Here is a 136,329-nt window from a genome sequence, read left to right on the forward strand (position 1 = left end):
CCTGGACCGGGAACTGTGTTTCTGCGACTGTCGGGGCCCAGCCTTGCCGGCGCCCGGCGCCCGCCGAGTGGGCGATTATTGGCTGAGCCCGCAGTACCACCGCCCACCGGGCGGTGCCTGGCGCTGGCCTGCGCACAACCTGCTGCTGCTGCCAGGGACCACCGGGCTGACGGACTTGCCCTCCGCACGAGGGCCCAGCTGCTACGGCGCGCGCCCGCGCCTCACGTGAGCGCGCGGGGCGGGGCAAAGGCCTTGGAAAGAGAGGGGCGAGGCCTATGGCAGGGGGCGAGGTCTGTGGGAAGGTGCGGATCCCCAGAGCCGAGGACTGGTCAGGGTTTGGATAGGCTGGGCTTGACGGTGCCTGGGAGCGGGAGGAGGGGACGGAACTGACTGGGAAGGGCGGGGCCTGAAGCGGCTGAGCACGGAAGGAGGCGGGGCTAGGCGGCGTGGGAGTAGACGCAGAGGGAACTGGGAGCCTTACTCCCATCCTGTCGGCCTAACTTTCCCTCCCTCCAGGTGAAAGCACCGGTGGCAGAATATTAACTAACAATACCTGGGCAAGAGGAAGAGACATCTAGTTCCCCTGCGCCTGTGAGGGGCGTGGCGAAGAGGGCTCTACCTCGGAGGGGCGGGCCTAGAGGCGGGGCCTAACGGAGGAATGGGGCGGGGAGAGAAGGGCAAGGGCTGAGCACGAGGTCCGTCCGCCCTGACTTCCAAGGTCGAGGACTAGGAGGGGTTGAGCAGTGAGAGGCCCCGCGGGCCTACGTGTGAGTTTCTTCGGGTTATTCATTCCCACCATTCTCAAACCACCACATTTTTTTTAATTGACAGATTCGACTATATTAAAATTTCTGTTCATCAAAAGATACCCAAAGAAGTAAAATAGAGTTCCAAAGAGGGCACCTCAAGAGTAATGCCAGCGTTGTGCCCAGTACAAGGAGTGTGGGAACCAGAATAGGTTATGCCCTCGGGCACCAACTGGGTCAGTGCCAGGACAGGGGTGACCCCAGCCCCAGGCCTGGTGACCAAGCTAAATGACCTAAGGGAAAGGGTCTGCCTAAGAGGCACTGTCCTGACCATCATCCTGTGATCATCCTGTGTGTGTCTGTGTGAGCTTCACATTTTGGGACATCTCTGAATGTCTTCTGCATCACCTCTGAGCATGGCTCTGTTTCTCTGTGTCTGTCTATCCCTGGTCTCTGTATCTATTTATTTATTAAACAAATAGTTATCAAATACTTTAGTGGGTTGTGCCAGGTTTGTACTCTAAGTCACTGACTTTACATTGCTGAAAGAAACAGTTGAAGTCTCTGTCCTCATGGAGCTTACATTCTGGTTGGGGAGACAATAAAGAGAGGTCCAAGATAAACAGGGTGCTGTGTTTGGGAAGAACAAGGTGGGCCAGATGCTATTTTATATGGAGTGGGCAGGGACTTCGTCTTACTCACAGATCTAAAACAGCGCCTGACTCATAACTGGGGCTTACTAAAGATTGCATGAATGCATGGCCAGGAGTTCCTGGCTGAGGAGGTAACTCTCAATCAAGACTTAAAAGGATGAGAGGTCAGCCACTCCAGACCCTGAGAAGAGTGTTGTGTGTGGAGGGAACAGCATATGTCTAATGGTGGCCCTTTGCCTCTGGATGTCTCTCCTGGAGTATCCCTTTGGCCATGTCTCTGTTCCTGTCTATTGTCTCTGTGATTTTGGGAGCTGTAGGCTGGTTTAAACAGGGCCTCTCCAGGGTCTCTGGAAGTGAGGTCACTTCTGAGCTGAGTCATTCCACTGACCCACTGACCCAACCAGCCTGGTCTGGCCATTCCCCTGGAAGCAACCCCTCCCCACAGTGGCCTCAGTCCCACGATCTCTGGCTCCTTCCCAGGATAGCATCCTGCGGCCCGGAAGGAAGTCCTTCGTCCTGTGTAACCACAGTCCCTGCTGGGGCAACCGCAGCCCTTTCCTCTCATTCAGCCTCATGTGCAGAGGGGAGGAGATGGAATGTCTCTGAGGCAGCAGATCCTGCCTGGACAGAGAACCCAAGTAAGGACCTGAAAGAGTGGAGGTGACCACCCCTCTGCAGCCCCAGGGAGGTGAACCTCAGAGGGGCAGAGATGATCACTCATGTTAGAAGCCTCTGCCACATCCATTATTTCATTTAATCCTTCAGCATCCCATTTTATAGATAGACACTCAGGCAGATCCAGAGAGGAAAACGTGTCAGAACTGGGACCAGAACTCAGGTCTCTCGATAACATAGTAATAATTGTAACAGGTAATATTTATTGCATGTTTCATCTCAGCCAGGTACTATGCTAAAATTTTGCTGCCTCATCACAACCCTATGATGTATCATTGTTATTCCCATTATCCTCAGATAAGGGGATAGGCTCAGAGCCATTAAATGACTCGCCCGAGAACACCCAGGGACTTCACAGCTGAGCTGCACATGAGCCCAGGCAGTGTGGCATGCCCAGCTCCACACCCTGTGCCCTGGGTTTCAGAGGAGTGTCACCAACGTCTGTTTTTCCAGGGATTTGGGGAAGCAGGCCTCAGGTTCATTGCATGATGGTCCTGAGGCCGACTTGTGCCAAGCCAGGATGAGCAGGAAGATGGCCTGGGAGCACTGCACAGTCCCATGTCCCCTCTCTGTGGGTGAAGATTGTCCACCTTTGCCCTCTCTCCTGGGGTCTCTGTGTTTCTGCCCTTCACTGCGCAAATAAAGCTGCTTTCACCGATTTCTGGCTCTCCCTACTTCAGGGGGTGATTGAGGTCTCTATTCTCCCCAGTCACACACACTTAGACTGAACCCACAGGGCTGGGAGGGCCTCCACAGCCACCCCTGACCATCCCATTGCACCCACAAACCCCCATGGGGTAGACTGGATGAACCCCACTTGCTCCGGCTCCCCAGGCTCTCACAGTGCCGTAGAAAGGTAAAGACGTCCACCAGCTCAGTAAAGTGCCACAGGAGGGGGACACTGGGACACAATCAGTCTTCTGGAAGGTCAGGAAAGCCCTTAGGAGAAGTTCCTTGAGCTGAATCTTGACAGGTGGGTAGGCCCTTGGTAGACATACACGGGGAGTAGCAATCCAAGCAGAGTTGGCAGCATGGAGAAAGATTTGGTGGTTTGCAGGCTGAAGTGGTCTGGGCACCCCACTGAGGGAATCATGAGACTGGTGGCCAGGTGGGCTCTGCCTAAAATGAGGCCAGCTGGGCCTGGAGCTTCAAAGACCTTGAAGGCCAGAACAAGGGGTTAGGTTCTCCAAGAGGAAGCAGGGAGCCATGGACAGGTTTAAAGCAAGGGAGGGACATGGCCCCATCATGGCATCTCCTGGCCTAAAGCCCTCCGGGGGTCTCGGAATCCGCTCTGGTGAGCAAGTGGTCTCTGGCCCTCAACTAGGTCCAAGGCCCTGGGCACCTGTCCCTGTGTTCCCGTGTTCCCCCTACACACTCTCGCAGGTCCTAATTGGGATGGAGGCCCACTCTGAGGAGTGATCCCACGCAAACCTCCCTGCAGAGGTCCGGCAGAGGGAGCTGATAGCTAGAGGAAGGAGTCTTTGGGCCACTACCCAGACTCATCCACTCAGTGGTCCACAGCAGCTCCTTCCCCCACCCCTTAAGACCCACTTATGACCCATCCTCTGCCTTTTTTTAGGGGTCTCAGTCACATAAACAGTTAACTGCATGACAGCCACCCCAGCTCCCCACACCCAGCGGACCCCTAGAGCTGTCTCCGTTCCTCCTCTAGCCCCACTCTCCATCCACATGGAACTTCATTCCCACCTCTGGTGCTCTCCACATTCTGAATGTCTGCACTTCATCTCCCCCTCTGCCCTCTGCCCTTGCCTGGTTCAGGCCACTTACCCCATTGTCTGGACCGGTCCTATCGACTCTTTCCTGGTTTATCTTACCTCCAACTCTGTCCTTTCTAATCCGTGTCCTGAGCCTGTTTTGTTTCTCTATGTTTTGTAGATCCCTGTGGGACATCCAGGGTGATCTCCAAGGGCAGCCGGAGTTTTGGAGAGATCTGGGCTGGAGACAGAGATTTCTTCATGGTCAGCTTATAGACGCTTTTGTAGATACACGTAGAAAAGGATGGAGGAGAGACAGACAGGCAGACACACACACACAGATCTTCTCTTTTTCTCTCCAGCTCAGATTTCATTCCAGACCCACAGATCCTGATGACATCCCAAAGACACCTCAAGTCAACCTGTCCAAAGTTGACCTCTCTGTTTCCATGGAGACCCACTGCTCCTCCTCTTTGCCCCTCCTTTCACCCATTTGCCCAAGCCATACCCTCGGGCCCCATCCTTGGTCCTTCCTCCTCATTTCCAACATCCTTAGTCCTTTGCTAAGACCTGTCACTTCTGCCCCCTGAGCCCCTCCTTTACTTCTGTGTCTTCCTCCACCTTCTGGAGCATTTGACATGGCGGATCACTCATTCCTTCTGGAAGCCATCTCCTCCCTCAGCCTTCAGGATTCCCCTGCTCCCAGTTCTCTTCCTTTCTCTCTGCCCATCAGCTAAATCCCCCTGCTGGGTCCCCGTCCAGAGTCTAAATGTCAGAGTGCCCCCGGTGCTGTCTTCTTGAGCTGTTCCTCTCAGTGGATCCCATCCAGTCCTGTGGCTTCCAATTTGAGACACCTCCAAGTTCTCCTCTGAAGTCCAGGCTCATAGATCCATTAACTGCCAGCCTGATGTCCCCACGAGGACTCTCACAGGCACCTAAAACTTCAACTTCAAGGGCACATTCACAATCCCCGGCACTGGGAATAGTCCCTAGCTCAAGACATGTTGGTGTTGGCTGACTCTCCCCCACTCTTTAGCAGAAGTCCCCATCATCCTTGCCTGGACTATTTCAACAGGCCATCTTGTTTCTCTGCTGCGTAGCAGGGAAGAGGGACAATCCAGTCAGAGGGACAGCCTGTGTAAGTGCAGGAAGGAGAACGGGGTTATGGCTTGGCGGAAAGCCCAGAGTGTGCTATGGGGATCAGACAGTGGAAACCTCACATGTAAGGCACAGACTGTCCTGAGGACAGTAGGGAGTCATGGGAAGAGTTAAAGCCAGGGGAATATGTTTGATGCTACATTTCTTTCACTCTTTCATTCATTCCTTCACTCATTTACTCCCCCAGTTAACAGGTATGTATTGAGCACCCTCTGTTGAAAGTGACCCCGACACAGGAGAATGGCTGGACTTGAGCAGAGAGACAGTGAGAAGCTGATGAAACAGCCTAGGTCCAGGTGAGAAGGGCAGATTGGGAGGGGGAGACAAGGGGATGATGAGCCAAGGTTGGTGGCCTGGTGATGCAGCCCAGGTTCCTGGTTTGGGCGACTGACTAGTGGGAACCCTAAGCCCAGAGGTGTGGATCAGGTGTGGGAAAGCCCTCCTTTCCTCCTGGGGAATCTGAAAAGACCTCAGGAGTGGTTTGATCTGGGTTTTAAGAGATTTAGAAATCTGGCAAGCAGAGAAGTGGAGAGAGGCATGCTAGGTGGATGAAACAGCCTGTTCAAAGGCCCTGAGGTGGGAGAAGTTCAGCACTCTGAGGAATCAGATGGCCAGGAGAGTTGAAGTTCCGTGGGCCAAGGAGAAAGAGGAGGGATGTAAGGGAAGTGAGGCTGGGAGCCCAATCTCTCTGAGGCACAATCTGGAGCATCATGGGCTGGTCCCCCGAGATGTAAAGCCTCCCTGTCACACAGGCAGGAAGGAGAATGTGGGGCATAGCTGGGAGGGGACAGACAGATGATGTGTGTGTTGGAAGGGGGTCCAGAGTATATCTTTTCTGGAAAAAGTCACTAAAAGGAGGCCTCAAGGGGAAACTTCTGAGGGGTGAGAGAGGGGAGAGAATCCTCAAGGTTCTAGGGAGAGGCAGATTCCTTTACCATTTAAGGGATTGATTGACCCAAATAAATTTCCCTTTGAACACTTCAGCATCCTTAGATCAGTCCCTTCCCCACCTGTCCCAGAAGAAAGTTGATGGAGGGGATACTTGGTTATCCCAGGGTCCCAGATTCCCACCTCCTCGCCTTAGGTCAGGAAGGGAAGAGGAGGGACGGGAATGGGCACAAGTCTATGTCAGGCTCTCCCCCAGCATTTCATGTAACCGCACTTAGGACCACTGTTGAATATTCCCGTGTGCTCTGTGCCTCAGGGCTTGACATCATGGCAGTAGGTCGTTTATCTCACAGTAACCCTAAGAAATAGGCGATCATTGTTCCTGTTTTACAGATGAGGATACTGAGGCTCAGAAGGGCCAAAAGCCACAGAGCTAGGATGTGATGGGGCCAGCTCTGCGCAATGAAGACTGCCTCAGCACAGCGATGCCTCACGGAACCCTTGCCACAACCCCAAGTGGCGCCCAGTGTCCTCATTTTACAGGGTGGGCACTGCAGGACTTGTCAGGGGAAGGGACTTGTCCAGGGTCACAAAGCTGGAAGGGAGCAGTAGTGTGGCTCCAGATCATTTGAAGGAAGAGGCTGAATGGGAGAGGTCATGGGGCAAGATCTGAGCAGTGTGGAGAGGCAGGAGGGGGACCTGAATGGGACTAGGAGAGAGTTTCAGTTTCCCTTTTAAAGGGACTTCCCCTGAATGGGGGATTTTGGTTGGAAAGTTGTTAGCAATCCACATTCTATGGGTCTGGCCACCTCCTGGGTGCCTTCCCCAAAGGCATCCAGGATCTGAAAAGAAACTGAAAGTTGGGAGGAGGGGAGGGTGGGGCAGTAAGGGAGAGGCTGAGGCAGCCCAGAACAACTGGGTTGAATTTCTGGTGACCTCACTGAGCCTGGGGGAGATAGGCAGGCGAGCTGGGATTACACACAAACCTCTTAGCTATTGGAGAAATTGAGCCTCAAAGAAACTGTTCTATTAGATAGTGGCTGGGCCCTGTCCAGTGTACACAACCCAAACCTTGCTCCAGACTCAGCCTCTGCCTCCATCCCCACCACACCACCCACACACGACACACACACACACACACACACACACACACACACACACACACACACACACACACACACACACCCCAGAGATGAGAGGAAGAGGAGGGGAAAGGAAGAAATAAAAGATCTGGGTGGCCTAAAATTCTGAAGGGGAACTTTCGGAATCCCTTGTCTTTTGTGATGTGACTGGTTGGATGCTGGGTCCCAAGAAAGGGCCCCTGAGGTGCTCCAGTATCCAGACCCAGGTTCAAGGCCCAGGACTGGCAGAGAGGCTGCAGACCTGGGTCCTGCTGACAACTAAGCCAGAACCCAGTTTTCCCAGGGTGCTGGGGAGTCAAGTCCCAGGGCTCCTGGGCCTGCAGCTCCCTTGTGTCTCCCTGCCGACATCCCTAACTGCTCCTCCCAGACCTGGAGCATCAGAACCCTTCTTGGAGGCCTCCAGAGCCTAGCATGGCCCTGCTCCTCAGAGGTCCCAAAAACTGCTTTCTTTTAGTCCTGACCTCCTCGTCATCTTCTGCTCACGCAGACACGCCACCTCACTGGGCTTCAGTTTCCTCCTCTGTAAAGGGGAACAATGATGGTACACATCTCACTAGGTCACGAGGTAACATATGGAAAGCAGTTGGCACAGGGCTTGGCGTACAATGGGCACGCAATCAGTGCTAGCAGCTATGATTATTACTACTATTGCTCATTCTTACCTTTTTAAAACTCTCCCCCTCCCCCGTAGTCAAGGATCCCCATGATTCTGTCCTCTAGGGTTCTTCCTCCCCATCTCTGCTGGCTCCCTTCCTGCGGCCCTCTCCTGCTGCCTGTCCCCCACAACCCCCACAGTGGCAGAGCTCCCACTGTCTCCTAGAACTTCCTGGGTGACCTCATGTACTGCTTGGCTTCAGTTACCCTCTTCCTAGCAACAAACAGAGACCCAGATTTCCTGGGGTCAGTTCTGACTTAAAACCTTCTGTCTGTTGTCCCTAAGGTCATTAGCCAGACCCTGGCCTTGGAGTCCTGGCCTTGGGCTCAGGAAACACGATCACATGTCTATGTGCTGAAGCGTATAGACTTCAGGCTGCCTCCTGGATGTCCCCCGAGATGTTCCCTGGGCGCCTCAGACTCAACTCAACAAGGCTAGATCAAGCAACTCGCTCCCAAGTTTGTTTTTCCTCCGATGCCCTATCTCAGTCATGGGTACATCTTACCAGCTGTCACCCAACACAGAAATGTGGGCAACAGCATCATCACTCCCACTTCCCCACCCCGTCCCTGCATCCAGCCAGTCACCATACCCAAGGGTCCTGTCCCTTAAACCTTGCTCCAGACTCGGCCTCTGCCTCCATCCCCACCCTCATGCAAACCGTTTGCTGTTCCCCTTTGTGATGCTCTAAGTTCTTCCTCCATCCCCCAGCCCACCCACAGGTCCCTCCTCCTTGCAGCCCACAGGCCCCTCATCTGACCTGGCTCTGGCTCTTTCTTCCTCTGGTAAGGCATTGCCAGTCTCCCTGGATGGGAAACCCCTGAGGGCAGGGGCCCTGTGTGACTCACAGCTGATACTCTGCCACGTAGGAACAGAAGGAGGAACTCCATTCTCTGTGAGTATGAATCACAGAGGCCAAGCTGTCACTGTGCAGATGAGTAAACTGAGGCCCAAGAGGAGAAAAGACTGGCTTACCGTTACAGAGCAGGCGGAGGCAGACCTGGGGCTAGCATAAGGTCTCTGGCTCCAGCTGATGCTCCACGGAAGGAGAACTGGGCTGTGTGTGCCAAGTCACCATTCCTGAGGCCTCCACTGGGACCCAGCCATTCTCTGGTGTCTCTTCCCTCCACCGGCTTTTGTGTATGCTGGGCCCTCCCCACACCCACCCTCCAACCAGGAAGGCCCATCCTCCATCTCTGGCAAGATACTGCCACTCACGCCTCACGTAGCATCTAATCGGATCCCCACCCGAGCCCTCCTCAGAGGCCTCAAAGTGCCCCCACAACCTTCTTTATGGGGCAATGTTCTCTTCTGCTCTCCTTCCTCCTTCAGCCCCACCCTGTGCTCTCCCAGGGTCCCATTCCCTTCTGTCCATGGGGGCTGGGAGCATCTCAGGCCAGGACTAAGGTGTGAGCTTTTACCAGATAACTGAGACAGATGAGAGATGTGTGAAAACATGGGGTTTCTAGTCTCTGCAGCTTCCCTTCCATCCCAGAGTCCCCTGTCTTCCCCATTCCTCCCTTCCCTGCCACTCTGTCTTGGCAAAAGCTCATATCTCAAAGGTCCTGACCTGCTGAGGCACACACAGCCCCCCACAGGGACACTCACACAAACACAAAGTAGCCACTCCCTCATCCACACACTCAGATATTCTTTCACACAGCTACATGCACACTCAGAGCTACACACCCAATCACAGTCAGACACAGTCACCAACACAATGTCAAGGACAGACAGGCACACACCCAGAAAGTCTCAGAGAGTCACCAAGCGTCTCTCTCTCTCTGTCTCACACCCTGAACACACATAGCCAAACAAAGACGCAGACTCACACAACCGCAAAACTACACACCTGGTCACACACACGCGCGCGCGGTCACAAAGTCTCTCTCACACACAGACATATACAGAGCAATACACAGCCACACACAGAGAGAAACAGACGCACACAGTTGCACACAGGCCCCTGGAGACACAGAACAATGGGCACATTGTCTAGGCTGGCAGCAGCTGGGGAGGAAGGAGCGCAGTGTGGACGGAGGAGGCCATGGGGGCTGCTGAACCACCCCCACTCACCCCCACAGCATCCTAAGCCTCTTCCCTCTTCCAGAAGCTGGGTTCAGCTAGGGCCTGGATTTGCTGAGGGATGCAACTCTCAAGCGCCCCCTCCCCAGCATCCTTTGATGTCTGCTGGGAGATGCAGGGGTTCCCCCCTGGTCCACAACCAGGTTCCCTCTGGGGCTCTGGGGACTCGGGGTCCTTTAGCCCTGATGCTCCTCTCTTCCTGGGATCATCTGGGTGATCTACCTCTTATCCCCACAGGGCAGTGCCTGGTAATGGGAGTCTTGGGAGCAGCTCTTAACCTCTGACTCCAACCCCTCCAGGACTCACACGCCCTCCATCTGAGCCCTGCCAACCGGTGCGGGCAGCGCCTGGCAGCATTGTGGGTTTCTTATTGTGGCCAAGACAGAGACTCGGGTCATGATGTCCATCCCCGAGTGGCAGTGGGTGGAGAAGTCATTGTCCTGTCAGTAAACTACAGTGGGGCATGATGCCCCTCCCTGTCCTAAAAGCTAGCTCCTCTTGCCTCCCACTCTGACCTGGCAGCCCCAGATCTCAATGGAGAGTTCTTCCAAGGCTTTCCTTACAGCCCCCACCCCCTTTTAGCTGTTCTCTCCAAATGCTTTCTCACCCTCAGCTACTGGTATCTGCTGTGTGCCCTTGGACATGTCACTTTCCCTTTCTGAACCTCAGTGTTCCAGTCTGTAAAATGAGGGGTGCCAATGAAGCTGAGAGCATTCTGTAGTCTCAGAGCGGTGTTGGGGTTGGAGGCTACAGGAGTGAGTACTGAATGTAGAAGCCACTTCAGCCCTCCCTGGCCCTATGTGGTCAGATCTGTGGGAGTTCCTGATTTCTCAGGCCCTAAGGTGTCTCCACACCTCACAGCCTCAGGCCTCCCAGGAGGCTTTACTTGGAGGGAGGGCATGAGGGAGAGACATGCTGAGCTGGCCAGGGCACAGCCCTGCTTTTGCAATACTTTGCTTCCTCCAACCCCCACCCCCTTCTTCCTGGGGGCTGAGGGCAGGCAGGCAGGCAGTCGGACACACACATCCGGGGTTGGCCTGGACTCTGGGGTTCCCCCTGGCCTAGGACAAGGAGGAGTGTAGAAGACTCTAGCTGGAGAGTCTCCAGCCACTGCCATCCTGCCCAGCCTCCAGGGTCCCTCACTCGGGCAGAGCTGAAGGCAAGGCTGGACAACCTTGGGGGCTGTCTTCAAGGGACTATCCAAGGGCCCTCCTCTTCAGGAACTGGGTGCTCTAAGGTTTATTGAGCCCCGTCTTGGGCTTCCTCTGCCTGCTTGAGGGGAATCCTGATGTAGGGGAGCAGATGTGATGGGAGAGCACCAAAGTCAGACAGGTTATGTCCACGTCCCTGAGCCTCAGGCTCCTCATCTTTCAAATGGGAATGGAGAAGCCTCTCAAGGTCACAAGACCACCCCAGATGGGAGTTTGTAACAGGTCCAAATTGAGGGCAGGAAGGACAGAGAGTGAGAGCTTGTCTGTAGGGGCTTAGTCTGACAGGCCACCAAGAGACCAAGAAGAGGGATGAGGGACGGGCCTCACTAGTCTGAGCAGAGTGACCCTGCGGCGGGCCAGACCTCCCAGGCTGGACAGGGCAGGCAGGCAGGCGGACACGTGGGCGGGACTTCGGACAGGTCGGCCTGAGGGGGCATAGAGCCCAGCTCCGGCCCTGCGGCTTCCATGACCACATTCTCTAGAGCGTAACTCGGAACCAGCCGGCTGACGAGTCTGGGCATGTGAGTCCTTCGAAGAGTTCTAGGAGAATGACGGGGGCTGCCAGCGCAGGACCAAGGTGATGGGAGCCACTGCAGGAGCTCGGGCGTCCACCCTGGGAGGTGGGCGGTGAGAAAGGAGGGGACGATTGCTCCCTCCCCTTTCCTCTAGGAGCCCCCCCTCCTCCTAGCTCGCGGAAGGACCCGCCTTTCTCTTTCCCACACCGGACACCACCTGCCCCTGGGAGCCGTGTGGGCTAGGGGGACGAGACCGCCAGCGTCGCCCACTGCGCAAGTGGGGCCCGCGACCTGAGCCCGCCTCCGCCCCTCGATTGGGCGCTCATTTAAATGTCCGGCCCCGCCCCAAGCTCCGGGCGCATATATATAGGCGGCTCGGCGGGCGGCGGGCGGCATTCTGGCGCGGAGCGGAGCGGCGGCGGGCGCGGCAAGCGGGGCGGGCGCCGAGCGGGGGTGCAGCTTGGTTTCCCCCCGACACCCCTCCCTCTCAGGCGAGAGCCCCACCCCTCCGCCGACCAGGCCCACCCGACCGAACTATCCCCTGCGGCGCGAGCCCAGGGCGGCTCCGGGCGCCCCCCAGCAGAACCCCCGCCATGGGCAGCCAGAGCTCCAAGGCTCCCCGGGGAGACGTGACCGCCGAGGAGGCAGCAGGCGCTTCCCCCGCTAAGGCCAACGGACAGGTGGGTGCGCTCGGCATGGCCCGAGCCGGCCCCCTCCTCTCGCATCTCGCCCTTTCTAGGGCCCCGGGCCGGGGCCGCGCGCTTTGTCCGGCCCGGGACACGCGGCGCCCCCTCCCCCGCCCGGTCCCTTTGTTCTCGGCGCCGCAGCCCCCGCGGGCGAAGCGAGGGGAGGGGCGGGGAGGGGGCGCCGGCCGGGCCCCGCCGCCTTCTTTGTTCCCGGCCCCGGCCCCCGGCGCTGCCCCCCAGCCGCCCCGAGTGCCGCGCGGGGAACAAAGGCGCTGCTGGTCCGCGCCAAGGGGGCGCCCAGGGGCCGCGGGGCGGGTGCCCGGAGGAGAGGGCACTCCCCCTGCAGATCCGACCTCAATAGCCCACAGCCTTTTTTTTAGGGAGGAGTCGCGGTGTAGGGAGAGCCTGAGGTGAGTGGGGGGCCGTTTACACAAAGCAGGAGACTGGGAAAATAGGCCGTCCAGGTGCGGGGAACAGCGCCCCGGGGCGGCTTCCCGCCCAATATCGGCTGCACGGCTTTCTCGTCCTCCCGTCCGCGGGGATCCGCGGTCGCGGGCGGTTCTGCGCCGAATAGAGAGCGCGCCCCAGGGGAAATGGGTGGGGGGCCCCAAGACCCCAGCGCCTCCTGCCGGCCGCGGCCTGTGCGCGCCTGTGCGGGGCAGGAGGGAGATGTTTGACGGGATGCCGGCCGTGGGGTGAGCCGGCTACCAGGCTCTGGGGGTGCGGCGGAATGAATCGGGACCCCATTATCTGAAAGCGGTCAGAGGTGGGCTGGGGGAGGGGTGTAAGAGCCCCGGCCCTCAATGCTGTCTCCTCCGCCTTGCAGGAGAACGGCCACGTGAAAAGCAATGGAGACTTATCCCCCAAAGGTGAAGGGGAGTCGCCCCCGGTGAACGGAACAGAGGAGGCAGCCGGGGCCGCTGGCGATGCCATCGAGCCAGCACCCCCTAGCCAGGGCGCTGAAGCCAAGGGGGAGGCCCCCCCCAAGGAGACCCCCAAGAAGAAGAAGAAATTCTCTTTCAAGAAGCCTTTCAAATTGAGTGGCCTGTCCTTCAAGAGAAATCGGAAGGAGGGTGGGGGTGATTCGTCTGCCTCCTCACCCACAGAGGAAGAGCAGGAGCAGGGGGAAATCGGTGCCTGCAGCGAGGAAGGCACTACCCAGGAAGGGAAAGCTGTTGCCACCCCTGAGAGCCAGGAGCCCCAGGCCAAAGGGGCAGAGGCAAGCGTTGCCTCCAAGGGAGGAGACACAGAAGAAGAGGCAGGGCCCCAGGCCGCAGAGCCGTCCACTCCCTCGGGGCTGGAGAGTGGCCCTACACAAGCAAGCGAGCAGAATGAGTAGCTGGGTGGGGGCAGGTGGGTGATCTCTAAGCTGCAAAAACTGTGCTGTCCTTGTGAGGTCACTGCCTGGACCTGGTGCCCTGGCTGCCTTCCTGTGCCCGGAAAGGAAGGGGCTGTTGCCCCCTAGCCACGTTCCCTCTCCTCCTGTCCCTCCTGTGGATTCTCCCATCATCCAGCTGGTCTTCCTCTTAAGGCCAGTTGAAGATGGTCCCTTGCAGTTTCCCAAGTTAGGTTAGTGATGTGAAATGCTCCTGCCCTGGCCCTACCTCCTTCCCTGGCCCTACCCCTGCAAAAGGCAATTGTTGGTTTTCTTCCCCAGTTCTTTTCCAAGTAGGTTTTGTTTACTCCACAAATCCCTGAGCCAGATGTGGGGGTACCTACACTCCCAAACCCTGTGTGTCCAGCCTTTCCCTGTTGAGTTTTTAGTCTCTTTGTGCTGTGCCTAGTGGCACCTGGGCTGGGGTGGACACTGCCCCTGTCTAGGTTTTTATAAATGTCTTACTCAAGTTCAAACCTCCAGCTTGTGAATCAACTGTGTCTCTTTTTTGACTTGGTAAGCAAGTATTAAGCTTTGGGGTGGGGGGGAGGTCTGTAATGTGAAACAACTTCTTGTCTTTTTTTTTTCCCCCTCCCATTGTTGTAAATAACTTTTAATGGCCAAACCCCAGATTTGTACTTTTTTTTTTTTTTTCTAACTGCTAAAACCATTCTCTTCCACCTGGTTTTACTGTAACATTTGGAAAAGGAATAAATGTCGTCCCTTTAGTGGTGCTTTTTAATGAGTGGTCTTCTGGGGTAGGGTGAGACTGATTAACCTCAAACCTTGAGGGAGGGACTAAGACAGGTAAGTTTGTGGAGTTTTTTTTGTTGAGGGGTTGCTGAGATACAGACACCAGAAGCATAAAGAAGTATTGTCGAACCCAGGGATACTACTAGGAGACGAAATCAGGAGAGTATAGAAATGTACCATTTTATTACAAAGATTCTCACAAAAATGAAAATAGTATCTCAAAAAGGAAACTAGACTACCAATCTTCACCTGCAGAATTGGGGGAGGACAGAGGGTAGGCAGTGTGAGTTTCTTGGCTCACTGGGGGCCAGTAGGAAGGTATGAGAACAGAACCAATCTAAAAATGGCTGATGTTACCTTAAGGAGCCTGGAAAGAACAGGGGGTCCCTGGAAACCCAGCCACCCCTTCTAAAATGCTCAATAAGGGCACCTTTTCAAAGCTGAGTACTTCAAGATTTTGTCCTATGGCTGCTTAAGCGTATCCCTTACACGGAGACCTGGCATCCTTTATGGTTCAAAATTAAGAATTGGGGAGAGATGGGTGGCAAGGCAGCTACTAGAAAAGCTCACCTAACAAGTGTGCCCTGAGCTCAGGGCCCTGGTTCCTGTCTAGTCCCTGGGGATATTTATATTTAATATATTTTTATATAAATACACAGAGAAATAGAAAATATAAAATCTGAGGGGTTATGGGCTAAAGGTGGGGAACTTGGCAAGAAGCCAGAACTAGAGAGGTCTGTTCAGGCCAGCTTGACCTCCTCCTTGACCCTGTGGAGAGAGAGAGCAGAGACTGGCATGAGACAACCCACCCCAGAGGCCTTGAGGCAAAAGTGGGTACAAGACTTTCACAAGACCCGGGCTGCCCAGGTGACTGCTGAGGGCTGGGGCTTCCTAGCTCTGCCTGGAACTGCAGAGAGAGACAGACTGGTCCCTGAAAGAAGCCTTTGTAAACTGGACCAGCTGTCCCTGCGCCTTCCCTCTCAGCATGGTGGGACAAAGGGGCTGGTGCTCCAATGCCAGGGGGATGACAGACAACTCCTTCCTCACCCTTTGGCTTCTTGCTTCTCCTCCTTGGTTTTCTCCTCTTCTGCGACTTCTAGAACATAAGAGTGCAAGGATTTGAAGAGTGCAGCCCCTCTGGAAAGGCCTGTGGGCTCTCCACTTACCCTAAAACCCCTTCCCCAACATTAGAGCTCACTGGACACAGAAAAGAGGAAAGCCCATCACAGGTCCTCCCAGACAGCCCTGGAGAGAACAAACAGGTCGGACCAGTTTCTCAGCCTGCTAGAGCCTGAACTCGGTGGGCGGAGGCAGCCCCCTGGGAAACGGGTAAAGCACTGGGAAAAGGGCTTGGGTGGTATGTGAGAGCCATGCTCTGACCACGGGAAGCCCAGGCGTGTCCCTGGTTCTGCAGCCTGGCAGGGCTCAATCAGCCAGTGAAGATGACGAATTGAGTTTCATTCTTTTGTGGGCCCTGCCACTTCTGGGAACCACTGAAAGGTCGAAGGAGCCAAGGAAGAGCCCCACAGGAGCTGGCAGGGCCTGCGTCAGCTCCCTCCTCCCAGTGCCCTACATAAATTCCTGCTCCAGGGCCTGGGGCTCAAGACCCAAGTCCTGGCCCAACCCAAACTCACCTTTTTTCTCTTCTGGGTCTTTCTCTTTCTCATCTTCTGTTTTGACTCTCTTGGCCTTTTTAAAGTTGGAAGAGTTTTTGCGACCACCTTCTCCCTCCTCATCAGAGTCAGAGAACTCCTCCTCACAGGCAATTCGTTTGTCCGAGGAGCAGACTGGGAGGTAATGTTAATTATGGGTTAGAGAGCAGATTCTTTATCTCAGGGTCTGCCCAGTGCTTTCCTACATGTTCCCCCAAAATACACCAAGGGAAGGACCAAGACAAGGAGGGGGAGGGAACCTTGGACTCCCTAAATTACCCCTATAGGCACAGGAACTTGGGTTTCTCAACAGGTGGGTATCTTGGGGAGCATATAGCCAGGAACAGTGCAGGGAAGTCAGAACTGCCTACAGAGTGCACAGGTACAGGCCCCCGGGGCTGGGTCTTACTCGAGATGCGCTTGTCAGGGTCTTCTTCATCCTCGTCTCCACTCTCCTCCGGAATGGCATCCTCGGGAATGGCCTGCATTTGGACCCCAGGTGCGTGGGGCAGCATTCTCAGGTTCTCAAACAGTCGCTGTCTGTGGCCAATGGTAGACATGTGGGTGACTGGGCTCTGGTCAGCGATCAACCAGAGCCTGGAATGTTCAATTGGGGGGTGGGGTGGGGTATACTCACTTGATCTTTTCCAGATACTCATTTGTATTCTGGTTGGTCATATTGGAAGGACTGATGTGAAGTTTGAAATCTGGTCCAAAGTATTCGAAGTAGTCGTTGTATGGAAGCTCTAATTGGGGCAGGGGGGTAAGAGAGTCAAGAGACCTGGCCACCAGGGGACCCCGAGAAAAGCATTTGTAGGTTTATCCCAACTATCAGAGAAGCATGCCTCCAAGATAGGGTGAGACTTGGGTACCTATAGGATTTTAATTTTTCTAAAGCCAGTCTCCAGTGTCCATACCAGTAGTGTGTGTGTGTGTGTGTCACTGAGGAGAAGGCCAAAGCCCCTCATTTAGAAAAATTTAGGCAATGCTCATTGGGAAAACCCTTACTCACTACCACAGTTACCCTACAGAGCACAGACTCCAGAGCTGTAAATAACCACTGACAATTTTGTCCAGACCAGAAGCAAGGGGGAGATGGGACAGGTCAACTGCAGGACTCAGGAAAAACTGACTGCCATGGACTGAAACATCATAACAGGACAGACAGGAGAATCAGAGTCAGAAGAGGAGAGGTTGTATAGCCAATGGGAAAGGGGCCGTGAACTTAAGGACACAAGAGCTCCAGCCTGGCCCTGGAGCTATTACCATTTGGGATCTCTGTGTCCAGGGCCACAGCTGTTTCGTATGTCCAGCACCGTGCAACATTACGAATGGTGTAGCCACCTCCTCCCAGCATCAGCATAGGCAGGTTGAAGCTCTTCACAAATTCCACACACTTGGCGTGCCCTTTGGTGGGAGAAGGAGTGCTGAGTTACAGGAGCACCCAGCAGGACCCTGCCCACCCATCCCTACACTACTCAAGTCTCACCTTTGATGGTCAAATTGAAGCAACCTAACCGATCCCCAGACAGGGAGTCGGAGCCACACTGTAAGACGACCGCACTGGGCTGGAACATCTCCATTACTTTGGACATGACCTGAAAGGACACAACCTGGTCACTACCAGCCTCAAGAAAAAGCTATGCAAGGTTCAGGTTGAAAAGTGTGGGTGCAGCACTTTTTTCTGCTCCTTATTACCCACTCCTACCTTTCCACACTCCCTCATGCTGGGTGCTGACATACAGAAAAGGGAGTACCAACTTGGGGTTCTCATTTCCCTACTTTGTTCAGTTCTCCAATTTGAAAGGATCGCCAAGAGCCTTCTAGCTTCAGTAATGCTGAACCTAAAATGGCCTCCTCATCGATTCCTGAATCTTTCCCTTCTATCTCTGCTCCAAGCTCCAGTACCACTTGCTCTAAGAAGTCTTTCTGACCCTTCACTGCATCTGCCCCATGCATTTGGTCCTACAGACTTTGAGCCTTATACTGTGAGGAACTTCACTTTCGTATACATCATTCTCACAACTAGATTCTAACTGAGGACAGAGACCATAACTCAGGCTTCTCTGTCACCCTTATTACAAGGCACGTAGTAGGCACTGGTGTTTGCTAAATAACTACCTGACCTTATTAGGTTACTACTCTAGTAATGGTTGGTTCCTTGTTGCTTACAGGTGAAGATATAACTCCCTAGCATGACATTCAAGGTTCCCTTTGAAATACTGACCCCACAAACATTTCCTACCACATCCTTCAACACTCCTCCCCGACATCATACTAGCCTACGTACTACATACTGGCACCTCTGTGCTTCTGCTGGTGCTGTTCCCTCTGCTGAATGCCACCCCTCCCCTCCAGCCCCCACCTCCTCCTTCACATAGGTAACTCCTCATTTTTCAAAGTCCAGCTCAAATGTCACCACCTCTGTGAAATCATCTCTGACTGCCCTTTCCCCAGCCTAGGCAGCAGTTTCTCTTTTGCTTCTCTGTTCATCCCTCAGAAACAGCACTGACCACATACCGCTGGGGATGTGCCTGCCTCCCACACCACAGACTAAGGTCTTCAAGGGCACAGACTGTCTTAGATATTCTTGTATCCAACAGAGGGCCTGCCCACAGAAGGCATCGATAAATATCTGGATGAATTTTGTTCCCCTAACTGGCCATACAGCAAGCAATCCAGGGTTGAAACATATCTCATCTTCCAACCAGCCCCTCAGCGGGGAGAGATCCCTGAGCTGTTCTGGGGGTGCTTTGCTACCCCTCCCTTAGACCAACCCCATTTATAACCCAGGTGACAGATAAGCCACTTACCGGCTTGAAAATGGCCTCATAGGACTCGTCATCAATCCCATCTCGGAGCGGGTAGTTAACAGCATAATACTTGCCTTTGCCAGCCCCAATATCCTAATCAAGAGGAACATTAAAGTAAAACTGAAAGATGAAGCTAGGGAGAAGTTCAAGGCTGGGGGCTGGAAGGCTAAGGAAAGAGGCAGTGGTTCTAAGAGAGATAAGCTGGGCCCATGAGGTGGGCCAGGGACAGAGCAAGTTAGTACCATTCCCCTCACTGGCAAGTCTGGCTCACGTCTCTGGACACACCACTGAGTCTGCACCCAGACTGAGAACTGCTCATGGGGCCAGAGACTGAATATCCTACCCCGCAACATGAGACCTCTCGCTTTGGCCTGTGGCAGGGGGCTTGGCCACAGAAATAACACCTACCTCATGACAACCCTTTCCCTTCCAGAGAGCTTTACTGCTCACTCCTCTACTCCCCACTCTCCTCTCTAGCGAGGTGTGGAAGGAAAGCAGAAAGGGAAGAATTCTTCAAGACTGTAAATGCTCACTTATTCTAATGTTTGCCATAGCAAACAACTGAATTATTGCCACTTTTTCACCCAGGGGCTACTGGCATGGCAAAGTGGCTGGTCTCATTGTATTCATGCTAATACATGCAGTTTAATAAATGAGCTTCCAAGGATTCTTATCCTGAGGTCCATGGACGGACTTCAGTAAGAAGTGTCTATTAACAATTCGATATTAAATGTAAAATTTCATGTACTTTTCTGAGGCGAGAGTACATAGCTTTCAGTCAGATGGTCAAAGGGGAAGGTAACCTAAAAATGTTAAGAACCCTTGAGATGGTCCATAAAGGTCTCAATTCCTAGCCCATGGGAGAGAATCTGATGTTTCTAGCCTAAAATTCATGCTGTCTGGGACATCTGAATAGTGTAATGCAACTCAGCTGTGGTCAGGAGGGAAGTGAAGTGAGTCAGGAGACCCCCATCCCTCCCAACCCTTTATGTACCATCATTCCCTTCCTCCAGAATAAGAAAAGGAAAGAGACCATGGCAGGTGTCCCAGGCTAGGGTGTGGTGGTCTGAATGGCAGTAGAGGCAGAAGGTGGTTTTTGGTGACATGAGATAGGAGAGTTAGAGCTGGCAGCTGAGGGTGAGCTGGTTGGCCCCTGAAGGGAATTCTCACCCGTAGGTCCCCAGTTCCTGGGAAGTACTCTCCATATTTATGAAAGGACACAGTCATGACTCGGTCTGTGGTATAGAAGGCCTCTTCCACGCCATCGCCGTGGTGAATATCAATGTCAATATACAGCACCCTCTGATGATACCTAGGATCAGAAGGGGGTCAGGGGGGTCTGGGGGCTCTTTGGGAGTGGGACGCGCCAAGGGCGCCAGGTCCCAGCTTACCGGGCTGGCTGCCTCCCTCAGGTATCTCTAAGCACCAGAGACGTGGAAACTGGCTGAAGGAAGGTGGAAGAGCGGCAGGGTGTCTCCAGAGGCCTGACCAAGCCGACCAAGTCCGATCTTCCTACTCTACAGCCAGGGTCAACTCCAGCCACACAGGGACACTCTGGAGGCAGGATCTGAGCAGCGCCTGCCCCTGATCTTGCCGTGGGCTCAGATCAAATCAAGACCCCGTCAAGGAGAGGATGGCCAGAGACACTCACCGAACACATCCTAGCCAGCACAATGCTAGGAAAAGCAAACTAGGGAGGCAAGCCCAAGGGAGAGGGAAGTGGGAACCTGGCCTAAGGTGCTCCTCCAAGAGACAAGGCCAGGCAGGCATACTTTAGCAGTTCCAGGATGGCCAAGACGATATCATTGACGTAACAGAAACCAGATGCTTCGGACTTCTTTGCATGGTGCAGGCCCCCAGCCCAATTCACAGCGATGTCCGTCTGCTGCTTATTAAGCTTCACGGCACTTGCTGGGCATGGGAAGAAAGAACACAAGCCTGTGACCAAGCCACACTCCCCCTTCCCCCAAGAAGCCAAGGGAACCCAGTTGAGAGGTGGGACCTACCTATTCAACAGCTGTATTCCACAGTTCACAAGCCAGTCCTCTCCCCACACCCTATTCCAACCAGGAATAAACATGATATTGGCTACTCTAAAAAAACCTGTTTTCCAAGCTGAGGGTGGTAACTCATTAGTAGGCCTTAAATTCATTTAGTGGGTCATGATTAGTATATATATATATATTTTTTTTTTTAATGAGATAGACTACAATGGAAATAACAGAATTAACAGTAATGGTAACCTTTTGTTACCTTTTTTAGCTCTTTTGTGAAACTGGCTTCGGGGTGGGTGGCGCACAGTGTGTGCACACATGTGCATGCACAACCCAGATTGCAAGTGTAAATGTATTTCTTACTGTCGTTCATGGTCAAAAAAATTTTGAAGATACCAAAGGTAGTAGAGGCTTAAAGTACAAATAGGTACAAGAAGTGAGAGAAATGCACACTCATATGTACAAGTGCATTCGTGGCAGCCTAACTTAAAACAGCAACAAAAAGAGAGCAACCTGAGGGAATCAATTATATCAACTGAAGTTGGTCTGTAACATGGAATAATTATGGAGCCACAGGAAATCATGCTATAGATTATTACAGTTAGAGAAATTTTAAAGAGGTACTAAGCAAAAAATGTAGGTGCAAAACTACATCTATATAAATCACACATTTTTGTAAAATATAGATGTATATATGTTATGCCCAGATACATGCACACAGAAAAAAGAATGGATGTACAAACATCAAAATGGTAATGATGGTTATCTGTGGACAGTGTGATTGTAGGCATTTTTCTTCCTATGCACTTCTTTGTTTTCTGAGATTATATTGTGAGGCAGTAGGAAGTAGGGAGGAAAGAAAACAATGATCATAGAAAAATAAATATTTGTTAAGAAGGAGTAGAGTAATCCTGGAGGTAATCTAGAAATTACTAATGGAAGCGAGAGATATGTGGAGAGTATTTCTGGCCTCTAAAGGTAATTACCATGCTCTTTTGTAAGACACAGATGATGACACTTCCCATTTTTATAGCACTTTGCAGTTCAAAAATTGCTTGTAAGTATAGCATCTCAGTAACCCCATGAGGTCCGCAGGGAATTCCTGTACACAGGATGTCTTGGTAGGAGAGGACAGTCAAGGACACCTGTCTGTACCATGTCAGATTGAACCTGGGCCGGGACTGGGCCAGAAGGACATTTTAAAAACCTAAGGTGAAAACCCACAGGACCATTTCACACGGTCACAGCTCAGCCCCACTGGGATAGCGGCCTAACAGACAGACCTCCCAGCACAACCCAGCGCAGCCCTTGAGAAGGGATGTATATTCCTTACCCACAGAGCCACCAGTAGACAGCTGACAGAACTCAAACAGGCCATCAAATACTGGACAGTCCTCACCAACGTTGACTTGAAAAACATAAGCAGAAGGTTAGTTTCCACAATTTCCTTTAGGTTTTATTTACATATTTATGAGCTGATGGAAAAAACACAGAATCTGGATTCAGAAGACCTGGCTTCTCGTCTAGGCTCTTCTATGTAATGGCCGTGTGAGCGCGTCACGTAACTTTCCTGAGCCTTGGCTCGGTATCTATAACAAGCAATAATGACACCCACCTCACCCAACTGTTGAGAAGATTGACAGAAATCCTACATGGGGAAGCATTTAGCAAGTAAGTACTTGGAAAATGTTGGCTCATTCCTGAGGGAGAAAAATTTAGCCTCTTACTCCACTGTGGGTTCGTTCCTGGACCTCACTGCAGCTGACCAGCAAGGAACAGAAATCCATGCTATCACCAACTAAATGCGTAACAGTGTGCCAGACACTGTGCTAAATGCTTTAAATACCTGATGACACTTATCCTCACACAACTTCTGAAGTAGGATGTGGTCATGTTTTACAAATGGGGAAACAAGCTCACAGAGGAGATCTGCCAGTAAGTGGCAGAGGCGGTATTCAAGCGTTTGGTCTGTCTAAAAGCCTATGAAAATATACGCTGGACTTTTCCCCCGTAATTTCATATAGACAATCTCACATGATTCTCCTAACAACCCATAAAAGCTGGACAAGACAAATATCAGCCCCACTGTGCAGAGGATCAAACAGATGTGGAGAAGTTAAGCGACTTGCCCAAGGTTATAGAACCAGGCAGTGGCAGAACCAGAGTCCAGGTGTCTTGACTCCCACAGTCCAGTGCTTTTTCTACTACACCAAGTGACAACTGGAGTAAGGTTATTTCAGGCCTAAAGGGGTAAAAGTACAAACTAACACGTAATGAGGAAACACATGCAAACAAAAATGCAAATGAAATGAAAAAGACAGGATGGGAAGCACACCTGAAGGTTGTAGACTCAGAGCTAGAGAGGAACCTTATGGCTCCAAGTCTCCTCTCACAGAAAAGGAAAACTGCTGAGACATCAATGATACACAGAAGTTAGAGGCAGGGGTGGGGCTAGATCCTTGTTCTCTTGCCCCAGCCTTCCCACTGCACCCACTATTATCCACAGGGGTTCCCAAAGCAGAACATGGAGGAGGAGCTCTAGGATGAGGCAGGCAGGACAGCCCAGCTTGGACTGTAGTAGCCTCTTGAGACACAGCTGAAGCTCAAGATTGGCAATAACCGCAAGAGTTACCAACTCTGGCACTGGCACTGTCCTAAACTTGGAGGATGCCCTGGTCTGGTGCCCTGCCAAGAAAAGTGCTCTGAGGAAGTGTGGCGTGCACGAAGGGGTGAGCAGTGGGCAGCTCTCTCCCCCACTTAACAGGTAAACACTGGGAGGCTGTGTCAATAAGAACTTTGCTCCCTAAGGCTAAGTTATTTATTTATCCACTGGCAATCAATTTCCCCCTCTGGCTACTTCCTCCTTCGGTGAGTTTGGCCTGCCTGGGTTTCCAAAGCTTTGCTTATACTCCTGTTTGGGATGTGGGGCCCCCATGAGACTAAACCGGTATTTTAGAAACAGGGAAAAAAGTATTTTCCTTCAGGCCTTAAACCAACATGTAGCTCAAATGGCCAGCCCATTATTCCCAGCCGAATGGAGCTGCGTGATTACAGATGGAAGAAGGGTAAAATGGGAGAGCAGACCTTCGCGTGGGCTAATCTGTGAAGCAAGGGAGGACTTTAATACGAGTTTTCCCTCTTCCCACTATAAATACTTTTCTCATTCTTAGGCTGGCTTTAGACTGAATGGGAGCAATACTGGGTGAGAGATGGCGAAGCAGACATAGGTGGAGAAGGCAGTATAAAGTCTATTGCAGAAAGAGATGCATGGGATTAAACACTGACTTCAGGATGGTGCTTAAGCCTTGGGGGGGGGCTCGTAATTTGGTGGAGGTGGGAGTAGAAGAGAAAGGGCATGTGATCTAGGAGATGCACCCGGGGGGCTTCAACTGTACTGGTAATGTTTTATTTCTTAGGGTGATTGTGGGGACATGGATGTTCATTATATTATTTTTACACTTTTTTTGCTATGTCTGAAATATTTCATATGCAGCATATTTTAAAATACTCCAGAATTAAGAGACTAGATTTCCATTCTCCATTCTACCACTATCTTGTATGACCCTGGGAAAGTCCATTCACCTCCCTGGGTCTCAGTTTATATATCTATAAAATGGACAAGAATGCCCCTAAATTTACCACCGTAAGTCCCTTTTATCATGTTTCTATCATGGGCCTCATGTTCTGATAGACTATCTGTCAAAAAAACGGCATTTATTCATGTTCCCATTTTCAATTCTTAAATACTAGGTCAGAACTTCTCATTAAGATTCTCAAAGTGACCACAAAGCATTTAAATTATATGCTAGCCAGGAGCAAGGAAACCTTATTTATTTGCTCTTATTACAGGTATAACTTCCTAGGTCAGGTGTTGGTAAATACTGAAAAAGAGTTCAGCTTTTATATCGCTGTTATTATTTCTGTAGACAACCCTGATTATAAAGCACTGCCCTAAGTGACACCTCTCTAGAACCTTCTCTTTTTTTTTTAATTTATTATTTTTTGGGGGGGAAGGAATTAGGTTTATTTACTTTTAGAGGAGGTACTGGGGATTGAACCCAGGATCTCCTGCATGCTAAGCTAAGCATATGCTCTACCTCTTGAGCTATACCCTCCCCTCTAGAACTTCCTGAATCAAGTCAGTAAGGTGCCTTGAAGTCCTTAGAAAGCCTCGTTCTTCCTACCCCCACCTTCAATGAGAGAAAATCTCAGACCTAATTTTTTCATGCACAACTTGAGAAAGCCGATTTCAAGAAAACTGGAGCAGACTGGGAGCCAGAGCCAAACCTGTGCCTTCCCAAGGGCCTAATATGTTGTCTGCCTTGACAGATTTGAAAATAGCTAAGGAGAGCAAAAGCTACCACTTACTGATAGTCGGTACTTTAAATACATTATCTTACTTATCCCCCAACTTCCATTATGAAATAGGCACTATTGCCTTCCTTTTTTTTAATTTTTTTTTGGGGGGGTGGTCATTAGGTCTACTTATTTATTATTTGTGTTTTTTTTTTTAATGGAGGTTCTGGGGATTGAACCCAGGACCTCATGCATGCTAAGTATGCGCTCTACTATTTCAGCTATACTCCCCCACCTTGTCTCCTTTTTAAAGGGAAAACAAGGCTCTGAGAGGCTAGGGGATTACTTAAGAACACACAGCTAAGTGGCAGAGCTAAAGGATTCAAATCAAGATATCAAAGTTCATTCTCTTGCTTCAATACCAAGTTGCTTCTCTAATGAGAGCCCTCTCTGCTGATAGTGGAGCCTGATTGCTGGCCTAAATAAGTTATGGAAACCCCTAAAGCCATCTAGTGCAAAGGAATGAAACTGCCTCACCTTGGAAGGAAACAGGACCCTGCCAATTCAGACAGTAAATACTTCACTTAGATGGGGCAGCAGCTCCTGGAGTTGTGGGTGGCAAAAAAGCTTAATGCTTCAGAAAAGGTCTCTGCGGTTCTGTAATCATTACCACTGCACAATTATTGTAACAAATAACCTTGGAAATCAGACTACCTTGTGGCCAGTAGCAACAAAAACGTGCCACAGATTTCCTGATAGCTCAAAATAAGCTATAAAATAAACTAATCAAAACTTCTGGACAACACTGTTACATTGTTTGATTATGAGATCTTAGGTGCTAAGAAATATTTTATAAAATAACACAAGGGAGAAATCAGATATGACAGTTTCTTCCTAAATTTCAACATATTTTTCCCTCACAGCTAAAATAATCCTGATAATTCCTATAAACAGAGTGTGGCTTCTGAGATGGGACCTGTTCTGAGTTTCAAGTCCCAGGGAACACGGGTAGAATCACCTCAACTCGAAGGTTACATCATAGAGAGTCTATTCTAAAGTGGTGCTAAATTCTCAATTAATATGCACAAAGTAAGAGTAGTTACAGTTGCATGGAATGACATCCAGTTCATTTTACAAAAGAAAAATCTTAGGGGAAGTGACTTGCCCAGTCAGCTAAAGAGTCAGAGCTGGGACCTGTATCTCCTGTCTCCCCCTCCACGTCAGTGCTTTCTCCATTACAACAATTACAGTTTGGGGGGTATAGTGTTGTGAACCAAACTGGACAAAGTTCAATCTCTATTCCTTACAATCAGGAAATAAGGAAAACCAAACTTGAGAAAAAAGAAGCACTTTGGCACCCTTATTACAAAGCAGGGAAAATCAGGTGTCAGCTGAATAGGGGACACAAGGGAAGGCAGGGTGAGCCTCTCTAACTGAAGGGCGATCCAACTGGGGGCTTGAGAGTAGGGAGGAAACAGAATGGACTTACATCTCTGCATCTGCTTGCTGTATTCAGACATGTTATCTGGGCGGATGGAGCGCAAGAATTTAATGTAGTCATCACTGTGGTACTTGGTCATCTCCTCAGCATTGGCTTTGTGGGGGCGCTAGAGGGCAGAGGGGAGAAAGAGCATGTTATTCTTGACCACTGCCAGTCTTCACTCAGCACTGAGCACTGAGCTATACGGAATAAAAAAAATTACTGATCAGATTCAGGTCTCAAGAAACTCACAACCCAGGTAAGCAAATAAGATTATCAAGAGATATTCAGTATCTCAAGATCTAGACTGCAACTCAAGCTCATTGCTTAGGCAAATCTGCTTTTTTTTGTTGTTTTTCATTTTAAAAAATTGTTTTTAAGTTTTTAATTGTGGTGGTGGCAAGTCTATCTCTTGAGCCTCAGTTTCATTGACTAAACAGGGATAATGACATCTACCACACAGGGAAGTTGTGAGAATTGGGTGAGACTGTTATATATCTCTTTGTAAGCTGTAAAGCACTTTACAAATTATTACTTCTTTTTAGTATTAAATATAATATATAATTATGGGCCAAATGGCTCTTAGAGTTCAAAAAGGAGTGATTAGTAATAACTGAAACAGATGAGAAACCCTATATAAATCATCATCACACCAACAATTCTGCTCACATCCTCCCCATTAAAACTTCCTTGACATAGTAACTTCCTGATTATCACAACATTCTGATTTACCCTCACCTTTTTAAAAAACTCTCTTCTCTTCCTCTCATCCCTTAAAGGTGGGTCTCCTTCAAAGATAACCCTCTTCTTTTCTAATTACCAGTACTTCTGTAGTTTATAAAGCATTTTTAATACACTAACATTAATTGTGTTTACTCTGTGCCAGCCACTGTTTCAGGCACTTTATATGCTATCTCATATGATCCTCACAACAATCTTTTAAAGCTCATACTATGATTATCTTTACTTTACAATAAGGAAACTACAGTAGAGAGGGGTTAAATGTAATTTACTCAAGGTTACACAGCTAGTAAGCTGGACTAGGAACCCAGAGGTCTGGCTCCAGGTACTATTTAACTCTCTTTTAATCCTCACTTAATATAATGAGGAATATTAAGACTGAAAGACAGATACTGCTTTATTAAAAACACCCATAGTGAAAGAAGCAAGATCTGGCTCCAAATACTAAGTTGTTTTTACTATACTAAGCCCTTATCCTCTTGGCAATGTCATCAAAGCCTCTGCTTTGACTATCCCGTCTACATAGGTGACTGCCCAGATTCTCACTCCATCTTTATCTCTGTTCTGAGCTCCAGATTCACAGTTCAAACAACTTTCCAACCAGCCCCACTCACGAACCCTAGAGGCACTTCAAATTCAACTGGACATGACTTGTTGAGAGCCTAGAGGCATTCAAATTTAACTTAACTTCCAGAACTTCTCTTAGGCTATTTTTGTTAGTGATACCAACATCCACTCCTGCTGAAAACCGAAGTGTCATCTTTAACTCTGTCCTCTCCTGACTTCCATTTCACTCCACTGCCAATCCCTTTCATTGTATCTCTGTCATCTCAATTGCATCCACCACCTTATTTCTCCTATGTGCTTCTTTCCCAGGTTTCCTATTCTCACCACCACCCATTCAGTTGCTCAAGACAGACATCAAATCTGTCTACTTCCATCCCCAGGCCACCACATTCTGGCTTGGATCATGGCAACAATCTCCTAACTGGTATTCCACTCTCAACCGTAACAACTGTGAATCTGTTCTCAATCCTACAGCCAGAGTAATCTGTCTAAAATTCAAACTGAATCATGTCACTCCCCTCTAAAAACCTGTCAGCAGCTTCATTACTCACAAGATCAAGCTTAAACTCTTTAACCTGGCTTGAAAAATCAAAATAGTAGAGTCCCTGCTCACTTCTCTAGAATCCCTCTAAATATTTTATGCTGTAGCCCAAATTTAAAGCACTTATAAGAGTCAGGAAGTTTAGCTAACTTGGTGCTTAAAACAAATAAAATACTAGTGAGCACAGGGCAAGCCTTTACACAGCTCTAGCTGACTGCTGCCATGAAGGAATCTGGGCCCGACTGCCAGATCTACTCTGAGGCCAGGAGGAGGCCTGTCTTCATTCTAAGAAAATAGCACAGACTCCTGGCACTTAGCAGATGCTCAATAAATATCTGTTGTCCTAATAAATTAACTCTCATTGGGATTATTTTTTGGCCTCCTAATTGGTTCCATTTATATCCAGCCTTATCCTCTTCCAAACTATCTTCCATAATGGTGTCACAAAAATCTTTAAAAAGTCAATGTCCTCTAAAACATTCAATGGCACAAGAAAAGATTCTAAATTCTAACATGGTAATCAAGAAACTTTGCAAGGTTCCATTTCCAATCTAACTCCTCCCTACCCGCTTTTGTAAATATTATACTCTAGACAAACAACCCTTCCTCAACAAGACCTAGAGAGCTTCCCACCTCAGTGTCTGTGATCACGCCTTCCTACCATTTGACATTCATCCCTATCCCAAGAGTCTGAAAGACAAAACCCATCTCAAAAACCGCCTCTTTTACAAAGTAAAAGCAAATCTCACCCTAAGAACCCATCTTCATCCCAGGCCACAAAGTTCCAAGAAACATGACCTCACAATCAAAAAAAGCACACGAGGAAACAAAAGCGCCAGGAATGAGAGCCCACAGAAACAACCAATAGCAGAATCAGATCTGCAGGGGCCTTAGATATATGTTTAAATAAAAAAGAACTGCATTGCAATTCCATACACTAGCAAATAATTTTAAAATAAATGAGATGTAATTTATGGTAGCATTAAAAAAATGAAGTACTTGGAAAAAAAATCTAAAAGATGTACATCACCTTTATAGAGAAAATTATAAAACTTTGTATTAATAGCCCAAATCTCAACTGCCCATCTACAATAGCATGGATAAGTTGTGGAATAATCTGCAATTAAATACTATACAGCAATTAATATAAACAAGCTACAGCTACACACACAAAATGTATACTGTATAATTTCACTTATATCAAGTTCAGCAAAATTAAATTATTTAGGTGTGGATAATTAGGTATTTAAATTATGATGAAGAGCAAGGAGGCAATTAACAGAAAAGTTAGGATTCTAGTTACCTCTGGGGAAAGAGGCTGGAATTAGGAAGGGACACATGTAGGTTTCTGAGGTACTGGCAATGTCCTATTTCTTGAAATAGTTGGTGTTTACACGTACGTTTACTTTATATCAATTTTATATCAATGTGTTAAATTGCACATTTGTTTTATGTACTTTTCTGTACATGTGTTATATTTCACAGTAAAGAAGCTAAAGGAAACCTTTATATGAGACATTTAAAAAGACCTAAATAAATGGCGATATACCATGTTCATGGATTCAAAGAGTTAATATTCTCAAAATATGAATTCTCCCTAAGCTAATGAATAGACTCAATGAAATTTCAACCAATATCCCAGTAGATTTATTTGTAGCACTTGATGAGTTAACTCTAAAATTTATACAGAAGTACAAAGAGCAAATAGCAAGTCACTTTTTCTTTTTTTTTTTTAAGAATAACAAGGTGGGAGGACTTGTGCTACTAGATATGAAGACTTAATAAAAAGCTATTATAATTAACCCACTGTGGTACTGGCATATGGGGCAATAAACAGACCAAGTCAACAGAACATAGAGCCGAGAACCAGACTCATACATAGTACCCGGCATAAAGTAGGTGCTTAATAAGTATTTGTGCAATTAATTAATAAATATGGACATTTCATATATAAAAGTGGTGGCACTTAGATTAGGAGGGAAACAATAGACTTTTCAATAAATTAGGTAGGACTATATGGGGGAAAAAATTTCAGTGGATTCCCTACTTCAAACCTTATTAAAAAAATCAATTCTAGATATAGTAAATACCTGTGTGTGAAAAGCAAACCTACAAAGATTTTAAAAGATTAACATAGAAGAATACTTTATGGGTTGGGAAGGATTTCTTAAGACATAAAAAGCACTTATAAAAGAAACAATAAATATGGCTATATTAAAATTATCTCTGTTCATTAAAGACACATTAGATTGAAAAACAAAACCAGAGTAGAAAATATTTATAGCAATATACTAACAATGAAGTATATATACCAAAATATATAAAGTACTGTTACGAATTGGTAAGAAAAAGAAAGGCAAACAACCCAAGAGGAAAATGGGCAAAAGAAATGAAGACATTTCACAGTAGAGGACATACAAATGGCTAATAAACATATAAAGAGATACTCAGTTTCACTGGTCACTAGCAAAATGCAAATCAAGACCACAACTACATATCGTTTTTTTCATCCATTTGATTGGCAAAATTTAAAGTCTAATTCCAAATGTAGTAGAGGATGTGAATCAGGGTATCTCTTACACATTGCCAGTTTATTCAACCACACTGAAAAACACTTGGCATTTAATATTCACATACCCGATTGTCCAGCAATTCCACTCCTAGAGAAATAGCCCCAAGAAAATTTTACATGTATGCACTAAGAGACATGTACAAGAATATTCATAGTCCTAATATTTAAAGCTTAGATACAAATTAAGATCATAGGTCAATGGATAAATTGCAGTATACTAACATGATAAAATATTATTCAGCAGAGAAAAATGAAAGAATTCAGGTGGATAGATTTTACAAATACAACAGTGAGATAAAAGCAAGTCCCAGAAGACTATACATAGCATGAGACCTTTTTCAAAAAGTCAAAAACAAGTAAATGAATACTATACATTGTTTAGGCACATGCACACATGATAAACATAGGAGAATAATATGATAAGCAAGAGAATGACAAACATGAAATTTAGAACAGTGGGATGTAGGAATATAGATGTTCATTGCACTATTAAAATATTTAAGTAAAAAATGAATGAATAAATAAAAAAATTTTTAAAAAGAAGGCCAAGCATGAACCTTCTTTTGATGCTTATAAGCCAGAGATAATGAGTAACCCAATTCTGTGTATCTGAGGTCCTATTAAAACAAAAAGAAAACAAAAACCAGACAATCAAAAAGAAAAATACATAGAAGGCTTGAACAGGAACTTCAATGGGGAAATCTGTAAAAAGATCCTCGACCTCACTAGTAACCAGGGAAATACAAATTAAAGTAGTAAGATACCATTTCATGTATATCTAAACTGGCCAAAAAAATGTAAACATGACAAAATCAAGTGCTGGCAAGGACTTGGAGCAACTGCAATTCTACATTGGTGGCAACTGGAAACCATTCTGGCATTACCTAATAAGGGTGACTGTGCATACATCCTGACCCAGCAACTCTACTCCTAGTACATCCCTTAGTGAAACTCTACAGCACATGTGCACCAAGGAACATGTTTAAGAATGTTCACAGCAGCAGTGTTTGTAATAGCTCAAAACTAGAAACAAATCAAATGCCCACTAACAATAAAATAGACAACTTGTAGTATATTCTTTCCATGAAATACAGTGAAAATAAATACAGCTACATGTATCAACATGAATGACTCTCAGGAACATGTTGAGGAAAACAGGAAAGTCACATAATAAATACTGTATGGCTCTATTTACATAACATTCAAACATGTAAAACTGAAAAATGTATTTTTTAAGAATATATACTGATAAACTTATAAAGAAAAGGAAATAATAAACCCCCAAGTTCAGGGCAGAGATTAACTCTGGGGAAGAAGAAAGGATCAGGGAAGGACATACAGGGGCTTTAGCAGCCATGAAAATATTCCTTTTCTTAAACTAGGTAGTATTAATTATAATGTGATTCTTTATACCCTACATATATTTTATAAAAATTCTACTCAATATTTTATAAAGACATTAAAAAAAAAAGAACAGAGGCAATGAATAAGAAGCCTGCAAATATACAAAATTAGCATCCAAGGCAAGGAAGAGAACAGGATTCTTAACTATGTAAATAGGAAGGTGCCTGGATGAAAAGTGAGGAATTAGGTTCTGGGAGAGACTAATTAAATGTGTAGAGACGGAATTGGAGGAGGAGGCGAGGAGGAAGCAAGGAGGATGACATCACGTAAAAAAAGACTCCAACGTGCCTCCTTCAGGTAAAGAAACAGAATACAGCAACTTCTATGAGAAGTCTAGGGAGCTTCTTTCAGGACTGACTCTCAAAAGCCATCACTTTCAGGACAGACACTAAAATAAATGGTTGTTTGTGCTTTGCGAAAGGGATGCTAGGATTATAGCCCAGAGAAGAGAGAGGACAAAGGGATGAATGCAGAGAAACACTGTTGGGGGAAGAGGACTAAAGATTTAAACTTAATAAAGAGGTAGAACCAGAGAAGGAAAAAGATCACGTGAAAGAGAACAATGTCTAGAGATTTCAGAAAAAGATTATACTGGGGTTTTGCTCCAGAAGTTTACAACAAGAATACCACACAAATGAAGTAACCACCAATAAAGTATTATTATCTCCTATGACAGCCACTGTTGGTTGTTTCCCAAAAAGCCATTCTCCCCCTTCTTGTTAACAGATTTCAATTTGGTGCATGTTAAGGTACCCAGCCCCAAGGGTCAAATGTGATTAGTCTAAGCCAATTGCTGGTGAATGGTCTAAGAATGGCAAATGACCCAATGAGATTTAAGGGGAAATCTGTTAGGAAGCTTGTAAAGGAACGGTTTTGCCTCTTTAATTAAAAAAAATACAGTGTAGGGTGAGGGCAGTGGAAAGTAATCCAAATTAGGGTTGTTACAAGGATTACATGAAATAACAAGTAGCCTTGGCTTCGTCCCTAACAATCTACAATAAATGTTAGTTCATTTTGCCTCCCACTTAAAGGTAGGACCCATTTTTAAATATTAATATCACTCATAGAGGTTAAAATAGTCCCTGCGGTATGACAAGAACTCAAAAAAACATATGTTGAATAAAAGAAAAAAGAAACAGTGCTTGAGGTAACTTTGAAAATGAGTAAGATATGACTGGGCAGAGTAAATAATCCTCCCAATCACGATGGGGTGGAAAGAGGCAGAATCTGATCTGACTGCCTTGGAGGGGGAGTGGCAGGAAAGGAGGCAAGCCGAGGCCAGATCAGCCTGGTGCAGACGCACAAGCTACAGGCAGCTCCTTAAGGCCCTGGTGCATACTATTCCATATTCAGACATCTCTTTTATCTAAATGCTAGCTGGCTCCCTAGAGTCCCTGAGAACCTCTGCTAACTTTCATGTTTTTCATTCCCAGATGCCCTTCACACCTAAAAATGCTCTCTGGTCCCAAGACCCGTCTGATCCTCTGTCTACCTCCCTTCCTCGCTTCCCCAGCTGCCTCCAGTGGCTCGGGACATGACATGACCATCTCGGACAGAAAACTCATCTTTCAGTCTCTAGAATTGTGAGGAAGGATACTGTTGTTGTGAGGTTACCTAAGCTGTCAGTACAGACTTTAACAACAGACTCTTACATGCTAATCATAAGGCAACGCAGGCTACCAGCCCCTCTTTTAATTTTCTCATTTGGACCCTTGGAACAGCCTCCTAACTGACCTCCCTGCTTCTAAAATGCATGCCTATTCCACTCTCTCTCATTTAAAATACTTCATTTGTTCTTCACAGACTCCAAACAAGGTTCAAACTGGGAACCTCCGGACCAAATATGGTCTACAGATATACTCACGTATTTTTGTTTGTACAAACAAACTTGGGCCAACATTTTAAACCTGGGAGATTTTACATAACAATCTAGAGTGCTGGCTCCTCTTTAAAAACTGGTAGGTGAGGCAAAAATCATCAGCTAGAGCTGAGTCAAGAGCTTAGACAGTCTATATTCTCAAGTATTAGAGACTTGGCACCTAGTTCAACAAGGTCTCGATCACTTTTTTTTTTTTTGGTATTGGACTTTTTTTGACCCTGGCCCAGCAGAGTAGCTAAGTATAATATATCCAACCACTGCTGACCTTTCCACCTCCAGCTCGATTTGCTTACACCTGTGAACTTTACACACAGCAATACCTACACACTGAATTACTTATATTTTCCCCAAACACACCGTATTTTTCTTAGCTCTCTGCCTTTTTGTATACATTCTTCTCTTGGCCTGGTCTGCCAGTCCCCTCCTGAAATCCAGGCTAAATTCTATTCAATCTTTAAAGCACTGCTCAGATATCACCTCTAGAAAACATTCCAAGGCTCCCTCCTTCACTCCTCATTATCTCTGCATCTTACATATTTTTTAATTGTTGCACTTACACACTGTTGTACAATTTATCTGTGTACATGTCAGTCTCCAGCACTAGAGTAAGCTCCTTAAAAATGAGGATCTCTGGCGGGAGGGTCTAGCTCAGTGGTAGAGTGCATGCTAAGCATGCACGAGGTCCTGGGTTCAATTCCCATTACTTCCATTAACAAATAAATAAAACCTAATTACCTCCCCCCTCTCCTTCCAAAAAAAACCACAGAGGATCTCTATCATTTACAGTATCTGCCAAAGAACAGCCAGCCAACACATGTGATAAATGAGTAGTTGAAAAAATAAGATAATGAATGACATATGGGGAACCAGAGCTGACGAGGGGTGAAGCTCCCAGTAACTCACATAGATTTCCATTTTTCGGTAGAGACCATAATTAAGCAGCAAATTGTGAGTCATGCGGATTCGGTGAGGCTTCATTGGGTGGCCTTGTCCATAATAGTAATTTCCAACATCCCCTGAAGAAAAAAGAGTGACGGTTTCAGTGACACAGTTAGACACACACTCCCAGGAGAACCCACCAATTTTTACAACAAACTTCCGGGCAAACTCTCTGGTTCATTCTAGGCTCCAAGATTCTCACCCACCTCAAGGAAGGGTAACTCCAAAAGAAAACAAAAATAGCAGGGGACTCCAGTGAGGTCAGCACTTAAGGATGTCAGTCTAGCCTAGTTTCTTCCCCTGAAACTCACAGGCACTAGTGTGAGGGGGCCATTCCAAAGCTACTGGGGAACAGCAGCCAGTGAGGTGACTCACCTCACCATATCTCCAGTGAATTCACTCCCACAACAGAAAAGTAACCATCAATACTGAGAAATTATTGTGAGTCGCAGTTCACCTCTTTGTGTTTTTCCACCTAGGCAATTTCTTTTTACTTTTAATTTATACACAATTTAAAAAGCTTCATTATGTGGTTCCCAATTCCACTGTAGATTAGAAGTAGCAGTTTAAATAAAAGAGAAAGAAAAGTCATAAAAAGTAGATACAATTTTTTCTTTTGGTGGGGGGAGATAATTGGATTTATTTGTTTGTTTTTGGGGGAGGTACTGGGTACTGAACCCAGGGCCTTGTGCATTCTAGACATGCACTCAGCATGCACTCTAACGCTTGAGCTATAGCCTCCCCCCGACAATTTGTTGAAGTGTAGAGTGTTCTGGACCATTTAATGGGCCATAAGCATGCAATACACAGTTCATTAACTCCTAGGTTCAGTCTCTGTATTGTAATTGATACAATAATAAATTTATAGCAGGATAATCTCAAATCATCATTAAATGATTAATTTATGTTTGATATACTTCTGTTAAAAGTAGAAGATATAAAAAGTACACTTTTGAACTGTTATCCAAACTGGTTTTATATATATATATAAACACGTAAGGAGTGAAGTGAACCCTTAGCTGTCTGGAAACTTGATTGTACAGAATTCTTTTTCTATGGGTTCCAAATAGACAAACTGTAGCTAAAACTATTGGTTGCCTCTCTGGCATCCATCCCATCCTTCTCCCATTATGTAGTAGCCATCCTCTTAGTGGGACTGACACATCTCTTGCTCCAGAGAAAGGCTTTGCTTGGCCTAAGCTAACACAGTTCACCTCTTGCACATTGTGACACTTTATGGTGTCAAAACACATTCACATTCGTTTTCTTACTGGATTCTCACAATACCCCGTAAGATAGTTAGGACCGGGAGTATTCTCATTTTATAGATAAAAAAACTAAACTCATCATCTCTTGCTTCATCTATAGTAAGAGCCTTCTAATTGGTCCCTCTGCCTTCAATTCAAACTATCTGCCACACTATCACAAGTTATTTTCCTAACACACAGCTTTGATAGCATCACCCCCCTGCTCAGAAATCCTTTATGGTCCCCCATACCTACAGGATAAAAAATAAAGAACAACTTCAGTAACCTGGCATTCAAGGACTTTCTTAATCTACTTTTCCAGCTTCCTACCACCACCCTACCCTACCACACACACACTGCTCTAGACCTGAGTAGGCAAACTATGGCCCTCGGGCCAAATACAACTAGCTGCCTGTTTTCTGGATACATGATGTTACTGGAACACAACCATGCCCATTAGTTTACATATTGTCTATGGCTGCTTTCAGATCATAATGGCAGAGTTGGGTAATTAAACAGTTACCAGAGACCCACCCATATGGCACACAAAGCCTAAAATATTTACTATCTGCCCCTTTACAGAAAGTTTGCCAATCTCTGCTGTAAACACACTAGATTATTATTAGCTTCCTGAACATGGCATTCACCTCCACACCAAAGTATCCTGTGCCTTTGACCTGGAATGTCCTTTCTTCTCTGATGATCTTCATACTACAAAACCAAGCTCAAGCTCCAAACATATTTATGATCAGAACAAATGGTCTCGTCCTCTGCATGCAGTTTTGTATATAGCATTTAATCTTGTTTTGTATCTGAATTATTTACATATATATTTTATAAGTCTAGTGCTCCTCAAAGGCAACGACGAATACGCCCTGTACATCACAGAGGCTCAATAAAGATTCAAGGAATTGAACTGAGACTCAGAGAAGTTAAGTGCCTGCTCAAGATCACACAGCTAATGAGTGATCTGGGAGTCAACCCTTCTAGTTCCAAATCCAGTATGCTAAAAGCTACTTGGGATTTCCCAGGTACCTGTATCAGTTTGTACTTAATCTGGAGGGCTCTATGAGTCTAGTTGGTAGAAAGTTCCCAGAACAGTATTTCAAAATCACATGAACTACACACCCAAAGATCTCTCCTTGGAAGTCCATCAGGATGAGGCAGATCTTTCAGCACCAGTGAAAAAAAGGTCCCAACCTCTTATGTACTGTGATTTGGTAATTCCAGAAACAGGCTTCATTCCAGGGAGCAATGCACTGTGGGGAATGCCACCAATAGCATCCATGCCACACTCCAATTCTCTCTGGCATAGACATGGCCTAGGATAATCCGAAACTTCTAAACAGCTGGATATTTAGGGTCTCATCCTCTTCTCTCCCTTTTTAAATAAACCTTATTTTTTGAAAGAATTCTAGATATACAGAAGAATTGCAAAGTAAAGAGTTCTTAGATACTCCACATCCAGTTTCCTCTATTATTAACATTTTACATTAGTAGAATAACTAAAAGTCCATACTTTATTCAGATTTCCTTAGTTTTTACCGAATGTCCTTTCATCCTCTTCTCTTAATCTTAGTGAAGCCTCCGAGGGCAGGAACTGTGCTCTCAGCCAGAGTCACAAGCCAGAGCATTGCATGCAGTGGCATTCAATAGGGACCCTGTCCCATACAGACACAGACTTTAAGATGCAGTAGCAGGGAAGGTAGGCAGAAAAGTTTGTTCCCAGGGCTCTTCAGACAACCTTATCAACATTGGGATGGGAGAACAGGTTCTCAAGGCATTTGCTGAGACATTCAGATGCAGACCGAATTTCTGGGCAGTCAGAAGTCACACGGTCATTACTATGTTATATAACTGAATTCCTGGGCATGGGCCTTGATCCCTAGCAACTCCCTTGCCTATGAACCCTGAATCCAACCAAGGTTGAGACCCGGGAAACTGAGATAACTTACCTAGAAGGCTAAGGGGGCACCTGAGGTTTGGGCCTATAGACACCATCCTTTCCTTAACAGTTTTTAATCAGGTTGCTGAGAGATTTTAAAAGAAATAATCCTAGATACATTTGGCCCTCCCTATCCACTATGCAGAAGCCTGGATAAGAACAGGTTCCTAAGAAAGGGGTGGGGGGGGTTCCTGTACTATGCCATTTTATATAAGGAACTTGAACATCTTTTGCAGGGGTCCTAGAACCAATTCCACCCCACACACCCCTGCAGCTCTCCTCTAACCCTGCCCCGTGGATACTGAGGGACCACTGTACTACTTTTAAACTTTTAAAGAGCTTATCTCACTATTCTGATAGTTTTTCAGTGTTTCATAGGAGAGTGGCCTGAACCTTGGAAAGGTAATGTGACTTGCCCAATACTTCAAAGCTTCTGAGTGGCAGAGCCAAATCTAAGTCCCAAACTAGTGACCTCACTGCAAAATTCACAAGTAGTTTCTCAAAAAGTAAGAAATGTCCCTTGTCTAAAGACTGAAGTCTTTCTACTTTTTCTCTTTTTGAACTGAGTGTGGAGATCACAAAACTGTGCAAACTAATACGGCTACAAAGTCACAGACTTCAGCCTCAAATGGGCCCTTACCACTGCCCAGCAACTCTTCCCAATTTATTTTCTGGCTCCTTCTTTCATAACAGCTATTTAATAGCTGTCTCTCTTCAAGACTCCTACATTACTAACTGCCCTCCCCCTACTCACAGGAAAAGGAATATTCTCTTACCTCATCTTGAAAACCCCCTCCACTTTCTCCCCATCTTCTCCCCTTCAAACTTATCTACCTTGGAACTTGTTCTTGCCACTTACCCTCTCGTTCCGATGGAACTTCCTGGTGGAAGGCTAGTGTACCTCCCTATGCTCTAGTTTCCATCTCACCTGGTCTCCTCAGGAACCCTCATAATTACTAGCCCTTCTCTCCAATGTCTTCACCCTCTCTCTCTGGCTATTTTCCATAAGAATTTGCAAATAGTCAGCTCTCAGCCACTACATCTCCTCTTTATCAACAATCCTCCCTCTGCTCCAACAAGCTTCCTTTAAAAAGAGTCCAACCTGATGTCTTCTCTTCACTCATCCATTCATTCAAGCTACTGCAATTTAGCTTCAGTTCCAAACCCTGTACAGGAAACGGTTCTTGCCAAGACTTGGCCACTACCTCCCTATTTTGGCTTCTATTACCCAACACTTTCTGGTTCACTTATGTCTCTGGTCATTCTATCCGTATCTTTATCCAGTTAATCAGCAAGTATTTATTCACAACTTATTATGAGTTAGGCACTGTCTTGGGGACCGAGCATACAAAGGCAGACAAGACATGATCCCCTTCCCTAAGGAGCTTATTATCTGTAAGAAGTAAGAACAAATGGGCAATTCCAATACACAGTGACAAGTGCTATGACAAGGGAGTACTGAGCATAAAGAACACTAGATTTTTTCTCATCCACTTCCTTAGAATTTCACCCTGGATCCTCACCTCTTTCCATCCTATACAACTTCCTGTATAGGATGCGGGGGTGATCGCATCCTCTTCCATAACTAAAATTACCACTATATGTATGCATGCTGACAGCTACTAAAAATGTCTGTCTTCTCATTTGTCTTCTAAATTGCAGACCTGAATCACCAATTGCCTACTGGACACCTCTAGTCGGATATCCCCCAGACATCTCAACAAGTATTTCTTTAAAAAATGAAACCCTAAGTTATCAACTGACATGGCCTTCTCCAAACACTCAGCATCAAACTGCCCAAACGAGAAACCTTGTCTTCTTCCTCACTCTTCCATTCATGAATTTAATCTCTGTCCCAGATGATAGTTCTAAGGTATAAATCTGATGATGTCACTAACCTGCATACAACTTCAATGATTCACAGGGCTCTCAGAATAAAGTCCAACTTCCTTAGGGTAGTGTGCCCCACCCTTCATGATCTGGTCCGCATTTACTTCTCCAGTCTCATCACTTGCAACTTTTCCCTCACCCCTGCTCCCTACTTTCTAACAGTGTATCCTCAAATCTATGCCTCCACCACACTGTACATTTTAAAGGTGCTGTCCTCTCTCACCTTTCAGCTTTCTGTTATCTTTGCCCTTCCTAGGCCTGGCTAATAACTCCCATTCTTCAGGTCCTAACTGAGATGGCACCTCCTTCCCTGACACCTCAGGCTGGGCGGGTGCTTCTCTGTGCTCCCAGAACCCTCTGAGAGCTGTCCTTCCTCTCAGCCTCATAGTGGAGAGCAGTCTCTCCAGACTGAGAGGAAGATGGCAGTGCCTTGATCGTCACACAGCCCCAGCCCCTAAACACTACCTAGAACAGCTGCTCAACAGATTTCTGTTCAATGAAAAAGTCTTTTAACAGGTTGTATCCTTCTTTTCTCAACCCCAGAGGTCCCATTTCCCAGCAGCAACTGCAGGCACCGCTGGGAGACAGGGGGAGGGGAGCTGGTGACCACTAGGTGGTGAACCTTGCAGGCCTCTCATCGGAACAGATGAGGAAGGAAAGGAACAGTGAGAGATCTTCAGATTCTCAGCAGGAACATGTCATCCTGCAACCTTCTCGATCAAGTTCTGCCTCCCCTCTTGGACTCAGCCTCCCCTCTAGGAGGCCCCCTCAAACTCCACAGCCGACTTCTCCAGAATTCCCCACCAAGGTGACCTCAGGCTTCCCCGGGCCACCCTCTCGGCCTCGGCCTCGGTCTCCTTCCTCAGCTCCGACCTCCTTCCCCTTAGCCTCCTCTCTCAGCCTCGACCTCCTTCCCCCCAGCCTCCTCCCTCAAGCTCCACCTCCTTTCCTCTTAGCCTCCTCCCCCAGCCCCGACCTCTTTTCGGCCTCCGCCCTCAGCCTCGACCTCCTTCTCTCAGCCTCCACCTCCTTCTCGCAGCCTCGTCCTCCTGCCAGCCTCCTCCCTCAGCCTCTCCCCAACGTCTCAGCCTCCCCCCTCGGATCTCCCAGGCTCCCACTCCTGGATCCGGCCCGGCCCCGGCCCCGCCCCCGCCTCCGGCGCAAGGACGGTGCTCACCATCGTAGTAGTAACAGACTTTCCTCCTGGTGCCCTGAGTCTGCGCCATTTTGCTCGCGTCCTATCCCTCCCGTCAGTCGGTCCGTCTACCCTCCCGCCAGCGGCTCTGCTCAGCGTCGGACCCAGCAGGGAGGGGGCGGGCCTCCAGCGGGCTCCGCCCGTCCCCGCCCGGGCTCACCTATAGCCGCGCAGCCCGGGCACCGCTCCAGCCAATCAGCGGCGCCGGGACGGCCCGGAACTCGGCGGGGGGCAAGGGCAGCCCGGCGAGGCCGCCCAGGGCCCCCTGGGCCTGTACCACGGTCCGCGACAGGCGGGTGGGGCTGCCCCGGGACCGTACCATTCGTCCCGGGGGAAGAAAGCCGGGCTGCAAACTTTGCCGTCCCATCCGGCGTTGGGAGCGTGCTTGAAGATCAGAGGCCAACTTTGTCATTTGACAGAGAACCAGCTGAGGCCTACGGGGAGAAAGTGACTTGCGCAAGGTGGCTTAGTTAAGGAAACGGCTGGACCTGGAGTAGAACGCGGGTTTGAACGAGGAGAAATAAGCCGACAAAGGACAGGAAACTACTGTAGGCCAAGGGCTATATAATAGCTTTACCGGTGTTATCGACGTTTTCTCAGTGATCCCCATTATTCCTCATAATGGCTTTGGAAGGGGGCTTTCCCCCGCAGTTTTACAGATAAAGATAATGAAGCTCAGAACTTTGTGGCTTCCTCAGAGTCACACATTCAGTTACAAATTTCATTACGCACAATTTTCAGTCATAGATTTTGAATGCCTACTTGTGCACCAGAGGCACATAACAAAGTGGTGGAACCCAGCCCTTCTTACTCCAAAGCCTACTTGATGCAGTCACCTAGGAGTACTAAGGGGATTGTCCTTCCCCTGTGCACTGTAGGCACTTTAGCAGCGTCCTTGACCTCTACTCATTAGATGCCAGTAGCACAACCTTCCCCACCCCCAACACCCCGCACACCCCCTGGTATGTCCTCAGGCACCGCAAAATGTTTCCAGGGCAATGGCTGAGGGGTAGGAGGGAGTGTAAAATTACCTCCCCACCCTACCCTTGAGAAAAACACTATACTGGATCAATCAGTCATCAACTAATCATTATTGAAAGCTAAAGACTTAAAATGCACTGTGATGGGCTATTAAAACAACTACAACAAAAAATGAAAGAAAAAAAAACCCACAGCTACAATAATATTAATATTTAGTGAGCACTTACTATGTGCCCTGGTCTTATAGTCAATAAGATATGTTGTTATGCCTCTTTCCAGTTTGAAGATTCCTTGGTCACTTGAGTTCCTCATTTGGGAACTGCATTTGGACCATTAATTATAAAGGTAACAGGAGATCTAAGACTGGGCAGTTCTATTACAGAAACAGCAAAGCACCATGGAATAAACCCTATTCCCAGTTCTGTGCTGCTGCTTCCTAACTAAGAAACTTTCTGGGCCTCCATTTCCCTCTTTGTAAAATGGAGTTCACCAACTCTGTCTGCAGCAGTATCCAGAGGAGGGTGGGGATCAGATGAGGTCATGGGTGTGGCAGCATTTTATAAAATGCACAAACTCAGTGTGTACAGAGGTCAGGCACAGGTGGTTTGAGTGGATTTATATTCACATTATTTATGTTAGTTTGCTTTGGGACAATTTGCTTATTTTTTTAAATCAGATTCTTTTTCACTTTCATAAAGAAATATGTCCTTCCCCCATCTTTCTTCAAATACACTGCCATCTTCAGGTATCTTTAATTTTCTCACTTTTTAATGGAAATATGGGTGCAAAAAACTATTTCATTTTCCTCTTTATTATAAGAACAACAGCTCGACCATGATGAAAAATAGCCACTGACTCTCAAGTTCATTGTCTGGAAGCAACGGGGTGTGAAGAGGACTCTGGCAAAGGGAGAGTTCATGCCTCCTGAAGGGAATGGCCACTGCTCAGCTCCATGAGGATAGGTAAGTCCAAAGGAGCCAAATCTTCCTATTATTTTCAAGAGAAGACAGAAATCTGGAATTTTATACAAAAACCTCCCCAGTTTTATAAATTGCTAACTCAGTATATTTTCAAGACAGCAGTAAGTGCCATCCTTTTAAAATATAAGTCAGATCATGTCATGGCTCAGCACAAATCCCTGCAATGTCTCCTCAAAATGGCACCTGCAAAGGCCACAAGGCCCCAAGCCCCATATTCCCCTCCCTTAGGACAACAGTACCTTTCTGAGCCTGCCAGCAAGCTTCTGCCTCAGGCTGTTCCCTCTGCCTGACTGCTCCTCCCAGCCCCCAATACCATATGGCTCACCCCTCACCTCTGAGTCCTATCGAGTCTTCAAGTCACCTCAGTGAAGCCTTCCCAGACCACCCTCTTTAAACAAACCTCCCCTAAACAGGCCATTCCTAACTCCCCTTACCCTGCTGTTTTCCCCTGAGCACTCTCACTTTGTAGCATCCTGTATCATTTACTTCTTCATGATGTTTATTGTCTATCTTCCCTTAAAGCATGTAAATTCCATTAGAGATCTTGCTTATCTACTGCATATCCTAGGAGCCCAGAATTGTGTCTGGCACACATTAGATGTTCAATAAATATTTGTTAACTGAGTGAATTATTTCAATGTTTAAAAATATCTTGAAGGTGAATCAGAACATATCTGAGCCCTTGAATCAGTAGCTGTAAAAAATGCTGTTGCCCTTAGATAATGGAGGAGGGGTGATAGTCACAGGACACATCTACTCTCTAAAAGGGTCTGGGTAGGGATTACCCATAATCCTTTAGGGCAGGATTTTGAAGAGGTTCAAAGAACCCATACAGCAAAGTATAGGGACCTCCTCTTGGCCCCCAACATCAGCAGGACTGGAAAAAGTTCAGATGTTCCTTCATCCCACCTTTAACCTCAATTCAGGGCATCATAGTTTCCATCTTCTGAATGCCCACTCCCCACTCCCAAGGAAGAGGAGATGGGAGTGGGGAGAAGAAAGATACAATCTTCACCAACACAGACATTTATTGAGCTCCTGATGTGTGCCAGGCACCAAAGAGGAGCACACAGAGGTATTAGACAAGGTCCCAGCCCTCAAGGAGCTCCTTGAGGATCAGGAGAAAGGAAAAGGGGGCAGGAGAAGCTGGTGTCAATCACGGGCCTCTCTCCTCTCTTTGGTGGTCTTGGAAATAGGGGGACCCAGAAAGGGACAGCTTGAACAAATGTCCAAGACATACATACACAGGCCACACATGTACAAGCACATGTGCAGAGCCCACACAGAACCCATGAATAGGGCACAAGAAGTGTATGTGTTGCACATAGGTGGCATTCACACACAGAGTCCATATGTGCATAGGGCACATGGGTGTGACACAAAAACTGCATCTCCCCCAGCCCGGTTGGCAAGATGGGGGGAGGGCTCCAAGCCCCAGCCAGCCAGGCCTCTCAGGGCTGGGGCTGGTACTGGCCCTCCGTGGCCGTGAAGAAGTCCTCCAGCACGCTGCGCAGGTAGTCAAAGGTGGGCCGATCCTCCGGGCGCTCCTTCCAGCACAGCATCATGAGGTGGTACAACTCCTCTGGACAGTTGTCAGGTTGTACCATGCGGTAGCCTCGCTCCAGGTTCTGAATCACCTCAGGATTGGTCATCCCTAGAGGTTGATGGGAGAACTGACATCAAGGCTCCAGGCTTTGGAAGCCCACAGGCAGGGGGTGATGTTCAAAATATTTAACAACTGGTATGATGTGAGCACCAATCCAAAGGGATCTTGGTCTTCATCAACGGTAAGGGCATACCAGCAGTACCTGCTAAAGGTCAGTTGTGCCCACCTGCAGTGTCTGCTGTGACTTAAACACTCAATAACACACACGTGTGGCTGTGAGACCTTGAGTGAGCCACCATACCTCTCTGAGCCTCAGGTTCCTCATCTGGAAAATGGGACAATAGTACCTCCTACCTCATAGAGTTGTTATGAAGATTGAATGAGACAGTGCATACATAGCACTGAGTATAGTACCTGCAGAGGAGATGCTGCATAAAGAGTACTTGTGATTATCATGGTTTGGTGGGGAAGGATGGAGTGGTCAGGGCCCAGGGTGGGATGGGGGCCCCATGGCCAGGACAGTGGGGAGGCCTCTCCAGCTTTGGGAAAAGGCATATGAGATGCTGCATCAGGAAGCCAAATGGACACTGGGCTCTACCAAGGCAGATTCTACATGGGGCAGAGAAGGTCCACTAGGCCCCTCCATGACCCAGATGAAGCCATCTTTGGGCCAGTTCCCTCCCTTTGTGCTGGCCCCTTGGTAGGCTCCTTGCATGTGAACCCCAAGAGGAGCTGCTCTGTAGAACTGCAGGATCACAGCAGAAATAAAGCTCCCTGTTTCTGAATTACCCATGTGGCCTCTGGTTTCTCTTTCAGTCTCCTCTCAGGAGACTGTGACAGGCAGTCCCAGAGCCTGACCCTTAGAGGGTCCCAGCAAAACAGGAGTTTTGCTCCTATAAAGCACCAGACTGGAGAGATCTTTCCTCCCCAGGCTTTGCGCCTGGGGGGGCCTCTAACTATGCATCCCTCACGTCAAAACCAGGACACCGAAAGATGATAGGCTAGGGGACAACACTCATGGCTACAGTCAAGGGTACAAACCCACTGGCTACACCCAGCCTAAATATAGCCCACAGACATACTTTGGTTTGGCCCCTATAGTGTTTTTAAATAATCTGAATCATCATCAATATTTGGAAATGGGCAAACTGTCCTAAAACTCCGTGTTTTGGCTTCTCTTGAAAAGACAAAGATCTGTATTTTGGGCCCCCGTGTCTTAATAGCAACCATCTGCTGGAGCAGATGCAAGTTCAGCCAGGTCCCCATTACTCCCCGTAGCCTCCCTGACCCTGAAGCCATGTGTCAGTTGCCATTTATCATCATACTTTCTCTGCCTTTTTCCTTCAATACAAAAATTATCTAAGGGAGCAGTGACAGCCCTTTGCAGGATGACTGGAATGTGGGTCTAGCCCCAGCGCTGCCCCTGGACTCTGTGATGGGGCAAGTCCAGGGCAGCAAGGTCCTGCAGACTCTCACCTGATTCAGGTGACTTTACCTTTCTAGGAGCAAAGTTCTGTGCACACTGCGCTGGCGACATGGGAAGCTTCTGCCAGTCCCACCACTGTGCTCCATAACCTCCCTACCCTGTCTTTGTGTTCCATTTCCTTTCCCCAGAATTTCCAAGTAAGGTCCTTCCAAAAAAATTCCAATCCTGTCTTGCCTGAATTCAGAGGTAAAGGACTTTGTCCAGGAGTTAGAGGGAGGGGTGGGAGAGGGTGAGAATTAGTTGTTTACATGTCTCTCTCGCTCTTTGCACAGAAAGCTTCAGAGGGGAGGGAAGTCAGTGTTTAGTGAGTATCTGAGTCAAGCTCTCTTCCAAATAGTCTTGTTTTTCATATCATGAAACTGAGGCTCAGAGAGGTGATGTCATCTGCCCAAAGTCACTTGCCCAAAGTGATTAATAATATAACCTAACACTCTTGAGTGCTTAGTATGGATCAGGTACTGTTCTAACCCCACATTTTATAGCTGGGAAAACAAGGAATGATCTGATCAAAGCCAAACAGAAAGCATCAGTGGCAGATCTGGTAACAAAAAGCAGGTCTCTTGCCTCCCAGGCCAGATCCTCTTCTACATACTAGGCTGCCTGTGTCAGAACTAAAGAAGAGAGCTGGGATTATTGAAGGAAGAGAGATCTGAAGAGGGAGATGGAAGCCAGCCCTGGGGGATATAGGAGTGACACCCCTGAGGGATGGAGGAGAAGCAGCTAGAAAGTTTCAGATTCCCAGGCTGGGAAAAAGTGAGTGGAAAGATGGATTTGCTGCCCTTCCCCATCAACCCCTTCAGTTACTGCCCTTGACCCTGACCTGGGTAAGGGATGCGGCCATGAGTGACAATCTCTGTCAGCAGGATCCCGAAAGACCACACATCCGACTTGATGGTGAATGTCCCGTAGTTAATGGCCTCTGGTGCTGTCCACTTAATGGGAAACTTGGCCCCTGGAGGGAGGCAGAGTGAGGTCACTGGGGTCTGCTTGGCCAGACCCTGTAGACCCCAGACTTTCCTCATATCCCACACCTACCCTCTCGGGCTGTGTACTCATTGTCCTCAATCAGACGTGCTAGGCCAAAATCTGCGATCTTGCAGCTCAAGGTATCTGACACCAGGATGTTGGCTGCCCTCAAGTCACGGTGGATGTAATTTCGCTCTTCAATGAATGCCATGCCCTCTGCAATCTGCAGGCCGGGTACAGGTCAGCAATCCTGGGCCAACATCCTTATCCCACTGCCCTGCGCCCACCACCAGCCTCTCCCAGGTCTCCTTACTTGGGCTGCCATGTCCAAGAGTTTGTTGATGGTCAGCTTGATGCCTGTGGGGGTCTTGAGAAAATCCACCAGGCTTCCTGTGGGCAGAAGCAAGAGTTGCTGACCCAAGATGCCCCAGGAGAAAGCTCCCAGACCCTTTTCCTCTGACTGGGGGTCTAGAAGCAGTGTCTCACATGTAGAAAGAAAGAGTAAGAGCTACAAATGAAGGAATGTGTGTTCAGAGTGAGGATACCCAGGATGTGTGAACATCCCAGGGACTAGGATGCTGCACTCTTAGATGGGTCTGCAAGCTTCTTGTCACCAATGGGATAGAGTGTAAACTCCTCAGCCAGGCATACAAAGCCCTGCAAGTCCCATATTTGTAGCTTCTTCTCTTTCCTCAACTCCTGCCCCTTTCACTCTACTCACCCTAGACAATGTTGAGATTTTTCACATAAACCACTGGGTTCTCACTCCAAAGTCTCTTCATCCCATCTCGCCTAAAAATTCTACTTTTCGTACATGGCCCAGCTAGACTTGTCCTCTAGAAAGCCTCTCTAGATCCTACCAGGCATAATAAATTGCATCATCATCTGCCTTCCCCACAGCATGCTGGAACTTGCCCAGACTCTGGTTTTCCTAGTGTACATAACTAAAATAAGGTTTCCCTGATAGCAGGAGCCTTGTTTTATCCATCAGTGTTTCTAGCCCACAGTAAGCAGCAATAAATGTGTGCTGAATATACCAAACAGAGTATGGAAAGAGGCCTGGGGGCCTAAGAGACTACGTCTCTGGTAGCAGAGGGTGACTAGGAGAAGACCAAGGATGGGAGTGGCTGGAACAGAGCTAGTGATCACCGGCTCTTCTCAAGAGATTAAAACCCTGTGTGAAGATGACAACAACCTGAGTGTCCCCTCTATGAGTGCTGAATTAGTCACTAAAGACAAAGACCTCACCCAGAGGCAGCAAATGTGGACATATGCCGCCATTCCTCCATTGTGTCCATGGCAGATGTTGCTAATCAATCCCAGCACTCACTTTCAGTGAACCTCAGAATCCTTCTCAACACAGAACTTCAAGCAACTACCAAATGAAAGCAGCCCGCAGGATAAAACCCATATTTCATTTCCAGAATCCATTAGCCAATTAACAGCTTTTTTCCCTTCCTAAAAGGTAGACAGATCTTATACTCCCAAAGAATCAGAACCAGATAACAAAAAACTTACTGGGCAGTTACTATATGGCAGCCACTGCTCTGCTTTATATGCATTAACTTTCATCCCCACAAAGACCCTACAAGAAAGTTACTATTGCATTATTATCACCATTTTACAGATGAGGAAACCATGGCAGAGAGAAGTGAAGTGATCAGCCCAAGGCCACACAATCCTGAAGCCAGGGTTCCAACCCAGGCAATCAGACTCTGGAGTCCTTAATGACTACTCTTATTTCTGGATAAGCCCATTTAGATTTCTGCTGTTATACTTGGGGAAACTGCACATAAGAGGTGGGACAAGGACTTGGCCTGTGTCACACAGCAAATCAGGGGCAAAGCTGGACCTAGAAATTCCTATTTACCTTCCTGGGGCTCTCACTCTGTCCAACATTGGACCAAGGGAGGGGGAGGCCCACCCAGAACTGAAAAGGAGGACTTTGGAACAGATCTGCCCTCCTAAGGCTCAGAAGCAGAAGGGAGAGAAATGGGGTTAGGGACATACTCATCTCCTGAGATCAAGCATCCTTAAATCAAGGTAGGGCTTTGAAGAAGGCAAACAGGGCTGCAGGTCAAGGAAGACTGGGGGGTGTGGGTGAATGCTCTTCTACAGCCTGCCACCTCAGGCTGGGCTCCCAGAGGGGGCTTTAATGACACACCCTCTTCAAATACCCTCTTGTCGCCCCTGGAGGTTAATCTTTAGGGGCTCAGGAAAATTCCTCTAGAAAACCTCAGGGCTGAGCCCTGCATATCTTCACCCGCTAATAGGAGCAGAGGAGACCACAGCGCCCCTCCCTGGGGCCACCCATGGCGGCGCCGCCCACCATTCTCCATGTATTCCGTGATGATGTAGATGGGCTCCTGGGTGACCACAGCGTAGAGCCGAACCAGTCGCTGGTGCTGCAGCTGCTTCATGAGATTGGCCTCGGCCAGGAAGGCATCGGGGGACATGCTGCCCTGCTTCAGGCTCTTCACTGCCACCTTCGTGTGCCCGTTGTAGTACCCTGAGGCAAGAAGGTGTTGGAGGAAGTCAGTCGGAGCCCATGCACCCAGAGCCAGGCAGCTGCCCTGAAACAGGACACTGTCGTAGGACTCTCACGACCTCAGTAGGCTCCTCCCCTCCCCCCTTCTCCGCAGTCCTGGAAGGCCCCACTCACCCATCCACACCTCCCCGAACTGGCCAGCCCCCAGCCGCTCCACCAGCTTCAGCGTCTCCCTGGGAACCTCCCACTCGTCCTCCCACCAGGGCTTCTGGGGCTTCTGGGTCTGGCAGGGGCGGCTCAACCGCGTGCACAACCCGTCCGAAGAATCTGTGAGGACAAGGGAGAAGGGTAGGGCTCCCAATATCGCGGGACTCGGGGTCCCCACCCGGTCCCCACCTGAGGAAGTGTACTGGCAGAGGATGTGGGGGGCTGTCACCTGATCTCTAGGGCTCTAGGGTACCGCACCTCACCCTTTACAGGGGGAATGAAGGAGACGGGTGGAGGTTACTCCTGAGAGGGACTTAGGGGAGGCAGGCTGATAGGGCACAGGTGAAGGAGCCTCAGGCGCACGTCTGAGGGAGTCCTGCTGGGCTCACTTGTGTAATGGCGGACCAGTTCATGCAAGCCAGGAAAAGTGATGCGAGGGGAGATGTAGAAGCCGCCTTTGTCCAGGTTACGGATCTTGTAATGTTTCACCACTTCTCCCTGGTTCTGGTCGAAGTCCCGGACAGACAATGAAAACGACCCTGAATGGAAGAAAGGATGAAGGAACACAACAGAGGGGGAGGGGTGGCCTCCAGCGAGTCGCACCTCCCCTCACGCGCCACCCCAACCCGCATCGGGCTCTCAGCACCAGGACCTCTGGGAGCAGCAGCCCCAGCCCGCGGCCCCGCCCATGGCCCCGCCCTCGAGGCCCCGCCTAGCGGCTCACCCGCGGTGCTCTCGCTCTCCCGGATCAGGAAGGAACCGTGCGTGTTCCCGGGCGCCAGGAGCTGCCTCTCCGCGTCCTTGCGGCTCAGGTTTTTGAAGAACCATCTGCGCAAGGCAGAAGCGAAGGCTTCTTTCATTTGTTGGTCCGTTCTTCCTCCATCACCCTCAAGCCTTCACCACCACCTCTCCTTTGCTCCAGGGTCCCTGGATCTACTCCCACCCATCTCTTCGACGAGTCCCTACTCACGGTTCGGGCTCCAGGCTGTTTGCTTTGGCCACGAAGTTGAAGGGGATGAAACCTTCCTGGCCTGTGGTCAGGGACTGCGCCTTCCACCACTCGCCGTTCCTGCGCGACAGCGGCAGTTAGCGTGGTCTGCTCTGTCTTGGACTAAGCAGGAAACCCTCCCTCGGGACCCCCAGTTAGGCCATGCCACCCCACCCTGCAGCTTAGCACTCCGGAGCCTCCCATTTTGTCTCAAGAGCATCCACTGCAAGCCAGATCAAGGGCCGCAGGAGGGCTGCGGTACCCGGAATCCCTGCTCCCTCACACTCTACCGCTGGGCAAGGATGGGTGGCGCGACCGGGGCACTCACTGCTCCAGGATACGTAGCTGTTCACCCTTCTCGAAGCCCAGGTCTCCATCGTGAGAAGGCTCATAGCTGTGCAGGGCGATAACCAGGTTGTCTGTAAAAACAGGGAGCGTCAGGGAGAACTACTCTGAAATAGGCTGGGAGTATGAGTTCATGAGTTAAACAGGGCAGAGGAAAAGACTAAGGGGATGGAAGGACAGGTGGAGGGTAGGTGGGGAGGAGATGAAGGCCCACAGCCAAGGGTCCTTATCTTTGGGGCCTTGGTGGTTGAAGTCACCTTGCAGTGGAGAGGCTGGAGGGTTGGAGCCTTCATAAGTGACCAGTGGATCCCGCACTTCAGAGCCATTCCGGATGGGCAGCTGTAGGGGAGAGAGGGGGATGAGCAGAGACAGAGAGCAGGAGTCTGTGTCAGACCCTATCTCCCCTCCCCACTACCCTGCTCTCCTTCACTTGAGCTTGGCCGCATCTTATCACTGAATTTGCTAGCCGCTTGCTGTGTGACATTAGGAGACTCCCTTCCCCTCTCTGGGCTTCTTTCCATTCTGTATTGCAGAGGAGGGGGCCTCGTTGTTATTTCAAGGACCTGTAGTGTTGGTCCATTTCTTTCTTCTGGGTTGTACACACCACCCAACTCCCTCACCAAGCCCCCTGTCTTGCCTCTTACCGTGGCCTTGACATCCAGTGGGACTATTGGGTAATGGCAGTTCTCACATACATCGATGTTTTCCATCCAATCATCTTCAGGGTTTGAGCTGCAGCTACAGCCCATGGTCCCTGGGAGAGTGGAGAGGGGGCTGAAAGGACTCCCCAAGAGCTACTTCCCCAACATCAGACATGCTAGGGCCTAGCCCTGGGAATTTCCGCAAGTGCCTGAGGTGGCCAGGCCCCCAGCCCACAATCACCAGCCACAGAAATCTGAAATGTGGTCCTAGCTCCCAGTAAAGTCACACATGGCCCCTCTTTGAGCCGTAGGCCCCGCCCTCCCACCTGGGCTGGGCAAACCGCCACAGGCACCTTTGTTAGTCTAGAAGCCCACTTCCTGCCTCTCCCCCCTCCCTCTCTCTCTGCCCATCCCCCAAGTTGGGGGACTACCTACTAGCGATCACATACACTTCGCCAAGCCCTAGGGGAGACCTAAGTTTTGATCCTCCCCTACCAGAAGGGTGTGTGCGCCTCACCTCCTAACTATAATTCCCCTCTCCAGCCAAGGAAGGTAAATAAGACTCCTGCTCCTGAATGTCAGCCATCGGGCCTCTGCTCCCCCAGTCTCCCACACACAGAGTCTCCTTCAGAAGCTTCTTTCTGCTGCTTCCCAGCAGAAAACCCTTCAGCAGCCCTATTGGTCATATCTTTTTTATTTGTTTGCTTGCTTGAGCAGTGGAAACTTTTTGTCAGATGAAATCAAGCAGAACCCCATAGATGAAGCAGGTAAAAGTGGAGCTGTTCTGCCTGAAGCTCCTAGGAGTCCCTGCAGCACCTCCTTCCCGGGGCTGCTCCTCAGAACTGCTTGGAAAGCACTAGTCCTCAGATAGTTTAATTTACCATGCATTCAAGATCCTTTCATATCAATATCAAATCCACCTCCTCTGTCTATTCTGTTACACACACACAGACAGACAAACAAGCATCCCTACCCACACATTCACACAGCCTGTGTTCTGAGCTACTTCTCAAAACTTCACACTTTCCTTACAGCATTCCTTTGCATGTGGTTCCCCTGCCCTGGAATACTTTTGTCCACCTGTTGAACTCAAGGCTCAGCTCAAATATCACCTGTCCGATGAAGGCTTCCCAGTGCTCTTTGCTCTTACAATGTTCCACTCAGCCCACGATCATCAACTTAGACACTGAGTGCCATGATTAGACTAACTGATGTGTCAGTCCCACTGCATCTCCTACCCCCTTAATGAGATGGGGGATTCATCAAGAGCAGAAGCTGTGTTTTATTTTCCTAAATGTCCCAGCACCCAGAACTATTCTTGTTAATAATTGTTGACTAGTATGCAGAGGGTTAAAGCACAGATTCTCCACCTGCAAAATGTCTTAGAAACCACCAAGTCTAACCTCTGATTTTAGATGAGCAAACCGAGGCCAGGGCAGAAAAGGCCTGCTTAAATTCACACAATTTGGGGCCGAACAAAGCTAGAGTTGTTAATCCATGCTGGGACCAAGTGGAAGTGGGGAGCAGTGGTGGTTTTTTGGTTAGCAACTTTTAAAGAAATATGTCAATTATATTTCAATTAAAAAAGAAGAAGAAGAAGATTCAAGCACAGGCCCCAGAATCAGAGAGATCTATGTTCAAATTCTGGTTCTGATATTTATTGTGTCACTTTGCTGAAATCATTCTACCCAAGCCTCACTTTACCTTCTCTGTCAGTTGGGGACCATCACCCTTTTCTCAGAAGCTTAGATAAATTTTAGCTTAGTTTTGAGCTTAGAAAGTCTTCCATCACTGCCCAGTCTGCCCTACCAACCCTTCCTTTGGAAGGTGGGAGAATGGGACTGGTCCATAATCCTCTTTGCTTTAAACTCATGTTTCTTAAACTGAGATACTTACAACCTTTCATGGGTACTGGAAGTCACGGGTGTGCACCTTCCCAAAGCATGCACCTTCCCAAAACTTAGTCACAGAGTTAAACAAACATAGATCTATTACAAATAGAGAAAAATACAAAATGTACAAGGAATTTTAAGCCAAATCAAGAGCCTTTCAAGGAAAAGGGTATCCATTTACTCTCCTTCTACTGTTAGAAATCCTGGAGCATCGCGGGGACACATTTGAGAAATCCTGTTCAGCCAGAGTCCCACCCATCTGTGGCTGCATATGGCTATTGATTTTTTTGATTGCTAATTTTACTATGGCCAGGAACTGATTAGCAGCAGAAGCCTCCAGAAAAAAACTGATAACAACCTGGAACTAGCCTAAGATGAGCTAAGCTGTCTGATAAGGCCATGAGCATTCTGTTGTTTGTGATACTCAAATAGGCCTTGGAAAACCACAGGTTGGTTATATTACACAGAGAACACCAACATGGGATGAGATGTCAGCTTAGATCAGTAAGGTCCCTTCTAGGCTTGACATTCTTGGAGGCTTTGGAAAAGACTAAGAGAAAGATGAGAAAAGTTTCGAGGTGAGAAAAGAGGATGGACAGGGGTGCAGCAGTAAGGAGAGGCCGGTAGAAGGGGCAGTAGGAATCTAGGCTGAAGATCATAGGGTTGGAAGCTGGTTCCTAGTCCACAGTAGGGTCACATGGGAAGGAAAAAGGAGCCACAAGGCCTTGGGTCAGGGTCTGGGAGAGCATACAGGCAGGACCTATATCCTGCATGAATCTGGGCCTCCCAGAAGGAATCTGATGTCCTTAAAGACTGGGGCCAGATAAAAAAGAATGAAATATTGCCATTTGCAGCAACATGGATGGACCTAGAAATTATCATACTAAGTGAAATAAGCTGGACAGAGAAAGATAAATTAGTATATGCTATCACTTATATGTGGACTCTAAAAAAAAAATAATTCAAGGGGGAAGGTATAGCTCGAAGTGGTAGAGCACATGCTTGCATGCATGAGGTCTTGGGTTCAATCCCCAGTACCTCATCCAAGAATAAATAAATAAATCTAATTACCTCCCCACACCCGGGCAGGGGTGTGGGGGGAGACAGGGACCAGTAGTGAGAAAAAGTCAAGCTGTGTTAAATTAATCTGAAAAGAACTTGGTAACTCTGCTGGGTATGTGACCCCTAGTGTTTCCTCTGTGACTTGTTTTGTGCTCCTAGAGTCTTCCAGCTGCAGATAGAAGGCCCTGCCCCCTCCCAAAAGTGTGAGCTTTAGAGTATAGGGCCGGGCAGCAATCAGAAGACCCCAGGACCCCAGAGGTTATTTTGGTGAGTGGCTTCCAGCCACTGGGAGCTACATGCTCCTATGAGGCCCCAGGATAATGTTGAAGGCCTGCAGTTTATTTCAATATTTTAAAAATCTGAAGGGAAATGGTACTATGATTTGTTCCTTAGTTTGACAACTTGGATTACTGTTTCTTCAATGCATACTTAGTTAAGTCTCTGATTAAAATGTGAACTAGAAAACAAGAAAATTAGTACCTATGTGAGGTAGTTTAATAAGCAAAAACTTCAAAATCATGAGACCCATGGTGGGAGGGGAGGAAGTTCAACAAGGGAAAGGGGAAGGAGTCTCTGGAGGGAAGAGTTTAGAAGCACTAGTGTAATTCACCAGCCTCGCTTTAAAAATAGAGAAACTGTTGGATCAGAGAAGTTGAGTGATTTTCCCCATAGCACATGAGGGGCCTTGGCAGAGGTGAAACTCAAACCAGGCTTCTACCTCCTTTATCAAGGTACTCTCCTCTATTGTTCACTTCCTGGAAAGTCTAAAGAGGGTAGGGAATCCTGAGAGTTCATGGAGAAAAATAGACCAGGAAGGAGGTTTGATCATTGTGCGGTTAAGAAAGGCCTTTTTCTCTAAAACAGTTCTCCCTCTACCTAGAATGTGTGTTGTGAGTATACATTTACTGGACTGGTGAATACAAGTGTCCGTGCATATGGAGGTCTATGAATCAGTGAGCATTGTGCTTATGTGTTCACGCCCGTGGGTGTGTAAGAGTCTGTGTGTGCAGATGGATGTATAACAGAACAGGGTATGTATAATTTGTGCCTGTCCCTATATAATTGTGTTGTCTTATATGCATGTATTTATTTATACAAAATGTGGGTCCCATCTTAGTCTTAGTTTGACAAAGATTGCTGGGTAGCCAAAATGATCAAACCAAGTTAAAAAATGAGGTCAGCAAAAAGAAAATCAAAATTAAAGCTTAATATAAATTTCTCATCAGAAGGAAGGAACGAAGGAAGGAAGGAAGAAAGGATGGGAGGAAGGGGGAACAGATCCAGAGAATCCCCAGGGCTCTTAAGACCAGCAACAAGGGCAGATTCTGGGGTGAATGAAACAGGACATTCTCTCCCAGCTCAGGAATTCAAGGTCAATAGAAGGAATTTTGTAGGTTCCAGATCTCCTCTGACCAGGGTCTGTAATGTTTTCTGTCAAACTCAAGGTCTGTCCATGGTCCACAGAGCACTTTGTACCGGTTATAAAGGGCCACTTCCCTGTGGTTTCAAACAGAGAGTGGAATGAGGACTAGATTTCAGTTCCTACCCCTTCTTGTCCATTAGCACAGTGCCCAACACACATAGTGGTCCTGCTCATGCTGTAGAATTGATCAAAATTTCCAGGCTGCATGAAGCTTCTGGACTAGATTTTCTGATCCCAGGGTTGTTTAGGAATCATATCTCAGTGAGTTCTATTCTTGCCAACTTGTTCACTTTTATTGATTCCATAGACATGATCTTGCCTGGCTGGGCCTAGAAGGTGTTTTGTCCCCTTAAAAAAAAATATCCAACACTTTTCCTCCTCTGAACTGTAAACCTATTCATTTGTTAAACATTCTGTCCAAAATGTGTGCCAGCTTCTTGCCTGGTTTTCTCTGGCTAATGCTTTATGTTAAAAATAGGCAAGGTAGGGAAGGTATATCTCAGTGGTAGAGTGTGAGGTCCTGGGTTCAATCCCCAGTACCTCCACTAAGAAATAAACGTAATTACTTGTTGGCATTGTACAGAAATTAACAGCCATATTGGTCTAGAAGCATTAAACATAATTTTTTGCGTTTGTATAGGGGTAACACACTGTATTGAATATATAAGTTCTTACCTACATAGGTTTGATTACAGAAACTAATAAAGTATTCTCTAAATAATGAAAAAAAGAAATAAACCTAATAACTTAATAAATAAACCTAATTACCTCCCCTAAAACAATAACAACAAACAAACAAACAAGCAAAAGAATTGCAAAAAAAAAGAAACTAAATTAAAAAAAAAGCAGGCAGGCTATTCCACTGCAGACCACTGTTGTACTCTGGGCCACTTTGTGGCAAAATCTGTCAGGAATAATTTAAAATATTTTCTTGGTTTTTTTCCTTTGGCCAAGATTTGGTTATTGGCAAAATTGCATATTTTCAGGGGGAGGGTATAGCTCAGTGGTAGAGTGCGCACTTAGCATGCACCAGGTCCTAGGCTCAACCCCTAGTACCTCCATTAAATAAATAAATAAGTAAACTGAATCACCTCCCTGACCAAAAAAAAACTGCGTATGTTCAATGAAGAGACTGGACTGTGGATGCCCACACAGCCCTCATCATGGTACTCAATAATCAGGGTTGACAGGCATGGTAAATAATTTCTTGTGGGTAAAACAAGGATGTGTCCTTTTTCATGTTTTCCCTCTTTGATATAATACCACCTTTGAATGAACCCCGTGAGTTCACAGAGTTCACAAAAACAAAACAGGGGGGAGGGTATAGCTCAAGTGGTAGAGCCCATGCTTAGCATACATGAGGTCCTGGGTTCAATCCCCAGTACCTCCATCAAAAAACTAAATAAATAGATGAACCTAATTACCTCCTCCCTGCAATAAATAAATAAATAAATAATTTTTTAAAAATTTTAAAAATGAAAAAGAATATTTAAAAAACAAAAAACAAAAACAAAACAGAAAGATAAGCCTTCTCTTGCATGCAAACAAGATGGCTTTATTCTCACAAGCTTGGAGCAGCTTGGACCTAGACCTGATTCTAATAGATAATTATTGCCATAAACAAGGACTGTAGAACAATCATTCTAAAGATGATATTTTTGGTAAAGGATCCTCCAACTAGGAACTTGTACATCCCTAGTAATTCCTTTTATTGGGTCCCCTTCCTCATGTACCTTTGTATGTATTTTGCATCAAGGGGGTTTTATCAGGACTAGTTTGGCAATCCAGACCACTTTATTAAAGTTTCTGAGAGTCTGCAGGGCAGGGAGTTTTCAGGTCACCATGTCCATGTCACAGTGACCCAAGTTCATTCCCAAGGCCTCTTAGTCACTCACTGGCAGAGGGCCTTTGGGCAGGTTATTACACCTTTCTGAGCCTCCCTCAGTTCCTTTATCTTCAAAAAAAGGACCTGCATCTAGGATTACTGTAAGCATTATACGTGATATCTAGATGATCTTATATAATAAAATACTTTAAATGGTGCTTGGTACAGAGTAAGGCCTGAAAAATGAGAAGATAGTTATTTGAGGCTAGCATGGGCATTTCATTACCCCAGCCCGAAGCATTTTCAATTTCCTTTCTGATTTTTGGCACTTCCACAGACCACTTTTTCACCTTTAATATATTTACCTCAAATGGAAACTACCAAAAATGGAAAACCAGTTACCACCAGCCATAAATAGAAATCAGTATATATTAAAATAAACACATACTATAATACATACATTCACATTTGTAAATGTTCATTCATTACCCCCCTAAAATCACTCACCTGCATCAATGGTGCGCGGGCCATGTTTGGGAAAATGTACTGCAACACAAGCTTTGGGCTTAGGCCTCTACTGGTGAATTGGAGGAGGCACAGTTTTCTTACTTAGCCAACCTATCGACCAAAATTTAATGGCTCTGCCTTATGTGTCAGGCTCTGACCTAGAGCTGGGAACACAGAGGTGAGTTGACAGAGAGGTCCCTGTGCACTTGGCCCTGCCCTCTGTGACAGAGGTGGGTGCCCCTCTTCCGGGCCAGTCCATTTTCACAGGAGGCATTCAGGCCCGTCTTCAACTTGCTGATCTGTAATGTCTGTGACTCCCGACAACACTGACAACGCAAAACAGCAATACTTGCCAGGAAACAGCATCTCAAAATCACCACCATTACCCATTAAACCAAGTTAACGACATTTAGCTAAAAGCATTGAAGATGAGGTAGATCTCCATGCATTGATGTGGAAATAGGTCCCAGACATAACACGGCAAGCAAGTTACAGAACAGAATGTAGAGTATAAGCCTATTTGCATTTAAAGATGTATATATAGGGGATTCTTTTAAGCCAGGCTCTGTTCTAAGCCTTTATTTGCATGACTTCATGTAATTCTCATAATAATCCTATGAGGTAAGTACTATTAATAGCCCCATTTTACAGATGCAAAAACAGAGGCTAAAATGGGGCAAAACAATTTGTCTGAGGCCTCATAACAAATAAGTCTGTGGAGTGGCAAGTCGAACCCCATTCTACCTGCCTCAAGAGACTAGGCTCTTAACCAGTACGCTTTTCAGCAGCCACACACACAGAGGAAAATCTGGCAGGATGCACACCAAACTGTTCACAATGAGCATATCTCAAGAGTGAGACTGGAAGAAGCCGCATTTCTTATATTTTTTTAAGTTTAATTTTCTTTCTTTTCTTTCTTTCTTTCTTTCTTTCTTTTTAAAGTTTAATTTTCTTTAAATTGAATATAGTTGATTTACAATGTTGTGTTAGTTTCCTGTGTCTCTTATATTTCTTTGAATGCCTCAGTACTGTTTGAATTTTTAAAAACAGCCACATGCTAATTTTGTAATTGAAAAACAAAAAAAAAAAACAACAAAACCACCACCAACGCAGAAACTCCACCAAGAAATAAAATCACCTGAGAAAGATCAACCATACAGCTTGCCCTTCCACTCTTCTCCTTGTCTCAAGAGGTGCAGGCATGGGACAGGGGTACAGGGGAAAAGATTCTGTGATGACAGAAGTCTGGGAAACACTGAACTGGTTAGAAACAATCAAACAGGGAGACTTTCTCTGGGGAGACTCTCAGAGCTTCAATAAGCTAACGTTGATCACGAAGTAAATATGGGACACTCTGCAGCTGAGGCCATGTTAATTTGTCCCCAGAACCATTTCCTTTCCAGGTGCCTCATGGGCCTAGCATTCTTTAAAACACACATCGGAAATGCCACTTACAAGACTTTAAAAGCAAGTCTGTATTTGGTTGGTAGAGGCCACGTCCCTGGATGGTATCTTTGTCCCACCTGCCCCCATCCTACCTACGTACGCAGCTACCCTCAGCATTGCTTTCAATGAATTGAGCCTGGTCTTGAAGCCATCAGCATGGGTGTGTGTATGGATTTGTAGGATCCAGTGTGTGATGTATGTGCAGTCCCTGCTTCTGCCTCTGAATGTACATGCACACATACATTTTCCAATGATGATATAAATGTTGTTTGGGCTAGAGAGGGAGGGTGCCCGTTGTGTGTATGTGTGTGTGTGTGTGTGTGTGTGTGTGTGTGTGTGTGTGTGAAGCTGTGTATGGGACCCTCGTCTAAGGTGGATCCTGTGGCTCAGCCTAGAATTCTCACACCTACTATACACAGGAAACAAGTTCATTTGCAAAGCCACACCACAAGTGTGAGGGAATGGGCTGCTCACTGGCCTGCCAAGGTGCTGAGTAGGAGTAATTCTGGGTGTGGACAGCGCCCCCCTACCCCTTGGTGCACAATTTGCAAGAGAAGGTGGGGTGTTAACCTCCATTAAGCACCTACTATGTGTCAGGTACTATCCAGGGCACACTGCAGCCATTATTTTCTCTTTGATTCCCCACAAGCACTCTGTAAGGGAGGGATTTACTATTGTCTCTTTACCAATAAGTAAACTGGAGTTCAGAGCGGTGAAGCCACTTGTTCAAGGAAATGGCAGAACCGGAATTGTGCCCGGTCGGACTCCGAAACGCACATCCCTTGCACTACACCAAACCCCCCGGCTCTCTTGCGTTTGGTCTTGCTCTGCGGTTGGGGTCTCTGTCCTCATGGTACCCAAGGAACAGAACCCAGGGACAGTGACCTTGGTTTCATGTCCTAGGTACTCTGCAAAACAGGCCTTTGTCCTTCTCAGAACTGCCTTGACTCTTCCAGGAAGCCTTTTCTCGTCCTCTGAACCCTCACCTGTTCTCTTGCCCTATCACTTGGGACTTTTTCCTTTTGAGAAGAACCTCTGTCCCTGAGCCCCGAGGGCAAGGGACAGTGAATTATCTATCAGCACAGGTTGGATGTAGGAGACTGCTTAGGCCCGTCCAGGGTCTGGATGAGCCCTCTTGACATGTGGGGAGTCAGCATGTTTTCCCAGACCCCGAAAGAGGCTGTAGGCCTTGGAGCTGGGGAGAAAAGAAAGGCTGGGACATGCTGACTCGGTGGAAACTATGTGTCAAGAAAAACTCCAGTGGTGGATGGTGAGGCAGGGGAAACCTGGAAAGTCTGGCTCAGGTGGGGACTTACCCCATAAACTGCAGGCCGAGAGCTAGAAAGTGAGGGGGTGGACAGGGAGGTGACTCGGCCTCCCTGGGCCTCTACCTTCCTGGGGTTTGAAGCAGGAATCAGCAGAACACGTTGGCCCTACACATGCAGCAGCAGTGGAGGGTGGGGGACTGGAGCAGGAGGGAGCAAAGGGAAGAGGGGAGGACATCCTGTGGACACAAGGCAGGGGCAGGAGTGGCAATTTTCCAGATGGAGGTCCTTGCCCAGGGCCAACTGCATCCCTGTCCGGGATAAAAATAGCCCTTCCTCTTCCCTTCACCCATCATTCTCTCAACCTCCCCCATAACTTCCCAGAGTCCTGTCAGATACTTCCATGCTGGAGGCCCCATCCCAGATGATAAATATCCCCTCACATGTCCATCCGTTCCCAACGGAAGATGCCTCCCTCTCTCAAGCAATGCTGGTCACTGATTCTAAAATCACTTCTCACGTGTCTATCCGTATGCTCCGGGTTTCTCCTCTCTCCCTGTCCCTCAGGAGATCTTGTCACCGGGGTCTGCCCCAGCAACCAGAAGGATACTTGGGACCCCAGACTCAAGGTTGTCCATCACCCGGCTCCATGAGGGATCATACCCCAGGCCATCACCTCTCCCAGGGACTGTGGGGAGGGAGTGCTTTGCCCAGTCTGGGCCTCAGGAGGCTGATCCATCACGGGGTGAGGGACTGGGTTTAGGGATTTCTGAATGCCTTTTCAGTACCTGTCAGTCCAGATCACCAAGAAAAATGCTCCCAGTGAGATGGGGACTGATGGCGGGCAGTGTGGCAGACAAGAGAGAGAACAAGTACCCAGGAAAAAAGGTAATCTGGATGTTCTGCCTGCTCCCACCTGACCTCCAGCCAGGTTATTCTGTCCCCCCAGCCTGATGGGCTGCTGCATACCCAGGGAGCCTGGCTCCATGCCCAGCTGCAGCCCTCTGCTCTCAGGCCCCCTAGGCAGACTCTCGGCCCTTACCGCAGCCCCTGGTCCCTGTTCCCAGTATTTCTTACCTGCCCAGCACAGGAGCCCTCTGGCCCCATTCACATGGTCTTCCTGGCCTAGCCTGGCTGCCCAGACACAGTTTCAGCTCCCCTCAGCGTCGTAGCCACCGCCTGTCTCCTCGCACCCACGTCCCACCCTGACTTCCTGCCTCCTCCTGAGGGCTCCGCAGCCAACCGGGCCCCAGCAGCCCAACCACAAGCCTCCAGCACCCAAAGCTTCCTGCTGCTATAGCCCCTGGCCTCTCAGCCCTTGGGGATCCTATACATCTCCAATCTAGGCCCTCCTCCCCCTGAGGGTGGCACTCGGAGGTGAAGGGAGGGTATTTGATGGAACCTTCCTCCTGCTCTCCAGGGTGCACCTGGACAAGAAATTCAAGGGGCAGCCTTTAAACTCCAATGAACAGGAGACAGACAAGCACTCAGCTTTCTGTGAAAGGCAAGTAGCACCACCACCATAGTCACAGTCTGAGAGATGAGTGACCCTTTCATTACAGTCGGAGGGCAGAAGTAACATCACCACAGAGTCAGAGGAGAGGACAACATCCCTGTGAAATTGTTGGAGAGCAGACACCGTGTTACAGTCAGACAGATACCAGGCTACCAATGTTGCCAGTCTCGGCAGCCGAACACCAGCCAAGTCATCTCAGGACACAGGATAATAGTTTTATTACGTGCAGAGGGTAGGCTAACATCCCTTTCACAGACAGAACACCTTTTACAGTCAGAAAGCCCGATGACAGGCTGTTTGAGGGAGCGGGCAGGACAACCCTGTGTCTTTAAGAGGGCAGAGTAAGAGCCTCTGATGTAGGCAGTGAGCAGGACAGCACCAACTAATTATGGTTGGAGAGAAGGGCAATCCTTCTAACCCAGGTAGAGGCCAGGCCACAGCCCTGTCAGAGGAACAGGGTCTGGCACCACCTCCTGCAACAGATGGAAGACAGAACAAACACTCCCGTCCAGGCACCCAGGTGCAGGCGGCAGACTGGCAGCACTTTCTGTTATGGGCAGGAGGCAGGAACCTTGACACAAGCAGCAAGTAGGCCAACAATCTCCCTTTCCCCTGGGACCCTGCTGAGGGTAGCACCCATCGTAGGCTGAGGGACAGGTCACCACTGTTATGAGGAACTCTAGGTGGCCTCTATTAGGCACAAGAACTGGGCCTTGACCCCACCCAGAGGAAAACATACATGTGTTTCCACCCCTTGAGCCTGCACTAAGTTAGCAGGTTGGGGGAAGGGAGCCCACAGAGCATTGTTGGGGTTTGTGAGGTGGAAGCCTATGCTGTGTTCACCTCAGCTGCAGAGAGAAGGGGGAGACAGGAAATGGGTGGGGGAAGAGGAAGCCTGAGTTGGAAAGTCAGACAAAGAGGGTAACACAGAAACAAAAGCTGAGAAATACAAAGTTTGAAAAAAAACTACAGAATGACACAGAGCTCAGAGTCCCAGCTGCGGGCCCCAGCTCCCCTTGCTCTGAACCTGAGCACCTCCCAGCCCATCTCTGGGCCTCAGCACCACAGCAACAATACCACTGGGGACAGTAATCATACTCAATAGAAAGTTCACATTTATTGAGGGCTTACTGTGCATTATCTCACTTAAGATATATCAAACTACTGGGGAGTGAGAATTAGCATTTTCATTTTAGAGGTAAAGAAACAGATGCAGGGGTTAAGGGAGCCCCTCAAGATCCAATAGAAACAAATGGTGATGTCGGCATTGAACCCAGGTCTATCAGATCCTGCATTCTTCAGCTGCCCATTTAGCCAAGTCTCCTTCCATAGGGGTGATTTAGATTTTAAGTTCTTTTTCAGTTCTGATCTTGGTAAGGTGAAGAGAGAGAGATGGCGCTGTGGGAGAGTTGGGGATCCATTAGTCTATCTCCCTCCCCAAGGCCAGCATTCTCTCCTCCAGTGGAATCCTTGGTCCCTTCAACATGCAACATACAGCGACCTTTGGACTGAATAAATGACTGCAGAGTCCTTGATGGGAAGCAGGGCGTTTATTGGGGGAGCCTGGGAGTCTGTGAGCTCCTCCCCTTCCTCCTAGCCGCATTATCCTCCATCTAGGGCAGCAAGGGCAACAGGATGCTGGGGCTTTATGCTCCCAGAGAGCTGCGTGTGCCCCCACCCCTCCCCCACCCCTCACCAGGTGCTGGCTCCTCTGGGCACCCCTCCCTTCCTCCTTCCCAGGTGGGCTTCTTCCCAGGTGGGCTGGGGTAGCGGGTGCCCCTCAGCAGAGGGTGAAGCGCCGGGAGCTGATGTTCATGCGCGTGAGGCCCAGGTGCCGCAGCGGCGGGGCGAGGGCCATGCCGGCCCCGGGTTCCAGCTCCAGCTCCAGCTCGGCCTCGTTCAGCAGCTCTTGGTGCAGGTGACAGGCTTGGTCCACCTTCAGCCGGTGCAGCTGGGCCCGCAGCCGTAGCAGCTGCCCTGCCAGCTGTCGGTCCTGTGCCTGCATCTCCCGCTGCGGCCGAAAGGGGGCGTGATCCCGCTGAACCTCCATTCTTCCCTTCCGCTCTACACCCTGGGTCTCTGCTCTGGCTGTGTCCTCCCCACCCCCTCATTCCTCTGCTATCTCTCAAATCTTGCTCTAAACCCTAGCTAAGGAACCATTTTTGCACAAATACAGGTGCCTGTAGCCCAATCCTAGATCAACTAAGTGGAATCTCCAGTTTGGAGAATGGATATCTTTACATTTGCACATACTGGGTTAAGAGCCATCTGTTCAACACTTGCCTCTGTCTACAGCTGGTCAGTGACTCCTTTGTATCTTTGAGGTATAACAATTCCCAGAGTATGGGAAGCCATGCCTTCCCCACCTGTAACTGGTGGCCCCCCAAGGGCAGGGCTCTGTCCCCTGAGTCACAGAAGCACAAGGTCAGTAGATTGAGTGGACTCCTTCTAGCAAGGCTCCCTGAATAAAACACTTGGCAAGTCCATTCCTGGTTCTTCAGCCCTGGGACAAAGCCAAAGGGGTGGGGGGCAGTTGCTGGAGGTGGCATCCCCTCCCACACCCGGGGTCTTGGGCCCTAAGGAGGACTGGCCCTCAGGCCCTCTGCCAGGCCACCCACCCCACCAGACTCACCAGCTCCCGACGGAGCCACTCAAGGGCAGAATCGATTGAGTCGAAACCGCAGATGGCCCCGGGTCCCCCCGGCCCAGGTCTGGCTTGGGACCTGTGCCAGGCCTGGCTCTGGACTCGGGCTGTCCACTCCAGGTATGAAGGCCGCCGTGTCTGCAGCTGCAGCTTGGCAGTCAGTGCCTTTACAGAGTCCAGGCTCTCTTGTTCCTCATCCTCCTCTTCTTCGCCTACTGCCTGGAATTTCAGTGGCCCCAGGGCCATGGTTTGGGGTGAATGATAGGGCAAGGCTGGCAATATTGCCCAGGAAGAGGTGGCAGAAACTGAGAGTGGAAGAAATGTGCCAGGGAGTGTGCAATGGTGAGTGCTCAAGGTGGGTCAGGGAGGTTTGAGTGTGTCAGAGTGGGTAAGTAGATGGGTATGGGAGGCTAAGCATGCAAGGGCTGGGATTTTCCTGGACTGCTGACCCAGGGGCCACGTGATGCCCATCCGGGTTGGGGGCAGGAGGAGCTCTGCTCCTCTGGCCCCTTGGATGAATTTTATTGTCTTTGACCAGAAGGAGACACCCAGTTCCCAGAAAGGAAGTTGCTCCAGGATAAGAAAAGCATCATTCACACCAGAGTGTTGGCCCTCTTCCCAAGACGCAAGTTAAGGGAGCTGGGAGAGGATAGAGCTGCCCCCTGTCCTCACTTATGACCCTAGCTCTTGCTCTTCAGCAAAGAGTGTCCAGATCCCTGGCACAGGAGTCAGGAGACTGGGTTCTGGCACTGGCTCTGTGGGACCTTGGACAAGTCACTGGCTCTCTGTTAGGACAGATCAATGATTTCAAGCTACACAGCTAAAGAACTTTAGGTTTCCCTGGGAATCCTTCAAGGACTGTGTGCAAGGTAAGAGCAAAGCTGTGGATAGGCTCCTAGACCTCTCTCCCCCTTCCCCATCTCAGAGCTTCAACCAGAGCAGTTCCCTTTTTCAAACCTTGTATTGAAATAGAACACACCCACAGAAAAATTCACGTATCATAAATACATGGCTTGATGAATTCTCCTATGTAAGCAGCACCCAGATCAAGCAACTGAGTATTACCAGCATCCAGGAAGTCTCCTTTTGTGCTTCTGGCCTATCACAACTCTCCTAATGTAATGTAACCACACAAAGGGCTCACTCCTGTGCCTGTAGTCCAAAAAGCCAAGCTTTGACAGGGTGTTTGCAGTAAAGTAAGGGTTTATTGCAGGGGGCCAAGCGTGGGAGTGGGAGACAAGCCTCAGATCCAGTCCAACTGTTTTTTGTTTGTTTGTTTCTTTTTTAAAGACGAAGAACAAAGAGGCTGGGATTACTCACCATCTTGTGACGTTTCTGTGACATTTCTTAATCGTTTTTGTGACATTTCTTAATCGTAGTTTCAGGAGTCAGGATGTCTCTGGTTTATGATTATCTGGCCAGGTGGTCCATGGCTGGGGGCTGATGAGCTGTTAGCTCATCTTGCCCTGGAGAAACAACTTGAGTTTGTATGTTAATGATGATATCTAGAATAGCAGTTTTAGTATGTTAATGATGTTATTGACAACAACAATTTTAGTCATCCTGACTCTGGTTGTTGAGGGTTCAATTAGTACAGGATTGAGGTCAGAGGGGACAAAAAAGGGAATAAAGTTTTGGTTAGAGAGATTAACCATAAACCTAGTAAGGGAACTAGGTTTTAGGGGGACCTGGTTTCAGTAATACTACCCTACTTTCTGACAGCATAGATTAGTTTTGCCTTTTTGTATATTTTCCAGTGATTCTCAAACTTTAGCCTAGGTCAGAATCACCTAGAAAGCTTGTTAAAATGGATTACTGGGGTAGCTCACAGCGAAAAAAAATGTGACAATGAATATACGTATGTTCATGTATAACTGAAAAATTGTGCTTTACACTGGGTTTTGACACAATATTGTAAAATGACTGTAACTCAATAAAAAAAGTTAAAAAAAAAAAAAAACCCAAAAACCAAAATGGACTACTGGGCTCCATTCCTAGAGCTTTGGATTCAGTATGTATGGGACAGGCCTATAATTTGCATTTCTAACAAATTCCCATCCCAGCTGATGCTGCAGGTCTGGAATTTTACAATTTGAACTCTTTTATGTCTGGTTCCTTTCACAGAGCAGTTCCAATTTTATGTTTATATTATGGGGGTACTTTTGATTTCAATATTTGAAAGAAGCGTTGTGCACGCACACACACACAAAAGCCTGGAATCTAGTAGACCAGAAGGCTCTTTGAAGGCAGGAGTATATTTCTTCTTAGTAATCAGTGTAGGCATTGATGTTTAAGAAATAAAAGACTACTTGGATGGATGGGTCTTCTAGTAAATAGATTTAAACTCTTATAATTTACCAGCTTAAGTATGTCTCTGGCCAGACTGAAAATTGAACAGAAACTTCCTCAGCCATCCTTGGGTTCCAACACCCAATGCAGGGCCCAGCTCAGTGTAAAGTAATTCATACTGGGTCAGAGGATGGAGTGATGAAGGAAGAGGCTCTGGAGGGCAACTATACCAGAAGTGGCCCCCATAGAGGGCGCCCTCAGGCAGGGACTTCCAGCTGTGGTGGGGGAGGGGCACCAGCGACACAGCTGCTTGCACTTAAGGTGGACCAAGGGATTTCCCCCACCCAACCTCAGATGTGTGGGAGGACGCAGATAGTTCCCAGTTTCACACCCACTCTTTCCACCCCTTCTACCCGGGTACAGGAGAAAAGATAGTGTTTTTCTTTATTTTTTTAAAGCAGTAAGAGTGCCAGCACCCCAGGGTTAAACAAAATAAAAATATGAGTGCTTCCTGTGACCAGGCACCAGGGAAAGGGCTTTAACAAGATAATTCTCCCCATTTCACAGATGATTAAATTGAGGATTTCTTAACAGGTTCTAGCCCCGGGGTCCTAATTAAGAAGTGCTGGCAATAGGAGGGGGAAAATTCCTGTGAAACTGCGGTCCCTTCCTCCAAGGGGCCTCCTTAACAGCTGTCCTGCCGGCGTCGCTAGCTGCCCAGCCAGTTCCTGTCCCTGTCGGAGCCCGCTCTCACCCCGCCTGACGCTCCTGGAGTCTGTCCTGCTGGGCCCCAGGCCCACCACTAGCAGAATGGAGTTCTCGGAGCTGATCCGTACGGGTCAGGCTCAAGCCGAGCTCCTGCGGGGCCCGGAGGCACCCCCGCTGCGCGGCACGCTGTGTGTCACCGGCCACCACCTGCTGCTGTCCCCAGGGCCCCAGGCGACTCCGGACCTGTGGCTGCTGCTGTTGCGTAGTGTAGATTCCATCGAGAAGCGGTGAGACGTGGCGGGGAATCCCCATGGTGGGGAGCGCGCGGCTCGGCCGGCAGAGGGGGAAGGGCAAGTACAGTTGGATCTGGTGTCCCCCTGCATAACATACAATCCTAAGAAACTCGCTTCTCCTCCCCTGGTAGAGGGCAGGGGACACTAAGCCTAAGCCCGTCCATCCCCAGGGTAGCGGGTGACTGTGGCACCATCACTCTGCGCTGTAAGGACCTGCGAGTCCTGCAGCTGGACATAGAGGGCGTGGAAGCGACGCTGAACATTGCCCGCTCCATTGAGGTACCGCATCACTTAAGCTACCCTATCCCGTAACGAGGGAAGTAAACTGGGGTTACTACTCAAGGGGACTCAGCACCCAGTGCTATCTCTGAGCATAGCTAATGGCAAGGGGATGGATGCAGGGTGGTCTGGAGTACGTGGAGAGACGGGAGCTGCGGAACCAAGGGTTGGATTCCGATCTTTCCTAGACCCCTTGACTTCCTTCCCCAGGCGCTGTCCTCCCTGGAATCGGTTATCACCTCCTTTCCGTTCTTCTACCGTCCCAAGGGCTTGAGATTGGGCGACGCCTGGCACTTCCATCCGCCCGAACGCTACTACAAGCGAGTAGCTCGTGAGGTGGGCGCGGTCGTGAGGGCCTGGGAATTTGGGAGCGCCTAGCCGGAAAGGGATGCGGGGACGGCGCACTCAGTGGGTGCCCTAGACCTGGCCCCTTCCTACGCCGCAGACCAACGCGTGGCGGCTGAGCGAGGCGAACGAGGACTTCAGCTTGTGCCCCAGTTACCCCCGCGCTGTGATCGTGCCTCGCGCTGTTAATGACGATGCCCTGGCTCTCACCGCCCGCTTCCGCCAGGGAGGCCGCTTCCCAGTGCTCAGCTACCACCATGCTCCCAGCCGAACCGTGAGCCCCGCCCTCCCCAATCCCGCCGCTAGAACCAACTGCGTTCCTACTTGGCTCTTCTATACTGGCGGGGCCAATTCTCTGCCCTGCAGCGGCCGGGGCTCCTGCCCTATTCTGTCCCCTCCCGCCCCCCCCCACCCCCGCTCAATCCAGCCTTTACCACGCTGACCCCGCCCCTCTTGCGGGTTTCCGAATCTCGCCTATCTCTGGCCCCGCCTCCGGCTGGTCTGAGCCCACGAAGCCTCGTCCCTCCTTTTGTCAACCCATAAGCCTCCCACTGCCTACCCTTCGGGTCTCTCCCCACTCCGGCCACAACCCGCCCAGACCCAGGTCCGACACTCGTAGGGCTCCTGCGCCCCTGCTCCAGTCTGCAGCCCCTGCTTAGAGACCCTCTGAGTGAAGTCCCTGAACCAGGGCTGGGTGGGTACGGCTTCCGGAGTTGAGTCCCTGTCCGCAGGTGCTGCTACGTTCCAGCCAGCCCTTGATCGGGCCCCAGAAGCGGCGTTGCGCTGAAGACGAGGCCCTGCTGCGAGCTGTGCTGGCAGGGTCTCGCCCTGGGGCCCGGGGCTTCATTGTGGATACGCGCTCGGCCCAGACCGCCAAACAGGCCCGCATGACTGGCGGCGGCACAGAGGCTAAGGCCGCCTACCCGGGCTGGAAAAGGCTGCACCGGCCCCTGGAGAGGTAAGGGACCTTCCCATCTTCTCCTAGGTTCTTTCCTGCCATGGGGGCGGGGAAGGGGTGTCTTGCAGGAATCTTGAGGACTGTTAGGTCTTTCCTGGTAGCCATGTCGCCAGGTGGGCATCCCCACTTGCACACTCCTAGTGACAGAGCTCATTCCTCTCTAGACATCCCAACTCTGCCTGGAAAGAAAAAGCACCTCTTTACATTAACAATGAAACTGAAGTTTGTCTTCCAGGAACAACCTCACCACACATACACCTTGCCTTGTTTCCAGCCCTGCCCTGAGAAGTTTGCGGGCACAGTTGTTATGTATTCCCTCTGTGTTCAGGTGATGGCAGTACCAAGAGGAAGTCCTGAGAGAGTTATCCTGCTTTGAGGAGAGTGAAATACTCTCCTATCCAGATTACAAAACTCCACTTATTTATTTATTAAACATTGACTGAGCACTGAGATGGTGGCCAGCCCAGACATGGCTGGAAGATCAGCAGTAAATGAGCGATTAGAATTTATGTGCTCAGTAGCAGCATAGAGGAGGCACCGCTCTCTTAGACTAGGTCATCAAAAGAAAGTTTCCCTGAAAATAGGATGTTTTAGCTGAGACCTGAAAGAGAGAAAGGGTAAGCCAGAGGGTGGCAGGACATTCCAGGTGGAAGGCACTGAGGTGTATAGAACCAGGGAGCCTAGTCATTTGTCCTTTTTGTGGAACTGCAAGTCCTTCAGTATGGTGGAGTGTCGAGTGTGAGGTGGAGGGTGAGAGATGGATGGAGGTAGAGAGGCTAAAGCGGTGACGGGGGCCTGAGCAAAGGTCTTGAATGCTGTGATTCTGAACTTAGATTTTACCCTAAAGGCAGTGGGGAGCCACTGAAGGCTTTTTTAAAAAATTGAGGTACCAGGGATTGAACCCAGGACCTCATGAATGCTAAGCATGTGCTCTACCACTGAGGTATACCCAACCCTCAGAAGACTTTTAAATAAGGCTGAAAAAGTCTCAATTAGATTTTCTGGCAGATTACTGGTGTTCTAAAGCAGAACAGTTTCTGGAAAGTAGGAGCATATATCAGACCCCCAAGAGTATTATTTCTCTTGTCAGACTGGGGCTCCCCTGGGGATACTGTGTTTCTCCCATCAGATCAGGGTACTTCAAGGGTACTATGACACTTTCATCAAATTGGGTGTTTCCCGGGGCATTCTGTGTTTCCCCAGAGGGCTGTGTGACCCCTCTCCAGGTATGGCTAGGCCTCCCCAACAGACTAGGTCTCCCCAAAGGGTCTTGAGTCTCCTCCACCAGATTGAGGAATCCTCAAGATTGAAGAATCCTCTCCATTAGATTAGCTGGGCTCCCCAAAGGGCTCTGAGTCCCGCTTGTCAGCTGGGCTCCTTGGAGAGTTTTATGTCTCCCTCAGCGGTCTGGAGCAGTTGTTCTCAGGCTGTGCTCACCAGAGTCCCACTTGTACAGGGGGCGGCCCCTACAGGAGAGCTTCGTGCACCTGGTGGAGGCCTGTGGGGACCTGGAGCAGAGCATGGACCACTGGCTTAGTCGACTAGCGGGCTGCCGCTGGCTGGCACATGTGAAGGAGGCACTGAGCACCGCCTGCCTAGCAGCCCAGGGCATGGAGCGGTAAGCACCTCCCCCAATCCATGAGACAGAACAGGGCAGGGTGGGCGGGGCTCTCAACACCAGGCCACAAAACCTTGTCTCAGTAAGCAAACAGCCTTGAAATGGGCCCACAGTATTCCTAGCCTGGCCACCTCAGGCAGGGAAGGACTGGCCACTGTTGATAAGCCCTGGTCGACAGGGAAGGGGCCTGCATCTTGGTACATGGGGCTGAAGGCACAGACAGCACCCTGGTCGTGACTTCACTGGCCCAGCTCATCCTGGACCCCTCAAGCCGGACCATGGCTGGATTCCAGGAACTGGTAGAGCGAGAGTGGATTCAGGTAAGTGGCCGCCCAGCCCTACCTCTCCACCCAGAAACCCCACTTCCTTGTGCCCATCGCTCTGCCCCCTCCCCAGGCCGGCCACCCCTTCCAGCTGCGCTGTGCCCACTCGGCCTTCTCCCACGCCCGCCCCAAGCACGAGGCACCCACTTTTCTCCTCTTCCTGGACTGTGTGTGGCAGCTGGGCCGCCAGTTCCCGCTGTCGCTGGAGTTTGGGGAGGGGATGCTGTTGGCGCTGTTTGATCACGCCTATGCCTCCCCTTTCGGCACCTTCCTCTGCAACAGCGAACAGGAGAGGTGAGCTGGCGGGTGTCAAGGTGGGTCAGAGGGCAGGCACAGGACCGGGGCGGGTCCTTGCTACATCAGCACCCTACTTCCCTAGAAGACACCTTTCCCTTTCAAATGAGTTTCTCTTTTAGAAAATCTCTTGGTGTCCTGTCCTTCCCTACCTCTGCACTCACACTTCCCTGTAAATTCTGCAAACCCATAAATAGATGGCCAGTCCCTCAGACCTACTCAAGAACAACTGCATCCCAGCTTAAAAACAAAGACTGAAGGGGAAAGGTGCAGCCAGTTATTTCTGGGGCTCCCTACCACTTTGCAGGGTTGATTCTAGTGAAGCAATAGATTAGAGGTTGAAAGCTGAGTCAGATTGTTTGGGCTCAAGTTCCCGTCCCACCAGTCACCTGCTGGGTGTTCAAAAACAAACCCAAGTCTCTGTTTCATCAGTAGCAAGGAGAGGATTGTAATAGTTGCCAAAATCTAGGGGTGAGGTGGGAGTGTGTGAGAATTAGCTGAGTTAAAGGCACAGTGCCTGGCACACATGTGCTGGTTATTATTATTTGGTTGGCTTGTTGCATATGCTTGTGATCAGATTTCACTAGCTGTCCTTCTCTCATCAGGCTGAGATAAGGGGAGGGAGGGGCCCCTCCTCCCTAAGAAGGTGGGGATCATAGTTATCTTCTGTTGCCCAGCTGCCTCCTCCACTTATGTTGTTTTCACTAACTACACTTATGGGTCCCCCAGGTTAGAAACTGTTCTCTTTAGCTCCCTCTCCCCCATCCTTCTTATTTAGCTTTTCTTTTAAGAATTTCTCAGCTTAGTCCTTTCCTGTCAAAGGCCCCTCCTACTACCCTAATCCAGACCCTTTCCTTTCCATGTGGGCCATCGGAACAGCTTCCTCAGTGCTCTCATGATCTCCACTTTTTTTTTTTTAAACTCATCAGTCCAGACCTATCAATATTCACATTGGTCCCTTTCCCAATTTCTTGCTTTTGCTCCTGCAGTTCCCACTTCTAAGTATTTACATGTTTTTGCACCCTTGAACTTCTGCTGCAGAGCCAGCTCCAATGGCCCATTTTTAATTAGCCTTCCCTGATCATCTCAGGCAAAGCTAAGCAGAACTCCTTTAAGAACTAGGACTTCATTCCTTTATCGTAATGTCCAATTCAGGATCTGATTGGCAGTAACATTTGCAGGAGAGGTTATCACTGTCCCGGAAGAGCTGTCACCCTACTTGCCAGGGCCTCCCACCCAGAATCCCAAAGGGCATAGCTGAGTCTGAAAGCTCACTCCCTCATTCCCTCCAGATGCCTGTGTGAAGTGAGAACTCGAACCCACTCCTTGTGGTCTGGGCTCAATCAGCTAAAGGAGCAACGCAAACTCCGGAACCCACTCTACGTTCCCAATCCCTTGGCCCTCTGGCCCTCTGTGGAGCCCCAGAGCCTGCGACTGTGGCAAGGTGACCCCCTACCCACCTTCTCCCCTTGGGAGTTCTCTGCTCAGCTTCCTTACCTGTCCTTCCTCCTCCTCAGGCCTGTTTCTGCGCTGGACCCGTCCACCTGAGCCTTCAGAGGCAGCATGGGAGAAGGTGTGGCAAATAGTGACAGATCAGGAGAAGACAGAAGGCTCTCAGCCAACAGTTTCAGCCTCTGAGCTCCAACTCTAAGTGTTGGTTCCTTGGATAGTGGTTGAGATGTTCCTGAACCCTCTCCCGGCCCCTCAGCACCTTTGGACCTTGGATGAGGGTGCCTGCAACCCAGCCTAGCCCATAATACTGAAGTTCCAGGTTTGAAGTGTCCAAAGTGTAGGGAGAAGTTCCAAATAATAAAGGTATCATCCATGATTGGTATCAGCTCGCTGGGGTATCACTGCAAAGGGAAAGTGATGAGACAGGCCCCATAAAAATATCTGATCAGAAATCATTTATTTCCAAACTAATTTATTTCTTGGAGTCTGAAACCTTCTGTGACCCTGGCCCAGATGGAGATCCAGCTTCTTAAGCCTCAAACTCAAACTCAAAGTACTGTGGGTCAAAGTAGTGGATGCGGACATAACCATCTTCTCCGCCGCTGCTGTAGCTGGAAAGAGACAGCCAGGGCCCAGTCAGATGCCTGCCCTGGGGGAGATAAGCCTGGGGGGGCAGGGCATGGGAAAGGGGCAGAGCGGGCAGACCAGGGCTGAGCTCAGCCTCCTTCACCGGGCCCTACCTCTTGCCGTCAGGATGGAAGGCAACGCTGTTGATAGGTCCGAAGTGGCCCTTGACTCTTCCAAACTCTTCTTCAAAGGCCAAGTGGAAGAACCTGGAGGAGAGGTGGGTGGTAGGGTGGGGTGGGATGGCACAGTTAATTCATTCTCCACCTCCTTCCAAAGTGGTCAGAGGTATCTTCTCAAATGCAAACCACAAAGTGGGGAAAGTGGGACAAGGGGAAATGAAAATGAATGAAACAAGACAAAGTTGGGGGAAGACTGGACCCAAAAGTCTTCCCTACTATGTGCTGGACAGTGCTCTAAGAGCTTAACAACTATTAACTTATTTAATCTGCAGTTTTATGAGGTAAGTATATTATCATTGTCCCCATTTTATAGTCAAGGATAATGGCAGAGAGAACTACAATGCTGTGTAGGGCTTCAGAGCAAGAGAGTTCATGTTCTTAACTATTTTATTCACTCGTCACAGGAGGGCCACAAATTGGCTGTACTTCCTAGCAGCCAATGAATTAAGGGAGGTCTCCTTGTACGGTTTTTGTCCATCATGAAAGACATTTCATGATATCTCGGTCTGGAAGAGCTCCTTCCCCCTTTACCTGGCCTCGAACTTGCCAATCCTAGTGGAGGTAGTGGTTACATCCATGGCTTCCTGACCACCGCCCAGCACCACCTGAAGGGCAGAAGAAACTCTAGACAGGCCCAAAGCACAGGCAAGTCCATTTTCTGTTTTCCCACCACCCTATAAGCCTTTAAAATCTCCCACATCAGACGGGGAAGACACCAAGGGTAAGGAACAAACAGATCCTTCAGCCACCTCCTGCCCTGTCCCCTGGGGCTTCCCAGTCATTCAGCCTTGTTTTTGCTCTGGGCATTTCCTCTCTGCCTGACACTATATCCCCCCAGAGTTCCTTTCTTAATTGCTAGACAGACAGCTAGATCTTAGAAGCATTCTGAGGCTTTGATAGGAAGCTTGAGTGGGGTTCTCTTACATGATCATAGTTGGGAGAGAGGGCAGCTGAGTTGACGGGACGTTCTGTCCGGAAAGTCTTCTGGTGTTCAAGGGTTGTGGAGTCAAAGAGCTAGAGAGAGAAGATGACGAGGAATCTGTAAAAGGAGACTTCTTGGGAAGTCGGGCAAGTTGAGAGTCATGCAGGAGGGTGGGAGAAGCCCCACCAGACTCCTTGCCCAGGCTCACCTTGGCTGTGTTGTCCTTGGATGCAGTGACAAACATGGTCATGTCCCTGGATAACTGGATGTCATTGATCTGCCGGGAGTGCTCCTTAACATTCACCAATACCTCTCCAGACTGTGGAAGGAAGAAGAACAATGCTCTGACCAGCTCGACCCCCACTGTTCAGCAAAGGGTCTATGCTGTTTCTTGTCCCATTAACAAATGGGAGGGGAGGTCTGGGTTGGGCTTGCCTCAGTATCCCTGAGTCAGCATTTACTCCCACTCCCAAGACCAAGCCTGTCCCTCGAAAAAACACATGCTTATGGTGACAAATCTACAGAACTATTAATTAATCATTCTGTAACAGCACAGCAATTTCCATTTAATCCTCTTCCAACAAATACTTATTGAATGGCTCTATTTGCCAAGTGTTGTGCTGAGCACTTACCACCTATTTCCTTTAATCCTCACAACAATCCTATGAAGTGGGTATTTTAACAGAAATTTTCAAAGGTAGAAACTAAGATCCAGAGGTGATGTGACTTGTTGGAGACCAGTAAGAGGTAAAGAGACAGCACGTATCCCCTTCTCTTGTAGGATCTTGGTCACAGTTCATGGGAACCGGGCACATTCATCTTTTTTTAGGTCTTCTCAAAGGGCCACTTCATCTCCTGATTTCCCTTCCCACTAAACAACCTGCTAGACTGTGTAATTCAAAGAGCTTTAGAGTCTGCCTTTAAAAGTGCTTCTGTGTGCCTCAATTTCTCTATCTAGAAAACAAGATTATTAAAGGCCCCCAGGGTCACTGTAAGGATACTGGGACTGGGTCTTATTGACTGTGTGTGACACCTGGGCACCTGGGCTATGCTCTGTACACATTTGTTAGATGACTCAAACGCCTTAAGCATTAGGCCTCACACAGAGACCCTCAGAAAACTGTCACTTTCTTTCCTGAATTATTTTACCTATTATGAGGGAAGAATTATGCTTATGTCCTCCATTAATTTGGACACACAGTAGGGACGTATCTGGCTCCTACATCTTGCAGAACAAGTACCAGTTTTGCAGTCAGGCCTACCTGCAGCCCACATCAGCTCCACTGTTTGCTAGCATCCAGTGTTATTTTGTTTGTTTGTTTGTTTGGGGGGGGAGATCATTAGGTCTATTTAATTTACTATATTATTAGTTTTTTTTTTTTTTTTAAATGGAGGACTGGGGATTGAACCCAGGACCTCATGCATGCTAAGTATGTGTTCTACCACTTGAGCTACATGAAGCATTAATTTAGATCTCTGACCTTGGTTCCCATTCCCTTCCTCCAAGTAGGCCCGTTACCTTAGTGGACCACAGTCAGAGCTGGCTGAGTGACTGATTAACCTTTATGGTATCACATTCCAGCACAGCACTCCCCAGAAACCCAGGCACCCACAACTGAAATCTGAGGCAGCCGGGACTTTTCCCTTTCCCTAATCCTCCATTTCATCAGTCAGCCCTGAATGCCTCTTGACTATCTGGTACTCCACGTCTCTGTGGCTATTGCCTAGTTTATGTCCATTCTCCAAACTGCAGCCTGCAGAACGTTTCTAAAGAGCAACTCTAATCATCCATAACCATTTGAAGATTCCCCACTACCTAAGGGAAAATCACAAGCCTTTATCTCCTGACACTCAAACAGCCTACTCCTTGCCTACCTTCCTCAACACCGCATTCCAATGATACCAGACTCTCCTGAAGAATCCGCCCACTCCCTTAACTCTGTGTCTTTGCACATGCTGCTCCTTTTGTCTGTGGAACGTCCAAAGCTCCATTTATTCTTCAGGGCTTAATGTACCTGCCACCGTCTCTGTGACAGAGGGCACTTTCTGTACTTGGTTGAGACCTCTATGGTGGCACAACTCACAATCTGACTCATGTGCTAGCTGTCTGTGAGTCTGTCTCCCCAGGTGCAGGAAAATGCTTAACTATGATCATCAGTAACACAGCCTGAGTACTCTGTGACAAGGTTTTCAAATACCTAATGTCATTTGGTCCTTGAAACATCTTACAGATAAACAGGCTCCGTGAAGTTATGCATTTGCCCAAGATCACATAATTAGAATGTGGTGAAATCTGAACATGAATCCAACCCTTGCTCTTAACCACAGGGCTTATCCTGCCTCTTGCAGGGAATCCTTCTGATGGGCTTAGCCCCACCGACCCCATTACCTTGGCACTATACTGGTTGAGCTCTCCGCCCTCGTGGCCTGCAATGATGCACTCTCCGAGGGGCCCCCAAACGGCGCTGGTGATCTTGGAGTCGTTGCAAGGGATCTTCATATAGGGCTCATTGCTGTCTGTGTGGGGCAGCAGATATCAGGCCCTGGGCTCTGGAGCCGCGCCCTTCACCTCAACCCTAGTCCTGAGCCCCAGTGCCGGCTCACCGATCTGGCTCGGATCCCGCAGGTCAAAGAAGCTCACGAAGCACTGGTAGCCCATCTGCTTGTCCGTGGAGAACATGATGATATTGCCCCCAAAGTCAAAGCCACAGGTCCGGACAGCTGAATTAGTCTTGAGTAGGGCCAGCTGCTTCCCTGGGGACAGGCAGAGTCTGGGCTACCCCTTGCCCACTGCCATCTCAGGATGGACACCCTCTACACGTGCCTATTGTCACATCTCACTCTTCCTCCTGTGCTAGCGACTCCAGCCCCTCACCCTCCTCCTCCTCCCTGCTGAGCTTTGGCTCAAGCCTTTTAACTTCTTCCCCACAGTCCCTCCTCAGACTGCCATGGTGGCACTTATAGAGGATTGCATTACATTTGTCTCTGCCTCAGAATGTGCTCCTTCACAGTGAAGACCTGCTCTAACTTCTCTGTGTGTCCTCTGTGCCCAGCACAGACCTAGGAGAGAACTGTGTGTCCAGTAAATATTTACTAAATGGAGTGGCTTAAGAGGCTCCCCTGTCTTCTGTCTGTTCTTCCAATGCTCTCCCACTGCTGCGGAGCTGGCTAAAGCTAAACACGCTCTTCCCTGCTCAGGGACCTCCACAGCATGCCAAGTCCTATAGAACAAAGCCATGCTCCGGAGTTGGCATTCAAGGCCTGTGCTGGCTCCAGCCTGCCTTGTCATCTCCACTGCTGTCTATTTCAACCCCCAAGAGGCAGGAGCTCCTGCCAGATCAGATGACTTGGATATGACACTTGCCATGCTTTCATCCCTGCAGGTGCCAAAGTGATGACCTCCTTCTCATCCTTTAAACCTCAGCTCATATGACATTTACCTTGGGAAACCTTCCCAGGCTGCTCCCATCCCCGTTCCAGGCAGTCAGTTGTGCCCCATCTGGCCATCCACGGTACTCTTTGCTTCCTCTAACATGGCTTAGATCTCACTGGAGTGCCTCTTTTCCCGTCTGTCTTCCTTATTTTCTTGTCTGTCTCTTCCTCCCTAGACTAGGAACCATCTCGGGATTTATCTCTATTTCCCCAGAACCTGTTCACCTAAACAAGTGTACCGTAGGTCCTCACTGTTTGTTAAAAAAGTGAAGGGTCCAGGCTTACCTGTTTCACAGTCCCAAAGACGACAGCTGTTGTCAGCTGAGCCAGTGAGGACATGCTTGGTGTCCCCTGAAGAGGGTGTTAAGAAACATGACTGAGTTCACCTGAGCCCTTGTCCTCTTGGAAGGCCAACTGAATCACCTCCCTTTTCAGCCCCAGAGAGCCTTTCTTCCTCTCTTACCGCAGAACATTCTAACCTCCTCATCTGGAACATTCATGTTCTAAATGTTCCCCCAACCAGTGAACAGACCAAGGAGTAGGAGGCTGGTATCATATTCTAGACCCATGGGAGTATCCCAAACTCCCAACTCCAAGTCAGCAGCCTCTCCATTGCTGGCAGACCCTGGGAGCAAAGACTCAGGGCAGAGACAAGGATACAGTCGGCATCCACACACCACACAGCTCCGGTATGGCCCATGTAGGTGCCCAGCCTCTCACCATTCACAGAGTACCATACATTGACAATCTGAAGGAGTCAACGACAACGTGACAGAATGATACACATCCCTGGAAGAGCAATGGTCTCCTATTTTGCCCCAGGAACCCTGGCAGCCTCTAACCAGGCCAGATTCTGCCCTCTCCTGCTCATCTCTTGAGAAACAGCAGATCGCTGGTAAAAAGACCAACTCCTGGATTCTCTTCCTTCCTGCAGGTAAGCAGCAGGGAGCCAGGAGGCTTGCACAAAGTCTCCATTTGCCACTATCTCAGCTCCTCCCCAGACTCCTAAGCCCTCAAAAGAACAAAAAGCCAAGTTGAGTGCCAGCCTAGAAAAAGAGTAGCTTTGGTGTTCTGTCCAAATGGGAGCAGTTGGCAGTAGGGAAGCCTGGGTTCCAGTCCCTGCTCTGCTACTATCTCACTGTATTATCTCAAAATTAGTGCTTCTCCCCTTGGAACTTCAGTTTTCCCATCTGTAAAATGGCCATGACAATAATGCCTTCTTCAAAGGGTAGCTGTGAGGCTCCAATAAAATGATATCTAAAACATTTAAAATATAAGTGACTAACATTAATTAGGAACGCACACACAGCAGGTACTGTGCGAAGCTCCCTCCTTGAATAATCTCATTAAATCTTAAAGACAATCCCATGAGGGAGGTAGTATTTTTACCCATGTTTTGTAAAAAGGGACACTTAAAAAGTTTATAAAGGTTAAACGACATGCTTAAAGTTACACTGCTAGTGAATGAGGGACTCAGGATTCAAATCAGGTCTGTTTGGTTTCAGAGCTCCCACTTTTCGCCACTAGAGTTAACTTCCTCCATATGCAGGTGTCTCAAAAGGCATTACTGTCAGGGGCTGTTTGCACTGAGTGGCAGGATGGAGCCCAAAAGGGCTGACTGAAATGAGATCAGGGTCATCTTCATTAAGGCCTCTGTGTCCCCTGCCGCCCAAGGATCATCTTTCTCCTTCTACAGGTGGTCAGCTCCCCTATCCTTGTAGAATAGTTTGTTCTCCCCGCCCCGTGAGTGAGCTGACCCTCGTCCAGTCCCCCTTCCACCATGGTCTCTCGTTTTTCTTCTCGGCTACCCCCTCTTCCTACCAACAACTGAGCTCTTTTCCACCTCTCCCGGTTTAACGTTCTCGCCACCTAACCCTGGAATGGTCTCTCTTATTTCTCAGAATGTCAATTCTTTGGTTTCTCTCTCGTGGCAAAACTGGGTTGTTCACTCTTCGCCCCAGCAGAATGAACTTGCCCCCTCCCAGACCCTCTCCGCATGGTCCCGCCAGCCCGCCCTTCCGCCGAAGCTCACAGGGTCCTTGGCCACCGTGAAGAGGAGGTCTCCTTCGCGGTTGTACTTAATCTGAGTAATGGACCGCTCATGGCCCTGCAGCAGGATCGGCTTCTGTGGGGATAGGATGGGAGTGTCAGCGCCCAGAATCGGCCCCAGCCCCGGCCGGGATCCCCACGTAACACCCCGAACGCAAGAGAACTCACCATCCCTGCGGTGACGCGAGGGAAGCGGCAACGTGAATGAGACCGGAAGAGGCTTTGGCGCCACTTCCGGATTACGGGCCTCCTCCCCTTCGTTCCCGGAAGTGGAGAGGGGCGGCGTTGCCATGGCGGCGACCCTGGGTGGGCAGGAGGGTCCCGCTCCCACTCTGCCTCTCCCCCGGCTTCACGACTCTTACCCGGAGTTCATTTCCTACTCCAACTCCGCCACCTAACCCCGACCCCGACTACAACCCCCAACGTGGGCTCCTGGATCTGTCTCCCCGGCCTCTCGGGGTCTGTCCTACCTGCCAATCGCACCCGGGGCGTCGGAGAGCGAAGGAGGGATGTGGGGGCGGCTGGCTGGAGAGGGGAGGCCGGAAGAGGGCTGGGGCTTGGCGGGCGGCGGAGCGGTGGGGCGGCGGGGGTGTCACTCACATCTCCATCCAGGGCAGGTGCTGGCTCTGGTGCTGGTGGCCGCTCTGTGGGGTGGCACACAGCCGCTGCTGAAGCGGGCCTCCTCCCGCCTGCAGCAGGTTCACGAGCGGACCTGGGCCCGGCAGTTGCTGCAGGAGATGAAGACCCTCTTCTTGAATACTGAGGTGCGTCTGTGAGTGACCCCGCTCTAGGGGTTAGCCGCTAAGAATTTGGTTTCAGAAGTCAAGCAGGTCTGGGTCCGAATTTGGGATGAGTCCCTTGTCCACCCTGAGCCTCAGTTTCATCATCTGTAAAATGGGAATAATATAGGTAACTATTCTATAGAGCAATTGAGAGGATTAAGTGAGGTGAGTCACTAAAAGCACTTAGCATTGGGCCTAGTACGTAATTAGGGCTCAATCTATGGCTGCTATTATTAATATTTGCTTATGTGATCCCTCCAACAGACCTTTCAGGAGGGAGGGCTTGGGGCTGAAATTTGTCCTGGGAAGGAGGAGATAAGGAAGGATTTGAAGAACTACCTCTGACCTCAAGGCTGCCAGTGTAGGCTAGTGAGAAAGACAGGACATAGACACAACCGCCTCTCAGGGCTAAGGGTTTTGAGAGAGGTACAGATAAAGTGCTGTGTGAGTTCAGAGGAGGGAGGCTGGAGCTCCGGGGCCAAAGGAAGCCCTTTGGAGGGAGTGACATTGACACTCAGGGACTTGCAGGATGGGGAGGACAGGATCTAGCAGGGCTAAGGGAGAGGGCCTTCAAGGCAAAGGCATGGAGTTCAGTCAGTGACTTACACTGTGCTCTGGAAAGCTCCTTTTCAGAGGGCTTAGTGCTCCCTAGGCCCTTATAGCTACCCCTCCGTCCAATCTCGAAGCTCAAAGACGGCAACACTGCTCAGTTAAGTAATCACACTGACTGAAGTTTTATTCTGTTTCTAGTACCTGATGCCCTTTTTCCTCAACCAGTGTGGCTCCCTTCTCTACTACCTCACCTTAGCATCAACAGGTGGGTCTCTGCTTAGAACTGCTATGCTTAGTGGTGGAAGCCACCCGAAGATTCTCTTTGGGGAGGGTATCTAAAACACCTTGTTGCCTTGAGTGAGGGAGAGCCCACCATCTCTGGTTCTCTCGTTGCACCCTCTTCCCTGGGCAGTAGGGGCACAGTGGGCTGCCTATGATCATGCTGCCAGGCACCAGGGTTTGTGTGAAACCTGGCAGTCTTGTGCAGCGGCAGTGGAGGAAAGAAGGTTCATTTTGCTGTGCCAATGGCTGGTTTCCACTGCTTGCTATCTGCTTGACCTTGAGCAAGTCCCTTATTGGAACCTTGATTTTGTACAGTCAGCTTCTAGCACTGAGAGGACTAGATCCAGTGTATGAGAAGCATCTAGCAGAGTACCTGGTGCACACTGTACCAGGAGGACCTCAATAAATACAAATTTCCTTTCCCCCATTGTTGTTGACTGCCCTCTCCAACATTAGATACTGTCTTGACTTTATGCATCTCATTTCTCATCATGACCCTATGAAGTCAGCATGAATATCTCCACTTAGGAGATGAAGTTATAAAAACTTTGGGCAACTTCTTTCATCTCTCTTTAAGTCCCATAGCTTGTCAGTACAGAAGGATTTGAAGCCATGTGTTACTAAAGTTTATGCTCTTGAAATTTGCTGTGAGTTCTCCTGCTGCGGTTTCACCTCCCCTAGAGTCTCACCCCAGTGTCCCAGGGACTTAGGGGAGTTTGGGCCCCACATAGTTCTGGGAAACCCCTCAGAGGCTGTGGGGGTGGTGCAGGGATAGGCCGACCTCCATACCTGCCACCTCAGTATCACCTGGAGTCACTCCACTTTCATCTGTTTTACATTTTGGGCTTCTCAGAAAACTTGATTTAAAAGAAAGTTTGAAAGCCTCTGGCACTCCGTGCTGCCCAAGAATGCTGAACTCTCTGGCCAGCCGACTGCAGTTAGCCATTTACCAAGTTTTGAGCAAATTGGAATTTTAAGTTCCTGTTAGCTTACCATCTACCCTGCCTCTATCCTTTAATGTCCCCCAATTCTAACAGTCACAACAGTGGTCACTATTTACTAAGGACATATTTAGCCAGGGACTATACACACGTGATCACATTTCATCTTACAACAACCCCGCTGTCAGGAGATGTTATCTTGCTATTCCTGTTTTACGCGTCCGTCGGGGACAGGCTCAGAGTGTTTGGCCTAACCACAGTTGCATAGGGAAACCTAGGTCTGCCTCCCTCCAGCGCCCATGCTCTTCCACTGCACCCGCTGCTTGCCTCCCCCATCTCCTGCTGCAAACTAGCCTTAGCAGCCATGGCATTTGATGTCAGGTATGCAGGCTTCAGGAAGGAGCTCTGAGTAGGTAGCAGATGTGTCAATTTCTTGGATGGCTAAGGCAGGGGATGAGTTGCTGCACAGTTCTCTCCTCTCCCTGAAGCAAGTGAGGCCTGGGAGTGCTGGGAAAGAATGTTCTGGAGAGCCAACATGAGCAGCCTGCCTGGCACTTATGAGTCTTGCAAACGAGTAACTCAGCTTCTGATTTATCCATTCGTTTTTGTCGTTGTTGTACATGTTTAAGAACACTTAACATAAGATCTATCCTCTTAAAAAGTTTTAAGTACAGAAAATTTAGTGTAAATTTTAAGGTAACAGTGTTGCTAGCTCCATTAGTCTTTTTAAAGTTTGTTTATTGGGAGTCAGTCCCTTGGAGCTTCAAAACTAAAGAACAGATCCTGGACTCTGGTGGCCTCTACCTAAGGCCCAGCCCTGTGGGGCCTCTCCTGGACTTGGCTTCCTACCTCTGACATTTTTTCTCTTCTGTAACTCCATCAGGCCCGAGCCTGAGTTGATACAGAAACAAAATATGCTTCACCTGCTGTTTTGATTTGTCCATATCCATTTAATTCAATAAGGGCACAGGCTTTGGGGTCAGGCAGACCTTGGCTCAAGTCCTCAATTTGCCTCAATTTATGTGACTTGATGTCTTTGAGCATTTGTTTCCTTTATCTATGCAGAATGATGAGAATGTTCTCTGGGCAGCGCTCTTGTGAAGATTAATGAGATGTTACACAAAGCACCCAGCATGTAACTTGTGCTTGATAAATGGTGCCTGTGTTTGGTGTTATTGGGCTCATGCAGCTGCATCCTTTGGGTTTTGGGTGCCTGTCTGTTCGGATGTCCTGGAGATCACAGGAGCTTTCCTTGAGTGCAAAGACCTCATCCTTACCAGCAAACCAAGGTGGTACCAGACCTTGTAGTTCAGGTCTTTGTGCTGAAATCCTGAGGGAGCACTGAATTTGGAGTCAGGAGGCCTGGGTTTGAATCCTGAGCTTTGCTGTGACGTCATCTGGGAAATGGGATCATGAGATACCTTTTTTTTTTTAAGACTTAAAATAATTTGGCATTTTAATATATTTTACTGAAATCGTCACATGAGATGTCCTTTTTAAATGACTATCTTGATGATGTAATGAAAACTGTTTGGTGCCTAGAAGGATATTTTTTGTGTCTTAGAGATTCTTTTCATTCTGATCACTCAGATCTGACTCTAGCTGTGCCCATCAGTAACTCTCTGGCCATCGTCTTTACACTGATTGTTGGGAAGGTCCTTGGAGAAGATATTGGTGGAAAACGTAAGTCGGGCCACTGCAAGTGTGGGAAGCCACTACTTGGGTCTTGACACCCCTGGGTTAGTGTTTTCCAGAGCCATCTCCCATGGCTGGGTCAGGAGAGGCTCTTCTCCCACCCTGCCCCTTTCCTCTGCAGCTCTCCTCCTTCTTTGTGGCCATCAGAGTTTCCTTCCCTCTCTGAGCCTTTCCCTCAGCCCTGCACCAGCTCCTGCTGGCATGGCTGGTCTCAGAGCCCCTCACTTTCTGCCTGTTGTCCCAGGAGCATTCACAGGTATGGTGCTCACCGTGGCAGGAATTTCACTCTGCATCACAAGCTCAGTGAACAAGACCCAGGGGCACCCATCTACGCTTTGAGTGGGCCATCACCACCCTCCAGCCCTGCTGTCTCCAGGAAGCCCCAAGGCCAGGAGGTAGAGGCAGTGAGCATGTGGACTTAACCCTTCCCTCCCCTCCCCACCAGCCTCTGGGCCACAGCTTCCTCATCTCTGGGAAGATAGCTACCTCATGGCTCACTGTAAGCGAACAAGAGTGAAAGGGTTTGGTAACTTTCAAGTGCTATTCAGCTGCTTGGATTTAGCACCAGAGACTTCACACTCACCCTCAGCAACCTTTCTTCCCCAGCAGCAGTCTGCCTGCTGTCATGTCAGGTCCCCAGCCCTGCCTGTGTGACTGTGGCCTAATCTGGACTATCCCAGTGGCATGGTTGATGGCCTATACAACCCCAGCAGGGAGAGGGCCAGCTGTCTTTGAGCCAGAAATGCAAACCGGAAGTCTCCAGGGCTCAGCCTTGACTGGCTGAGGAGGGAACTGAGGGGAGGTTGCCTAAGAATGGCAGATGTAGGGGAGATGAGCTGGCTGACCCTCCCGAAGGGTGGTTGGAAATTCTCTGCTGCCTGCTGCCCTCAAACAGATAAGATACCTGTGGGCCCTGCATGGCTGACTTCAGCATGTGGAGCAATGCCTGGCGAGCAGTAGTCTGTAATAAATCTGTGGTAAACAGATGGAGGTTAGTAAGTACTCTTTTATTGTGACAGACCTGCTCCCAAGTTTGTGGTCTCTCCCCCAAGCTCAGTTGACCACTCCTTTCTCTGGCCAGAGAACCTCATAAAGAAATGGCCTCTGTGGCTGGGGCTGCTCTGCTCAGAGAGGAAGGGAAGACTGGGCTATGGGTATAGGAGCAGAAGGGTGGGACTGAGGGAGCTTCTGTGTACCCTGTGAGCCCAGGGGATGTGCTGGGTCCTGGAGAACAGGCCTCTGGAGGCTGAGGATAAAAGGTGGCTGCAGAGTGGCCGTCCTCAGTTCCTGGTCAGAGCTGAGGCTCTCAAGATGGTGGAGCAGAGGCCGAGGCTGAGATAGCTGCCCCAGCCCCAGGCTGGTTTTCCAGGAACAGGGCCTCTTCCACTATCTGGGCTGCCCTCTGGAGGAGGCAGAAGGCCATACAGAATGAAGCCATTAGCACCCCATGCCCAGCCCCCAGCCCTTAGTCTTGAGTTTCCTGACCCCAGAAAAGGAAAAGACTAGAAATTAGGATCTGCCCTTTCATTTAACAAGGTAGGAAGTCAGACTCTGAGAGTTTAAGAGGTCTACTCACAGTCTCAAGAGAGAACTGTCTCTGGGACCCAGGGCTGCTGGTTTCCAGCTCAGAACTCCAGTCCCAACATATGGCTTCCAGCCCCAGCACACCTGATCTAAGAGTTCCTCGGTCCAGGTGTCCTCATCATCTGCTACTTCCTGGGCCCCTGCCGTCTCCTTCCTTGGGTGGGGAGCTCCATACACTCCCTTGACTCCTGATGTGGGAGGCAACAGGCTGATGCCCAGGCTGAGGAGCCCTCAGCATGCTTTCCTTGACCTTGTCTACCAGCCCCCTTGCCTCCCCCAGCCTCATTCCGCATCCCTCATGACCTCAGAGGTTGGCAGCTCAGTTGAGAGGCAGGCTTTTGATCCCCATCCCCATGCCTTCCAAATCCCACCCCTGCAATGTCATTGCTTTGAGTTTCCACCTGCTTCTTTTCATAAGCCAAATCCCTGTGAAGAGACAAGAGACTGGATATGCACATGGAGGAGTAGGAGACAGTTGTGCTAAGGTCAGGAGCGGCTCTGAACCTGGGCGTTCTTCCCCACGGACCTCCCCCATCATAGCAGGGCCCATCCTATGTCACTGTCAGAGGGTTGGCTAAGAAGGCCTTGGATTCTGGGGTCCCCTCACCTGATAGAAAGGAGAGAGTAGGCAGCATGCTTCTTGGCTGAATGGCCTGCTGGGGTCTGGCATAGAAAGCAGATGGCTCAATTTGGCTGGCTTCCTTTGGAGAGGACTGGGATGCCTGTGCCCTGTGGCCATGGGCCTGCAGAGGGAACACAGGGCTTGGGCCGTGGCTGCTAGCTGTCCTTACCTTGTCTACTCCCAGTCCAGGCTTGAATGCCCCTGGTGCCTGTGGGAGCTTGGGAGAAGAGATGCTGTCCACCCTCATAACCTGCATCCCCCCTCCCTGCTCCCTCTTCCCATCAGGTTGCCTTATCCAGGGCACAGCAGGTGGTGCCTGGTACTGAAGATGCCCAATGAAACCAGGCTGTATCCCTCTAACCCCCACTCAATGTGCACTGGCTCATCTCTTGGGAGGGCTCAGGCTTAGGATAAGACGGGAAGCTGGTAACCATCTTTGGACCCTGCTGTGCCAGATATGCTGGTTCTTTCTCCCAGCATCCAACCTGGCAAGAAGACATTAGGTCCAGCAATTCAGAGTCCTGAAGATCTTCATAGAGCCCAGATGAGCTGGCTTTCAGACCAGGTTCTGATCTGGCCCATGTCAATAACTGTGTTACATTGAACAAATTACTTCACTCCTCTCAACTTAGCCTCTCCTCTGGAAAATGGGAATAATAATCTCTATTTCACGAGATTATTGAGAGGATGCAGTGAGAGAAGATCAGAGCCTGAGCTGGAGGAGGACTCAGCTGGTCACCCCCTTTCTTTCCCACCCCCGTGGCCTGCTGCATCGCCTACCCCCTGCTTGTGGGGCCTGGACCTTGGGTCTGGGGGATGCCTGCAATGAAAAAAGAAAGGGTTTATAATAGGCCGAGGAGGACACAGAGTCAGGGTGGGGTCCTCTGCTCTAACCTGCTACCCTTCCACCTCACACGTACGTACCAGCATCCCCTGGGCAGTGAGGGGCTGGGCACCAGCAGCTCCAGGTAGGGGAGGGCCTTGAATTCATCCTCTCCAACGGCCACATAGTAATGGCCACTCACCAGAGCCTCCCTTGCTGACAGCGGGAGCCCCTCCAGGGTGCAGAGTCTGGGAGAGAGAGGTGAGCAGATAAGGGCCAGTGAACAAGATGCATCTTCATATTCAGCAGATTATGAGGGGGTGGGTACAACTATTCCAAAGTGCCTTTTGGCTGCTGGCCCTCCGGACACCAGGCTCTGTCCTGGCTCCGAGAGCTGGGCTGGAGGGGCCTCTCTCTCTGTGGCACAGAAAGAAGTCCCATTTCGGGAAACATGCTTTCCTTTTGCCTTTTCATTTTTGAGAACAGCCAAAACCAGAAGGGAGGCTCCCTTTGGGGACTTTCAGGTCTCCCCAGTCCCCAGACTCACTTGCACACAGTCCCGCTCTGTAATTTCACCTTCTTGGTCAGGAGCTTCAACACTGCTTCCCAGTCCTCGCTGGCAGCCTGGGGCAGCTTCAGGCTAAATGGGGGACTTAACAGGTCCCCATTCCTGAACACACTGGGACAAAGAGCAGCCTGGTAATGGTGTGAGAGGATGAGGGGTGGCACAGGGGCCAGAAGATGGGCCAAGGACCAGTGCATTGGTCCATTTTCACCCACCAAGCATGCTGGACTTTTTATAACCCCACCGGTGACCAGGGGCTCCTGGAACAAATCCACCCCCATTTTCTTGGTCTCACTGAAACAAAAATCTCTGACACGGGCACTCACTGGATGTAGCAGGGGGAACCTGCAGGTGGCCGCCGTCCAAGGGCCCCGCCACACAACTGGTGAGTCATGGGAGGACCCTGAAACCCAAGTCAGGAGAGAGCTGAGGCCTTTGGTCAGGGTAGGTCAGTCCAAGGTGGGTAGGGTAAGGAAAAGGAACCAGACTGGGGCAGAAGAGAGGGCAAGGAGGGATGGGACTGGTGACATCTTTCACCAAAGGGTGCTTCTACCTCACCTAAGTCACGTTCCTTGCCCCCTCTCGCCCCCTCTATGTTTTACAGCTTCCTCTTTCCTTTGAGAACTACAGCCTAGAGATAAGTAAAAGGCTGGAAAAGGAGCAAAGAATAGTGTCTTGAAATCCTCCACCCCTAGGAAGGCTAGCAGCTGCTCCAGAGTAGGTTTGGAGAGAGGCCAATCTGCTGCTTCCAGAGCCCCTGCCTTCCCAGACCAAACTGGGGGCAGTCCCCGGAGGGGGTGGAGAACAGAGTGCTGAGGGCCGGCCTCTCCCAGGACTCACTGGTGGTCTGCTGCTCTTCCCACCTGGATCCTTCCCTCCAGAGGGTAGATAGCTGAAAGGATAGATAGGTCGCAGGTCATCTTGGGAAGCCTAGGACCTCAACAGCCTGGCAGCTGCGAGTGCAGGGCTGGGACCTAGCTCACCAGGTCTCCCTGTTGGAATAGTCTGTCATCTCAGTCCAGAAACATGCTGACGTGTGAACTTGCCTTAAGAGACTTTTTTTTTTTTTTTCAATGGAGGTACTGGGGATTGAATCCAGTACCTTGTGCCTGCTAAGCTATACCCTCCCCCTGAGCCTGCCTTAGGCCCTGTATCAGGCTGAACATCCAGACTGGGGTCTCAAGCCACAAGATTAAAGGCTGAGATCCTACTGTATCTCAGTAATTTTCTCTTTCATGAGGTAGGTGGTATTATCTCATTTTGTATGAGATTGAGTTAAGTGACTCACCTAAATAACACAGAAGTGACATAGCCCAGATTCTAAGCCTCTCTAGCTCTCAACTCCTTGTTCCATACGTTACAGCAGCGAGCAACCTCAGCTGAGAGCGGAGCAGGACCTGGAAGCCAGATCCGATTTGGAAGTTCAGATACTCAAATTATTCTCCCATCTTGGAAAGCACAGCTCCACTCACCCTGTAAAGGGTGATCCCAGCCTAGTGGAAAGCATGGGATACCTAAACACGGCAGGGAGGAAATGATGGATGGAGTATTTGGTGGTGGAGGATCCAATCAAGACCCTTTGAAGCAGGGGAGGGTATAGCTCAGTGGTAGAGTTTGTGCTTAGCATGCACTAGGTCCTGGGTTCAGTCCGCAGTACCTCCAATAAAAATTAATAAACCTAATTACCTCCCCCCCCCAAAAAAACAAACAAAAAAAAGAAGAGCCTTTGGAAAAAGAGGTTCAGAATGTTCTCACTGGTTGGTCCTGGCTCTATGATGGGCATGAACATCAGTGTCAGACTTCGACTTGAACTGTGGCTCCACTTCTGTTACTTGTGTACTCTTAGGCAGGCTATTTCACTACCCTGATTTCTCCTTCCAAAGGATGGAGATAAGACCACCCCCTTCATAGGATTGCTGTATTCCAGGAGATATACAGTAAATGCTGAACAAGTGTGGTTGCTGTTACCCACTCCCTAGGCTCTGACCAGCCCCAGCCCACTCACGGAAGCTTGCAGAATCGTTCCAAGCCAGCAGCCACATACTGCCCTCCATTCCGCAGGTCCGCCAGGTCGGTGACAGGGTGGCCATGACAAGGCGTGTAGAGAGCACGCACAGCCAGTGGGGCCTGCACAGCCGATGTTACCTCACAGAGGAAGGCCTCCAGGGTGGGGAAGCGTCGTTGAGTCACCACCAGCTGGTGGCCTGGGGAGAAGGGGTCCCCATTCCGGTACACTACTACCTTCTTGGCTGCTGGACTGCCACCTGCCATAGCGTATCCTCAGCTAGAGACGCACAGCTGTTGCCAGGCAACCAAGGCAGGGCTGGGAGGAGTGCCAATCTGAGGTGGAGTCCTGCTCTCTCACCCAGAAAGGCATGGAGAGCCTCCACAGGCAGATCTGTCTGCATTCAGGGTCTCATCCACTCTGCTCTTAGGGGAGCCTCACAACAGTAGGGCAGGTCTGATCACTATATATGAAAGATGACCCTGGGGCTCAGCGAGAGAGGCAGTGGCAGAAATCACACTGAAACACAGACGTTCCAATACTAGGGGGAAGGAGAGATTCTTAAGAGCCTCCTTGTTACTCTGCAGCCCAAGGGGTGAGCTTAAAGGAAGATCAGCTTTCAGGGCAGTTCCCCAAGGATGGCTAGTGTACTCCTGGGCTGTAGCTACCAGCCAGCTGTGGGGAAGATGCCCCATGTCAGCAGGAAGCAAACAGGAGAGTCCAGGGTCTGTCCTGACCAGAGGCAGAAGATGAATGCAACCAGGCTCAGAGTCTAAGAAAAACCTTTATTCTCTGTCTGGCCCCCCAACTTTATTTACCCCAGGTAAGTCCCAAAATGTGAACTGAACCACAGGCAAAGGATGAGTGTCCTCCCTCTTCTCTCTCTGCTGGTACCAGCCCTGTGCTTTAGCTTCTCTTGGTCTCATTAGCCAGGTCTCAATGCCCAGGGGCAGGGGGTAGAGCTGGTACCAAGGAGCTAGGAGGAGATCCTGTCTCCCTCATTGCCTTTTCATAGCATCCCTTTGGAACCTGGTCCTCCCTGATTCCCCAGGATCTACCCTGGTGGTCTTGCTTTCCACAGTATGATCCTCCAGTGGTCCTCTCTAGTGGAAGACAGTTTCTCAGGTGGCTTTGATCCCCATGTCTTCTCGTTTTTCCATCCTTCATGGATAGATTCATTGGAGGTTCTATCTCTAGAGCTTTTATCACTGCTGGTCTGGCCCTTGGGTGGTTTAGCCTTCCAGAGATCCAGGCCACCATACTCTGCCAAAGACCCATCCCGGATGATTTGGTCCCCTGAGAGACCCAACTCTTGTGGCCCAGCTCTTTGGCAATCAGGCTGTTTTTGGTCTGGCCCTCTGGGAGACTTGTCTTTGATGTCTGAGCCCTCATAAAGTGCACATAGCTGTGTCCTGGCCTTTTCAGAACAGTAGCCCCTAGGTTTGAGGCCTTTGGGGGACTGGTCCTCCAGAACTTTTGTCAGCTGTGGCAGCTCCCTCCAAAGGTCTGTTCTCCACAGTCTGGCTCTTTGGTGAGCCCCTTCCCTGTAGTCTGGTTATCTGACAATGTGGGCAGCTGTGGTCCAGTCCCTCTGTAGCATGGGTCCCTGTATTTGGCCCTAGCAGTGGTTTTGTCTGTAGTGGCCAGTCTTTCTGGGGATTTATGGGGTTGTGATTTGAGTCTCCAGCAGGAGTCACCCATGTGGGCTGGCTCTCCAGTGGTCCCGTCTCTGTAGGACTGGTCTTCCAGTGGTAGGCTTGGTTGTGGCCCAGCTTTCTCACAGCCCTGTCCCCTGTGGTCTGGGCACATGCTGGGCTCGTCTCTGGTCTGGTTCACCTCTGTTGATCTCAGTGTTTGTTTGAGAACTAGGTACTATTGAGGAAGAGAACAGACACTGTACCAGGCAGGCCTGCTTCGGCATGGCAGGAGGCTTTTCCCAAACCCCCACCCTTGGCCCTAAATGTGCAGAAAGGGCTCCAAGTTGGTGCCTACCTCCTTACGGCTATTGATGGCCTGCTGTAGCCACAGCAGCTCCATGGCCAAGTGGCTGCGGTGGTACTGGAGCTCCTGGAGCTCAGTCTGGCTCTGGGGCAGTCTTGGACCTTCAGCTTCTGCAAAGGAGGGAAGAATGGAGCGAGAAAGCCTCGAGAAGGCAGACACTAGGCACTGGCCTAGCATGAGCTCCTGGCATGCTCCCCCTGCCCACCCATGAGTTGCCTCAAGCAAGGCAGAGGGAAGAAGGAAAGGGATGCAGCTTTTCTAGCACAAGTCTTTCACTTTTCAGATAAGAAAGCTGAGGCCCAGGGAGGGTCAGGGGCTTGCCCTGACCTAGGGAGAGAGGTACCTGGGTTGTCCATCCTTGACATGTCTCTGGTCTCTCCTTGGCTCAGTTTCCTGGTCTTCCTGTTCTGCTCATCCTGAAGCCATGGGCTGTCATCTCTGAAGGGAAGACTGCCTGAGTTTGCTGAGCTCTCTCCAGACTTCTTCAGTATCATCTCCTCCCAGATGGCCTCTTTCTCAGGTTCTTTACATGGGAAGTGGCTCCATAGTTCCTTTGGACTTGGTACCCTCTCTCTGGCTTTCCAGGTCTGATGGGATTTTGCCTTCTGAGAAAATCAGTCAGAGAGGTATGAGCTCCAAGGCTAAGCCCTCCAAGTGTCTGGGTACCATGATTTAGCATACAGGTTGCTGAGGATTAAGGACTGGGGTGTGAGGAGATGAGTCCGCTGCCTTTTCTATTGAGAAAAGCTTGTCAGCAGGAAGGGTGGGGGATCTACCATTCCCTTGAGTCCCTGCCGAGGGCCCTCCTTCCCCTCCCCTTTACCCCTGGGGTATGTACTACCTTCGGGAGAAATCTGGGCTTGGGAATCCAGCCCTGAGTCCACTGAAGCGTGCCCAGATCACCCTCGATTTCTTGTACAATAGCCTCATACTCAGCTCGAAGACTCTGGAACTGGCGTCGGACTAAGAAGCCCCGGACGCAGGCCTGGTGTGGAGAACGAGGGGAAGAAAACCCTTACCACTGCAACATAGGGGCATCTTGGAGAATTCTCCTGCAGAGGTCATTCCAGTGACTGCAAGAGGAGACCCTGCCCCGGGGAAAGAATGTGATGCTGTACGTTAGGGCCCCGGGGGGTTCGAGGGAGTGTGCTGGACTGAATCCACCTCTTGGACTTAAGGCCCTTCTGGCCATTTCCCTGATCCCACAGGAGCGTGTGAGGGTCCGTGGGTCCCAGCATTTTTAGGCTGGTGGGGGTGGGTGGGTACCTTCAGAGGCGAGCACGCGAGTAGGTAACTAAACGTGACGGCCTCATCTCGTCCGAAGGTCCCAGTCGGGTAGTAATCGTGTGCACCCTGCCCACCCCGCACCTGCAGCGTCGTCACCTTCCGAACCAACCGCTCCAGCTCCATCCGGGCGTCCGCTGACCGACCCGCTGGCCCGGCGCTTGCGCAGTGCGTCACTGGCCCGCGCCGCGCGCTAGCTAGCGCAGGCCCCGCCCCGCCATCTCCACGGTGACCATCCGGCTCCCGCGCGGGCTAGACAAGGCTGGCGCCGGGCCGCAACTCCCACTCCAGAGCTGCCCGCGGGAATCCAGCCCCACAAGAGGGACCTGCCGAACCGGAAGTGTGTTGCTTAGGGGCGGCCCCCAGGTAGCTGGTGCCCGGGCGACCCTGCTGAGTAAGGGCGCAGTGGGGGCAGGGAGGACACGGAGTCGCTTTCTTTCTTTCTGGTTTAATTCCATCCATTACCCCCCTCCCCCATAGCACCTGGGGGGCCGCGGAACACACAGTCGAGTCCGTAAAAAGTCACAGTTTGAAGGGAATGAGCCTACACAGCTGACGGCTCCTCAGGCTCGGCGTTCTCGGCCAGGTGCAGCTTCTGTCTGTGCCAGTCAAGGATTGTGACGCTTTGGACCGCGGTCCTTCCAGCCCCATTTTCCCAACCTGTACAGGTCTAATTTCCCCAATTGTGCAAAGGGGCGGGGGCCTGGGACTCCCGAGTGGTCCATGGTATGGAGTTGCAGTTCTTGCCTGCCCTTTTGTGCTAGGTGGCTTACCCGCTACGCTTTTGGTGTAGATCATGAAGGTGTGTGCATTTGCACAACTTCCGACTAGGACTAGATACGGAGATAATCTAAGTCAGTACAAATAATTGTTCAGTGCTGAAAGAGTAGGAAGACATTAGACGAGTTTTGCCATGGATGGGTACTTGAAAAGATATTGATAAGTAGGTAAAATATATCCCCTGCAACCACCTTTCTCCTAATATTTGGAGAATTCTTTCTGCAGCCCTCTACCTGAGTGGGGGCAGCTTGTGGCTAATTTTGACTCAGTAGGACTGAAAGAGGTGAGAATGTTGGTTATATGTAAATATTCCCGGATGGTGGTGGGACGGTGGAAGCTAATTTTTTCTCTGGGAGGCGTGCACACACGTACACAAATACACATTGTCAGGTTCCCTGGAAAGGATACATAGAATTACTAAGATCTTCCAGCTGTCAACAGAAAGAGAAAGGGAGGTTTCTGTCAGAAGGGGCACCAGGCCAACTCCAGATGCTGTAGGTTTCATCTTATGGTAGGGGTTGAGAGGCCCAGAGCTTTTGGCTCCATGCACCCCCATCTTTTCACCCAGGGGCCAGGAATGGTCTTAGAAGCATTTACCTCCCCCACCCCTGGTGCCCCTAGGAACTGAAGCATCCAGCCCTGACCCACATTGCTAAGTAGCTGGTCCAAGTTGCGGTCAGCCATCGTCTTCTTCTGCTCCTCAGGCAGCCCCTCGGTGACCCCATCCTCTTCCTCCTCCTCCTCCTCTTCCCCACACACGTCCAAGCTGAAGTGCAGCCGGGCCAGCTTCTCCTGCATCTCCCGCACGTGCTCCAACTGCTCAAAGGAGCATTCCTTCCCTGGACAGCACCTGTTAGCTCTGGGAGCGAGCTTGGGACCCTGGACCCAGCCAAGCCTCGGAGACCACCCATATCCACCCACATGCCCTCTAAGCGCTGCCCCCAGGACTCACCGAAGGCCTGCAGTCGGCCTGAGTGGAAATCATTGAGCAAGTTCAGCAGCCCCCCCTCCATCTCATAGACATCGGTCACCTCAGTCAGGAACGAGTGCTGCAGGGGGGTGCCTGCAGGGCCGCCCCCACCTCCGGCCAGCACTGGGCGGCATTTCTCCTTTCCTGCCCTGGGTGGGTGGGCATGGCCATGGTCACAGGGTAGGGGCAGGGCAGTCAGGTACCCCCGGTACCATCTGTCTATGCACTAATTCATCCTTCTATCCACTCATCAACATAAGTGGATGTTTGTTCTTCTGGCCCTGTCCTGGCCACCAGGATGGGTAAAGGGAAGGGAGTGGGTGCGGAGGGGTGAGGGTAAGAGGTCAAAGAAGTCTTTTTCTGCCAATGATGCAATCAGAGCCATGCCTAGAACAGGGCTCCTGAGTTCCTGTCTGAGCCCTTCACTCATTCCTCCTGCGACCCTGGGTGAATCACTTGTCCTCACTGGGCCTCAGTGAATTTGGGGACAGTAATCCCTTATTGCCATGAGAGCCATCTTATCTCTCCCCAAAATATCTTTCTGCCTCTCGTCTATGTTTTTTTTGAATTTTCCATTGCCTTCAGGATAGCACTGAATGAACATCCCAGCCTGCCTGCCACCCCCCGGCCTCTCCTGCCCCAGCCCTGAGCTTCTGACACCCCACTCTGGCAGCCCCAAACATGCCTTGCAGGCAGCTGGTGTGCAAAGGCACAGGGAAACAAAGTGATTGATCGGAGAAAGAACACGTGTTTAGTGGGAAACAAACACAGACATATTATAAGGTAGAAGGCAAATTTTCAATCATTAAAAAAATTAAGCAGAGAATTCAAGTTGTACACCTGAGTACCCCCTCATCATTTCCTGCCTCATGACACTCCAGGACCACCAAAGCGCCTGCAGTTCCCAGAGCCTTCCAGGCAATATTTTTCTTCCATACTTCTGCCAGGCAAGCCCCTCAGCTCAGAACATTCTCCCTCTCCAGGGTGCCAACACCCTTCTCTGACTCTCACTTCCTGGAAGTGTGGCTTACTCCTGCTCTAAGGTGTATCATCACATTGTGTGACCCCAGTGACCGATCTGGACTTTCCCCCACACTCTTGAGAGTAGGGACCAGGTCTGAGTTCTCAGGGGTCAGCCAGGGTGAGGCGAGCCCCAGGGAAGGCATTGATAATTGCTTAGTAACTATAGGCTAAGGCCCCCTTTACCTTCCTCCCCATAGGGCTCAGTCCAGATTTGGGGTCCCTCCCTCCTTACCCTGCTTCCCTTATGTACCCACCTCTTGAATTTGGCCCGCTGCTTTGGGGATGGCAGATGAGGGAGTCCCAGGGCCAAGGAGCCGCTGTGGCTGGTGGGCACTGGGACCCTGCGTAGTGTGCTGGGGGGCTGGGCTGGCTGGCTCAGGCAGGGCTTGGGACTCCTTTTCTTCTTCTTGTCCTCCATTGGGTGCTGGCTAGGCCTCAGGCCCTGGGAGGGAAGCAGTCCCACTGAAATAGTAAGGGCTAAAGCCATCCTTTCCCTGGAAACTCCTGAGAGCTGCAAAGGACAGCCCTGAGACCTAATTGCCCCCTCATCTGTCCAGGATGGCGAAGGTCAGTTATCAGCACCGACTCCTGAGGTCATGGATGTGTATCTGAAGGACCTTCTGTGGCCCACCCCAGGTTCCCTGCCCAACCCTGCCCTCAAGCCTTAGCCTGGAAGGGCTGGACCAGACATTGTTTTCCTGCTGCAGCTGCTCCTGGGGTTTCCTGTCCCTGTAGCTGAGGGGGTGGAGCTGGCAGAGGAAACGTAGGGGGAGACAGGGTGGATATGAGCTGGCAGGAGCCCTGCTGAGGATTAGGGTTGTCTTAATTAGCCTCCGTTCTATTTATTAACTGCCTGGACAGACGCTGACAAACCCTGTCGGCATGGGAGGCAACCAAAGTGTGGATGGGGCACCTGGGAAGACCCCAGTGTCAAGCAGTAACCCCCAGAGGATGGGCAGCAGGGCCAGAAGCCGTGGCATGCGGGCAGGGCTCAGTGTGGATTCCACGCACTTCAACACCGGCATCCCTCCTTTTCCATCCCACCCCCAATGGCAAACACCAGGCGACTCCTAGAAGTTCTCTGGGACAGACTTCCAGCCGCTTGGCCCTCTCCAGTCAGGAAGTTCCTGCTAGGCTTCTGCTGCAGCCAGAGTGGGCTGGGTGGTCGGGCAGCGGGCGGCCTGGGCCTGCAATAAAGGCTGAGCCCGAGGCTGGCACCGCTCGGCCGGCCGCCCGGCCCCGCCCCCTCAGCCTCAGGTCTCCGCCCACCGCATCTAATTCTGAGCGCCCTTTACGGGGTTTCCCCAAGCTGCTCACTCCCTGCAGCCACCACCAAGCCCGACTCTGCACTCTGGGATGGAGGTGGCGCTGGAGGCATAAGCATTTAAATTGGCACGAGGCTGGCTGGCAGTGAGGGGGTGTGGTGGAAAGTAGGTAAGAGCGCTTCAAATCCCTCTCCCAGTAGCAGCTTGGTCCAATTAGGAACTCGATAGAAAAATTGGATCAGGCCAGGAATGGCTGGGGGCGATCTGGGATCTGTTTCCCACGATCAGTCTCCAAAGCCAAATAGATAGCTCAGTTCAGGAGCCAGGATCCAAAATGGAACTTCAGACCCTCGTTATTCCGCCCCCCGCCCCCACTGCCGAAGGGGGAAACTGACCTGGAGGTTTGGGATCAGGAGTGATGCTTCTGTGCAGGTTCCCTTCGCCCTCAGCACTCTCCAACTAGGGAGCCGAATGGGTGGAAGCTGAGCTTGCGGAGATAATTTGCATTTAAAGAGAAAGTGACCCTTTTTTTTTTTTTAACAGCGGGATGGAGTAAGATGGGAGGAGTATCCCCACGTTTATTAAGCTGTCCCTCTCACTCGACTTTACTGCCCCACCTGAAGTAAGGTGACCACGTTGGTTGTGTGATGGCTATCTAAAACTTTTTATTTTCCTATTAGTTTTGGAGAGAAGCTACCTTACAAAATGGTGGCAGCTTTGTCAGAAGTGGAGGGGAGGAGGAAGAGGGGGAGAGAGAATGAATGAATCCATATATATGTCATATAAGACGCACAAGAAGCAGCAGCAGGAAGAAACTGCAAGAGAAGAAAAACACCTTTCAAGTGAGTCCAGGTCCCCTATTAAGCATTTTATGTACATTAACAGAAGGGAGATACCATTTTACTGAAAGGAAACAATAGTCTTTTGAGAGCAATACCACTCTCCCCACAACACCCAGACACTTTTCCTGGTAGGCAGTAAGGGCTGTATTCAGCCACTCATGAAATGAGGCGATCAAGCCTAACCTCTCCCCACCCCCAGGCCTAGGGACACGTGTGGTGAGCATCAGGTCAGAGGGAAACCAGTTGGATTGACACCAGCCCCCAGGAGGGAAACCTGAGTGCTCCATGGAGGCTGAGCTAGGGCTGGTGGTGCTGCTGGCAGTGGATGGGGGGCAGATCAATGGGGCAGCTATTAAGACCTGGCAAAGGCTCCCCGCTCAGGTCCCTAGAGAAGCATCTGATGCAACAGGAGATGGGCTTATCCTTTGGCCAGGCTGCCCTGCAGTCTCAAGTAACTGCCCCGGGGCCAGTGCAAAGCCACCTCACCTACCTTTCCCCTCCCACTGGGCAGGAGCAGCTTCCTGGGGCCTCACTGAACTCTGGAGGGATGGACACTATTTCCAAAGGCTCTTGAACAGGGATCTTGCCCAGATGCTTCCAACACCTAGACAGCTCCAGAAGGGGAGACATTAATTTAGGACTTCAATAACCAGGGGTTGGAGGGAGGGGTCTGCATAGGTAGGCAAAGGGGACAACTGAATGTCCCTCTCCTCCCCTCCCAGAGCTGCTAGAGAGTGGCACAAAGGCTCTCCTAGGAAAGTGGCAGAGAGAGGTCATTCTCAGCACTACAGCAGAATTCTCAGAGCTTGTTCTGAAGCTCCAAGAATTATGGCTGTCTCCCTAGACCCCCTCCAAAGATCTCTGACTGGAGCCAATCAATGTGGCCAGCACAGAAAAATATCAACCCATTAGGACTCTGATCAAAAGGGGCAGGGGTTTTGTGGAGATTGTCACAGCTAGTGTGGACACATCTGCCTATGGAGGCCTGGAGGGAAGGGCACTTTAGTTGTCTCTGTCATTTTGGAGGCATTCATATATATTCCTTTGCGTCAGACCAGTCCAGTCCCGGGAGAGAGCAGGGTGCTGGGTGAGGCTGCCAGTAGAATGTCTGCCCTAAATTTAGGAGTCTCAACTTTTACACCTAGGCTTGGGGTGGGTGAACAGGAGTGTGTAAGAAATCAGTCCATTCTTTTTTTTTTTTTAAAACCAGCCCATTCTTAAGAACTGGGTGCAGGATGTGGTCTTGTCATGGAATGCACAAAATCAAAGGAACCTGGAAGGTCCTGTGTATTCCCTTGGGAGGGCCAGTGCCCAAGGGATGCTATCCATAGCAGACAGCCCAAATAGCAGTGGTGCAGTGTCCACTCATCTTGATTTGGGCCCCAACTGGCCTATGTTCAGCTCTCTGGTCTTGCCTTTTGCCTTCCTCGTGGACTTAACGAATTTCTTATTTTAACAACTTCAGTGGTTCCCCTCTACCCCACTCCCCACCCGTGGATCTAGCCCCAGTTCCTTAACCTGGCACACAGGCTCCTGGTCATTTGGTCTCTGATATATCTCCTTCCACCACTCTCCTGAGCAGCTGCATTGCTAGGTGAACCACGTCCTTAATGTTGTCAAACTTCTACTTGCCCTTTGGGTCCTAAGGCTATTCCAGGATCTACCCCTATCACCTTGCTGAAAGGGACAGGACCTCTTCTATGCTCCCATAGCACAAGTAACCTCTCTGTATCTAAAAGCACCTTTTCCCTCAATAGCCTGTGAGTCCTCAGAAGGCAGGGACAATCTTTGATTGAAAGAAGTCATATATATATGATGAGCATCACGCCAACTTTGCTGAGGGCTCCACTCAGGCAGCTTGGGTGAGCTGGCTAGCATTCCGTACCTGCGGTTACTGCTGGAAGGCAGACCACTCTGGAAGGTGCAAGATACCAGGACAGAGCCAGAGACTCTGGAGCAGATCTGGACATACCAGTGATGGCTGGACGGATCCAGAAGCACCAAATGACCACGAAGGTCAGGAGAGAAATAAGTAAGGCAACAGACTCTTTATTTAATGTGGATTTAAAATACATCAAAATCAAGTCCCTGGCTGTTGTAAATACCAAAAGGAGACAAAGAAGCTGTCAGCACAGCTTCAAACAAATCTGGGTGGCCAGGCTGGGCCATAAGGAAAGCAGTTACAGGGACAAAAGGCAGCACCCCTCCCCCAGGCAGGTACCAGGCTGTCCCTGGGGTGACTGCCTCAGTGCTGTGCTAGGTGGGAGGGCTGGAGCAGCAGCTGGAGAACCAACTCAGCAGGCTTCAGCCCTCCCCCAGAGACGCCAGAGCAGCTCCGCTGGCCTTTCCGTCAGCCCTCAGCAGGGCCACCAGGATGGGGGTGGTAGAGGGGGAATAACCATCTTTAAAGACGTTAACATTCTATTACAGAAAGTGCCTGAGCTCAGCCCATGGTCCAAAAACCTCATGGAAAACAAATCTTAAAAAGTGCTGCTGACACCTCTCAGAACCTGGTGTGCATGAAGCTCTCAGCTGGACAAGACCCTGAACACAAATTACCGTCAGCAGAGCCTCACCTGCCATGGTCCCCTGGAGGAAAAGCTAGCAATCTAAGAATGCAACACAGCTCTTGGTCCTAAATCTGAGGTCACGTGCATGAGACCCGCCCCAGTGACTTAGGAACCGGCCTTCATTCTTGGAGAGACACCTCCCCTTTATCTGGCCCAGGATTCTGGCTGGTGTAGGCAGCACCCCGGCACCTGGGCTGACTTTGGAAAGCAGAGCAAGCAGAGCAGCTGTAGTGACTGGTAAGATTTGGTCAATGGAGAGGAAGAGGAAGAGGAAGAGGAAGAGGAAGAGGGTCCCCATGTGTTGCCTGGCCTGGAGGCCTAGAGACCACTCACCGCAGCTGAGAGCAAAGGTTCCACCCCGCACAGCTGGGGCCACCTTGCTCACTGGACTTGGTTCCTGAGAACTGCTATGCTACTCAGCTGTGATTTCCCACACCTCGCTGGGCTCCAACAGCCTCCCCCTCCCCAACACTATGGGCTTTAAGAGGTAGCTGAACTGAAGCAGGCAATCACGTGGGCCATTGCAGGCCTTCCTGCTCTCTTTGAAGGGGGCAAGCAGAAACTTCTTAGCACAGCAAACCCTGTATGGGGTTGGCAGCTCTCATGCACCTCAGCAGAGCAGTATCTCAGCCAGGAATGGCAAATTAGGTCTCAACATGTGTACTGGCTGCTGGGCAAATCTTGAGAAATGAGGATATGCTAGGGACTTAGCAGGAAATCCTCTGAAGCTAAAAGTAGGGGTACCTACCATGGGGGGAGAGGGGCAATGGCGTGCTATTCATTTGCCATCTCTGATCTAAGTCCTAACATAACTCAGGAGTACCTAATACTGTTCATGAACCTAATTATCTGAGGGATTTAAGTTAAGGGCTGAAAAAGTGGGCTATTTGTGGAAGATGAAGGGACCTGTAAGATAATGAATTAACCTGAAAGAAATACAACAAAAAGCAAAAAACATAACCATCCAATCCATCTTAGTCTGTGGTTCTCTCAGCTACACCAAAGCTGAGGCCCCACTAGAGACGGGCTTACAGTACCCCAAACTCAGCACAGCCCTGCTTCCTGACCCAACTTATTCTGCTGTTCCAAAAAATTGTTCTGTACAAAGACGAACTAATGTGCCAGCAAGTCTGCAACCAGCAGAACCTTCAGGGTATAGGGTACCATGTATGAGGGACGGAGATGGGGCTGGGGGGAGAAAAAAAATTACACAAATATCTGCAGCCATTCTGTGGATTTCTGGGGCTCTGTCAGTGGTGAGTCTCACTCTTATCCATATCAGCTGTCAGACAAGAGCTGGGGGCCCCCACACAGGAAGTGGGATGTCAAGGCAGACAGGGCTCAAAGATGGCACACTGGAGGTGGGGGTGGAGGAAGCAAAACAGACTCAGAAAGCCAAGGAGGCAGCTGGATCTGGGGCCCAGCAACAGCTGCATGGAGACAGCAGTGATGGCGTCAGCAGTGGCCTCCCAGGATCGAAACCATAGGTGAGCTTGTGGCAAAAGCCATCAGAAGCCCTTTTCTTCCTCTCACTATAAACCATCTGATTCCTTCAAGCTGTCAGTACCAGCACGGCAAAGCTGCCAGTTGGGGTGGTGGGGGCACTGGAGGCCAGGAACCCAGGCACCACTGCTATAGCACCCCTTCTTCCTCAGAAGATCCTCAATACAAACACTGCCACATGTGCAAAACAAAAACAAAACAAGAACAAAGGAAACAAAACAAAACCCCAAAACCTTCAGAATCCTTTGGGTGATCTCTTGTCAATCATTTGTGCAGGCTACAGAGGCACCTGTGAATGATAAGGCTACTGCGAAGCATCGTTGGCCTGGTCCTGGCACTACCAGAGGGCAGGGGAAGCGGTGCCTGAGGGGCTCCCTACCAGCACGTCATCCCACACAGAACATTCTCCAGGTCCCTTGTCCTAGGCAGGGAAGCAGTTCGATCGCCGGTGGCTCTAAGTTGCCCTGTCAACGCCCTGCCTGGCCACCTCTTTTCCGGGTCAGAAGCCAAGGAGCTTCCAGGAGAGCTGGGAGAGCCAGAGCTGCCCATGTCCCGCTAACAGGAGAAACACAGTCAAGGCCTGGACGTGTCACCTGTCACAGGAGGCAGGGGCTGAGCCTCAAATAGGGCAGGGAAATGCTCATGCTCAAGTCACTCGTCCTGCCGGCTCACTGTGACTACAGCTCCGTGTAAAGACTCCTCAGCTCACAGAAGAGCCACTGACTTCATCTGGACACACCCCCACCTCTGATGCAAGCCCATTTTACACGTTCAGATATAAATGTATGAGGCCTTGAGCATATGCCTTATGTACGTAAAACTGACCCACAAAATCTGAAACCGCAGAGTCAGATGCCAGCCAGGTCAGAGCACCCTGGGCCTCAGCGGTGGGAGCCTCGCACGGGCTAGGCTGGCCCGGGCTGCTCGCCCCTTCCCAGCACGGGCTCCCTAGGCGGTGGTGGAGGCGGGCTCCGGGGGCCCCATTTGGCCTGACGCTTCCATGTTTGGTGCTCCAGGGCAGCAAGGTACTTCTGTGGCCCTTGGGGAGCTGGGTGCTTGGACCCCGGGACCCTCGCCACCCTGTTCCTTGGAGGCATCGGCAGCCTCTGGCCTTCGCTCAGGGCCACCATCAGGGAGCAGGCCCCGGCCTCCGGCACTCAGGTCCTGCACCCTCTTGTTCAGGTCGTTGCGCTCCGTCTGCAGCGCCCGGCACAGCTTCTCCAGCCGCTGGATTTTCACCTGCAGGCCCTCCAGCTCTTTGTCCCGGAGTGTTTTCTGGGGAGAGAAATGGGGCCTTCAGTGCCATGTCACTCAATCCCCACCCGGCACCGCCACTTGGTAGAAACATTCACACTCTGACAATGCTAAGGACAGAGCAGAGTCCCCACTGTTTACTTGAAAGCTGGCCCCTTTTGAGTAAACAGCCCTGGTTTATGCTGTCATATGAGACCTGGCTGTCAGCTGGGGGTATTGTGGTGCAGAGAAGGGACATGGCTGGGAGACAATGGATTCCTCAGTTTATCTACCAGGTGGCCTTGGTGAAGTGCTGGCTTTTGAGCATATCCCCTAATCTCTTCAACGGGAGTAGGAACATCACCCTCACAGAGCTCAGGAGAGCTCAGTGAACTGGCACATCTTAACATTCAGCAGGGTCTAGCATGCAGCAGCTGCTCCAGCAATTAGTTATTTCTCCTCCTACATCTGAAGCCACAAAATCAAATTATCTGGGTATAAGCTATGTGCATCACTGGCATCCCTTTTTTTGGCTCCTTTCTTCCCTTCTCTGATTTGCTCTCTTTGCTTCCACTACAGACCTATCACCAAGCTCACCACCTCCCTCGGGGAGACAGCAGACAGTGTCTTTGGCCTTGGACAGACATGCATGGGAACCCAGCTCCACCTTGTGCGAGCTGCATCGCTTCTTGGTGGGACGTACAGGAAAGGGCCCAGTACTCAGCAGCCGCACACCCCTGGCCCCAGCCGCAGATGGCACTCAGCCCACCTCCTCGGCCATCTCAAGCAGGGCCTTGTTGCTGCTCTCCCACCGGGACCGGTACATGGTGGTTTCTTTCTCCAGCTTCTTGATCTTCTTTGTCATCTGGGTTATGTGACACACAGAGGGACATGGTCAGGGGGGCAGGCTGCCTGTGCATCTGTGTCTCCGAGGTGGGGAACAGTCCCAAGGGGGCAAGGTATCACAGGGCGCAGTCAGTGTCGTCTGTGCCACCCCCAGATGTCTCAAGTGAAATGCCACCAATAAAACAGGCAACAAGACTGCGCCCTCTTCAGGACAGCCTGGAGGGCACACCCACCACTGATACTTCCTTGAGAGGGAAGAAAGGCTGTGACTCCTCCTTATGGCCCACCCCTGCTATCCACCACACTGTCACTGTCAACAGCTCCTGTGAGGCACCCCCCCAGGGATGGCAGCTTCCAGGAGGCAGGCCCAGTGTTCAACTCTGAATGAAGCCGTTCGTGCCCCGGCAGCCACACCCAGTCTGGAGCACCATTACCTTTTCCATCTCCTGTTTGAATGTGGTGAACACCTCACTGCTTTTGGAAAGAGTGTTCTGGAACTCTTCAAACTTCTCCGTGTACAGGGCAAGCTGGGTGAGAGAGAAGCCCATAAGTAAGACTGGGCTTCTCGGGAGGGCAGCTCCGGTTGGCACACTCAGACCCGCCTTTGGCCCTCTGACCCAACCATTCTATTGAGATACCATTTTTCTTTAAATAGAAACTATGTATTTGGAAGGCTATAGTCCAAAATGTTAAGCCCAAAAAGTAGGATTTGGGGGGACTTGTATTTTGTCTTTATGTTTGTTTTCAAACTTTTCTTCCAGAATGAAGTCTAATTTATGTAATTAAAATCACCCGTTCTGCCCCCAACTACTAAAAAGCAGCACAACACTTCTGACTAGAAACGAAGTCCTTCGAGCTCACCTAGCCACCTGGTCACCACCACACAGGTGCTGGGCGGGTCCAGAGAGAACAAAGGCTCAGCAAGGTCACACAGGAGTCAAGGTGGTCCTAGAATGAGGGTTCCAGTTCCCTCCCCCCAGGGTGGGGCTCAGTGCAGAGACCGTGGAGGCACAAGGGCAGGACACACAGTCTCACCTGCTGCTTCAGGTGGGTCTCCTGCTGCTTCATCAGCTCGCACATCCTCTGTGACTCCACAGCCTCTTTGAGGAGCTATTTCCGAGACAGGACCCCAGATCCCATCAGAAGCCCCTGGGGGCTGTTTGGCTTTTTTAAGCTACACGCACCATAACCCACTGAGGCCTCCTGCTCTCAGACTGGTGCCTGATCTGGCCAGGCAGCTCCTGTATATAAACCTGACTATGAGCTGAGCCAGAACCCAACCCACCTCCTCCCAGACCCCCCACTCCCGGGGCCTGAGCCTCACAAAATCCTTCTCCCGCTGGTGCCTCTCCTCTGCCTCCTTCAGCATCTCCTGGGCCTGCTGGAGCTTGGCGTCCACCAGCTGCTGCTGCAGGTCCTTGTGTTTGAAGACTTTGTCGATATGCTGCAGGAAAGCATGGTGGGGGTCTGGTGTTGGGCGCTCCCTTTCTCGGGGAGGCCCAGTGGCTGCAGAGATGCCCCATCTGCAGACCAGGGCACACTGCCCAGCCTCCCACCTCACACCGACATGCTAAACACCCACATATACCACAGGACATGGGCCCCAAGTTCCTGGAAGGTCTGCTTCCCACCCTCACCTTCTTTCTCTCCCACTGAGTCAGTCTGGGGTGAGCAGAGGGGTTGTAAGGAAGAGATCAGCTCCCAGGAAGCCAAGTAATAAACACACTCAAACCTCTAGCCCCAGAAAAGATTATTACAAAAGTGACAACCTTCACTTTTGTAGCCCAACTCCCTTGTAAATGGGAAGAAAGGGCAAAAGGACACCTCTACCAACACAACAGCTGAGGTCAGTTGGCAGAGACCTGCCACATCTATATTTGAAGATGAGACATGCAGCCCGAGGGATGGCTGTCCTGACTGCCCAAGGAGCCCTGGGAAGCGGGACCAGGTGAGAAAGCTGTGATGGACTCAAATGCTATTTCAAAGTTCAAAAAACAAATGAAATCAGGGAGGTGGGGAACTGAATGTAGTTTTTGGATGTGGGAAGACAAGGTGGCTGAGACAGGTCTAGTCTGGAACATGATGAATTTCAGTCACCTGTGATCTAAGGTCCAGAGGCTCAGGGGGGCAGGACAAGAGTGACTGAATCTGACTGGGGACAGGGAGCACCTCCACCTCTACAGGCAGTACTGGGGGGAAGGAGAGGGAAGAGGAAGAGGGCCCTCAGCTTCTCGAAGCAGGTGCCTCACTCTGATGTCAGGAAAATTCCATGTCTCTCAGTGCCAAGGGACAAGAACCAAACCAACTCCTCTTAAATCAGCCTTGTTCCCAGACGTCAAAGCACAGGAAAAGAAGGGGTAGGTCAGGGGAGGCCCATTCTGGCCCCCCACACACGGGACCGAGCCCAAGAGGACAGGGTCTTGCCCATCCCACCCACCACCACACCCCAGGGCCTGGGAAGGGGCCTCGACCAGCCTTGTAAGGTAGCTGCCAATCACCTTTTTCATGACAAAGAAACAGAAACCCAGAACAGCCAAGTTAATGGTGTGTGGGGATCCAAAGGGAGGGATTTGAGTGCCTGGGGCAGCAGACAACACCAGCCAAGGCAGTGACACCCTGCCCTTGCAGGTGGCCGGGGCAGCAGAGCAGCAAGAAAACAGCCCTTAGAGTCAATCACTGATGACAGTTCCAGCTCCTACCCTGTGATTTCAAATTCTAAAAAACTCTGAGAACTGAAATTGTCATAGAAGGCAGAATAATCTGGCCTGTACCATTGCAAGGTTAATTATAAACCTAGGTGAGTATACTCAGAAGTTTAATTGCATAAGGATTAACGTGTCTGATTTGGGGTTGCTGCCAAAAGGTCCTGCTGGGGGTGCTACATAACACACACTGCGTGAACATAACTCCAGTCTAAAACTAGGACAGTTCTAATTTCAAGAGACACCTGGCCCCACCATTTAGGATGAGGCACTGTGGACCTGTGGCTTTCTCTTCTCCGGACCCAAGATCCTCATCTATACGAGAATGTATGGCATCACTCCCCTCCCGAGGAAAGAGTGAGTGAGTGAATGGGATGAAGCCTGCAAAGTGTCCCCGGCCTTCCCCGCCCCCTCCCCCACATCCTCACCCCTCCACCCCGCCGCAGACCCCTCACCTCCTCCCGCAGCTCGTACTGCTCAATCAGCTTCTTGAGCCGCTCAGCCAGCTCCATGTTCTCCTGGCGCAGCTTAGAATTGCGCTCATTGTGCTGTTCCATCTGCAGCTGAATGTCATTCAGCGTCACCTGGAAGTGCGAGGTCACCTCCTTGCGTTTCTCCTCCTCCTCCCGGGCCCGCTGCACGCCTTCCTCCTGGGCAGAGAAGGCAGCCCCGGCGCCATCATGCACTGCTCCCTGGCCAGCCCCACAGGACTCCCCCACTAGCCCAGGGATGGTCTCTCCCAACAGCCTTCCCTGCTCTCAAAGTGAGGAGTAGCCAGGCTCCAAGATGTCACCCAATGGGGCTCCAACAAACCCCTCTGTATATCAGGTGACATCAAGTGAGGCTCTCTAGAAAAACGCAGGCATACGTCTAAGCACCTTTCTAAAGAAATCTGGATCTCCTGAAGTCTACTCTTCCAGACCTCAGAATAGATTTGGAAGACCTAATAGTCTCAGTTTAATGTGCATTCAACTCTGCCTCTCCCTCTCTCCCGACCAACTAGTTAAAATTCAGTAATACCCAGGGTTGCACAGAATTAGGCACTCAGACACTGTTGGTGAGAAGGTAAGCTGACAAAACCTATTAAAATTTAAAATCTTCATACTCTTTGACTCAGACATTTCACTTCTGAGATTTATCCTATGGATAAATACGTAATTAGTGAGGGGTATATATAACAAGAGTTTTCAGTGTAGCTCTATACATGTAATAGTGAAAAATTGGAAACAATCTAACATACATTAACTAGGGCACTGATCAAATGCAGTACACCCATGCAATGACGCTGTTAGAAAGAATGTGATAGTCCTATATAAACTGATGGGGAAAGATAAGGCATTGAGTAAACTGAGAAAATGTAACAGGATATGAAACAATACATGTATAATAATGTATTATATTGTTTAAAAAACCATATGTAAGGTATTACATGTAGACAGGGAAGTTAAAAAGCTGTACTTAAACTTACACATAAGTAGGTTTACTTCCCAGTGGTTTCTGCTGGGACTGAGGTTGAGGAGGATGGGCAACTATCACCTTTCATTTGTGAGACTCGACCTGTCACCTTTGAGTCCCTTACATCACATTTACATTAAATTTGTAACGTTTAAAAGATAAACTAAGTGTGGGGGTTGTTCTATGCATTAAAAGACGCACTCCTGGACTCTGCCCAGTAGATACCAGTAGTAACATCCCCCGCCCAAAACAAGTTGTGACAACCAAAAATATCTCCAGACGTTGCCAAATATTCCATGGGGGGCATGACTGCCCTCAGTTATCAACTGCTGTAGAGGTCACAATTCTGCTTTGTATCACCAGAGACTAGTTTTGCCTGTTTTGGGACTTAGCAGTAGGCTAGTACTATACACACTGTTTAAATTCTGGCTTCTTTAGCCCAACGTCTGTCTATCAGATTCATTCACATTGTTGCATGTATCATAGTTGATTCTCTTTTACTGTTCTGTAGGTATTCCTTCTTATGCACATACCACAATTTGTTTCTCTATTCTTTTGCTGATGGAGATTCGGATTTTTTTCTACTTTTTGGATATTATGAATAGAATTACTTTGAACATTACTGTGAAGAAAAAAAAGATAAACTAAAATTGAGCAAAACAAGCTGCAAAATACCTGATATTTACGGATGCAAATTTTATAAGAAATATAAAGGATGTGCATACACAGTGAGCAGACTTCAACCAGATGACCCCTCCCCCCATCCACCCACAGGAGAAGCAGAACGAGAAAGGCCCCAGCACTCTGGACTGACCATGCTCCGGGAGAGGAGCTGCCTGTCCTTGTGATGCCAACTCCCCCAGGGACAGCTATGGAATGGGAAAATCTGAAGCCCTGCCCCGGTCCCTTTACCTCACCTAGTACAAGTCCACGTCAAGTGGTTACCAGTAACTCTCTGTACAGTACAACATCACGGGTGAAATTACTTCTGTGCTGAAGGCCCGTGCTGCTTTCTAAGAGGAAAGCCCACCGAAGACGAGCAAGGCTGGGGAAACAGGCGGCCCACCTTGAGGGAGCGGTTGTGGCGCTGCAGCTCGCGGCACAAGCTCTCCAGCTTGCTTCGAGCCAGGACGGCCTTGCTGTGCTCGCCACGCAGGTGGTCCTTCTCCTGCACCAGCTGGCTCTGCTTCTTCTGCAGGAGCTTCATCTGCTTCTGGGAGTTCCGGTGCTCCTCCAGCTGGGGACGGGGATGGGGATGGGGAGGGCAGGTAAGGGCCCTGCAGGGGGCTCTCCCCACGGGGACCCAGGGTCTCCTCAGCTGACCTGAGTCCAGCCACCACAGCTGAGGCAGGACACTGTGCAGGGGCTTCACACACTCCCCCTAGTAGCCCCAAGGGCTCCATCTCAAGGACCCGTTAGCAGACACTCAGGACAAGCAGAGGTGTGTAGCCAGCAGATCCCAGTTTCTCTCCCAGCTCTGACTCCAGAGACCAAGCTCATGAGACTCCCAGAGGGTGACATTCCTCCAACTCTAGGGACACTTGTGTCCTCAGAAGAGCCCACCTGCTACCCCTCCTTGTCCTCAACAGACCCCCTCACTCACTCTCGCTGCTCCAAGACTTTTCCACTGTTCACCATCTCTCTCCTCAACATGATTCCTAGCATCAAACTGGCCTTTTCATTTTGTCGACAGATAATCCTTTTTGCTCCCTGGCCTCACAGTCCTTCACCTCCTGCTCGGAACCTGTCCTCTCCCAGCTTATCTCCCTTCCCATGAGCCTATTCAGTGCTAAACAGGACAAATACAATTTGACTTAAAGCAATCAAAAATGTTCTCATGGCCTGCCAACCTTCTGAGGCAGGGAGGGAGAGAGGAGAAGGAGGAGAACTGACCAGTTCAGCATACTTCTTGCACAGAGCCGCGAGCTTCTCCTCTGGGGTACTCAGCGTGTTCAGGGTCTGCATCAGCAATGTGATCTCCTTTCCTGCAAAGCACAGGGAGCAAAGGCATGCACCCCCTTCTCTGGGGGTCCCCTTCAGGCCCCTGAAGCAGCCCTCCCCGGACAGTCTGTGTGTTTCATGGGGGCTGGGGCCAACTCAGTTCTACCTGTCACTGAGCCCCAGGACTGCCCCCAGTGCCCATCACAGAGGACATGCTCAATAAATACTTCTTAAACCAATGACTGAGTCTCTGTGAAATCTGCTTGGTGAGCACCAGGAGCGGGAGAAAGAAACTACCTGCTCAACCAACAGGTGAAAGAAAGGTGCCCCACCTGTGAATTCAGTGCTACTGTTTCAATGCAAGGAAGGCCCTTCTGAAGGAGGAAGGATGCGAAAAGGAATGGGTCTCCTTCAGAACACTGCACTCTCGTCAACAGAGACAGCCAACAGTGAAGTTTAAAATGAATATCCCCCAAAACAAATAAATAAATAAAATAAAATGACTATACCTTCCAGTGTTTGATCCTAAGATTAAAATAATCAAAGGAACCTTCTTTAAATTAGTATGACAGGTAGGGAGTGGGGGAGGAAGGACTAAGACGTGGGTATAATATCACCTAACTTTGATTCAACATCCAAACCCTCAACCCCCACCCAAGTGACTCCTCCGCTGCCTGTCCCTGAGTCAAAGAGAGGGCCATCGTATATAGCACTGCACCAGGCTCCTGAAGGAGGCGCTGACAGATCAATGCAGATGCTGCAAACCACTGGCACATAGGCCAAATACAACCCACAGATGGGTTTTGTTTGGCTCCTAGTGTATCAGTTGCCAACAGTTAAAAATCTAGAGATTTCACATAATAACTCTAGAGTTCTGGCTTTAAAAAAAAAAAGGAAAAAAAAAAAGATTGTTTCACTTAGCTGTAGTTTTACATGCTATCCACTTGCTGGTACCAGGTGGTAGTCAACCCTTTGGGTCAAGTAGGCATTTTCTTGGTCCTCATGGGCCCTCTGTCTAGCTTGGCTAGCTTGAGTTTTCAACCCTGGTCTAGTCCAATTCTCTTACTGTGTAGAGAAGTAACAACTAAGGACCAGAGAGGAGAAAGGTCTTGCCTAAGGTTATACAGCAAGTTAGAAATGGTGCTGGCTGGCACAGGACTGCCCACTCAGGCCTCCTGCTTTCCATCTTCTCAAAGAGAGCAGGTTGGACTTCAGTTCCCACTTGCTCCCAAAGCCAGAAGCCCTTGCACAGTGAACAACCTGCACACCTCTATGCTATGGCCCCATAGCCCCGGCTTTGATTAAACTACATAATTTGACTCACTGTTCTGGAAGCAGGGTTTCCTCTGAATCGTGGCAGAGCAGGCTAGCCCAGGAATGTCAGGTCCAAACTCCCTCCCCTCACCAGCCTCCCAAGTAGCTGCCCTCTGCTCACCCAGACCCTTGGATTTCTTCTTCTCCTGCGGCCTTCGGTGGTCCCGGTCTACGACCTCGTCATTGGCCCGGATCTCATCTGTGCCTGGCTCCCCCTTGGAGGTCTCCTTCTCACCATTGACTACCGGCGTCTCTGGCTCAGGCTCCCCATTCCTTGAAGCATAGGTGCGGGACTTCTCTGCATCTTCGGGTTCAGCAGGCTCACCCTGTGCCCCCTCCTCGCCTGGGCCCCCCTGATTGTTGTCCACACAGTATGTACTGAGGATGTCTTCCAACTGGCGGCTCAGCTCCTCAGAGACATCACGGAGGGCCCCAGACTGAGAGGTTTTGGCCTGTGCTCCTAGAGCAGGAGCGAAGGAGGGGTTGAGAGAGAAATTAAGGTGGTTATGCTATTGGTTGGGATTTTTCAGGCCCAAATTTACTAATTTGGGTTAAATGTTGCCTAAGTTCTTTAAGCCTCAGTTTATTTACCCATAAAACAATGTAACTATTTATCACTACTGCCCAACCATGTTTGTTGTGGGAATATAAAAAATCAAGTAAGTATAAAACTTTCAACACATAGGTGTGGCATCATGTAGCAGGAACTCGACGTCTAGTCCATCCCCTGCTCCTCCCCACAAATGTCACCTCTTGCTATTTAAAAAGTTCCAGAAATGCCTTAAATATGAACAGCAGTTATCCACTGGTGAATGAGGGGCTTCTAACCTGGATTTGCCAGTTGGGTGTCTCATCTGACTGCCAACCTGAATTAAACCCGTCTAAGCCGTCTCTCAAGAGAGTTCTGTCCCTGTCCTTAGTGTGGGTGGCTCTGTCAACTACTCAGCACACGGTGGGAACTGCACAGATTCAGCCGTGTCCTCCTCTCACTCTACATTTCCTCCTTTCTGGGTAAACAGTGGCCTTGGCCTCTAACTCCAGAAGCTAGACTGGCGCACCGCAAACTCCTCCTCCCGACCGCTGGAAAAGCAGAGCTGGCACACACCCTCAGCCTTCCCTGGAGCCTGGCTGGTGGAACCTTCAGCTTCTGTCGCAGGAGCCGACTGGCTGGGCCGCCCCTGGGCTCCCTCTGGTCCTGCTTCCGGTTGCCCCGGGGTGTTTTTGGGGTTGGGAGCGTTGCCTGATTGCTTGGCAGCCCCATTCTTTTTGTCCTGGTTCTTCATTGCGGTTTGCAATGTTAGGTAAGGGGCAGATCCTATAGAAACAAACACACTTGCTATTTTCCAGACTTTAAAATTCTTCGCACCCTGGATCAGAAATCCCAATACCAAGGGCGCACAGCTTCACATCGGCCGGCCTTCCCCGGAGGGAGCCAGCGGCTCTCCCTATCTCTGGTCGGTCAGGGGACTCTAGTGTGCCCAGCAGCGGGAGAGGAGAGGCCTCCTTTTTCCCGAAGCCACTTCCCGGAACAACACGGCCCCTTCACCAGAGGCCATGAGCGGGATAGGCTCAGGGTCGGGGACTGACGTGGCGGGACACTCAATTCCCGGTACCTCCCCGCCCCCCAGGCCCCACGTGGGCCCTCCCTCCCGCGCGCGCAACCACCCACTCCCCGCGCGCCCTCCAGCCGCACCCGCGCGCGCCGCCCGCGCATGCGCACAGATCTCAGCCCTGCCCCCCGGCCCGAGCCCTCGCGCGGATTCCCCACACCCGCCGAAAGTGTACGGGCCCACAGACCCGCTGCTTGCCTCATGCCTCTAGCCGCCGCAGTACGTACCCGACTGCCGACGTCCCGACGGCTTCTCCCGCTCTGGCTTCGCACCGGAAGCCCTGGGTAACTGCTGCCGGCAGAGCCGCCTGCTTGCGCCGCGGCCAATCAATAGCCGGCGCTCGCGCGGGGCTTGCTGGGAAAGATGAAGCAAAGGCGGCCTCCGAGGCGGGGAAGTTGGGAAGGCGGGGGAGGGAAAGGACTACACGTCCCTCCATGCATCCCGGCTGACCCCGACTCCCAAGATGCAACAGGGCTTTGGTCCTCAGAGCCGCAGACCCAGGAGTTCCGAAAGGAGCCAGTCATTCTGCACAGATACGTCAACGTCGTTTCTGTCACGCAGAAGCTGTGATTCAGATCCCACAGCCTTGCATGCCTGGCTGCTTTTTAGTGCACGCTGCCACCACCCCTTTCCTCCTGCTGTGAACATATACGACTCTAGGAACTCTGAGAACAAGGGACGAAATACTGATACACACATCAGGAGACCTGTATTCCAGTCCTATCTTCGTTACTAATTTGCCGTGTTATCCGGCATTCCTTTCTCTCCCAGGTCCTCAATTTCCGTATTCAAAAAGAAACTTTTAATTACAGTAGTTCTTTGAAACCTTGCTTTCCCGGTATCCACTGGTTTAATCCTCATAACTAGTCAAGATAAATATTATGCTACTTGTTATTCCCAGTTTACAGCTGAGGACTGTAAGACAAAGGTTAGATAACTTGTCCAAGGCCATACCTCTATGGACTGATGAGAGCATATTCAAAGCTAGGAAGTCTGGCACCCATCTCTACTCGACTGCCCTTCCTCTCAGAAGAAATAACCACCATGGCACGCTTGCACTGAGGATGAGTCAAAGTAACTTGTGAAAGGAGTTATTTTTCCATTTCCATTACCAGTTTGAGTCCTTCTTTGGAAGGTGCTGGAGGAAGCCCTGCAAGGGGAATTCTGGCCTCAGCAGGTTCCTGAGCCTTTTCTCTGGCTGGCCTACCCTCTACAAAGTCCCAGTTGCACTGGGACTAAAGAGGGAAAAAAAAAGCCAAGCTTTTCTCCAAATGTGAGATCACAGTTCTTTATCCATTTGTCTATAGGTAATGGAATATAAACCAACAATCCATGTGCCTGGAATTTAATGCCTAAATGGTTTGGCTTCCATTTCCAGCCAGTCCTCCCATCCTCTCTGCCTTTTTTGTTTCAGCTATACTTTTACTATTTCCAGGATTTCCCAGGTTTTTGCAGGTGCTATTCCACATTCCAAAATGTCTTCCTTGGCAAAACAAAATCTTTTGAGGCCCACCCAGCTCAAAGGTCACTTCAGAGCTTTTTTCAGTGCTCTGCAGTCTGTCTCTGCTCCCTAGTCTGGATAGAGTTCTATTACAGCATTAGTGATGAGATGTTGAAATTATTTGCTTACAAGTCACTGAACATTGCAAGAACTGTTGGCTAAATTCTCTAGTCCTAAAGCCTAGCATCTATTTGGGGGAAGATGTTTTAAACTATTGTGCAAATTGGGTGTTGTTTTAGAGTTCGTAAGATGTTAAACATTTCCCCCAGTTGAGACTTCAGGGCAGTGCTTTTCTCCACTCCTTAGGCAGTGTTTACCAGCTAACGTTGAGAGGCAAAGCTGGTGTAACAGTATAACGGTGGAACACAAGCTCAGAAAGTTTTGGAATCCAGGTCTCTCAAAACTAAGGCCCTATTTGCAGAAAAGCTGTTGGAAATCTCTTGAGGAGGTAACATATCAATATCAAGCCTTGATGGATTTCCATAGGAAGAGGGTGTTCTCAACAGAAGTAAAGAACATTAATGAGCAAGAACAAGGTATGCATGGGGTATGGAGTGCAGTGGGAAGGGTCGAGGGTGGCCTACGGGGGCCTGCTGGGTAATGAGTAGAACAGGCAGGCAAGCAGTAAGAAAATCTGATAGAAACATGGGTTAAAAAGTTACTTTCTCCTTTGCTGTAAGAGAAGATAGCAACAATGTTAGCACCTGTCACAGCCCATCAGGGAGCCCACTGGGAATGGTGGTGACTGGTAATAGAGTTCTTACAGATTGTTTTCAAGCAGAAACTCAGGCTCAGTGGTGCCTGATATTTTAAAAGATAGATAGGTACATCTTTCTTTGGTGATGAATTAAAACTCAAAACATACTATTGGCCAATCAACACCCTCCTTTTGGGTTGTTATCAACTTTTTGGCTGCTAGTCTATAATCCTTGCTTTAGGAATTGATCTAAACCAAAGAGAGTAGTTTGTGAACTAAATGACCTTGATGGGCTCAAAGGGCTGTGGAGTGATGAAATGATGCAAAAATCCTTTAGAGAAACTCTAGAAAATGCAAACAAAACCATAGTGACAGAACTCTGACCAGTGGTTGCTTGGGGGTTAGGCAAGCAGGAAGGATTCCAAAGGGGCACGTGGAAACTTCTACTAGAGGTGATGGATGTTCACCTATCTTGATTGTGGTGATGGTTTCATGGGTGCATATTGTCAACACTTAACAAATTGTTTAAGTATGTACCATTTACTGTATGTCCATTATATTTCAATACAGCTGATTTAAAAAATTCCTTATGGCAGAAGCAGGCTGTTGCAATTCTTAATTCCACTGGTAGGCAGCAAATTTAAACATCTTCTCTCCACTGACTTCCAAAAAATCCAGTCTAGGATCATTCCAAAGAAGAAGATTTAGAACTTTGCAACAGGTTTTTATTTTTGCTTTGTATCTATTACAGTGTTTGAAACCTAAAGAAATACATCGTCTCTTCAAATTTGGATGTGTATATAAATATCGTTTGTCTGGACTCAGCACACTCAATGCCATGGTTTCTTGGCCTATATCTGCTCTGAAATCATCAAACTTTGTCTGTCTACCCAGGGGCCCTGAGAACATGGAAAACAATAGCCAGAGTTTATAGTTCTTAAAAGCAAATAAATTTGGAAAGAAAAACCAGTGAGGAAAAAGGTTTGTTTCACCTTCCTAGGGTCTGTAGCTGGGAACCCAAGCTGTTTTTGAGGGACATCTCTTCTGTCTTGGGTGGCTCTGCTTTGCTTCTTTAGAGGCTCAAAGGCAATTCCCACAAAAGCTAGCTAGAAGAGCCAATACCCAGCTCCAAGGCCTGAGGGTTCTCGTCATGGCAGAGTTGTCTCTTCCCAAACCCAGGGGCTGGACATATGACCTACGTAGGGGAGCAGGACTAGGTTTAGCAGAGGGGTTCAGGTATGTGCTGATGTGGACATCAGCAGTCAGGCTGGCCCAGAAGCAGTGAGGTGGGCCCAGACCCATTGAAGACCTTCATGACGCACTACTCAAACCTTTCTCCTGGAGTGTTCTGGGCCCCAAATTTAATGGTTCTTCTTCTCATTCACACCCAGTTTTGATTCTGCACATAGCCCAGGCCTGATGGAGAATGCCCTCTCAGAGGAAAACTAACAGCTTTAATTCACAGACTGAGTTGGTACTGACCTCAGATTCTTCCCTTACCATGGTCCTAATCTGGGCATGGGGCTAGGGAACAGACAATAGGATGACTGCATCATTTATGAAGGCCTTGGCCAGAGAGCAGCTATTGCCTACCATATGGATCCCCACAGGGCCAAATTCTCAGCTTATTGGCTTAACAAAAAATACAAAAGACAGAAAAAAAATATTGGACAAGACTGGTCTAGAATATACAATCCTGAAACGGCTGTGGAAGAAACCTACTCTGAGCTATTTCTCAGTCTCACATGCACTTATTTCCAGGCTAGTCTTACCTAGATGTTGCTCCTGGTTGTGAGCATTGCCTATGGTTCACTGCACTGAGCCTGGTACCCTTCCCTGGCCTGCCAGGGAGGCAGACAGGCGCACATTCCTGAGGACCCCAGCCAGCCTGTTCTCCCAATGGGTCGCTGTAGTGCCTGCAAGTACCTGGTGAATCTGGCTCCTCGCCTTCAACTAAGAATTCAGAACCCGAGCCCACAAGATAAATCTACTGAGGAGTATCACAGATGTTGGATACCAGGCTGAATAAGTCTTGGGGAGAAGAGATGTGGAAAGAGGAGGGAAGTATTGCTAGGTATTCATCTTCTTCCCCTCTAGTTTGCTAGAAACAGGAGTAACTCTATAGAGTGTAGTGGGAAGGTAGGTAGACAGTGAGAAAATGGAAATCCAGTCCATTCTGCTAGTTTTCAATTTAAACTGGTTTGGCTTGAGGGAAACTGAAAGTTTGCCTGGAAGCCTTCTTTCACTCTTCCTTGACTAAGTATGGTAGCAGCTATAATCTGTGCAATTTAGCTCCAAAAAATAGGGCTCCTGGAAAAGGCTTCCAAGGAAAAGAGAACAGAAGTAGATCTAAGGGTTCTAGGTAAGTGGGAACACAAAGGATCCCTGAAAGCTGAAGCCATCAACACCTGTTTCTTCGAAGGGTCATTTGTACCCACTGTCCCAAGTAACCTGGCCGGCCAGCTGAGAGTGGAACCCATTTGATTCTCTACCAGAAGGTTGCAGCCAACACCAAGGCCAGTCAGTCACTGGCAATAGCTCAGAACTGAAGGCAGGCTCCTAAGATCAGAGATACAGTTAGTACTAGAGAAGATGGTTTAGGGTGGGATGCCCTGAGGGACTGGCAATAAAGAGTAGCTGGCACTGTTCAAAACACTACTTGAAAATTTTAGCTGAAAAAAAGACTCCTTGACCCCTTAATCCACACCTAAATATCTCCAACATACCAGAGATCTTAAAACGGACGTAATAGCCATGCATCAAAATATTAAGATTCCCAAAACATGTCTTACCAGGCTATTCCCTACAGCAGGCTGGAGAGCCCCTCCATCCCTCTAACATCCATTCAGAAATCTGCCAGAACGCCTCTGACCTCACCTCGGCCAGGGTCTGGAGTCCAGATGGGGGCTGCCCATGAAGAATGGCTCTCATGCCTGGGCTAAAAAAAGAAATAATATTTTTGCTTCCTAAGATGGCCAAAGGAGAGGAGACAAAAGATGATGTTATTGCCTCTATGGGCTGGAAGAACTTCATCTGTTGACTGAAAGGGGGTCAGGGGAAGATGAGAAAACATGATCTGAGGAGGACACTAACAAAGTAAAGCTCCTAGAGATCACGTTTATTTGATGAGAAATTTGTCCTCACGTTGCACCTTGGGAGACTTCAGCCTTTGGAATCCTTGTAGATAACAGGCTTTACGCAGTAGCCAGGTGGTCAAAAAAGTCTCCCATCTGGTACCCGGCCCAGATCTGAAGTGAAAGTAAATTTTGGAGGAACAGTTGGGGAAGGCAGGGACTTAACTATTGCTTGAGATGTACAAAATAGATCTTACTAAATGTTCTGCTCTTTGGACAAGGACAAGGGGTGGGGTGGGTGGATTTCCTTTTAACTGTAAGAAAATAACTTTGTAATGGAGTCAGCAGGCCAAGTGAAAAGGGTCCTGCCCCTTGCCTACCTGGGAGACTGGGGGTTGGTAGTCATCATGCCGAAGCCAAAAAGTAACATTTGACTCAGGTGGTACAGCAGTGGTGAGACTTTTCAGTTGTAACCACTAGTTCCAACCACCTTTCTCAGAAAATGGCTCTGGAGTTGGATCTCAACACTTGGGGCAAATTCAGGATCAATGGCCAAAAGCACTTGAACTTTTTATCTGTAAGCAGAGTGGCATGAATTTCACCTGAGCCAGAGGGGGGATGTGTAGGAACGGGAGAAAGAATGGCATTGCTTCTGGGGAAGGGAAATATAGCTTGGAACAGGGCATCTCTGACTGACCTCTGTGGGGAAGCAGGGGCAGGGCAGATTATGCCTTCAGCTCCACCACTAGCTCCACACTTGGCCAACAACTTCTTCCACCCCACCCCCAACAACTGGGCTTTACTATCATGTGTGATCCACTGATGCATACAGGCAAGCCACCGAGGCACTGCAGTAGCTCTACTCAAAGGGAAAAGAAAAGGCATCAGGATTACAATTGTCACAGGAAGAGCAAAACCCAAATCATGTGCAAGGATCCCAATCAGGGAAGATATCAATCCCTCTCACAGAAGTCCTGAGGCTGCTGAATTTCTGTGGTAACAGGAGGAGCAGCCATCTGTGAAACTTACGCGGACAAGGGTCCTCTGAGACAGAATCTGAGGAGGCAGACTGCTTTCTGGATTCCCTGATGCAATCAGGATGCTCAGCAGCAAGGACTCAGTGGTAGACTTCATCAGGCCCTGGGGCCGTCCTTTGCTCCCTTCAGGTACTGGGACAATCAGACCAGGATTACTGGCTACAAAGGTTCCAGAGCTAAGGGCTGGCCCCAGGTGGTGACCCAGAACCCAAGCACAGAGGAAAAGGACCAAGGTCAGGCTTCCTGAGCGAAGAAGCTTCTACATCTCTTTTTGGTCTTCCTCACAGTATCCTACTCAGAAATTACAGAGACAGTTCTTCCTCTTGAGACCAATTAAGATTGATCTACCTAATATATAGAATATAAAAAAATACAGAACTTTCTGACATTCTCTCCTTTGGAAGTAAAATATACATGATCCAACTATGGAAGAGGAAGAAGAAGAAGAAGAAAGGCCAAAGGCAGGGATCTGTGGCTATCCCAACACATGACACTCTCACTCCAACCTCCTCTGCAACTTAGATGGGTCACCAGAGCAAGAACTTTCTCCTCAGGAGAAAGGAAGGACCACAGCCCCCTGTCGCGTGCTTAGGAGAAAATACAGCTACCTCAGAGGTTCAATGCAACTCTGAGGGGAATTTTCAAGTAAACAAATGAAGTTGGGTTGCACCATTGGAAGGTGGGTAGGACACACGGGATCAGTAGCGACACATGGGAAGCCCCGTCTGAAGGCCTGTGCTCCTCCCCCCTCACTCCCACTGGTGTACATGCCCAGGGAGAGTGAAGGGGAGCTCCCAAACTAAAGAGGTCTGGGCAAGAGGTCAGAGAGAGGGAGGGGTCTTTGTCTCATGGTGACCTCCCCCTTAGCCTCTAGATCCAGACAATGCTGGCAGCTGGGATTCCTAAAACCAGGAACTCATGGCTCTTGGAAAGAGCAATCTTAATACAAGAAAAATGTGCAAAAGAAAAAATTAAATAACTCAATCCAAGCATACAAGATTAATATTCTGTCAGAGCAAGAACACTTTGTTTTGGATTTCTCCCCTCCCCTCCCACCCCCCTCCCCATCTCTGGAATATTCCATCTGCTCAAGTACCCAAGATAAGAGTTACACAGATCACGGCAGAGGACTGGGAAGGATGAAGGAAGATAAAAGGAAGGAAGTCACCACTAAAGAAAAAAAATAAAATAAAAAAGGTGCAAAATTGATTACCTCAGTCCTCCTTTGTCTACCCTTGGGCTCCTGGGTTAAAGACATTATGTGCAGCCAAAATATAGTGTAAGGAAGAAAAACCCAACACGTCCCCTTCTCGTCACAAAACCCAAATGTGAGCCTCAGATGGTTCTGTCTGTCCAGAGGGTGCTCCCTCCAGGGAAGGGGGCGGAGCAGGGCAAGAGCACAGTTTCCAGGGCAGCAGAGGTGTGTGGTGGCTGACGATGGGGGGCTGGTATCCCGCCCACCAGAGGGCTGCTTTTCCGCTGGTTGGTGGTGCTTCCCATCCCCTCCCCTCCCCGGAGGCAGACATTATAGCTGGAAGCCCTCCATGGGGGCCTCAGGCTGTTGGAAGATGAACTGCTGTTGCGTTTCATCCACCTGGGGAGCCAGGCTGCTGTCATCATCTTCTACGCCAAAGTAGTGCTCAATGAGGTCGAAGGCCTTCTGGTAGATCTCCTGGTTCTCGTGGCTCTGGAGAAATTCAATTTTATCCAAGCCTATGGTGACAAGAAGGAAGGAGGGAGATGAGTAAACTCTGAGAGGTTTTCCATGAGTCTATGAAACATTCATCTATTTTTCTTTTCCTGAAGTATGTTAGTGTTCATAAACACAAGTAATATGATCAGATCTCTCTTTGACTTGAAACTACATAATCCCAAAGGAAAAAGACCAAAATGTCAGTTACAAATCAGAGATTCTAGCCCTGATTCTGCTTTTAACTACCTGTGTGACCTGGGCAAATCTCAATCTCTTGGAGTCGAGTGATGAGTCACTCCAGCACTCTTAACAGAACTTGCTATAAAAACAAAGTTGAAAACATGCCTTCCAGCTCCTGATCAATTCTGAAGCTTTATTTTTGCATCTGTATCATAACCTACTTACTGGGTAGAACCCATCAGAAAGAGAATTTCCCTCAGAGGGAAAAAGTTACTGGTGGGATAAAATTTCTCATTCAATGCTGACCCCTCAAAACACATACCCTCATGTATGTATACTACTTCAGAGGCCTACAGTCTCCAGGTTCTGAGCCTAGAACCTCTCTAACTGAGGCAGAAGAGAGGTTGGGGAGAGGGCACATACCATAGGCTTCCTCAATGAGGCCACAGTAGGGATTGACCCCTGAGCCACTGCGCTTGCCCTCTTGCTCTCCAAGCCGAAGGATGTTCTCCAGGCCATTGAGGGCCACTTGCACAATCTTTGAATCCATCACAGTCAGCAAGTCGCACAGGGGTTTGATGCAGCCCAGTGAGACCAGGTACCTGGGAGGCAGAGACAAGGCAAGTTCTAAATTAACGCAGGGCAAGGGAGGTGCTGTGGAGCCTCTGGGTCTCCCTCATACACGTCAGTACTCTCAGCAATCCACTCTGAGTCTTCACAAACACCCATCCTTTCAGTGTCCACACTCTCCATGTTACTGGTCTAGCTTCTTTCCATGTAGAGGGCTGCCACTGATTCCTCCTCGTCTAATGTCTCCTTGCTGCAATATTACTTACTCCGAACACATAATTTCCCTGCTTAAAATTTTCACAGTCCAAGCTCTACAGCCACGACAATACAATCTGGCTCCTCGCCTCCCTTTCTAGCTTCGCCTCCTGTTATTCCCTTCTAAGAACACTACATTCCAGTCAAATATGTAAAGGTCTCCAGGCTTTGATTTTTGTGCTTTACCTATGTTTTTTCCTTTTATGATCTTGTATCCTCCAAAGCTTAACTCAAAAGCTATCACTTTTCTCCCAAGGTCTTTATATACTGAATATACTCTGCTTCCTAAGTTACATGCTGAAGGCAAGACACTTTTCCAAATCTTACCACTCATACTCAGGCTGATAATAGAAACCAAAATCAGAGAGCAAACATATACAAAATTGCTTTCTATTTGCTTTTCCCAAGAATCAAAATGATTTCCCAAAGAAGCTGCTTTGATAGAGCCATAACATGGTTTTCCTTCATTTGTATAGGTAACTAAGAATTACACAGATTTAAATTCTCTGGAGGGTAGAAAGAGGCAGAGGAGAGATGGATGTCTGTGTCAGGTTCCATTCTCCAGGAGGGAGAAGAGGTACATGGTTTATAGGAATCTGTTTCAGATTCCAGCGCTACACTCTAGCAGCTTAAACCAGTTAAACCCTGCCGGAAGAGGGCAGATCTATTCCATAAAAAGCAGTTTGAAGATCACATGTATACCATGAACCAAGAGGTAGGGTATAAATATCACTTAAGACAACGGGAAAGGAGTGTAATACCTGATTTGCTCAGGGGTTCCTCCTGATGTGGCATTGGTGATGGCCCAGGCTGCCTCTTTCCTTGTACGGAACTCTGCTTTCTGAAGGATTTCGATCAACACAGGGAAGATATTTGCATCTATGACAGCCTGAGAGAGAATCGGGGAGAGGTAGAGGGGAGTGTGGAGAGACAGGGGGCATGCAGAAGGAAGAAAGTCACTTCAAGAAGAATAAGAAAATCCAGACCACAAATCAGCTAAGATATAGACATCTTTCCCTTTCTGGGAATCCTTCTTTGTTCTTCCCATACAGGTAAGAGGCTACAGAGGAACCTGACTTCTGCTACAGACTCTTTGACCAATAACATACATTGACCCCAATTTCTAAGGGGAAATAAATTCTTTCTTCTGGAAGCAAATATCCCACAATGTCTCAGGCTCCCAGGTCTTTCTACCTGCCAATCCACCCCTACCCCCTCATTCCCTCCTGCTTGTTCTACCTGTATCTGAGCCCTGTTGCCAGCAGTGATATTTGAAATGGTCCAGCAAGCTTCCTTTCGGATTGACTCTTTAGAGCTGCTCAGTAAGTGGAGGAGGCAAGGGAGGGCAGAACAGTTAAGAATGACCTAGAACACCAAAAGCATAGGCAACAAAAGAAAAATCAGATAAACTGGACTAAATTAAAACTTTTGTGCACAACATACCATCAACAGAGTGAACAGATAACCTAACCACAGGATGGGAGAAAGTATATGCAAATCATATATCTGATAAAGATTAATATCCATAATATATTAAAAAGAACTCTTACAACAACAAAAACTGAACCCAATTTAAAAATGAGCAAAGGACTTGAATAGACATTTCTCCAAAGAAAATATACAGATGGCCAATAAACACATGAAAAGATGCCAAACATCACTAATCATTAGGGAAATGCAAATCAAAACCTTAGTGACATATGACTTCATGCTTACTAGGATGGTTACTCTCAAACCTAGACAATACAAGTGTTGGTAAGGATGTGGAGAAATTGGAACCATGTACATTGCTGGTGGGAATGTAAAACAGCACAGCCAGTGTGTAAAACAGTATGGTGGTTCCTCAAAATTGTAAACATAAAATTATCATGTGATGCAGTAATTCCATTTCTGGGTATGTACCTAAAAGAACTGAAAGCAGGGACTCAAACAGATACCTGTATGCCAATTTTCAATGCACCACTAGCCACACTAGCCAAAAGGTGAAAACAACCCAAGTGTCTATCAACAGATGAATGGATAAACCAAATGTGGCATGTGTACAATGGAATATTATTCAGCCATAGAAAGGAATGTAGGTGTGACACATGCTATAATATGGATGAACCTTGAAAACATTATGCTAAGTGAAATGAGTGACACAAAAGGATACATATATATGGTTCTGCTTACATGAGGTACCTAGAGTAGTCAAACTCCTAAGAGACAGAAAGTAGTATGGTGGTTACCAGGGGCTGAGGGAAGGGGGAAATGAGAAGTTATTATTTAAAGGGTACAGAGTTTCAGTTTGGAATGATGGAAAAGTTGTGGAGGTGGAGGGTGGTGATGGTAGAATAACAATGTGAATGTACTTCATGCCACAAAACTGTATACTTAAAAATGGTTAAGAACAGTGTATTTTATGTTATGAATATTTGTACATACAGGCACACATACACACACACAAGAATGGCCTAGAAAATGAGTGTGGGCTTCTGTGAGATTGCTCACCTGTAAGAAATTTGTTAAGAATCCCACAGAATTATGCAAGCTGCTCAAGACCCAAAGAATGCTCAGATCTCTAGCCTTTGAACAGAGAAACACCGTATACTGGGCCCTCACTGGAGATGTCAGTAACACAAGACTAACATGAGGTAGTGTCCATGGGATCCTGAAGGTCTAGGAAGTAGGGGTGAGGTTCATAGCTTATTTCAAAGATACCATAATAATTACTTTACAATGTCCCAAGTAGTAAGTCAGGTTATTCTATTTAGTTTTCCTTCAGCAGCACCCAATGGATGATGACTTGCTTCCAATTTACAGAAGAAATGAAAGCAACCAAGTTGCTCACAATCAATAGAAAGTGGCAGCTAGAATTTTTCACTCAGGCTCATGCTTTCTCTCCTAGATCATGTTGCCTCCCATCAGGACCAAAGTCTGTGGCAGGGAAGGATTTTGTTCATAGACAGCTCTCTTCCTCCTCCTTACCTGCGTCTGGATGTCATCCCCGGTGACGATGTTACCCACAGCTCTCAGGGCAGGAGAAGCCACTTTGTTATCATTGTGCCTACAGAGGAGGGCGATCTGATCAGTAGGGAGCCAGCATGTGGCATTCAGCTCTGCTGACCATCAAGGCTGGCAGCACTCATGGCTCCAGACCATTGGATAGGGCAGCAGACTGCTGACTGCATTTCTGAGCTTAGAGAAGCTTAGGGAATATGTACCCTTTCTACCAGGTATCACTCACATTAGAAGCTCTACCAATCTCCGGCAGACTCCAGAGTCTATGACTGCCTGGATCTTCTCGTTGGGGCCATCAGACAGATAAGAAAGGGCCCAGCAAGCATCTGCCAGCAAGTCCGAGTCGCTGCTGAAGAGTAGGCGAGACAGCACAGGCAAACAAGGGGAGACCTGTTGGAAGCAGAGTGAGAAGGACTCATAGGGAGACAGGGTTACATCAGCTCTACCACTAACCCTAACATCGCCAAGCCCTCCTCTACAAGCAATTCTAAAACCTGGAGATTCCTACGACATTAAACCATTAGGCCCACATTTTCACTTTGCCATCCTGCACATGAGATTACCTAATTCACCGACAACTGCATCTTTCAGTCTCCCATGTATTGAGACTCTAAGGGGTTCCCCAAAGACTTGAAAACCCCCATATCCTCCATATGAAGAAAACTGCTGATAACTCAGGAACTGGTAAGAAGCTCTCTTACCTTTGCAAACTCTGGGGGTGGGTTTTTCCCTCGGCAGAGGTTTGACAGGGCCCAGACTGCATTCCGTGTCATTGTCAGCCGTGTGGACTTGGTAAGGAGTCTGAAGGAAACAGGAAACAGCAAAGGCAGATCCTGAGCAATGATGCCCTTTGCATAGAGCTGTTCCTATGAACCTCAGAAGCAAATCCAATCAGACCTCTAGGACTCCAGCAGCCTGATTCTCTCTTCCTACCCACAGACCTAAGTTAATTGGGCCTGTTCGGCTCAGGAGGCCAGTTTACATCTTCAGAGCACTAGGACCAGACACGAACAGTCAAGCCTGTAACTACAAGGACAGCCAGAGGGCTGGACCTTGAGTAAGCATGCCAAGCGTTTATGAGGACATACTGTGCCCCAAACTGTGGCCACAAGTTCTAAACAAGGAGTATCGTTCTTTTGTAAATAAAAGCTGGTTTAGTGTGAGGGCTTTAGCTTTGTGGTATGGAATGTTTTTCTGCAACAGGCCCAAGAAAGATTTATAGTAGTAGCCTATGAGATTGTGGTCTCTGAAGAAGAGCTCACCCCTCTGTTTTGGTTTGGATGTAGCTCTGCTTTAAGTGTATGGGAGGAAAGGATGGGAGCAGCCACATAACCCTGCATGAGGTCTTATATCTGTGGTTTACAACAGAGTTCTCTAGCGTACCTATGCATAAACCCACAGCAAATCAGTGCATTCCATAGAGAAGGCTGGGATTTCCCAGATGTGCTGGTCCTGCCTCTCTCCCCTGGCTCAACAATAAGGCAGGTATGAGGAAGGTGAGATTCGACAGTGCTATGAAGTGAGGAAGCACAGGATCCTCTTTGGAACAGATCAGTAGCACAATCTTCTTACTCTCAAAAGATACCTATCTATTACTCTGGCAATCAGAATGCACTTCTAGCATTTTTGTATTTACTCATATCTTAAGGTAAGCTGTCCCCCTTCAAAGATCTGCCACATAGCTGCCCTATAGACAGATGCCCCAGGTGCAGACGATAATAATTACTCACGTTAACAAAGGATTAAGGATGGAACAGTTCAAGACATAATCTCGGCAAACGGAGCTGTCTCCAGCTATATTTCCCAGTGCCCAGACTGCCTAAAAAAGAAATGGTGGAACTGTCATCCACAGAGTGACACCCATCAGTAACCCGGACGAACAACCTATCAAGGCCTGAAACACACTAAACCTTGTTGACATCCTCATTGAACACCTGCTATATGAGGACTTTTCCTGAGAGTTCCTGGTTCAGTGAGAAAGACAGGCTGACACTGTACTGCAGCCAGAGAGGCCAAACTAAGACTTCCTTATCTCTATTCAGAAAACAAGAAAATGATGGGAAAACTGCATTCCTGTAGCCTCATAGGACCAACCTCCACAGAGGAAAAAACTCTAGTACCACTCCACTTCTATTCAACCAGTGAAACTCCAGTGGAAGAAACAGAAGTCTTTATGATCTGTAGATGCTGAGAAATGGGTACCGCAGTCTTTTCCCCAATACCACCTCTGATGACAAATGTGTGGATTTTTTTTTCCACATCAGCAATCAATTCTCTGACACTAACCTGGAGTTAGTGCAGATCTCACAGGTTAAGGGCTCAGTCCCACGAGACTGCCCTCACTTTAGACACCAGTTGCAATTCCCAAGTGCCACCCGTACTTCTGACTGACTATGAATTCAGAAGTTCCACCATCTCCTCCTAAGGTTCAATAATTCACTAGAATAATTCACAGAACTCAGGAAAACACTTTACTTATGTTAGCCAGTTTACTGTAATAGATGTAACTCAGAAAGAGCTAAACGGAAGAGATGCACAGGGCAAGGTATGGGGTGAGGAGTGGGGGGTCGCACAAAACTTCCAGGCCCTCTCCACCCACGGCACCTTCCCAGCACACTGATGTGTTCACCAACCCACAAATTCTCTGAATCCCACTGCTTAAGATTTTTTTTAACAACCAAATCACCCCCTCTAACTTCCCTGGGGAAGATGAGGTGGGGAAGTCAGATGGGGCGGGGCTGAGAGTTCCCATCCTCCAATGCCCTGTCTGGTATTTCTGATGACCAGCCCTCCTATCCTGAAGCTGTCTAGGGACTCCATTCTGAGTCACCTCATTAGCCGAGACTCAGGTGTGTTCCAAAGGGGCTCTTTGGGAATAACAAAAGACACTTCTATCACTCAGAAAATGCCAAGGTTTTTAGGACCTCTTTGCCAGAACTGGGGATAAAGATAAAATACACTTTTTATTACACCGCAGGTAACAAAAAGAATTAAGCTAAATTTGAGCATTACCTGTTCTTGTACATCCTCAAAGTCCGAGTTAAGCAGCTCTATAAAAATGGGGACAGCCCCTGCTTCAATGACAATTTTGGTCTGCTGAGAGGTTCCAGAGGCAATGTTCGTTAGAGCCCAGGCAGCTTCAAACTGAAAGTACAATTAAAGCCATAATTGAGAGGTCATTCCATACAGGGCAGCCATACCTACCAGGTGGCTCGGAGCAGTGAGCCTCCTGCCCCTGACTGGGAAAACAAACAAACAAACACAAACAAAACATAAGCCTTTTCCTTTCCCCCCTTTAAATGACAGGAAGTGGTACTGGCAGTGACGTAACACAATGGGAAGACGAAGCTGGGCTCCCGTGGTCTCAGGTCTAGTCCTGCACTACCACAGCACCCACAAGTCCTTGGGCGAGTCACTTTTTTGTCTCCTGAACTTCACTTTCTTCATTTCTGAAACCAGGGTAAGACTGAGATGGGTCTCTCAAAGTTCCTTTCAGCTAACTTTCTATTAAGTTCCAATAGATTGACTCATTACCCATTTCCAAGAAGAGAAACCCAGAAAAGCTAAATGGTTCACCTCAGGATTAGAAGTGGACTAGAACCTCTAATTTAAAATTTGTATTTATAATTTATAATATAACCTCTGAATAATCACTCTGTCATATTCTGGTATCTTTCCTTGGAGACTTTTAGGGAAGAGACTGTGGCTCTCCTATTTGAGGCCAGGACCTCTGAGGTAATGGCATCTCTTAAATGTTTCCTCATATCTTGTCTATATCCTAAGGTATGTGTCTGTAGAAACATCCTACTGCAGTTTCTTGGCAAAGGGGCTTTTATCTGGTACCTCTCCACCCTAGGCCTCACCTGTAATGTACAATTCTCATTCCTCTTCAGAAATTCCACAAACCGATCCACCACTCCCGGAGTGTTAATAACTTCATCTATTGGAGGACTAGGCTCTGGAAGAGGGACAAAGGAAGGAGAGGAAAAAATCAGGTAAGGCTTTGGCCTTCACTGGGATCAGTCCACCATCCTTCCTAGACACTCCTGACCATCCTTATAAACATTCTCAAACTCCCTTTTGGTGAGATAGTTTTAACAATAGCTAGTCATTTTCTAACTGTATAAAATAGCTGGGGTGGCAATACTAATTTAAGAATGCTCACCTATGGCTTCCTAAACCTAAGCAAGTAAGTAACGTTACTGATCTAAGCAAGTAAGGAATTGAGAGAAGACCAAGGGAGGAGCAACCCAAATCTAAACACTTTGCTTCTAAGACCAGCATTTTTTGCTGGGAGGAAGAAAAGTCAAGGAGTATTCTTCCTACCACATATTAAATTTTTAATGAGCATGAAGTATATGCTGGAATAGGTACCAAGGACACAGTAGTGAACAAAACCAAAAGTCTCTGCCCTCATAGAGCTTACATCCTAGTGAGAAGGGACATGCTATTATGTTAGAAAGTAATAAGTATAATGGGGAAAAAATAGGTATAGTTGGGTAAGGAGATTAAAAATGTAAAAGGTAGGATCTGATCATAGAAATGAAGGCGCTGTCACATAGATATCTGCAAGGAAAGGATATCAGGCAGAGGCAACAGCCAGTGCAAAGGTAAGAATGTGCCTGGCTTGTTGATCAGGTCAGTGAGAAGAAATAAGAAGCCGAATCATGTAGGGCCTCTCTGGGGAGGACTAGGCTTTGTACCTTTGGAGAGCAGTTTCCGGAATTTCTGTGTGGTTGCTAACTGCAGGTCAGAATCATCAGAAAAGAGCATCTCCACCATCTCTCTTGTGATCACGCTCTCCTACAACATAAAACGGGTTCAAGACTTTGCAAACCAACACTAGAGCCAGATATGAGCACATAATTCTGCTTGGCATCCTGCTTTCTAAAGACTCGAGGGCAAGAGGCAGGCGTAACTGCAGGTGCAGGTGTTTAATCCATAGCTGCTTCAAGTTGGGACATCTGGAAGTGACTGAGGAAATTGATGGCTTCCCTTAAATGTTTTCTCTGGTGTTTCCATCGGAGATGAATCCTTGTTGACTCCTTAAGTGACCAGCTATAAACAGGCCCATGGAATAAAGAGCTTATATAGCATGATAGTCAGTGAAGTTACTAGATGACGTGAACTGCCCAATTCCTGTTCTGTGGAAGCAAGTACTTTTCAGGCCTGCCTGAAGCACATGCAAGGGTCTTACCCCAGTGGTAGAGCTCACATAGGAGTCCATAAGGAGACTATCAAACATGGCGGCTTCTTCATTAATCAACTCCACATTTCTCCGTTTAAAAAGCTGAAAGTAAGGAGAAGAAATGGTGGTAAGACTACTCACCGAAACAAAACAAAGAATGACCAAATGTTAAATTATGGTATAACTGTCAAAGAAATGCTAGTGTATGGGAAGATGCCAAACTTAATATACTGATATGGGAAGACATTAAAGGGCTTTACTTTCTATGTTATATCTAATTGTTCACATTTTTGGAGAACATCTTTATAAGCAAAAAAAATCTTTTAAAATTCGTGTCCTTTGGATAAAAGGTGATGCATATAAAAGGGTTTGAGAGAAGGGAATAATGGTAAAGCAAGAAGGTGGGCAAAAGTAGGTTAGCATCTAGACCTGGGCAAGGCACCAATCTGGTAGTGGTGTGTGGTGTGTGGTATGTGGCAGAGCACAGATGATGAGGCATTAATAGTCTCAGTTCTAGGGAGACTTACTCAAGAATGGACTCAAGAAATAGGAGTAAGGCAGCCCAGAAAGGCTGACAAACTTCTTCAAGGATCAGGCTTAGGGCTGGGCCTCCAAGGCCAGATCTAATACTAACTATTGCGTAATACTAACAGAAGGCAACAAGAGGCTAGCACTAGAATGATGTACTGAAGACATAACTGATGTCCAAGTTGTTCTACATTATGGAAAAGGAATAAGGAACAGTTCCTTCTCAAGGTTTCCAACATTTCTTTATAACAAAGGAAATTGGATGAGTGACCCACAAAGCTAAGCTACTTGCCCAAGGAGAAAGTGAGAGCACAAGGTGGAGGCCAACCATGGTGGCTGGACCACTTCCCCGAAGGGCATGTTTGAGAACACTTGGGGTAACCCACTTGTTGTTCCCGTTTCTGCTTCCGGAGCTGAATGCCCTCTTCCTCTCTTCTTCGCCTCATTTCTTCAGGGTTTAGGGCATTGTTCTTATAGCTCTTCATTCGATAATTGTCTTTCCCTGGGCTCGCCATGGTCTCTAGAAGAAGGGAAGATACAAACACATTGGCAAAGGCTCCTAGGAGTACAGCATTTCCTTCTCACAGGCTTCTGTCCCTACCCAGCCTCCCCCACAGAGGGGGACCCACAGCTTCCCAAGGAGGCCCAATAGTCTCAATAACTGCACCTGACATTTCCAGCACCACCACCCCAACACAGAGTCTCCTTTAATCATAATAAGTTTATTAAATAAGCACTATTACAGCAATTGATAAAAGCGCAGTAGTTAAAAGGTGTGGGCCCTACAGGCAGGTTGTGTGGGTTCAAATTTTGGATCTTCTACTTAGCTGTGCACCTTCAACAAGCTGCTTTAACCTCTATGCCTCAGTATATCATCTTTAAAACAGGGACATAATAGTTCCTACCTCAGAGTTTTTAGAAGGATTAAACAGCTTAATACATACAAAGTACTACTTAGAGCAATGCCATGCATATAGTAAAAGCTATGATCACCTCCATGACAAGAGAGAAAACAGTTAAAATGATTTACCCAGTAAATTCAAATACATATAACCCAGCCAGGTGAAATACATTATAGTACAGTAAACCTAATTCAGTGGAATACCATGAATCTTTTTTAATAACCTGCATGCCCACCATTTATTTTAATTAAAGAAATTAAAATTTTTATTATATAATATTTGATACATAAAGGTGAAACATAATGTTAAGTTACCAAACAAAATAATACAATGAGCATGTCAACTCACCACCAAATCTAAGAACTGATTTTACTATGCCTGAATCTAGCAGTAGGCTTTTCCCCATTTTCTCTCATAGGCTGCCTTTTCATTTTGTTGACTATTTCTTTTGTTGGGCAGAAGTTTTTAAGTTCTCTAGTTCAAGCTTTCTAGTTTGATGTGGTCCCACTTGCTCATTTTTGCTTTTGATGCTTGTGCTTTTGGTGTCATATCTGAAAAAAATCATCGTCAAGACCAAGATCTTTTTTCCTGTGTTTTCTTCTAGGAGATTTAACAGTTTTGGGTCTTACAATTAAGTGTTTAATCTATTCTGAGTTGGCAAATAACATCTTAATCTTTACTTCCCAGATCCTCTGAAATAGTCTGCAGATCACACTTTGAGAACTGCTGCTCTAACGAATGAACCGCTGGGGTGTAGGCAGGTATATGTTAATCAGCAGCTAGTACCACGTTGCCTTCCGATGTGATGCCAATTTACATTAGCTCAGCAATACATAATGAGTTCCCATTGATATATATCGTATTACTCAGAACTGTCACTTCTGCCAATCTACTGAGCATAAGGTATTTCACTGGGATAATGATTTGCATATCTCAGATTACTACTAATAGGGTTAGATTTTATGTTGGTTAGCCATGTTTTTCCCTTTCTGTGAAAAATGTCTGTTTATGGTATTGTGAGTATTTTTCTATTGAATTATTTGTCCTTTTCTTATTGATTTATAGTTTGTTAGATAGTCTAGTTATTAACCATTTGTTGGGTATTTGTATTACAAATATCTTCTAGGAGATTGTATCTTTTCATTTTTTTCAAATTTTCACTTTATGGATTCTTTAACAAGTTCTTAATTACAATGTAGTTAAATTTTTCTTTAATATTCAGTTTTTTTCTGTGTGTCTTGTTTAATAAAACTTTTCATGGTTCCAAGGTCACAAAGATACCCTTTCACATCTTCTGAAAATTTTAAAGCTTGCCCTTTTACATGCCAGTGTTTCATTTACCTGAAATTCAATTATTTGTGTATATGAGATAGGGATTCAAATTCATTTTTTTCCATGTGGATAACCAACTGTCCCAGCATGATTTACTGAACAGCCTTTCCTTTCCCACTAAGTCACTCCTGTCACCAAGCAAATATCTCTCTATGACTAAGCCTAGTTTTACACTCTCTTCCACTGGTCAATTTCTTTCCTGCTCCAATATCACACTATCTTGATTAATAGAATTTTAACAAATCTCTTCATCTGGTAGAGCTGGTCCTCATGCCATAATCCTGAAAAGTGGGTTGGCTCTTTTTGACTTTTAGTATTACTTAGAATTTTTGTATCCTTGTCCGTAAGTGATATAGGAAAATAAATAGGACCTTCTCATATTATCCTTCTTTGGTGGTGTTATCAAAAGTGTCCCTTTTTTCCTGTTTTCTGGAAGTATGTGTAAGAGTAAAATAACTTATTTATTAAAAATTTGGTAGAACTCATCTGAAAAGCCATTTAGACCTGGCGTTCTATTTGTAGGAATACTCTTTAGTGCTAATTCAATATATTTAATGATTATAAGGCTGGTAAGACATTCTAGTGAGTCAGTTTCAGCAAGTTATATTATTCTAGTAATTTGTCTTTTTGAGTATGTTAGCTAGCATAAAGTTTTTTTAATCTCTTTAGTCACCTGTAGTTATATTCTTTTTTTCATTCCTAATATTATTTGTGTCCTCTTTTGTTCTTGAGAAATCTCATCAGAGGCTTGACTATTTTTAGTCTTTTGAAAGATCCAAGTTTTGCCTTTGTTGATTCTCTCTACTGGATGATTTCTCTTTTCTACTTTTCTTTCTAACCTCTGTACCTAAGTCATTAATGATCAGACTTTGTATTAACCTTCTAAGACTTGTAAATCACTTTCAAATTAATACCACTGAGCAGGGAGAGCGTTACATTGCAGTCTTACTAGTTGAGGATACAGAATGGAGAGTTCAAGGAGACTGAGACAGCTGGAAATTGTGAGGCAGAGTTCCAAAGAAGATTGAGTTATAGAAGCTGTAAACTGCACAGTTCCCAGAGCTCACAAAGGGATAGAAGGCATCTGACGAACCAGAATGTAGTTACCTCACTGATCACTCAGGGCATTTAGTGAAAACCCTAAAAAGGTGATGCACTAGTAGAGGGATTAAACTATCCCTAGAAAAGACTACTGAAAGCTTAAAAACATGAGACTTAAATTGATCAACTGAGCAGCATGTAACAACTGCCTACAAAGCTCTGAATAGAAAGAAGGAAGGAAGGAAGGAAGGAAGGAAGGAAGGAAGGAAGGAAGGAAGGAAGGAAGGAAGGAAAGAAAGAAAGAAAGAAAGAAAGAAAGAAAGAAAGAAAGAAAGAAAGAAAGAAAGAAAGAAAGAAAGAAAAAAGAAAACAAACAAACCAAACAGGGGTGGGTGGGTATAGCTCAGTGGTAGAGTGTGTGCTTAGCATGCATGAGGTCCTGAGTTCAATCCCCAGTACCTCCATTAAAATAAATAAACAAACCCAATTACCTACCCCCAACAAAAATTATTTTAAAAATAACCAAAAAAGTGTGGTACTGGCATAAAGATAAACATATAGATCAACGGAATAGAACTGATATGTAATAACCTATAATGAAAAAGAATATGAAAAAGAATGTATATATATATATATATATATATATATACACACACATATGACTGAATCACTATGCTGTACACCAGAAACTAA

General features: G+C 48.8%; 12 protein-coding genes across 21 annotated transcripts in view; 3 read left to right on the plus strand and 9 right to left on the minus strand.

The window, feature by feature from the left end:
* The first annotated feature begins 11,836 nt into the window (after positions 1-11,836).
* On the plus strand, positions 11,837-14,232 carry MARCKSL1 (MARCKS like 1). Its single transcript, XM_031464628.2, has 2 exons — positions 11,837-12,123; positions 12,956-14,232. Exons 1-2 carry the CDS (start codon positions 12,037-12,039, stop codon positions 13,466-13,468), a joined length of 600 nt encoding a protein of 199 aa, XP_031320488.1. The 5' UTR covers positions 11,837-12,036; the 3' UTR covers positions 13,469-14,232.
* A 180-nt stretch (positions 14,233-14,412) lies between these two features.
* HDAC1 (histone deacetylase 1) lies at positions 14,413-41,550 on the minus strand. The gene is made up of 14 exons (XM_010976074.3): positions 41,395-41,550; positions 35,100-35,212; positions 26,502-26,619; positions 22,050-22,124; positions 20,495-20,633; positions 19,893-20,034; positions 18,723-18,815; positions 17,399-17,507; positions 17,176-17,316; positions 16,547-16,655; positions 16,319-16,449; positions 15,892-16,044; positions 15,305-15,353; positions 14,413-15,025 (listed from the first exon to the last, which is right to left on the minus strand). Exons 1-14 carry the CDS (start codon positions 41,441-41,443, stop codon positions 14,998-15,000), a joined length of 1,449 nt encoding a protein of 482 aa, XP_010974376.1. The 5' UTR covers positions 41,444-41,550; the 3' UTR covers positions 14,413-14,997.
* Positions 41,551-44,383: 2,833 nt separating this feature from the next.
* LCK (LCK proto-oncogene, Src family tyrosine kinase) lies at positions 44,384-62,756 on the minus strand. 2 transcript variants are annotated; one of them, XM_010976075.3, is made up of 13 exons: positions 62,598-62,756; positions 52,104-52,213; positions 51,717-51,798; positions 51,443-51,533; positions 51,097-51,195; positions 50,851-50,954; positions 50,516-50,665; positions 50,094-50,246; positions 49,761-49,940; positions 47,745-47,821; positions 47,501-47,654; positions 47,286-47,417; positions 44,384-45,027 (listed from the first exon to the last, which is right to left on the minus strand). In XM_010976075.3, exons 2-13 carry the CDS (start codon positions 52,206-52,208, stop codon positions 44,825-44,827), a joined length of 1,530 nt encoding a protein of 509 aa, XP_010974377.1. In that variant the 5' UTR covers positions 52,209-52,213; positions 62,598-62,756; the 3' UTR covers positions 44,384-44,824. The 2 variants fall into 2 exon arrangements, with proteins under 2 accessions (XP_010974377.1, XP_031320486.1); XM_031464626.2 differs by lacking the exon at positions 50,094-50,246.
* A 1,372-nt stretch (positions 62,757-64,128) lies between these two features.
* Positions 64,129-66,162, minus strand: FAM167B (family with sequence similarity 167 member B). The gene is made up of 2 exons (XM_010976076.3): positions 65,669-66,162; positions 64,129-65,047 (listed from the first exon to the last, which is right to left on the minus strand). The coding sequence occupies exons 1-2, from the start codon at positions 65,924-65,926 to the stop codon at positions 64,817-64,819; spliced, it is 489 nt and encodes a 162-aa protein (XP_010974378.2). The 5' UTR covers positions 65,927-66,162; the 3' UTR covers positions 64,129-64,816.
* Positions 66,163-68,649: 2,487 nt separating this feature from the next.
* LOC105085795 (myotubularin-related protein 9-like) lies at positions 68,650-74,615 on the plus strand. 2 transcript variants are annotated; one of them, XM_064493818.1, is made up of 10 exons: positions 68,650-68,964; positions 69,141-69,249; positions 69,460-69,585; positions 69,695-69,868; positions 70,326-70,552; positions 72,009-72,170; positions 72,349-72,490; positions 72,567-72,787; positions 74,080-74,231; positions 74,305-74,615. In XM_064493818.1, the coding sequence occupies exons 1-10, from the start codon at positions 68,780-68,782 to the stop codon at positions 74,436-74,438; spliced, it is 1,632 nt and encodes a 543-aa protein (XP_064349888.1). In that variant the 5' UTR covers positions 68,650-68,779; the 3' UTR covers positions 74,439-74,615. The 2 variants fall into 2 exon arrangements, with proteins under 2 accessions (XP_064349888.1, XP_064349889.1); XM_064493819.1 differs by lacking the exons at positions 68,650-68,964; positions 69,141-69,249 and adding an exon at positions 69,347-69,415 and having other exon boundaries at positions 69,517-69,585.
* A 64-nt stretch (positions 74,616-74,679) lies between these two features.
* Positions 74,680-81,728, minus strand: EIF3I (eukaryotic translation initiation factor 3 subunit I). Its single transcript, XM_010976078.3, has 11 exons — positions 81,617-81,728; positions 81,432-81,524; positions 80,060-80,147; positions 79,685-79,750; positions 78,572-78,721; positions 78,357-78,484; positions 76,176-76,286; positions 75,970-76,059; positions 75,577-75,650; positions 74,980-75,072; positions 74,680-74,850 (listed from the first exon to the last, which is right to left on the minus strand). Exons 1-11 carry the CDS (start codon positions 81,617-81,619, stop codon positions 74,769-74,771), a joined length of 978 nt encoding a protein of 325 aa, XP_010974380.1. The 5' UTR covers positions 81,620-81,728; the 3' UTR covers positions 74,680-74,768.
* On the plus strand, positions 81,638-94,361 carry TMEM234 (transmembrane protein 234). 4 transcript variants are annotated; one of them, XR_004140693.2, is made up of 6 exons: positions 81,638-81,907; positions 82,066-82,212; positions 82,981-83,047; positions 85,596-85,688; positions 85,945-86,095; positions 94,225-94,361. XR_004140693.2 is itself a non-coding variant. In XM_031464625.2 (5 exons), exons 1-5 carry the CDS (start codon positions 81,653-81,655, stop codon positions 86,037-86,039), a joined length of 657 nt encoding a protein of 218 aa, XP_031320485.1. In that variant the 5' UTR covers positions 81,638-81,652; the 3' UTR covers positions 86,040-86,690. The 4 variants fall into 4 exon arrangements, 2 of the variants coding, with proteins under 2 accessions (XP_031320485.1, XP_010974383.1); XR_004140692.2 differs by lacking the exon at positions 94,225-94,361 and adding an exon at positions 93,690-93,822; XM_031464625.2 differs by lacking the exon at positions 94,225-94,361 and having other exon boundaries at positions 85,945-86,690.
* DCDC2B (doublecortin domain containing 2B) lies at positions 86,709-91,565 on the minus strand. Its single transcript, XM_010976080.3, has 9 exons — positions 91,300-91,565; positions 90,135-90,186; positions 89,621-89,697; positions 89,277-89,408; positions 88,831-88,977; positions 88,687-88,726; positions 87,892-88,027; positions 87,369-87,472; positions 86,709-87,102 (listed from the first exon to the last, which is right to left on the minus strand). The coding sequence occupies exons 1-9, from the start codon at positions 91,563-91,565 to the stop codon at positions 87,007-87,009; spliced, it is 1,050 nt and encodes a 349-aa protein (XP_010974382.2). The 3' UTR covers positions 86,709-87,006.
* On the minus strand, positions 92,065-94,740 carry IQCC (IQ motif containing C). The gene is given in 6 exon segments (XM_010976079.3): positions 92,065-92,787; positions 92,790-93,171; positions 93,292-93,410; positions 93,644-93,905; positions 94,142-94,285; positions 94,567-94,740. Coding segments are annotated over 6 exon segments (1,485 nt in total). The 5' UTR covers positions 94,711-94,740; the 3' UTR covers positions 92,065-92,353.
* Positions 94,741-95,016: 276 nt separating this feature from the next.
* On the minus strand, positions 95,017-98,699 carry CCDC28B (coiled-coil domain containing 28B). Of its 3 annotated transcripts, XM_031464622.2 has the most exons (5): positions 97,612-98,699; positions 96,317-96,483; positions 96,013-96,203; positions 95,773-95,795; positions 95,017-95,183 (listed from the first exon to the last, which is right to left on the minus strand). In XM_031464622.2, the coding sequence occupies exons 1-5, from the start codon at positions 97,842-97,844 to the stop codon at positions 95,129-95,131; spliced, it is 669 nt and encodes a 222-aa protein (XP_031320482.2). In that variant the 5' UTR covers positions 97,845-98,699; the 3' UTR covers positions 95,017-95,128. The 3 variants fall into 3 exon arrangements, 2 of the variants coding, with proteins under 2 accessions (XP_031320482.2, XP_064349890.1); XR_010383895.1 differs by having other exon boundaries at positions 95,773-96,203; XM_064493820.1 differs by having other exon boundaries at positions 95,017-96,203.
* A 2,794-nt stretch (positions 98,700-101,493) lies between these two features.
* On the minus strand, positions 101,494-114,984 carry TXLNA (taxilin alpha). 2 transcript variants are annotated; one of them, XM_010976085.3, is made up of 11 exons: positions 114,866-114,984; positions 114,134-114,343; positions 113,150-113,488; positions 111,667-111,758; positions 110,840-111,010; positions 108,774-108,968; positions 106,941-107,060; positions 106,652-106,726; positions 106,051-106,143; positions 105,540-105,635; positions 101,494-104,812 (listed from the first exon to the last, which is right to left on the minus strand). In XM_010976085.3, the coding sequence occupies exons 2-11, from the start codon at positions 114,309-114,311 to the stop codon at positions 104,486-104,488; spliced, it is 1,686 nt and encodes a 561-aa protein (XP_010974387.2). In that variant the 5' UTR covers positions 114,312-114,343; positions 114,866-114,984; the 3' UTR covers positions 101,494-104,485. The 2 variants fall into 2 exon arrangements, with proteins under 2 accessions (XP_010974387.2, XP_031320476.1); XM_031464616.2 differs by having other exon boundaries at positions 114,837-114,974.
* Positions 114,985-117,539: 2,555 nt separating this feature from the next.
* The window catches only part of KPNA6 (karyopherin subunit alpha 6), a 39,673-nt gene continuing 20,883 nt past the window's right edge, over positions 117,540-136,329 (minus strand). For both annotated transcript variants that reach the window (XM_010976086.3, XM_031464617.2), the window contains exons 2-14: positions 132,748-132,881; positions 131,843-131,935; positions 131,349-131,448; positions 130,509-130,603; positions 129,658-129,789; positions 128,376-128,464; positions 127,347-127,446; positions 126,872-127,035; positions 126,613-126,691; positions 124,885-125,010; positions 124,407-124,534; positions 123,244-123,422; positions 117,540-122,660 (exon numbers count right to left, since the gene is read on the minus strand). In XM_010976086.3, coding sequence (XP_010974388.1) covers positions 122,473-122,660; positions 123,244-123,422; positions 124,407-124,534; positions 124,885-125,010; positions 126,613-126,691; positions 126,872-127,035; positions 127,347-127,446; positions 128,376-128,464; positions 129,658-129,789; positions 130,509-130,603; positions 131,349-131,448; positions 131,843-131,935; positions 132,748-132,881 — 1,607 coding nt within the window. In that variant the 3' untranslated portion in view covers positions 117,540-122,472. The remainder of the gene's footprint in view (positions 122,661-123,243; positions 123,423-124,406; positions 124,535-124,884; positions 125,011-126,612; positions 126,692-126,871; positions 127,036-127,346; positions 127,447-128,375; positions 128,465-129,657; positions 129,790-130,508; positions 130,604-131,348; positions 131,449-131,842; positions 131,936-132,747; positions 132,882-136,329) is intronic.

This window comes from Camelus dromedarius, chromosome 14 (assembly GCF_036321535.1).
Source record: "Camelus dromedarius isolate mCamDro1 chromosome 14, mCamDro1.pat, whole genome shotgun sequence".
Classification (NCBI taxonomy): Eukaryota; Metazoa; Chordata; class Mammalia; order Artiodactyla; family Camelidae; genus Camelus; species Camelus dromedarius.

Coding starts and splice junctions, on each gene's coding strand:
- FAM167B (XM_010976076.3), bottom strand. CDS start 65,926: ATGGCCCTGGGGCCACTGAAATTCCAGGCAGTAGGCGAAGAAGAGGAG. Junction 65,048..65,668: donor AGTGGCTCCGTCGGGAGCTG/GTGAGTCTGGTG, acceptor TTTCGGCCGCAG/CGGGAGATGCAGGCACAGGA.
- DCDC2B (XM_010976080.3), bottom strand. CDS start 91,565: ATGGCAGGTGGCAGTCCAGCAGCCAAGAAGGTAGTAGTGTACCGGAAT. Junction 90,187..91,299: donor GAACGATTCTGCAAGCTTCC/GTGAGTGGGCTG, acceptor CTATCCTTTCAG/CTATCTACCCTCTGGAGGGA. Junction 87,473..87,891: donor TACTCTCTCCTTTCTATCAG/GTGAGGGGACCC, acceptor CTCCCACATCAG/GAGTCAAGGGAGTGTATGGA.
- LCK (XM_010976075.3), bottom strand. CDS start 52,208: ATGGGCTGTAGCTGCAGCTCAAACCCTGAAGATGATTGGATGGAAAAC. Junction 51,799..52,103: donor CACTGGATGTCAAGGCCACG/GTAAGAGGCAAG, acceptor TCTCCCCTACAG/CTGCCCATCCGGAATGGCTC. Junction 47,418..47,500: donor TGAGTACACAGCCCGAGAGG/GTAGGTGTGGGA, acceptor GCCTCCCTCCAG/GGGCCAAGTTTCCCATTAAG.
- TMEM234 (XM_031464625.2), top strand. CDS start 81,653: ATGAGACCGGAAGAGGCTTTGGCGCCACTTCCGGATTACGGGCCTCCT. Junction 81,908..82,065: donor TGTCTCCCCGGCCTCTCGGG/GTCTGTCCTACC, acceptor CATCCAGGGCAG/GTGCTGGCTCTGGTGCTGGT. Junction 82,213..82,980: donor CCCTCTTCTTGAATACTGAG/GTGCGTCTGTGA, acceptor TTCTGTTTCTAG/TACCTGATGCCCTTTTTCCT.
- HDAC1 (XM_010976074.3), bottom strand. CDS start 41,443: ATGGCGCAGACTCAGGGCACCAGGAGGAAAGTCTGTTACTACTACGAT. Junction 22,125..26,501: donor CAGCAAGCAGATGCAGAGAT/GTAAGTCCATTC, acceptor ATGTTTTTCAAG/TCAACGTTGGTGAGGACTGT. Junction 16,045..16,318: donor CCCTGACAAGCGCATCTCGA/GTAAGACCCAGC, acceptor ATTACCTCCCAG/TCTGCTCCTCGGACAAACGA.
- TXLNA (XM_010976085.3), bottom strand. CDS start 114,311: ATGAAGAACCAGGACAAAAAGAATGGGGCTGCCAAGCAATCAGGCAAC. Junction 108,969..110,839: donor GCCACAACCGCTCCCTCAAG/GTGGGCCGCCTG, acceptor TTCTCTGCCCAG/GAGGAAGGCGTGCAGCGGGC. Junction 107,061..108,773: donor AGTACGAGCTGCGGGAGGAG/GTGAGGGGTCTG, acceptor GCTTTCCTGCAG/CATATCGACAAAGTCTTCAA.
- LOC105085795 (XM_064493818.1), top strand. CDS start 68,780: ATGGAGTTCTCGGAGCTGATCCGTACGGGTCAGGCTCAAGCCGAGCTC. Junction 69,250..69,459: donor ACATTGCCCGCTCCATTGAG/GTACCGCATCAC, acceptor TTCCTTCCCCAG/GCGCTGTCCTCCCTGGAATC. Junction 69,869..70,325: donor ACCATGCTCCCAGCCGAACC/GTGAGCCCCGCC, acceptor CCCTGTCCGCAG/GTGCTGCTACGTTCCAGCCA.
- MARCKSL1 (XM_031464628.2), top strand. CDS start 12,037: ATGGGCAGCCAGAGCTCCAAGGCTCCCCGGGGAGACGTGACCGCCGAG. Junction 12,124..12,955: donor CCGCTAAGGCCAACGGACAG/GTGGGTGCGCTC, acceptor TCCGCCTTGCAG/GAGAACGGCCACGTGAAAAG.
- EIF3I (XM_010976078.3), bottom strand. Junction 76,060..76,175: donor CCAAGGACAACACAGCCAAG/GTGAGCCTGGGC, acceptor TTCTCTCTCTAG/CTCTTTGACTCCACAACCCT. Junction 74,851..74,979: donor TTCCATCCTGACGGCAAGAG/GTAGGGCCCGGT, acceptor GTCTCTTTCCAG/CTACAGCAGCGGCGGAGAAG.
- CCDC28B (XM_064493820.1), bottom strand. CDS start 97,844: ATGGCTTTAGCCCTTACTATTTCAGTGGGACTGCTTCCCTCCCAGGGC. Junction 96,484..97,611: donor CAGCGGGCCAAATTCAAGAG/GTGGGTACATAA, acceptor CCACCCACCCAG/GGCAGGAAAGGAGAAATGCC. Junction 96,204..96,316: donor AGGCCGACTGCAGGCCTTCG/GTGAGTCCTGGG, acceptor GGTGCTGTCCAG/GGAAGGAATGCTCCTTTGAG.